The sequence below is a fragment of the Cryptomeria japonica genome, chromosome 6, assembly GCF_030272615.1.
Source record: "Cryptomeria japonica chromosome 6, Sugi_1.0, whole genome shotgun sequence".
Taxonomy (NCBI): domain Eukaryota; kingdom Viridiplantae; phylum Streptophyta; class Pinopsida; order Cupressales; family Cupressaceae; genus Cryptomeria; species Cryptomeria japonica.
In genome coordinates this window covers 208,348,943-208,493,121 of record NC_081410.1, presented here as the reverse complement: position 1 = coordinate 208,493,121, position 144,179 = coordinate 208,348,943, and the positions used below count along the sequence as shown (strand labels likewise).

Below are 144,179 nucleotides of genomic sequence, written 5' to 3'. Positions count from 1 at the left end.
GTCCCAACCTTTGTGCCATACCCAACATTCACTTCTTTACACAAACAAACAATTGCTTTCTCTATTTTCATTCACATAGTAGATATTGACATTTGTTCTTATACCTTCTACAACCAATCTTCAAGAGCCTCATTTTCTAATCTCACATCAAAACCCATGAATATGAACTTGTAGCCTTTACTTCACATCTAATTCACATTGAATAGATTATGTCTCAAACCTTTCACATAATAAACATCATCTCTCTTATCCTTACCATAAATAGTTGTAGTTCCTTTACCATAGATAGGTGTTCCCTCCTCACCAGCAAACTCCATTGATCCATCATCATACTTTTCAAAGTCTATGAACTTATTTATATCACCTATCATATGATTTGAGCATCTAGAATCAATTATCCAAGCTTTAGGTTCCACTTTTGCATGCAATGTAGTCTTCATAGTCATTGAACTTTCACTATTATTCCCATCATACAATGTACCATACCTTTCACTATTCTTATCTTCTATGACTAAAAACAATGATTCTTCATTTGAGTCATCACATCTTTATCTTCAAAGGAGTAGCTTTCCATTGAACAATAAATCCTTTTAGACTTATCTTTATCATTACCCTTTTGTTTTTGTCAACTCTCCTATAATTATCTTTTCCCTTGTTATCATAACCTGACCTCTTACAGTTATTCTCCTTGAAAATACATCTAGAAGCATAATAACTAATTTTTCCACAATTAAAACATTTAAATTGAAACTTACCTTTGTATTTCTTGGATCCTTTCTCTACTCTTCTCACAAAATTTTCTTCCACTTCATCCATGTCATTGACATTGCCTGATTTAGGTTCATCTTCAATATTCTTGGTAACTTTGAATGTTTCTTCCTTATTCTCATTGTGTTGTTCACCAAGTTCTACAATCTCAAAGGCATAGAGCGATCCACAAAGCTAATCCAAGGTAAATTTATCCATACCATGACTTTCTTCAATGGCAAACTTCTTATGATTATAGATTGTAGATAGTGTTCACATTACTTTTCCTACAACTTCACTTTCCTCCATTATTCTACCAATACCATTGATTGCATTAACTACATCATTACCTCATTGCATGTAAATTTCAAGGTTCTCATCTTCAAACACCCTCGGTGTCTCAAATTAGTGCTTTAGATTCTGTAATTTGACTTGCTTGGTCTTCTCATCTCCTTCATAAATGTTGCTCAATTTTTCTCAATTTTTCTTTGCACTTGTGCATCCATAGATCTTAAAAAAATTCGAGCCATTAAAATTAACAATAATTATATTGCTTTTCTTGGCATTATTTTCATGATTCTTGATCTCAACTAAAGTAGTAAGACCACCATTTGGAGTTGTATAATCAATCTTGATAATGTCTTGTGATGCATAAAAATGGAACCAAGTAGCTAAGACCTAATCCCACTCTCATACACACATTGGAGTACTAAAGAGCCTAGGGAGATATTTCACTTTGACTACTTCTTGTGAGAGAAAGATAAAGTCAAGGAATATCTCTTAGGGTTTCTATTCCTTTGTTGTAATGTAGAGGAGATGTGTGAAATGTGATGCAATAAACAACTATGCTAGGAGATGAACAATAAAGCAAACATAAACTAAAAATGCAGAATCTGACTAAACTAAAACTAAGAAAATGAAAACAGAATTGGAAAAATGAACTCAGAGGTGCACCTGTAGCTGAAATTTGATGTTGATTGTGTAGGACCAAGGCATCACGCCCTAGTCCTTGATGTTACAGAGGGTTGAACTTTTGGATCTAAGATTCTGAGACATAGAAATGCAGAACTGCCAAAAAATGTTGTAAAACAAGGGGACCAAGGTGCCACGCCCTAGTCCTAGACCAAGACGCCACACCTTGGTCCCTGGAAACTGAGATCTATCTTCGAGACTGAGTCTGCACTTGTTTGTTTTGTCGGTCCTGAAATTCATGCGTTCGTTGGATTTCTGTACCTGTGCCTACAACTTTAAAAATGGTGTCTAGGTGGCTATATAGGGTTTTGCCTTAGTCAAACCCCTTGTTTTGGTGGTTTCCACCTCCACAAATAGCCAATAATGTATTGAAAATGTGTGTGCAAGAATCTTGTGTGTATGCAATATCCTAAATGAATATGAAAGAAAGTAGAGTTCTACCCTAAACTTTGAAGAGAAAACCCTAAATGCTTATAAATGTAAATGTAAATGCTTCAAATCACAAATAAACTAATGGATCTAAAGCATGAATGTAAATTTGTAAATGATTGTTATGAAGCTCATACAAAAACATGAAACCATACCAAACCCTAAAGGAGAGGTACAAGTCAATCGACAATCAGTGATCTCTTATTATTCTTCAATGTCTTCAAAGCTCCTAATTGATGTTGAAGATGATTTATGTAGACTTGATGAATGCTTTATTTGCTGATTGTAGACTCCACATAACCTATACTTTCACTTTATAAGAGGCTCCTTCAATTTCTAGAGAGTGGATCCTTCAAATGAAGAAATGAAAGGCTATATGTATGAAACCCTAACTTTGTTTTGAGTAATAGGCCGACCTAGAAATGATAGTTTTCACCATTTCTTGGATTTAAACATTAAAATACTGCCAAAACATGCTCCCAAAAATCAAGGAGAAAAAGTCGGGACCAGGTAGCTAGCTGCCTAGTTCGACCAACTTTTTGCCAATTTTTTGGGGAAGCGAGATATTAGAGATAATTCCAAGAGTATGTGGAAATTCGAGGCATCTAGATATGCGAAATCGAGCCTTGAAGGTCAAAATAGGGCATAATTAGGGCTTTTGATGAATTAATTAATTGAAAGAATAAAATTAAAAGGGGCACACTTAGGGTAAAGGGTCCAATTTAATGATGTGTAGAGTGATAAAAGAAGACTTTAGATTTAATTATATGGGATTTAAATACAAGATGCAAAAACACTAAGGCGGGTGCTAACCTAAGCATGGAATTGTACCACCCGATTAAGGGTGTACAATTTACGACACTACATGTCCCATATTCCAAGAGGCTGATAATTCAAATGATATTCCATTTGCAACTTCCAAGTAAAGTAATTTGTGATATCAAACCTCAGTACCTTTAAATACAATTCTTGTACCATTTCAGACCTTCCTCTAGTGGTTAAGCTCATCTTAGAGGAACCTTGCTCTGATACCAATTATTGAACACACCAAAAAACTTAAAGGGGGGCTGAATTAGTCCAGACCTTAAAGCAATTTACTTATAACCCTTTAAAATTCAAACCACAATTAATTTATCTTTGCAATTATGAAACATGAAAGTACAAAGAATAACACACAAGAATGCCAGATTTACATGGAAAACCCAAGGAGGGAAAAACCATGGTGAGAATCACACTCACAGTATGAATAATTGATCAAAAAAATTTAGGCTCAAAGACAAGGAGCTCATTGCACCTGATTGGAATTGCAAAACTAAGGTGCACAGCCTTAAGGCAAGATACAAAGGACTTACATTACTAAAGTGCACTGCTTTAGGACAAGATACAAAGAACTGCACAAACTATTAAAGGACTCATTGTCTTCTGACAAGTATAGGGAAATAATAAATTATAATGAACAATATTTCCTAATCATGAAACTATCCTTGAACCACTAATTCAAGGGAACAATATCATGGCAAACGTCTTTGACTTTATTTACTATCTAAACACACTATCATACTAAAGATATGATTATCAAAGCTCACCACATTTACTAAAATTTTCACTTTTGATACTTGCATTTCATTCAGATAGAATTCAAAATAATCCACTATACAAATTACACATATGTGCTTCCATTTATACAAGGTTATACATTGAAATCCTCAACTAGGTCAACCACAGACATATAATACATGAATTACATAAAGTCAACCAACTAAACCCAAAACACACAATGAGGTCTACAATAAGATGTAATACATCACAAAATATCTTCCTAAGTTGGTTCCAATGAATTGCACATGCTATAACATCATACAAAGTCAACATCAATTGTAACGTGTAGGACAACAATAAAACACATTAACCTGTTGGCCCAAAAGAATTACCCAATGCAAAATACTTAATGATAACCTACAAAATCTACAGTGAGACCCATATCAACATTCCAACTCAACCTCCAATGCATATCCTAACCAAAAAGTATGATCCAAATAAGATAAATCAACTTGGTCAGCCAGAGACCAACACAATTGACAAAGTCAAATACAAAACAACATAACTTCACTTGTCGAACAAACCAATACTAGAGATCTAAACTAGGACACTGCATGAACCATATGAACATGTATTTAAGCTATAGGAATTGAATCAACATAGTGGAGCAATGCACAACATTATCCAGACCAGTCTTGATAGAAAACCTCACTATCAGCAAATTACCACAATCAACTTCATCAACTGAGCAACTGAGAACCTAAAAAGATGATAATTCAACATTCACATAGCATAGACATTATGTCCAAAACCACAAGTCAACATCGTCAAGAACAACATGAATATAAATCATTGTTTAATATAGATAATAAACACTCTTTCCTATATATTAAAGCTTCCACTATTGTATCCTTTCGAAAACACCTTATACTTACTCTATCATGTTGGATTATTGGGGAGATTGTTGGATTTAGTTTTTCATTGTTGCTTCTAGGATATGTTATTGTCATTGATGTCAACATATTCCTGTGAGTTATTCTGGTGAGTTTAGAAAGGGTTTTTGGTCCAGTTTTGTAGTTTGGTTTTGCTGATCATTGTTTTGCAGAATCCGATATTCCCTCCGGTATATTCCGGTGTGATCATACCTTGTGTTGAGACTTTGGATTATTGTTTGGGATGATCGTGTGTATCTTCATTTTAGATGGTTCATGATTTGGTGCTCCACAAGTTACCTTTCCTCGTGATAGTTGCCGATTGGTTGTGTTCTTGAGTTTTGAGACCACATTAATCGATGAAGATTTAAAAAGTGGTGTTGGTGCAACTATTCTATATGATTCTAACATGCTTGATGGCGTTTCCTAATTGTGTCCTATTTGTTTTGGCGATCTGCATTTGTCGTTGTGTGAGTTTTTGGTGATTTCTATGAACTGGTGATAATTTGCATGTTATGCAGTATTTATGGTGGTGTAGCATGTTGTGGTTGATATTGGCGGGATTTCTAGTGGATGTAATCATTTGGTAATTTGAATTAGGTCCATTCTATGTAATTTAAATCATAATATTGGTCTGGTGGTCGATCTTTGTAATGTGTAATGTAATTTTTGTAATTATGAGTTGAGGGTTGAGAGTTTAGCCGACCTTGTTATTAAGGTTGATGATTTGTATATATAAGTGATATACTTATGTAATTTAGGTGTCGGTATTGTGTCTGCATTATCAGAGAGAGGTAAATGTACGAACAAGGGATATATCATTTAGCAAAGTTTTGTGGTGAGATTGATGTTGTAGAGCAGACAACTGTGCTTAACCGAAACTGTCATCGGGTATTTGTAGATGCTATTATTGTAGTTCATTCCTTCCGGATTGTCGTCTGAATCATATTGTCAGTCAGTGAGACTTTCCTAAGGGTTGTAGCCTTTTGGGCATTTATCTTTTGAGCAGTGATCTCTAGGCAGTGTGCCTGAATGCATGTGCATTCCCCATTATAATATTTTCACATACACTACTACAGAGTATCATCTTATTGTGGGTAGGTTCCCACCGTGGTTTTTCCCTTAACCAGGTTTTCCACATCAAAATCTTGGTGTTGTGTCTTGTGTTGTTAATTTGCTTATCTGTTATTGTTGTGGTTTATCAGTTTATGTCCTGAAGTTTAATCTGTTGAGATCCAATGAAGACTGATTCACCCCCCTTGTCAGTCGTCCTTCTTGATTGCTGCTAACATATCACCACTAGACAACATAACAACATCTAAATGCTCATTTTTGTACCAACTGCACAATTGAGGAACATCAATGACAATACCAATGATAACACTAATTAGGTTGGCATCAATGACAACACAACGCAACACAAGTTTCCAATAATATACACTCACTCACACCTTCAACATCAATTTGATCTTCTATATATACCTCTTCTTCATTTCAAATATCCATTAGGTCAGCAAAACAGAGGACAAACATAGGTCTCATCAAGTCGGCCACCAAAATATAATTATAGTGAAAGTGGTCCAATATAGGAGATAGAGAGGACCTAAAAAATATTAACACTTCTTTCCAAGTAGGTAGGAACAATTCACATGCTATCAATCATATTCCAAAGTTTGACAACAAGGTAACATGAAGATACACCAAACAACATACCACAAGTTGGCTCGAGGCATATCATCTAGATGAAAAAATCTAATGTGGATCCTCACATGCTAAGGTAGGACCCAAAATCAATGTAACAAAGTCTTCTAAGCAAGTGGATACATCCAAGGATTCACCAAACACCAAGGAGCAACACTAGTTAGATGAACCAAAGCAGTTACCCTAAAATGCAGATTCCAAATACCATACATCATCAAACATACCTTCTAGCATTATGCAAAACACACCAAGATGTTCCATGAAAATATAGAAACATTCTTAAATCCTTCCTTCACTTATTCATATCAATATCATATTGGCACAACATAACTGATACTAAACACTTCATTTTGAAGAGCCAATCGAACACAAAACATAGTATCATTACTTGCGGGCCACAACACCATCTCATAATTGAACTAAGATATAGAATAGATGTTGTAAACATGTAGTATAATCCACAACAATAAAAACATAAATGTAGAGATATGTAGAGCATTTCCTAGACCACTTCAGACAAAGAACCAAATTGCTAGCCAACAACAATTACTAACCATATCGGCTACAACACCAAGGATCTAAAAAGATAGGAGTGCAATGTCCATGGAGTATAAATAGTATATCCAATTCCACAAGATCTCATCTACAAATGCATAGGAATATGGATAATTCTTCTTGGCACACATCAATACATACTTCTTATACCAACTTGCTCTATTAGGCTTCTAGGGACCAAATTGTCCCTGGAGCAACACCTTCTCATTTAGCACATCATATTTATTATATTTTCATGCATCTAATCATCATCCTAATATCTCATCTTATCTAAACATCAACATATCATTACTAGCATCATTATTATCAACAGTGTCAATATTACCAACACTGTGCAGATGTCAGACACCAAGGAGATGGATATCCACAAACCAACTGCAACTGATGTCCATCTATTCATCTCATCATCTCATCCTTGATTATATACTCACCCATAAATGTAGATACTTATGTCAGGTACATCACTACTGCCAACAAATACTTTCTCAACAATTGCAACACTAATCAAGAGTTAGTCATCTCTATACTACTACATATTTGATATCTTCATCAAAATATCAATATAGTCAACCATTGCACCAAAGTATGTTAGGTATCAGCACCAAGATGGTGGACATCAAACAAAAAGAATCTATTTTTGAATACTCCTAGATTTTGAAAGATGGGGGTGATTCAAAAAATACTAAAGCTCAATCAGATTAAAACACTTAACCATAATCTTCATTCAATCGATGTGCATGAAAGTAAATAACAAAAATAGGAAATGCATCCACATAAGAATACCAAGATTTTTATATGGAAAACCCAAACTAAGAAAAACCACAGTGAGATTTTGACTCACAATATATATAACAACTATTTACAATGATTTATGCCATAGGATAGGGAGCTCACTACTTCAGACTTGCAAACTAAGGTGCACAACCTTAGGCAAGATACAAAAGAGGGACTTACATAGTTGAAGAGAACTTCTTCAGGGAAAGATACCAAACAATTGTCGGTATATGATAGGAATAAGAAAATTTAACTATAAAATGAATATCATCTACTAACATGTAGATAACATTTCACAACTTAATACTCATCTAATGCATCTTTTCTTTGTAACACATTTAGACCTCTGCTTTACTTCAAACACAAATCAGATTTGCATCATATATCTTATTACTTCATCTCCATACTCACGCACACAATCTATCCATATATCTTAACATAATTGATCTATCCTTTAAATACCAATTGGAACATCAATAACTTATATTAGGTCAACTTAAAAGATGTAACATGTATATGCATTATTGACACAAAATATTGCATGCAGAAGGCAAAGAAGACGTGTAAAGATTCACACTAAGTCAAAACACCTTCCAATTATCCTCATAAAGGTTCTACACACAATCGTACAGATCAAAATAAATACGTAATTCATACCAAACTATTTTACCCAAGGTATCTTAATCTAGACCCAAAAATAGAATATGTGGTCCACCACAAAATAAGCATGACACAATAGGAGCAATATCCAATGATCGATAACAACCTCAAGGAAATAGTGAGATAAGTAATGCAATGTGTTCCTCACACACTCTTGAGACCATGTCAATGCTTATCACAGATATAAACAATGCCCATAGACAAACATCCATTCAACTGAGATCAATTTTCCATAATCATTCTACTCCAATCAACATAGCCATTTGATACATGTCTGATGCATACACATATTGTGGACAAATATATTGTTCACCAAAACAGTCAGTAGAGATAGTAACACATATTCCAGACCAAACAAAAGACATTAATCTTTTAGAAATACATCATATCATCAATGTTAGCCATCCAGAAAGCTCATAGATAATTAACATAACATATTCACCTATTCTTGAAAACACCACACCAATTTGCATATTACTCTATATCATATTGCCAATAGATAGACATTTGGACCACATCTAAACCAACAACTAGATATAACTAATCATCGGGAACTTTAACCAGAATAAATTACTAGACCATATTCTTCACCAAATACTTCCATGATGCAGGAGCATCCCCGGTTCTTGGCAATCTTGCATCAACCAAAAATATTTTCTTTTCAGTTTGTTCCTGTTTTGCAGTTTCAACATTTCTTTATGTGTTTCTTTGTATTTGCTCACCGGATCTTGCGGAGCTAGATTTTATTTGTGGATATATTAATCTACCTTATCTTAAGTCCGCGGGACGTTTGGATCTTTTTTCGGCAAGTTATTGCTTCCAAAATTTGAGACAGCTTTCTGGCTTGGAACACCAGAACCACTTGGACATATTTGGCTTTTGGTGAATCTTGCAGACCATTTACATAGCTTGTGAAGCTTCAGTTCATTATTTCCAATGTTCCTTGTCATGTGTCTGACCTTCCCTTGGGTACACACTTCATTCTATGGCTTTTCTGGAAGGATATCCTTGGCAGAGGCCAACCTTGTTGTTTTACACGTTACATCTTGTTCATCAACATTTGTTTCATCTTGGGCCAACGCAGATCATTCTTAATCATATAAATCAATGTAATCAAGCATGTAGAAGTAAGTTACAAGAACATAGAAGATAAATTTTAAGGTTAGGAGGTTCGAAGTTGGCTCACATTCTTGCTTGAGCCCGGATATTGTATTTGAGCATGTATGTAATTAGGCCATCGTGTCGAATCTTGTAAGCCTACATGTTGCCAACAGTTTGCAATTGATTTTTATGATATAATAAAGTCTATTTTGCATTGCCTCCATCACAATTGTGTTGTTTCTACTATGTTGTATTTTAATTTTGAAGGCACCACGAAAGATAGGAAGGTAAGATATGCTTGCACTAAGTTGAAAGGACATGCATCTCTTTGGTGGGAACATTTGCAGGTAGATAGACAGAGAAGAGGTAAAGAGAAGATCAAATCTTGGGAGTGGATGGTCAACAAGTTGAAATCTAAGTTTATTACAGCTGATTATCAAGTGAATCTATTCTGGAAGTTGCAGAACTTGAAGCAGAAGGAATCTAGTGTGAAGGAGTATACTAAAGAATTCTACAAGTTGAATATCATCTCTGAACATATTGATGATGATATTGAACAAATTGCTAGGTACCTAAATGGGTTGTGGATGTCCATACAAGATGAACTCAGTCTAGTTAAGTTGCAGAGTGTTGATGAAGCCTATCAATATGTCATGAAAGTAGAGAAGAAGTTGATCAAAAGACATGAGCAAAGGAAAAGAGGTAGAGGTGGAAGGTTTTCCGAAGGAAGATTTTAAGGAGGAAAGATCTATTCCAGAGAAAGAGGACCCTATACAGATCAGAGAAAAGACAAGGAAGTTATTAGAGATAGTAGTTCATATCCAAAGAATGATAGAAATTTTTATAGAAGAAGAGAACCTAATGGATACCAGAATGAGGGTTATGGAAAAGAAGATAGAAGACAAGATAAAAGAGTGTTTATAGGAACCTGCTTTAAGTGCAGAGGAGAAGGACATTGTGCTTTTGAATGTAGAAAGGAAGAGAGCAGTGGGAGAGTAAAATTGATAGAAGAAGACCATACTGGGTCAACTAATAAACCAGAAGATGGAGAATTGTTGGTGATGAGGAGAGCTTTGTGTCATACTAGAGATGATGAAGAGCCCTTGTAGAGGAGGAATTTGTTCAAGACCAGATGTAAGGTATCTGATAAGTGTTGTAAAGTTATAATTGATAGTGGTAGTTCAGATAATCTTGTTTTGGAGATGGTAAATAAGTTGAATTTGGAGTGATTGAAGCATCCTAAGCCTTATGAGATAGCATGGATTTAAGATGATCATAAGATACTAGTAAGTGAACAATGTTTGGTGAAATTGAAGATTGGATCTTATCATGATGATGTTTTGTGTGATATTATGGCTATGGATATATGTCATATCTTGTTGGGAAGACCTTGGCAGTTTGATAGATAGGAAATGAATGATGGGAGGAAGAACATATACACTATTGTTGAAAATGGGATGAAACAGACCTTGCTACCCTTGGAGGAGCCTTTGAAAACTGAAGTTTGTACCAGTGCTAGAATTTGTTTGGTGGATGGAAGGAAATTCTTGGATGGGATGAGACATGAGAATGTGTGTTTTGCCTTAGTTCCTAAGAAGACTGCAAATACAGAGCATGAAGAAGAACAACCAGAGGAGATAAAGGAGTTGCTGACAGAATATGGAGACATCATTTCAGATAATGTACCTAATGGATTGCTGCCTGTGAGGAGTATCAGTCATTGCATGGGCTTGATTCTCGGAGCTCATTTGCTTAATAAATCAGCACACCAGATGACACCAATAGAGAATGAGGAGCTAAATAGACAAGTGTAGGATTTTTTGAGGAAAGGTTTGATCAAGGAAAGTTTGAGCCCTTGTGTAGAGCCAACATTGTTAGCACCTAAGAAGGACGAATAATGAAGGATGTGTACAGATTCTAGAGCAATAAATAAGATCACAATGAAGTACAGATTTCCCTTGCCTAGAATGGATGACATAATGGATTGTTTGAGTGGAGCCAGATACTACACAAAGATAGACTTGAAAAGTGGATACCACCAAATCAGAATTAGAGGAGATAAGTGAAAGACAACATTCAAGGCAAATGAAGGACTATATGAATGGTTGGTGATGCCTTTTGGATTGACTAATGCACCGAGTACTTTCATGAGGTTAATAAATGAGGTATTGAACAAATTCTTGGGTAAGTTTGTTATTCTATATTTGGATGACATTTTGATTTTTCAGTAAGAGCAAGGAAGAACAAATGTTGCATTTGAACAAATTTTTGCAAAGGTTGAGAGAAGAGAAGTTGTTGATAAACATTAAGAAGTGCACTTTCATGAAGGAAGAGTTATTCTATTTGGGATTTGTGATATCTGCTGATGGATTGAAGATGGGTCCTGAGAAGGTAAGAGCAATTGTTTAATGGCCTACACCAAAAAGCAATGGAGAGGTAAGATTATTTTACGGATTGGCTAGTTTCTATTAGAATTTTATCAAAAAATTTAGTTCAGTCTGTAGCCCTATTACAGAAGCAATGAGAGGAGATATCAAGGATTTCAAGTGGACAACCGGAGCAGATAGAAGATTTGAATTTTTTAATTAGAAGGTGATAGAGCAACCTGTGTTAGCTTTACTGGATTTTAGGAAAGTATTTCAAGTGGACTGTGATGCAAGTGGGAATGCAATTGGAGCAGTGTTAAGCAAAAAGGAAGACTGGTAACTCATTTCAGTGAGAAGTTGAATGATGCAAGGAGGAGATATTCAGTGCATGATCGAGAATTCTATGCCATAGTTCAAGAATTGAAGAAATAAAGACATTATTTGTTGCCTAAGGAGTTTGTGTTATATACTGATCATCAAGATTTGCAGTATTTGAATAGTCAGAGTAAGTTGAATCAGAGACACATGAGATGGGTAGAGTTATTGCATAGTTATACCTTTGTTTTGAAGCATAGAAGTGGAAAGTCAAATAGAGTTGATGATGCATTGAGGAGAAGGAGGAATTTGCTGACAGAGATGAGACCGGAGGTACTAGGTTTTGAGGTATTGAAAAACTTGTATGAGGAAGATCCGGATTTTGCAGAACCTTGGAAAGCTTGTAGGGAACCATTTATGGTGGACAGAAGTAAGTGGTTAGATTATTTCATTCAAGATGAGATTTTATTCAAAGGAGTTCAGTTGTGTATACCTAGGAGTTCTATGAGAGAGAATCTAATAAAGGAGAAGCATAGTGGCGGATTAGTCAGACACTTTGGTGTTAACAAGATAGTAGCATTGATTAGTGAGAATTACTTTTGGTCTTAGATTCATAAGGATGTCAAGAAATTTGTGCAGAGCTATAGAATTTGTCAACTTGCAAAAGGTAGTAGTCAGAATATTGGATCGTATAAGCCTTTGAAAATTCCAAAGAGACCTTGGGAGGACATAAGCATGGATTTTATACTTGGATTGCCTAAGACACAGAGAGGGAATGATTCTATATTTGTGGCGGTGGATAGATTCTAAAAAATGACGCATTTCATGCCCTGTAAGAAGACAATAGATGCAGTGCATGTAGATGACCTATTTTTCAAGGAAGTGGTGAGATTACATGGATTACCTAAGAGCATAGTTTCAGACAGAGACACCAAGTTTGTTGGATATTTTTGGAGGACACTTTGGAAGAAGATGAAAATAGATTTAAAGTTCAGTTCTACTTTTCACCCACATACCGATGGACGGATAGAGGTAGTGAATATAAGTTTGGGAAATTTGTTGAGATGCTTAGTTGGAGAGAAAACCGGAAGTCGGGACTTGATTCTTGCACAAACAAAATTTGCCTATAATAATTCAGTGAACATGAGTACCAGACGAATACCTTTTGAGATTGTTATTGGAGCACACCCTAGAGGCATATCGAAATTAAGAGACACCAGTAAGAAGATAAACGGAGTGTAGAAGCAGAAGAATTTGTAGAGCATATGAAGACAGTACATACTCAGGTCAAACATCATTTGGAAGACATGAACAACAAGTATAAGGAGAAAGCAGATGGAGACATAAGGAATTTGAAGTTGGTGATGAAGTGATGGTGTATCTGAGAAAATAAAGATTTCTAGTTGGAACCTATAACAAGTTGCAGATGAGAAAGTTTGGACCTTGTAAGATCTTGAGGAAATTCAATTCCAGAAATGCATATGAAGTGGAGTTACCAGATAGTTTGGGTATTTCACCCATATTCAACATTATAGATCTACATCAATATCATGAGACAAAATTCAATAAAGACAGTGGAGAAGACTTGGAGGAGTAGATACCCCAAAGGGTACCGGATCAGATTGAAGACATTTTGGACAGTAGGATTGGATGTAGCACCCGAAGCAATCAGTACAGAGAGTATCTTGTGAAGTGGAAAGGCAGACCAATTGAAGATTGATCATGGATTTCTTAGGAAAAGGTAGATCATCTTGGTTTTCCTTTGACCCCTAAAAAGTGAGGGACTCACTTTTTCAACAACCCCGTATGTCTAATGCAGGAGCATCCCCAGTTCTTAGCAATCTTGCATCAACCAAAAACATTTTCTTTTCAGTTTGTTCCTATTTTGTAGTTTCAACATTTCTTTGCATTTTCTCACCAGATCTTGCGAAGCTAGATTTTGTTTGTGGACATGTTCATCTACCTTATCCTAAGTTCATGGGATGTTTGGATCTTTTTATGGAAAGTTATCACTTCCAGAATTTGAGACAATTTTCTTGCTTGGAACACCGAAACCGCTTGGACCTGTTTGGCTTTTGGCAAATCTTGCGGATCATTCGAGTAGCTTGTGGAGCTTCAGTTCATTGTTTCAAACGTTCCTTGGCATGTGGCCGACCTTCCCTTCGGTCCACACTTCATTCTATGATTTTTTCGGAAGGATCTCCTTGGCGGAGACTGATCTTGTTGTTTTACACGTTACATCTTGTTCATCGACATTTGTTTCATCTTGGGACGACAAGGATAATTCTTGATCATATAAATCAATGTAATCAAGCATGTATAAGTAAGTCATTAGAACATAGAAGATAAATCTAAAGGTTAGGAGGTCCAGAGTTGGCTCGCATTCTTGCTTGAGCCTGGATATTGTATTTGAGCATGTATGTAATTAGGCTAGAATGCCAAATCTTGTAAGCCCGCATGTTGCCAACAATTTGTAATTAATTTTCATGATATAATTAAGTTTGTTCTGCATTTCCTCCATTGTGACTGTGTTGTTTCTGCTATGTAACTCTTGTTGCATGGTCTAGATTGTTCTCCTTGAGGACCCTCCTGTTGTGACTGCACCATTCTATATTGCATCACTTCTAGACCAACAGTACCAACATCTCAAACCACAACAATAAACTTAACATCAATAACAATAAAGACTCATATGTGCATCAATCTCCCCCTTTGTCATTGATTGGAAAACAAAAAATGTATTTCTCCAAATACTTCTCCCCCTTTGACATCAAGGACAAAGGGCAACTATACTTGCCAAAAACAAACTGAACCAATCATAATGGTAACCCCCCTATCAAAAACATTCAAAATAAAAAAGGAACAAATTGAGTACAAATATCTTCTATCATACATTCCCAGACCAAATATCCTTGAAATGTTTCTTCAAACCCACAATAGAAGAGTTCCAAGTATAAATAGTAATAGAAATAATTTTTAACGTGACTCTCACATTCAAGATATAAATTTACTATAATATCAAAAATATTATAATTTATCACACTTCATTCTACCTTTTCTACATTTGCTAAAATCTTGAAAAATGAAGATATTCGCAATTCCATTTCATCCTTGAGGCCACAGAAAAAATTTCATATGTAACCACTCAGGGGATTTAGAATTAGAAGAAATAGATGTTGAAGATAAGTTTGGAGAAGCGTTAAAGACCCTTTGAGGCACAACAAGTTTAGACAATTCTTTCCTCTTCCTTATCACCTTCCAACCATCCAAATCCACTTCATCCTTATAAGAAGGAGCAACAACTATGGGATCTTTATTAATGCTTTTGGGATCAGAGGAAGAAGACATAACCTAATTTTGTGGTGAAGAAGAAGCCTTAGAAATTGTATATGTTGGAATTGGAAACTAAAATATTGTAAAACCTAATAAGATTCAACCACATAAAATCCAGTCCTACAATCAACCCACCATACACCAATGAAGAACCTAAAATCATGCAAAACATCAAACATGAAATGTCATACCTTCACATGCTCAAAGGCTTTGATCTCCATTGTTTTCCCATCTCCATTGATCTTGCTTGATAATGATTATAATTCCTCACAGATTTTGTATTATGTATAAGAGCTCAAAAGAGGATGGATTGTGGTTGTGTACACAATACGTCAGAGTGTAGGTGCTTATGCTTGAATTATATATGAAAGGAGGGAGAGAAAGTTATCTTTTATAGAGTACCCTAGAAGTGGAGGGCTAGAATTAAGAGGTGGAAGGATAAATGATCGGCTCAGATTAGAGGGTAGGTATAGAAAATAGGAAAATGTTAGAGAGGTGGCTAAAGCTAAATTAAGAGATGAATGGTACTTGTCATGGAGGGAAAAAGCTAATGAGCTAATTAAATAAATAAAAAATTATTTAATTAATAGAAGAGGTGGGGCCAATTAAATAAATAAAATATTTATTTAATTTAGGGAAATGATAATTTAATTAAATAAAAATATTTATTTAAATGGGGAAAGGCTAGAAAAGGATTAATGAATTAATTAAATAAATAAAAATCTATTTAATTAATAGAAGGCTTAGGATAAAATCATTAAATAAATAAAAATATTTATTTAACTAGGCTAGGACAATTTCAAGTGTCTACAGAAACATAATAGGGTTGATGAGGGGGTTGCATAGGTTGAGGGTTGGTGCAGCTGAAGGTTGAGGGTTATGCAAACATATTCTTTCTGACAGAACAATCTCTAATCAAGTGACCATCTTGTTAGTAGAAAAAACATGCATTAGGATTATTTAAATAAACTAATGGCTAGTAAAACTCAAATCTAGGATTGATTAACTTAATATTTTCAAGTAGTTGGTTGTTCAAATCAATCTCAACACAAGCTCAGGGATGTACCCTTAAACTAGCAAATTTATTTGTGTCGTTCTTACATTAAAGAACCTTGCCTAATTTAGACACTATTTCCTTCAAATATGGTCTAAAGGCAAGGTCCAAGAATGGAAGATCAATCCACATTGGATATTGAGAACCTTCCAAATGGAAGTATAAAGTCAATGTTTGGAGATATCATATTTGACCACATATTACCAAGGTGCCATATTGCCAAATAACTTGTGCAAGATTTAAAAGTACATGATATATATCCTTTACCTAAGCCTCTCAGGGTTTCATTTTACCATCCTCAATTCTCCTAGTTTAATTTAGCCAATCTATAAAAATATGCTTCCATAGGAATTCCCCTTAAGAAAAACAAGATCACTCATTTGTGCTAATAGTCATCTATGGAATTAATAAATTCATCAAGAAACATAAATGCTAGAGTTTTACCTTCATCCTCAAAGTTTGAAACCTCCATGACCTCTTGTCTTTATCAATATTTCCTTCGAGGTAATAAATTATAAGATTTATTGCATTCTCCCCATTCATAGTACTCCTATCATGTTTCTCTATATCACTTCTCTTGTTCATCTCCGAACTCTCAATATACCCTTGATCAAAATATTTGTCTTTGATTGTGGACTATCCATCAAACCCTTCTCATGGTCTCCTCCACAAAGTCGAGCCTCAAACTTGAGTCTCATGGCCTTGGAACCCCAAAGTCGAAGCTGTAGGTGAGGGATATGAAAATACCAATGCCAACGACAATGCACAGAACCACAAGACTACTCTAGACCTACGCGCCACATTCAAATGTTGATTTAGACCATCAACCTATTGTAGAATGCCTTTTCTGCTCACTAATCTCCCTCCGAGAAAGAAAAAAAAGGCTTATGATAAAAAATCAACTTCTGATCACAACTTACTTTAGCTACAATTTCTTCTTTTTCAAGATCCCTATGCATAAGGCTTTAGCGGTTGGGAAAATTGTTTAGAAAACCCTAGTAGTTGGAAAATCGTTTAAGAAACCCTATCAGCTAGAAAAATCGTTTAAAAACCCCAGTAGCTCAGCCTCTCTTTGCTCTTCATGAAATATAATTCCAATAACAGTTATATTTGAATCAAGGTTAAGTTTCAATTAGAGATCATTTATGGCTAGGATTAGGGTTCATTTAGACTTTAATTAATGTATTTTAAATAGATTTTTGAAAGATAGATATTCTTACCCAACCACTCTACATTATAGACCAAAATATCAATAGAGTTGAAATTTGAGCCTCATATTAACATTTGAATAAGGCTTACATTATTAATGTAACTAATAAATCATCATAAAAAATAAATACATTGAAAACATGATTAAACTTAAATAATCTCATTTATACATTGTCTTTTCACAACACAAAGCAATCAATCAAAAAATAAATAAAATATATCTTTAAAATTATTAAATAAAAAATTGATGATAAAATATAAGATTATTGCTCAATGTTTAAAATTCTATATGATAATTGATTAAAAAATTAAAAGAAATTGCATCCAATATAATGCATTAATATCACATTTATTTGACAAGAACTAAAAATAAATAAAAATGATCATATATTGAAGTATATAAAACAAGAGACACATTTGCATCAATTTCCTGCCATTATACTTTTGTATTGAAGTTGGAATTTTGTAAATTGTAGTAATAATATTAAAATCTTAACACCGTTAAATGGTAATTTAGAATTGTTTATATAATAATTGTAGTAATAAATTTGCTTTTGAAAATTACCAATTTTATCACGGTGATTTTCACATTGGTAGCTTTTTATGTTTTTTTTTCAACTTACTAATGGGCATTGCGGTGAGTTATTGTCTACCATTAGGTCAAGTATGATTTGTGACAAGTATGACCAGACATTGCAAGAGATTGAAAGACTTCTGGACCATGTCAATGTTGACATTCTTGCGGTGGCTTTGGATTGCTTTGTTGGATTGCACACTCTGTTTGGTCATCCAGAACATGATGATGATGATGAGCTTGTGAACATCAAACCTATTCAACATGTGTCTCCTATAGAGGAGAATGATGTCTCTTATTAGCGGGGTTACGCTGACATTTTTTCAAGTATTAGAATTGTGCATCTGGAGGTTGGTCCAAGTAATTGGATTGACTATTGTACATGTAATAGTTAATCTATATAATAATAATAAATATATAATAATAACTTATTATAATATAAATTATTAATAAAATCTATTATTTTGTTTTATTTAAAAAAAAAGGTGGCAATGCCACTTAATATATTTTATTTATTGATATATTTCTTTTAGAAAAGCTTATTCAAAGAGCTCCCAGAGAAAAGAACCAGTGAGAAAAACTTCGATCCTTGCTCTATAATACATAGAAAGGTTGTGAAACTTAAATCCCTAGTATGCCAAAAAATACAATATATCTTATAATGTCCAGAATACCGACCACAAATCATCCCCAAGTATCGAATGCTTTCTGGAATATGTTGAACAAGGTGAAGTCCGAACCAAAACATCACGAGAGTTGTACACATGTGCATAGCAGTCCATAGTTTGTCTCACTTATGCATTTATTCAACTTGGAATCCAACACGCTTCTTAGATGCTCAAATCAACATCCATTCACATCATACAGATACAACAGAACCATGGGACCCTGCACTTATAATACCTCACATACCAATTTTTATCATTATGAAAAAGACCATTGCATAGCCATGTGTAATATTATCCTCTACCCATGTCCTCCAAAAAAATTTCCTTAAGAATTGGATAAGAATCAAGATCACAATTCAGACCCATCATATTAAGTTCCACCTTGGAACTTCCCATATTTGCCAAATGATCTGCAACCCGGTTCCCTTCTTTATACACGTGAAATGGTAAAGTTTACAAATGTATCAATAAGTGTCCATGCTTGTTCAAGTAAATATCTTATTTGCCAATTGTCAATATTTCTCTTTATGCAAGCATTGATAATAATAGTTGAATCACCTTCAATGTGAATATAAGAGATGTTCAGTTTTTTTACTAGTAGAATTCCTTCAAGCAAAGCATATGCCTCTGCAAAGTTGTTAATACCCGGTGGAATAGAAGCAGATTTCAAAGCAAAACACACCCTATATGGTCCCTTATGCATACTCCTATCCCTGCATCACCTGGGTTCCCTTTAGAGGAGCCATCAAAATTCAATTTGAAATGCATTGAATCTGGAGGACACCATTTCACTTTATTTCTATCAATTTTACTAGTTCTCACTCTCAGAAGACAAGGTGATACAGGAATAGAAATGCCCTTCCAGCAATTAATAATTTGACCATCCCAAGAAGTAAATTCCCTATTTGGATTGAACTAGTTTGAAACATGAGCATTAACTAGTTTTGATACTGATTTTTCAATATAATTGAAAACATCAGAAAGAGGAGATGTTTGCTTTCTAAAAATATGCTTATTTCTTTCCCACCAAAGTGACCATACTACTATGGATGGGATCACTTTCCAAATGTGCAAAAAGAGAGGATGAGTATAAGACTGGCCATGATTGGAACAAATCCCATACATTATTTGGGAGAGGGATGCTAAAGGAAAGCTTATCAAGCACAAACATCCAACAACAATGAGCAAAATCACATTGGAGGAGGAGATGATCTAACGTCTCACTGTGCTCACCATAAAGTACACAAGCAAATGGATGTACAATATTCAATTTATCAAGTCTCTCACTGGTGAGTATTCTCTTGTGTAGAGAAAGCCAAGCAAACATCCCTTCCTTGGGAAGAACACTGTTGTTCCAACAGAAATTATAAGCTCTTTGTGAATAGGATTGAACAAACATCTGATGAATTGCCTTATACCCTTCCTTGATAGAGTACTTTCCGTTCTTCGCAGGGCACCATCAATTTGTCCAAACCATTAGAGATAAAAATAATGCGGTTCTTAAGAATCAAAGAAAATTTTACCTTTTGACCCGGGGAGATTGGGAGTAGAGTTGGCTTCTTCCAAATGGCATGATTTGAAGGCTTCTCAAGATCATCTAATAATCATAAAGGTGAGAACCCCATTGAGCAATAAATATAGGAATCACATCTACTATAGATTCCTCAAGGTTAAGAGGAGGGAGACCACTCCATGAATCATGCCAAAAGTTGACATCTTTGCCATTATGTACTTGCCACGATAAATATCTAGTAATCACATTCCTAGAAGCCATCATGAAGTTCCAAACTGCAGACCCTGATGGAGGATGAAGGATAGTAAATATACATGATGGGGTAGGAGTATCTAAATACTTTGCTTGCATAATTTGACACCACAAAGCATGTGGTTTTACATAAATATTCCAAACCAACTTTCCCCCAAAGGCCTTATTCCTTTTTGAAAGATCGTGCAGACCAACCCTGCCCGTAGATTTACTTGGAGTCATTTTGTTGAGAGACACAAGTGGGATCTTTTTATCTTCTAAAAGATTACCTTTCCAAATAAAAATTCGAATAATTTTCTCAATATGGGTAACAATAGATTTCGGGGCTTGAAGTACTGAAATGTAATAGTTTTGAATTGTAGCCAAAACAGTTTTGATAAGAAGGATTCTGCCTGACAAAGATAACCATCTATCTTTCCACATAGAAATTATTCTTTTTAATCTACCAATTACAAAATTCCAAAAAGAAGGTTTCCCTGCTCCCATAAAGAAAGGGATACCCAAGTATGATGATGGAAGAGAATCCACTGGAAAGCCCAATGTCTGGAAAATGTTGTTAGACACCATTTCAAAAGTATTGAATATGAATAGTTTAGATTTCTGAGCACTAATTTTCTGCCCAGATCCGGAAGTATATATGTCCAAGAATTTCTTAATATGCCTTGCTTCTTGAATATTGGAACAACCAAATAAAAGTGTATCATTTGAAAATAAAGTGTGAGTGATAGAAATTGAGGTATTAGGGATGCATACCCCCTTCCAAAGACCCAGACTCAATTGCTTATCGACCAATCTGCTAAAATCTTTTGCCATGATAATGAAGAGAAAAGGTGATAGTGGGTCACCTTGTCGAACTCCTTGAGTGGCTCGAAAAAACCCAGAAGGATTACCATTAACAATAACTGAAAAATGTGCCCCAGAGAGAATTTTTTATCCATTTGCACCACTTATCCGAAAAGCCAAACTTTTTAAGCACTCTAAAAAAAAAAGACCAACATACTTTATCATATGCTTTCAACATGTCTAATTTAGCTATGAAAGCATGGGACTGTGAAGAATTAATTGAGTGCAAATCTTCATGGGCCACAAGCGGACCTTTCGATGTTTCCCTACCTAGAATAAAACCTCCTTGTTGAAGAGATATTACTTTAGGTATCAAGGATTTTACACTGTATTACACAAGGAGATAGGCCTAAAGTCTGGAAAAGATTGAGAGATTGGATTTGGGGATAAGAGCAAGATGGGTTAAATTAAAGTTCTTGAGAATAAAAGCTTTTTGTCTTGACTCCTCCAAAGCCATTAAAAGATCAAAGCTTAAAACGTCCCAACACTTATGAAAGAATAGTATGGTGAAACCGTTAGGGCCTGGAGACTTGTTAGGAGCCATCGAAACTACCACCTCTTGTAATTCAACAAGAGAGAAAGGTTGCATCAGATAATCGTTATCACGTTGTGAAATCAAACAAGGGATGGAATCTAGCAATATCTCGACACTAGACTCCCCAGGAACAAAAGGAAGGGAGGGAGCAAGAAGATTTTTATAGAAGAGTTCACCCTCTTCCCTAATTTCTTGTTCATTAGTTAATTTTACCCTCAAAGAAGAGGCATTTATAGAAAAGATAGTAGATGTAGCTTGCTTAATCTTTGCAAATGCCTGGAAGAACTTAGTATTTTTGTCCCCTTCTTTTAACCATAGCTCCCTTGTTTTTTGTCTCCAATACTCCTCCTCTCTAGAGAACAATTCTTCCCAGTAACTTTGTAAATGCTTCTGCTTTGAGAAGGTTTCTAGATTAATCCCTGTAGAAAAGATAAGTTCATTGACATCCTTTAATTCCTTCTCTATATTTGATTTCTCTGCAAAGATATTTTTGAATACTTCCCTATTCCAGAATTTGATATTTTCTTTTACAAATTGCATTTTCATATAAAGTTGAAATATTTTGTCCCCCCTACAGAAGGGGGCACTTACCCACCATTGACGAAGCAGAGCATGAAAGTGTGGGTGTCGAAACCACATTCTTTCAAACTTAAAAGGTCTATGATGAGAAGCTTCATGTTTATCCAAGCATAATGAGATAGGAAAATGGTTAGATCCAGAGAACGATAGAATTTTAGAGCTGAAAGTATATTTCTGAAGGATCCATTCATATGAAGTGAAAAACCTATCCAATCTACTTGCAATTTGAAGGGAATTTCTCCGGTTTGTCCATGTAAATTGACCATTAGAAGGTGAAATGTTAGAAAGGGTGTTATCAGACATAAAAGATCTAAAGTCTTCAATCACCTTAGACACAGTAGGATTGCCTCCCTGTTTCTCATCCTGAGACAAGATGGCATTAAAATCACCTCCTAAGATGATTTTCTGAACTCCCTGCTATTAGATCTGACAAGATAAAAGCATTCCAAAGAGCATGTTTCTCTTGAGGAGTTGTTGGACCATAGATATTAAAGAGAACAAAGGATAAATCAAAATTTTCAATAAGAATAAGATGCCAATTTGTCCCTTGGTTCAAAGTTTTTGCTTTGATTGTCCTGAAATTCCACAAGATCATAATACCACTAGAAGCCCCTAATGCAAGAATATGTATGAAATACCATAAAGTTCATTTTTTACAAATCTTTTGAGAGGCTTCATCCGAAAGCTTTGTTTCTTGTAATAAAATGATGTTTGTTTGGGAGGAATCCAACTGCTGCTTGATCTGTCCCCTCTTGTTAGAGGCATTCAAACCTTTGACATTCCAAGATATGATCCTCATTGCATCTGAGAAGAACAACATGTTCTTCTCGGTCTTGTGTGGGGTGAAAACTTATCTACAATTGTAGTCTGGATACCTGTTGCGATCTCTTCTTGGATTTTAAGAATCTTTGGCTTTCGACCTCTTTTTTTAGGTGTTTTAGATAACAAAGGAGATGAAGAGACTGTTTGAGCAAGAGAGAGATGTTGATCAAAATCAAAGTCAAGCTGGTGGGAGGTTGAAAGGGCTAATATGAATTATCTTCAGCCACAAGGTGTTCAACATGACTAGATTCTAATAGGGGTGAGAAAATGGGTGGTGAAGTATTGAGAGCAAGAGGTATAACATCAACAAAAGGGACATCCTGAATTTCCAGAAATTCCTCAAGAGAAATTTCATCTATCAAGTTCGATGCAACAAAGATAAGGATATCATGTGCCATTAATTCAATATTTGGAGTATCCGATGAGGATCCAACAGTGGGAAGACTGCGATCAACCACATGGAAAGGTTGGCAATTAAACATCAAACAATGAATCAGGTTATCCTTTGCATTCTGTGATATAGAGATTTCTTGGGATTGAGTATCTGAGGTTCCCACGGAAGTTAAACTTAGAAAAGAAGAAGTGAGCTCCCTAAAGAGAGAGGAAGCAAATATTTTCTTATACAACCAATCAACCAGGATTGAAGGGTAGTGGATCTTACAAGATATTTTCTTGTATCTACACCCAAATTTTGCAGAGAACTTGAACCAGAAATAGCAGGTAAAATAGTTAGAGCAGTTATGTTATTAATAATTCATATTATATTATTATCTAGTAATTTTATTTGTTATATAATATTATATAAGAAATTATTATCTTATCATTATTTAAATGAGTTAATTAAAACTATACATTTAACTATTTTATATGTTTGATATTTATAATTTTATGTACTATTAAATTATTATAATATAATTAATCTATATAATAATAATAATAAACGTATAATAATAAATTATTATAATATGAATTATTAATAACATCTATTATTATTCATAGTAAGTATTCTATTATTTATTATTAATGACTATTAATAATAAGTATTAATTATCCGTCCAAGGGGTTGAGCTTAACTAGTTAAAACACTGGGTTCTCACTGTGGAGACCCAAGTTCAATTCCCAATAGGGACATCTAAAGTGGAATTCTAAGCTGTGACTCTTGGCCTTCCATAGGACGGGGAAGGTCTTGGGTCAATCTAATCAAACATAATAATAATAATAATAATAATAATAATAATAATAATTCAAAATATTGCGGCTATGGCCTATTACCTATCAAAAAAAAAGTATTAATTATCCAATTATATTTAATTTATATATAATTAATGTATAATAATTATTTCATTAATATATATAAATTATATTACATTATTATATTATTATCTAGTAATTTTATTTGTTATATAATATTATATAAAAAATTATTATCTTATCATTATATAAATGAGTTAATTAAAACTATACATTTAAGTATTTTATATGTTTGATATTTATAATTTTATGTACTATTAAATTATTATAATATAAAATCAAATGGTTTTATCATCCATTGCATTGTCAAAAAAAATAAACGACCAAAAAATACAAACATTAGGAAATTTGGTCAACTTATTTCAATTCTTGCTTCTCAACAGTTGATGCTTTGACATTTAAAATGAGCACTATTATCCAATGGAATAATAGATAAAACAAATTGTGTATTTTGAAATAAATTTAAAAAAACATAAACATTAGAAAATTTGATAACCTATTTAAATTCTTGATTTTTATTGATTGATGCTTTGACATTTAATAAATTTGAATTAACAATAAAATTTAAAATATATTTTTTTAAACATTACCTCAAGCTCCTGCCAAAAGTGGTTAGTTTAAAGTAGAAAATAGAAAAGAAGGAAGAAGAAATATGGGAAATAAAAATAGAGGTAAATAAATGTCTAGGGAGAGTGGGAGAGAGAAGGAAGAAGAAATATGGGAAATAAAGATAGAGAGGTAAATAAATGTCTAGGGAGAGTGGGAGAGAGAAGGGGGAGATATGTCTAGAGATAGAGGGGGGAGAGGAAGATAGGAGATAGGTGGATAAAGAGAAAGAGATAGAGAGACATAGATGAAGAGGTAGAGAGATATAAAGAGATATAGATGGTGAAATAGAGTAATAGAGAGATAGAGATAGAAGAAGAAGAGAGAGAAAAGAATAAACACATACAAATATATAGAGTAGAGATATACAAATAGATATAGAGAGAGAGGGAGAGAGAAATAGGGGGATATAGAAAGATAGGAGGGAGAGAGAGATATGCAAAGATAAAGAGAGAAAACATTCTAAATTTTTGTTTTAGTTTTTATTTGCATTTTTTTATATTAGATATAATGTAAGAACCTATTACATATGCGAGTTCGGCTTAATATCAAAGAGCGCAGCATTTATGCTGTCACCAAGTTTTCAGACTACGCTAAGTACTATACATGAGATACACAGAGGCCTAATACAAGATGCAAGATGTCTAATATGTTGACTCTATACATATATGATATACCCAATATCCATATAAGATACATCGGTGAATACTATCTTAGGATGATATAACAAAAAAAAAGCAGTTTAAATATCCAGCCAAGTGGCCCAGCCCAACAGACCTTCCATCCAAACTGCTCTTTTCCCATCTCTCATATGCAACAACTGAGTTGCTTTCTCTCGGACAACATCTCTGCAGCTCTGAATCTCATCCATGAGAGAATCAAGTGCATTAATGAATGGTGCTCTTTCCCTAGTGTACCTTCCCCAAGTATGTCCATGTGAAAGTTCATATATGGACCTTCTGCTGTGGCCATCCCGAAGGAACCTCTGAAACTTTTCTTTATCCAACCTCATAACAATAGTGACTTACATCATGATAGTATAAAAAGTGAGTGTACGAAATGACTTAGTAAGGGTTCTGACCCTTCCTTGATACTTATCCTCATTTCTAAGTTTCCATATGAACCAAAGGATTTCACAAGAAAGTACATTCCAGAAAAGATTAGAGTCTTTTTTGCTCCTCTGTATAGAGCTAGAAATAACATCCATAATAGATACATTCATTGGAATAGATATAGCAAAGATGAGCCATACTTCCCTAGCAATGTTGCAATAAAAAAAATGTCAGATAGTATCAGGAAGTTTGCATATATTACATATGTCATCATCATGTTGTTCCAACCTAATAGGTAATCGGTTAAGAATAAGAATCCATTTGAAACACTTTACCTTGGGAGCCATGGGACTGCTCCATAATTTCATTATTACCTTATGCCACTGTGAACTAGATAGGTCAGTATGCCAAAGAGCATTGCAATGCTGAAGAATGGAGTCATTATATGTAAGAGTGCTATATATATTCTTAGCTTTAACATTAGAAAGAATGGTACCATCAATCCAGGTATAGGTTAGAAATCTATCCTCCTTTACCTGGCATTTTTTGGGAAGCTGCAAAGAATTACATGCATTATACATAAGATAATAAGTTCTTTTATTAGAAACTGGAATATTATATTTAACAGAAAGATCTTCCCAGGAGATAAGTTTACCATTCACAATAATATCCTTAAAAAAGAAATACCTTTGTTGGCCCAGCTTTTGGCGGAGCAACCTTGTGTGAGAGCAAGAGGTTTAGATTTATGATAAAGATTCCACCAGATTGATCTCTCTCCACAAATCAAATCAATGCTGCTGGCCTCATGGTTAGAAATTATAGTCCTTACCAATTCCCATGCTTTCCAGATGGACTGAAAACCGGGGAACCTGAGATAGAGATTGGGAAAGTTCCTGCAACTAAGTCACAAAAGGGAAATGCTTTCCAAGATTTTGCATTCTTGGGGACAACCATAGAGATGTTATTTCTGAAAAGAACTTTCCACGGTTCATTACCTTCAAGGGCATGTAAAATCCATTTAACTGCCAAGGCCATGCCCTGCAGTCTCAAGTCCTTCAATCCTAATCCTCCTAACTTCTTCTCCATGGAACACCACTCCCACTTCACCGGGTGCATTTTCTTCTTCCCTTTCCCATCAGACCAAAGGAATTTTTTGATGGTTTTATGAGTTTCAAGCACTTTGTAATTACTAAACATCCAAATTGAGGCATAATAGATGTTGTATGACGATAAGATCTTTTGACAAACCTGTAACCTTCTGGTTAGAGAGAGGTACTTGTGGTTCCATTTTTTTAATTTTCCATCAATTTTACTTCTCACCCAGTTCCACATTTCCTTCAGACAAGGTGAGATAGAAAATGGGATTCACAGGTATCTCATCATCTTGTTAGCCCCCCCCCATTGATATCCATATTGGTTGAGCCAATCAGGGGGATCATTAGCCCACCCAAGTAGGGTGGATTTGGCTTGAGAGATTTTGGCTCTTGAAGATTTGGATTTTCTCCAACAAGGATTCAACATTTTGCTTTGAGAGTTCAATGAAAAGCGCAGTATCATCTGCAAATTGGATATTAATTAAGTCAAATTTATTTGGAAGTGATATCCCTTTAATTTTGGGGGAAATGGACCGATCTCTAAACATGTAGTATAGAGCATCAAAAGCTATAACAAATAGGGCAGGTGCCAGAGGGCAGCCCTATCTTATGGATATACCCAATTTAAACTCTTGAGAGAGACAACCATTAACTTCAATCTATGCATGTGTATCCTTGAGGAGAACTTGGCCAAACTGTCAGAATTCCCTGGGGAATCCAAAGGCTTCTAGCATCATAACGATAAATCCCCATTCCACTCTGTCGTATACCTTTTCGTAATCAAGAAGAAAAGTGACAACATTTTGATTGGAGTTCCTATCCCATTCCATAGCTTCCCAAATGGTGATAAGGTTTTCTAAGATATATCACTCCTTGATGAAGCTGGTTTGGGTAGTGCAAATTAACTTAGGCAACACAGTCTCAAGTTTGAGAGCAAGAGTTTTGGCAAGAACCTTGTATGAGACATTCAACAAGGTGATTGGTCTCCAGTTTTAATAAGGGATTTATCCCCTTCTTTAGGCAGAAGCTTAATAATGCCTTTGTTGATGTCTGACCCAAGAGATCTTAGGTTGAAAGCTTCTTCATACACTTCCAGTAGGTCTTTGCAGATCCATTTGACGTTAGCTTTGTAAAATTTAATAGGCAGCCCATCAAGGCTCTAGGCTTTATCATTCTTAATAGACTTAATGGGTTTCACAATCTCCCCCTCTATGATAGGCTTCTTGAGTGCACAAACATATTCCTCTGAGATCCTTCTAGGGATGAGTCCTTTGCATAATTCTTGATCATTATGAGAATCAGAAGTGTCTACTGATGAGAATAAGCTTTAATAAAAGTGATAGAATTCCTCCTCGATGATATCAATATGGACTACTTCGTTACCATCAACCCATGATCTATCTACCCTCTTCTTGACCTGCTTTTGTTTAAGGAAGTTAAAGAAAAACTTAGATCCTTTATCTCCTAGTTGTAGCCATTGAGACCTAGCTCTAATCATATCACCCCTGATCTTGGAGTGTTGAATCCTTCTTAACCTATCTCTTGCTTGGGGAACATAGAAGGAGAGGTCAAGATTACAAGGATTGTCTTGAACCCTCTCCTCTGCATTATGTAGTTCATCCGAGAGAATTCTCTCTTCATGTTTTTGATCTTTAGTCCTCTTCTGCCCTACAATCTTGAGTAAACATTGCCAACTTTTAACCATCTTATTCTATCTAACTACATGGGATTGAGTGGTTGTATCCCATCTATTGAACTATATAATAATAGAGAGGGCAACAAGTGTATCTTGATCTTCCAATAATTTAGTGTTAAGCAGAAACTTCTCTTGATTACTGGGTTGGGCCAAAGTGTTGTTTCTTGTAACAATCTATGTAATAATAGGATGGTGATCTGAGAGAGTGATAGGCCAGACCACCATTGAACTACCTTGATTATCCGATACAAAGGAAAATTGATTTTTGTTAACATAAAACCTGTCCAGCCTACAATAGATTCTATTACTACCTCTTTGGAAGTTGCACCAAGTATACCATATACTTTTGTGTATATACCTAAGTCCATCCAGCAGATCAAATAGATTTTTCAAGTTCTTCATCCTATCCTAGTGAATCCTTTCTCTACCTTTCCACTCCAAGTTAGCACCTCCCTTCTTGTCTATCTGATTCTCAACCATATTAAAGTCGCCTTCCAAGATCCATGGGATATCTGGGAGGGAGTTCAACCATTGCCACAATGTTATCTGATTTCTGTAGTCATTAGGAGCTTATATTGAACATATACCAAATGTAAGATTGTCAATTTCAATAATGACCCTGACTGCCTTGTTACAGGGCGAGTGACCCGAGCCATGAATTGCATTTCTCCATTTGGGATTGATAAGGAGAGAAATTCCCCCTTTTCCCTTATCATGCTTGGTATAGAATTTAATGGAATACGACCATATGAAATCCAGATTCACTTCAAGTGCAAAGTTGACTGCCTTGATTTCTTGGAACATGACGAAGTCAACATCCTTATGTTGATTGAGAAATCTCCTGATAATATACTTCCTGTCAAGGGACTCAATACCCCGAATATTCCATGAGATGTATTTCATGGCAAACTTTGAGTGTAGCTGAACTCCTTGACAGCTACAAAGTTGTTGAAACACTTAGGGAGCTCCTTCTTTGCCTTAATTCTCTTGGCCATAGGGGAAATCTTGTTCTTGGAACCCCTAGGTCGCCCCCTCTTTCTCCTACTCTTGGGTTTAGATTCCTTGTTATCAATATTATTCTGTTCTCCTTCATCTTCTTCATCTATAGAATGGGAACCCTCATCTTGCTCAGACTCCCCTGAGGCTACTGAGTAGTCAAACGAATTCTCAAACTTTGTCTCAAATTTCCAATCTTCGTCTCCAGACATAAAGCCCAAACTGGCTAGAGTAGGGAGATTATTAGGGTTAGATATCTTAATCATGGAGTCAATAGCAATGATTCCAAAGAAATCAACATCCGTTTTTATCCACATCGCAATTGTTAGCGAGGGATTTGGTCGTAGTAACAATGGGAGAGATAATGCCACTACTTCCTTCCTCTCTATGAGGATCCAAATTCCCATCTAACTCACAAGATCTTGACTTAATAGGTTTAGAATTCGCTAAGGTGTCAAACTTATTGAAAATCTTGAGGGAGTTTGGGTCATCGAAGGGAGGGGAGGAGTTTTTGCCCTTGCCTTCCCCATTGCAACTACGGTCAAGTCCTTCAAATTATTTAACCATATTCTTAACAAGAGAGGTTTTAGGTTTATAACCTCTGAATTTGGCCTCCGGTGGAAGCTCTTGAATATCATCTTCCATAGGGGTAACAATGGGTTCAACAGAGTCAATCCTACTCACAAGCGGATTAGATACACCATGCAATTTTTCAATCGCTAATTGTTGGGCGTTTTTCCATCTGGATTTTTTGGATTTGGGAACCACGAACTCAAGTTTATTTTTATAGCCTTCATTCATCTGAGATATGGCCTTTGAAACTGCAGTGCGATAGAGGGTCGGCGTTGAAAGCGCCAAATTTTGCATTAGATTCAATAACATGCAGTTCTTTAGGATTATAAGATATAGCTTTATTAATTGTCTCCCTTAGGGAGCTTACTTTCTCTAACAGAGGTGTGGAATCATTAGAATTATTAGTAGGGGGGCCTTTTTTGACCCGACCGCATCCACTTCTCCCCGTTTAGGGTTCTTGGTGGCATCGTGTCGTGATAACAAAGTAGGGCAAAATCTTTTGATGTACCCTTCTTTTCGACAGAGAAAACACGAATTAATCCCGCGAAGAGTCTCAATAGGACAAGAAATTGGCTCATTATCAATCAAAAATTCAATAGCTTTCGGAATGTCTCATCCAGGATTCACCGAGACAAGGATACGTGTAGGATAAGAGATGGGAAATTATCTATTTTGATAAATTTCCCAATCAGTTCGATAATCTGAGGGATAAATTTCCACATCAAGGGAGGGAGATTCTTTAATTGAAGCCATCTAGGGCATGATAATGCAATAATCTCTTCATTGATAGCATCATGTGAGCAATTTAGGGCATGAAAGGTACATCTACCAACAGTCCAGAATTGTTTATCAACAACGACAATTTGAGTTTTGATATTTAAAAAATTCAACAAATAAACCTTTTTGCACCATACGACAAAAGGAAATATGAAACCCTAATTTTTTGTTCCACACATTTTAAAACCAATCATCAAGAAACTTCATAGCAGTGCAGGCATCCACATTAATCGCGGCAAAAAAAGTCATATCTCTAAGTCTATCCTTTTCCAAAGAAATAACATTCGCCATAGATTTATTAGGAGTTACAAATAATTTATGCAAAGGAGGGTCAAAAACCTTACCTCTGTGTCGGTTTCCTCCATCCCCTTCGGCATCAGAACCACTTACCAACACAAATTTCACAGTCTTAAAAACCAGACTCTCGGCTCCTTCCAACATTGCCTTGAATGACTTGCCCTAGACGCCATCGTTTTCATTACTCAAGGCATTAGGATGGGCATTATTAATTGCTAGACCACCTGAATCGCCTTCCATGAGGGCACATAAACCTTCGCTCGCTCGACCTGCACAATTAGTACAATAAAATATGACCTAATAAAAGTAGAGAGAACGCAATCGAGAAGGACGACAAAGATACCGCGATGGAGGAGGCCTACCACCTCCTCCACAAACAAGGGGTCGACCCCTCACAACACCTCGTATGACAGATCCTCGTCAGAGTTGCAGAGCGACCATCCTCAATAAATTAACTTATAAAAAAAAATATTTGCATTTATTGTCCCTTTCCTTGGTATTTTAAAGGGTTTTCTTCCAAAATGAAGATCTTATTGCATTTTTTATAATTAAATTTAAATACAAATTTATGAAACTTTTTATTAATAAAGCAAACTTTTTTTTAATTGAATAAAAAATTAGAATAACTAGAGAATAATATATTTTATTATTTAAATTGTTATTTCATTTGAAATGTTCTTCCTATTGAATAGATTAATACTTAAATAATACAAATAAATAATATGTATGTATATAAAATATAAATAAAATATTTAAATTTAAAATATATAAAAATTAGTAAGAAATAGATGGAATGATATTTATAATTTATAAATCTATATGAAAAATTATACAAAATGATAAAGTAATCATTAAGTATTTGAACTAATAATTAAGTATTTGAAGTAATGATAGTTAAGTATTTGAGAATAGTTTATAGTTTAATATATAACTAATCCATTGAAAAATCTTAAAGTTTAAAAAATAGCCTTAGTTTTGTAAATTATCTATAAAATAAATCCAATATATTTTATATTATATTGAGACATTGCATTGAAGTGAAATAAGTAAAAAAATACTAGATTTTAATTCACATTCTTTTCTTATTTATTTAGAAAAATATTTTTTATTTTCTTGATAAAATTTTAATTTACTTAATAGCTATTTTATTTTACCTTCAAATTATTTTATTTAAATTGTTAGATTTTACTTGATGTGTCTAGAGATAATACATCATTATTTAATATCATTGAAATATATAATATAAAAAATAGAAAATAAATTGAAGTAAAAAGATGATTTGATATTTGCTAGGTAAATATTTTGTATTTTTTGTTGACAAAAGTTGAATTTTATGTCCAAAATAATATAGACCAATCACATGACAAATAAATCAATTTTTAAATAATATTTGTTAAAAATTTTACATATTTTTGAAAAGAATTTTTTTTATTTTAGCTTAAATGTTTTTAAAAATTGATTGATTGAAAGATTTTTAACATTACGCATTTGCCGTGAAATCCACGCGCCCAAAAATGGTCGTCAGCAAAATTTATGTAATGACTATGATCTCCTTTTGACAGTCAGAGTCTTCTGACTGTCTTCTCTTTGTATACTATATTTTTTCTGTATTTTCAATTAAAACAAAAATTCTCCAACCGGGCTTCTCTTTGTATACTATATTTTTCCTGCATTTTTCAATTAATTTTTTTTTCCAACTGGGCAAATTCCCTCCCCATGGGATCATCACCTTAAAGATGCACTTCGTCCGTAGCGGTACAGATGCATTGAATATCCGATTGTTCGGTACAGATATAGAATCTTTCTGTTCCAGTTTACTCTGGTTTAAATGGACCAGAGGATGAAAGGGTCATCATGGCTCAAGCAATTTGGGAGAGCAGCTGGTCGTGCCAAAATATATACGTTAGACAGAGTAAATAACGATTTAAGCCAAGAAGGATTAGTGCGCAGATTGGGTGTGTTTGATTTGATATTGCTGGGTATAGGGGCTTCAGTAGGCGCAGGCATATTCGTTATCACAGGCACCGTCGCTAAGGAGGCAGGCCCAGGTGCTACAGTACTTCTTTTACATCGATCTCTCACTACTTTTGATTATTTGATTTAAGAAATTAGACTTTTAATTCAACAGCTGTGTAAGAAAACTCAGAATTGCATATGCACACCTGACAATTTTAATGTCTACCCAATACCCATGAGTAATTGGCCAAATATTTGTCAGCTGAAAGAGTTTTCTTTTAAGTATATTCCTGCTGTTCATGAGATTATGAATTCTTTGTAGTTTTTGCAAGTTTATTCCAATAATAGAAAGGGTTTTGTTGTTCAGGACATAATTACTATTTTCTGTTGACCAGCTGGCACTTGAAACCTATGGTTTGGGCATGGTGGGGTGTACTTCCATTTATCTATCTTCGCCTATGTTTTCTTATTGATTCTGACGTTTGGAAAAGAAGTGGAGCTGTAGGTTGGCAGTTGTGGTGTGATTCTTTACTTAGTTTTCTAGGCTATGCATTCTCGTGTGATTCACTGCTCAGATTTCTAGGCTATAGCCTAGTTGATTCGTTGAGGAAACTCGCTGCACCTAGCTCTTTCTGGGGAGCAATGGAGATGGAAACAGTGGATGACATAATGGTGTCTGGGGCGAGGAAGGCTGGGGCATTTGAATTAGCCTTTGGTTTCCTAGCAATCTATCCACTCGCCGATGTGCTCCTACTGTGCAACTTGGGATGGAAATTTCATTACTGAAATAACAGAAGCATAGAATTATGCAAGGTCTGGGAAGTTATAGATAAACAAACATGTGCTTGCTGTTTCCGATGCATACATACACAGCGAATAATCAAATATGCAACTCAAATAAGCTTTAGTTGATTAGGATGAGAAGTTTTTAAAGCAAAGGGCAGAGATCTATGTTTACATTTCCACTTTATACCAAAGATCTAGGTTTGAGTCGCCGAAATAAGACATGTTAATGCATGATATTGGGATCTCAACGGTTAATGGCAGGTGCAAGTTTTGGGTGAATTTAAGGGAATAGATATCCTCAGCTGTGGCATTCTAGCTGAAGGTAGCGTAAAAAAGTGAGCAATTTTCTTTTCAAACAAAAAAAAACTCTAATAAGATGATTTATTTGTATTGTTCTTAACAGAGAAAATACACATGCAACTTGCACAAAGAGCAAGGTTTAGTGATTGGCAAAAAGCTAGCCATTTTAGAAACAACAAAGTATCAACCGATTTGCAATAGGAAGGATATATTTATGCAATATGCTATGAAACTGTCGTGGAAGCCCAAGCACTTGGGCACTGCTGTTATGTGACTTTGTATAGTCCTTGAAGTTGCAATTACACAATGTGGTGGTGCTGGCACAATGTGAAATGATAGTGTCAAGAATGTTGCCTTTATACAATGATGCAAATGTTGTTGGTAAATAATGGCTGTTGTTGCTGACACAGAGGCTTCTGCTGCCAGTTTGAGTTACAAAAAGATGTCATGCCATGCTTGTGTCATGGCGCCAATTAAAGCACAATGCAATATGATGATCCATCTCGGTTCAGGTCTCCTAGCTTGGTAACGTGTTGTTTCTCAGAAGTTAGTGTGTGAGTTGTTAGGGCACCAATAATGGGAGTAAAATTTTGTCTTGGAAGATGGCCTTGCTCTTACTCCATGGTTTATTACTTATTTTTATGAGGTTTCTCTCAAAGACTTTATTTAATGGACGTGATTGAATGTGGTCAACAATTGATATGACTGTATTTCTTAATGTTGATTTATAACAGAGAAGCCTGTATATATAGGCTAACCAAGCTACCGTTATTGATATGCTGGTTTGGCAAATGTTTTGGGTACATCTTAAAAAAACAAACATAAATATATACATATTTTACTCTAAAACCTGGAATTATGTTAATATTACCACATAACATGCATATGACAAACAAAACAACCATAAAAATATTACTTCGATGTCAATTTGTCAAACTCTAATGTTATGATAGATATTCAATTTTTAATATTAGAATGATAAATTCAGCAATCATTGTCATATGTCTCTTCATAAAGAGCGTCATCATCATCATTTACATTAGACGATGCAGGTTGATTATAAGAACCACAACGTGTGCTATTGGGAGGGTCATTGGCAGTCACATTAAAAGTATGCAAGCTGTCTAGCTCCTCAAAAAGTGAAGATTATTGGGCAGTGGAATCGTCCAAGTCAGCTTGCTTTGACTCTACGTTGCACAACTTCATTGACCCTTAAGTCAATTTGTTTGTGTGGAAGAAGACGCAAATTGAAATGCTCACCTCTAAATTTTTTGATGCCAATTGGTTGTATTTTATTGAGTGGATGGAGTATGGGCTCCAATTTTGCATAGATGAAGACTAATTGACAATCTATTGAGACAAATTTAGAGACTTGAGAGTTTTAAAGTTACAACTACTTGAAAAAGAACATCTCAAAAATTAAAAAAAAAGGTAAAATTTAACGAGTTTGAGATAAAAATAAAAAACTTGCATTTAAATGTTGATTGCAAGAGGCTATGAGTGTTGGAATGTTTTGTGAGCATGCATCAGAAATATTTTGACCATTAGAGTCGACAAAATCAACAAGCTCACTCTCATATGACTACATTTTTCACATTAGGATCAGAGAAGAGTCTAGTAAACACGAGCTTGTACCCATTAATAACTTCTTCATCTTTGTAAGGTGCAACTCATCTCAACAACAAATGACCAAAGTGTTATAATATTTTGGAGTCAATGCGAAGACAAATAGATGTAGCAGGATATTCATTTTATTCCATTGTTTACAAGAATTATCTGCACTTGTTTGACGAAAGTTTCTTAAGGATCTTTCTCATTCTCATATATGATGCTCGTCATCTTCACAATCATCGAGTCAATGCCACATATACCTCTCCCAAGCATGGCTTGTCCACGTTAGTAAAATGAATGCCCCATGATGGGCTTAGTGAAACTAATTTGATATTCCACATGATCCCACCAAGTGTCTCCAAGTTCATGTGTTTAGCATTTCTCACAATTGGAAATTTGGTTGATGATGGTCCTAAAAGGTCCCTTTTGTACCTTTAAAAGTCATTCAAGACAATTTAATTGGAGATAAATTGGGTCTTAGCAACCCTTTTGAAAATAAAATAAAATAAAATGGTGGATACCCTTGTAATTACATTTATCAAGGGCCAGTTTTTGACATCCTTCCATCCATTGGAGATGATAGATAACCCTATTGTAATGCACAAATCCCTAATGGTGCAGCATCTGTCATGCTCCCCCACCATAAAAAGATAATGATAAAATAAATCTAAAATAATAAATATAGCAGATTGCCGAATAAGGAAAGCAAAGGAATAATAATCAAGGGTCGGCACTTTCCTTTGAGAGTTATTAATTATCATGCTAAGCAATGAGCATTTCTTATTTTTAACAACAGTGATCAGGAAGGGGCAGCGGGTGCAAAGTGAAAAGGCAGTGGTTGCATAAGAGGTATCTTTTCAAGACTAAGGGTTGTGAGTTGTGACCCTTCCCACCCTGGAGGGTATAAAAGGAGAGGAAGCCTCATTTGAGGAGGGCATCAAGTGTTAATGAGAAAAATAGAAAGGGAAATTAATATGTAAGGCATAATTAATATTGTCTTCAGCAATCATCTTATTTTGAGATAAGTTTGAATATAATATTAGATTATAAATTAATTGATATATAGATGTACTTTGCAAAAATCAAGTAAATATTAATTATAAGTAATTTATTTGCATTTCCCTTATGATTATTTATTAATGAATGCATATAGCAAATTCCTATAAGAAATCAGTTTTGAATTTATTAGAAATGGCTTGCAAATAGGAAGGATGGCCACCCTTCTAAGTTCACAAGATATCAAGCACGCCACCCTGAGATGGATGAACCAAAAATCTTGCCATGCTTGTGGGTCAGGAGGTGTTGAGGATCAAAAATCCGATCATACCCTTGGGCTTGAGGATCTTATCAAGCACGCTGCCTTGAGATGGATGGACTAGAAATCCTGCCATGCTTTTGGGCTGGGAGGCGAATAAGTGCTTCTGGGTTTGATCAAGGAGGACGACCAACCTCCAAGGTGGGCTGAGGGATGGAGTGGACTTTAGATCCTACCATGTTCATGGGCCGGAGGTGATTGAGTGCTCTTGGGCTTGAGGGTCTTCTCAAGTATGCCACCTCAAGATGGATGGACATGGAATTCATCTATGCTCTTGCAATATAAGGACATCCATCCTTGAGATTGCGATTTGTAATTATTTCCAACGAATTCCTAATATGGCTACTATAGGAATATGCCTTGGAATAATTATTAATGCTATTGATGCACTCTAGTTTAAAAAGGAATGTGTCTCATATGAATTTATATGTTATCACGAAATCTTAATTTGATTACATGATTCTTTATACACTTAATTAAGCACAATTGGTTGGCAGCAAAAAAACACAAGATTTGGTCAATGTTGATTCCAACTTGTGCCTCCCATCACATAAGGAGGTTGACTACAAACAAGGGGCGATAGAGAATTGGGATATAGCTATTGAGTGGCCAACTTGGATTTATTTATTTGAGAACTTCCAAAGAATCATTAGATGATATGGCCGCTAATGCTACACATGATATAGCTAATGAGAGTGGCGTTGTTGTTGCTTGTGGTTCAAATGAAGTTGAACCAAGCGACGACTTAGATCAAGATGCTTTTATTGAAGAGAAAGATATAGGTTTTTGATTGTATTTGCTATTTTCAAATTTTGTAATGACTTGACATATGTGATATAACTTTGAGTTATCAATCAACCTATACCCCTTGTTGTACCAAAATTGACAACTTAGCACACAAGCTTACAACAACGAGATCTGTTCTTTGAAACAACAATTGGCACAAACATAGATTAATCTAGGAGATACAATTGCAACAACTTTTCATGTAGATAAATTGGCTTTGATAGCGTTTTATATTGATCACATAAGCCATAGCCAATGCAATGCAAAATGTCCTATTATCTAAGCTAGCGAGTTAACAATACTTCCTACATTTTAAGAACAACTCTACAACCACCTTCAAACAATGTATAACCATGTGCCATCTTTAGCACAAGCAAAACTACGTCTTTGTAATGCTAACAATGTCAAACTATCATAGGCATTCTTACAAATAAAGCTAATATAATCTTTTTTTTTTTTTTAATAATATTTCAACCATAGTTACAAGACTCTGCGAGTCTTGGCAAGACTCGCCGAGTCTCGAGGCGGGTCGCCCTTGCCGAGGCTAGGCGCCTTTGGACTCGGGCTTGGCCGAGTCTGGCTGGGTCTTGGTAGACTTGCCGAGTCCCGAGGCTTGGACTCTGCCGCCCAGGCGACAATAAAAAAGCCATTTAAAAAAAAAAGTCTTTGTTTTAAGTGGAATAAAAGGTGAATATGTCCAAGGATGATGTGGATGTTAGGAATTGCATGTAGAAAATATCAATTAAATGCAAATAAAGATTAAATAGAGGAATGAAATAAAAGTCGTTTGAGTTTTTGAAAACCCCGGCGGGGGCGTTGCCCCTCGACCCCGCCCTGTATTGCGACAGGGAGCGTGCTTGGGGTATTGCCCCTTGATCCCGTCTTGGGGGTGTTGCCCCAAACCTCTGTTGAATAATTTGGGGGGATATTGCGCTGATAAAAGTGGGGAAAATTTAACCTCCGAGTCTGATTAGGCTCCATATAATAACAGTGGATAAGGATGTTGATGTCACTAAGGTTGACCCTGATCCTGAGACTCAAGCAAATATCATGGCTGCAGAATGTTCCAGGACCTATCTTAGGCGCACACATAGGACGGTTGTGGGGTCGAGTGATCAATGATCACTGATATTGGCTCCTCTAAGCCTTAGACTTTTAGGCTCTAGCTTTTATGTTGAACTTGATATATCTTTTGAACTTTTGATGACATGGATTTCATATTCCATGAATTTTGTAGACATTTGACACTATCTATATTTCTAATGTGTTATTTAGTTTAGCTTATTTCCTTTAGCGCAAGCCTAAAATTTGCATTTATACTTATGTGATCAATGTAAACTTGTGTATGTGCTTCTATTTGATGAGATTATTGTGTCTTTAATGTTTATTTATTAAAAAATACATGAAGGAAGTTTAAAATTGTTAAAAATATTTGAATTTCTTGGGTTTTTCAATTTGCCAAGTCTAGGGGCTGAGTCCGAGTCAAAAATCAGCTTGCCGAGTTCGAGGCGAGTCCGAGTCTTGTAACTTTGATTACAACTAAGTACTTTGTTTTTTAGCTCGAGTTTTTACCCTTTTTTTCTTATATCAAACCCAAGTAATTGAATTTCATTTACACTTTTTCTATGCCTTTCAAATATAGTTTTACTATGGTTCTAAATGAAGAAAAGATAGGAAGGAATAATATTCCACAATTTCAATTCTAATAATAACTCCTGGAAGTCCACAATCTCCTCAAGATTGCATCCCCTTGTGTTCTCGAAGCATCCATCATCGTATTTGGATCACCTCCTAGTACCCATTTCTCTATTCTTTGACATGGGCATTAGAAAATAAGCTTTGAATGCATTCCTACCTTTCACTTGCAAATCAAGGATCATAAAAGGTTTTTTAGGAAAAGGACCAACGTAGAGTTTTCAATTTGAAGTTGATATGTTATTCAATGTTTGGAAGTTATAGGATTTGGCAAATTACTAAGCTTGGACTGTTGTTCTTCAATTTCCACTCCTAAAATTTTAGCATAACTCCAGATGTTCCTACTTTATCTTTCAAGGAATGTCCATGGTTAGACTAGTCTCTTAAAAAATTGCTATGTGGTTCCTTCTTATATATTAACCCTTTTAGCAATGTCTTTTTAGATGGGGGCATGCATCACCAAAATATTTCAGGATGTGATCTTTCATTAATTAGATTTGTGGTTTTTGGTCTTTCAAGCACATCTTCCAATAGAGGTTAGGATCCGTCTACTAATTTTGCCATTGTCTCCTGCTTTCAGCTTGTATGTTATTCCTGTTTCTTTTTCCTTGCCTAGTGTCCAATGATTTCTTTTCAACAATAAATTTCATTATTGCGCTTGTTTTTTCCAATGCTTTTTGATTTGGATCAGACACCTCATTCAGTAAAAGATTAAAAATCATTGGCCCTTGAATATTACATTGCAATAGTCTATATTTATAAGTAGGCAACTAGTACACCATGAGATCCATGTAATATCACGTGTACAAATCAACTCCAAGAGTAAACTAATAGTTACAAACTAACAACATGCTCCTAATATACTAACAAAATCCTTGTAATATTAAACAATATCTAATATATCCAAAAGCCCCTCTCAATTGAAAAGATTAGTCATTAGGCTAACTATTTGATCCTTGTATAGAATCAGAAGAGACGAGTCCAATCACGAATCCATTCAATGAAACCCTGTTGCCAATTCAACAAATATTACCAAGTGTCCCTATGGTTGCCATTGTATCTCATTGGAGTGTATGGGTAACTAGCTGTTGTAACTGCCAAGAAAAATAGGAAGTGAAGTTGAATACTAGTTTCACTTAGTCATAATTTCAAGTGCCAATACATGTTGATTTGTCTTGAATATTGGGTTCTTCATTTGCTTGTTGAGGTTGCTAATCTCAACAATAAACTTTATTATCGTACGAGGTAGCCAATCTCAATAAATTTAGTTGATTGTAAATTGAAGACTAAACAACAAATATTTATTGCCATGATATATTCTTTTAAGCATAAATTATGTCAATCTCCTGAATGTTTGATGCCTGACACTTTCCAATCTGGAAGTATCTCATGACATTTTACAACACACTAAAAACTATGTATGCCCTTACCATCTACTCCAACCTGGAATTTTTTGAAGTATCTCTGGACATTTACAGCACACCATAACTATGCATGCTCTATCACCTACTCCAAAAATGTCAAGTACCCATAGGCACATCTTTAATGATTGCTCTGCTCTGGATGAGACAATCTATCCCCAATGGTTTTTCCATTCTCCCATTTCAGCATGATCAATTTCCAAAAATTTCTAGTGATGAAAGTCCCATTACTAATGACTTATAGGTGTCACATTTTCAATTGCTTATTACTTGTGTCTTATCTCCGACACACCTTAGGTCCATGCCCATCATTGGACATTATAAGCCTCCTCTTTACTGTAGAGTGCTTACACATCAGAATACCTTGTCACTTCAACACTTCATCTGATGCTCTTTTTCTTGACTATTACACGTTGTCACTTGGACACTGAATCCAATGCACCTTAACCACAGAATATTCTTTTTGGCTTCATAACCTGATCTGGTACTATACATGAGATACTATCCTGCTTTCAATTCACCATTTGCCAAGCAGCAAGTCACATGCTTGCAGGTATGTGACATTGTTTGCCAGGAAAATATGCTCATCAATCCCATCTTTGTATCATGTAGACAACTGTACCATTGGCCAGAATTTGAAGTATTCCACCCCAAATTGCAACCAATTACTTTGTCAACCACCATACCACTTATACCACTATAATATCCCCAATAGGATATCATCTAAAATTCTAATTTTTAAATTTCTGATTCCTGCCCTAATTTCTGATTTTTTTTTTTTAAAGAAAACTTTCAGACCGATCAGACACTTAGAACAGTCAATAAATAATATCAAACACATCAAATTATTATACCAAATGGTTCGCCCAATATCAGAGATGAAATACAACATGAGATACACAATATATGAACAATAAATGCCCACCACAAGTCTGAAATTCTGATGATAACTCTGCTGTTATAAGTCAGAATATAGAAGTCTGAAAGTACATCCAAACATGGGCAAAAACATGACAATCATGCCCAGAAATGCTGCAGTCCCAAATCATATTAATACTCTTGGATTTATACATACTAAATCATGGCAAAATGAACAACAAATGTTGAAATCATTCTCCTAGGAGTGGCACCAAGTTTAGGGCATGAAACCCTAATGCAAAGTGAACACAAACCACCAAGAATGCTGCTTTAAATGTGGAGCTCAGAATTGCTCCAAGGGCTGCTACTAATGATGGCTAACGAAAATCCTAGACAATGAAGAAATCATCTTCTAAATGCCAAATTGCTCCTCCTAAGTGGTTGCTCCAATTAGGGCAATGCCAATGCAAGATAAACATCAAAATGCCTCCAATGGAATTAAATATATTCTTTTCACACAAACCCAGCAAGTCATAAATCTGATCAGCCACCTTAATCTTTCTTTTCCTTCACAAAATGATGCCAAATTGATGGTGAACAAACCCTAGTCGACCTGCAATGATGTTTTTTCAAATTGTCTCCAAATTAAATGAAATTTGGACACACATCTCCTTCGTTTAATGTCCAAACCCTAGCCATTCAAGGTATTATGAAAATATGGCAATTAAACTTCCAAATTTGAAGCAATATGTCTTCCACCTGTAACTAAACTTCAAACCCTAGCTGATATGATTTTCCTTCTTTCAAATCCTAGCTGGTTGAAGCTCCAAAATGATGTAAAACTTGCAAATATGCTCAATGATGAACTTTGGGTGGATTCACCTCGCAATGTGGAGTTGGGTTTTCATCCAATCTACTGATTTCCAAGGGTTTTCATCCTCAAATTTCCTGTAAATGAAAGCCAAAGCTCTCAAGCTTCTCAGAGAGAAAATAAATAAGCCAAGTATATGTCAAATGAGCTCCTAAGTGCCTTTTTATAATGCTTTCATCTAAATGCCCTAATTAGGTTATGCACATTTTAAATTAATAATAAATTCACCTTATGACTCCCTTGGTGGCCAAAAGATAATCACTTCATTAATATTTTAAACCACTACCTTATAACTTCCATGGCACCAATATTAAAACTTTATATTATATTTCTTTAACGTTATTTAAATATTTAATTTAACTTTAGCATTTAATGTTATTTAAAATAATGACTCTAAACGTCATTAGTTGCCAGTATATCTTCAATTTAAATAATCACTAGCTATACAAATCCCGATATTGAAGATACTGCATGCTGAAGCTGAGGGGAGACCTAATTATGACCAGCTGTAAGAAATAGCATAGTAACTGCTAAAAATGGTAAGTCAGCCTAGACTCCCAATCAACCAAATAGTGTCAAAATTGACACTTACTAAAAATAGTAAGTCTCAGATGAGTTGGCCAAAATCACTTTATAAAGTGTCGTTCAACTCCAATACATCTTCTGAGCTCATTGGCGACATCAAAAAGCCCCTTTGAACTGGCTGACACAGATCCTGAAAGATAGTACCAGCTTCTTTGCAAGAGGACCTGAAAGTGGGGACATTATGGAATTGCAAAGCCTTCCAATTGTGAGATTCTTGCCTCCTTTCTTTCTTTCCTTTCTCAAGTTAAATACTTGCCAAAGAACAAAAATAAGAGCAAATTTCACCTCCTCACTGTTTGCATCATTTATTTTCTTGATCATATAGATCATCCTTCCATTGACTGGAAATTCATCTTCTTGAAATTTCATGGTTCATAGTATACTTAGGTCTTCATTGTTGACACTCCTAATTTAGCTGTGAAGATTGAGAATTACTTGGCCTGAGTTGGCCTAGTGGTGGAGAACTTGTGCTCTTGAAAGAGAGGTCACAAGTTCAAATCCCATAGGGGGTAAGGTATGTATGCCTCATTTGTAGCACAGTTAGGTGCCTTCTGCAATAAGTACGGGGTAGTCCCATATTGCTGTAAGCCATCTGTAGACCCACATACAGACTGCCCAACATCGTGGACTATAATTTAATCTTTCTTTCTTTCTTCATCAACCCCCCTGGAACTCCTCTGATATTCCCAGCTCTGAGCCTTGTTCTGTTTTAACCCCAAAACTCACTTCAGAATCATCAACATCAACTACCCATACAATATAATTTGTAGGCTTCCAAAACAAAAATATCTCTTTATCTACAACCACAATTTTCCCCAATCACAATCATGCTTATAGAGACATTAAGTAATTTGTGTACCTTTGATTGCTCAATATAGTGCAGAAACATATATGCTTTTCTATTTGCATCTATCATACTTTTCTTTTCCTTAAAAATTAGTGCAAAAGTAACACAACCAAGAACTTGAAAGTCACTTCAGATGGGCTCTTTCCTGACCGTGCTTCCTTGGGAGTGATATTTTCAAATGCCTTGAAAATCTTTGAAGCCATTGCATAAACTGCAACAATTATTATTGGATGAATTCTCCAATCTGCCTGCTCCAAAAATTCATCTGCTATAACAACCACACTTAATGTCCCATTGCCAATTTTATAATCTCGATTCCATGATAATTCTACCATTAGTTTGCCAATTTGATTCTCTGCAAAAATCTTGAATATTGTTGCACCATCGGTTGAAATAGTGATGCTGTTGTCAGGGAAGGTAAGCATCTTGTGCATGCTTTTTCTGCCCCAATATTAGTCTTCTGGACATCTATCCATCTCACTCAGTTTTTCTGTTCCACCTGTTAAAACCAGATCATAATTCTTTATTCATTCCAGACACCTTTTCCACATACTACAATTATACCAAATATATTATTTTTTTAATCTATATTGAAATTATCCTTTGGACATTTCATTTCTTAGATAAGTTAGCTAGGTTTTTGTTGATGTGTTTTGTATGCACATGCGAACACAAAATAAAATACCAAAGTATCTTATCCTCTCTTGATCAAAGTTTCCCCGAATGCTGAAGATTTCGCCGAAGGATCAATCGAGGCAACTCCAAGGTTCTGATTGTAGGGTCTCTATGTGTGGATAAGCTCTTGCGGTATGATGTGATTTTGCTGGAATCACAAGGGGACTTACATTTGATGACCTGAGCATCTGATTTACTTTGAATATCACTGGAACGTGGGTCTTTACCGATCCTTGATTTTTTAAAAAGGGAAAAAAGGATAAGGGTTGGAGAAGGATCTAATTCTAACACTAAGAATGTAGGAGCAATGGATGACCTTTGATGAAACTTTAACTAAGTCATGCTTTGACATGCTATGATCATCTCCACAAGGTTAGTGTGATCTTCTAAGGATAGCTTTATGATGTTCAGATCACCGCTACAAGCATAGACACCGTCAGGTTGATGCATATCAATGAAGAAGCGATAATTGAAGTTAAGCTTAAGTTGAATGATTCCAGTTGACTACGCAAGGCAAGTTTGCAATCAACAAACCGCTAGTAGTATGGATATACAAATTTCACCATTGATCATACAAATTTCTTCCATTCATCTAATAACATGAAATTAAATTTGAGAAGTATAGAGACCATGCAAATTGTAGAATTGACACATAGAATTCACCATTCTTTCAATGAAGTTTACATGTCTTTTGCAACAATCTCTTGGCAACAATCTTTGCCTTCTCTTTCTACTCTACTCTAAAATGCTATCTCTATCTCTTTTTGCTGATTCCTAACTATTAACTAATCTCTGACTATTCACCGACTATTAAACTTTACAAATGAAGAGCCAAGGCTTTATATAGAGAGCCCTTTACAAATTGATGGCTCTGATTGACTTAGAATTAATGGTTAGGATTACAAGATAGAAACCTTAATTAGGGTTTGTGACAACAAACTTTCTTAGCCAATTAGAAAATTACATTCCAGGAGTGAGGACCAATAGGAAGCGGGGTAGGTACACCGAAGTTTGTGCCACCTCCGATAAATTAGGTACATTGAATCTGGACATGCTGAGGTGGACCAATCCGAGTGGAGGAGCAGTGACTGGGATGCCACCTTGTCTAACGTCTGTGCCTTGGTTGATCTTCCTTCATCCTTGATGTACTTTGATGAACGACGTACCTCCTTGACTCCCATATGCTTGATGAGGCTTCCTCACTATCAAGTGTACTTTCTCTGGTAGCATACCTTGCCTTGAAGTGCTGGCAACTCCTTTCTTTGTCATCATGTGGTTCCTTAGTGTGGTGAAGTAAAGGTTTTAGAGATAGCTGGCAACTCCTTGAACACTTGAAATCTCCCAATGCTTTTCTTGAACACTTGAAGTCTTCCTCCATGCATTTGGAGTGTCCTTGATGATGATGGGCTTAGAATAGGTCGTCCTTGTCTTGGCCTGATTTTCTTTCACCTGCAACACAAACCAAAAGATGATCAAGTACACATGATATATTTATCCTGTTCATAGCATTTCTTACCTTAAATTATTAACAAGAAGGCATCGAGATAGAATTTGCCTTAGAATCCTTCCCAGGGACAGGCCCTATAAGAATTTGGCTAAGGACCCTTTGGAAGGGTCAGGAGCGAATTTTGACAAAGTTGCTCAATCAGACCTCATTCTCATCATTACCTCACCAAGATCAAGTCATTAACCTCCAAAATTGCCAAGGAATAGGTTTTGCTCAAGGACGTAGGCAAAATATTAGACCACTTAGGAATTTCGCTTTGGACCCTTTGGAAGGGACAGGAGCGAAATTTGCATTCTTGGCTCAAATTCTTCTCACTTTGTGACCATACTTGCTCAGATGCATGTCTAAGGATGCCCTCAATCTCAACCAATACCAAGCTTGATGCAAAATTGGAGCAAAATGGAGTTTTTAAGGATTTCGCTCTAGACTCTTTGGAAGGGTTAGGAGCGAAATTCCTGAATTAGGCTCAAATTCTATCATTTCTTCACTCCAAAATGCCTCCAAGACAAGCATATGCTAGCCTTCTCTCCACCAAAGCCTAGGAATCCACCACTTGACCTTCATCATGAGCAAATTAGGTGAAATTGAGAATTTCGCTCTGGACCCTTTGGAAGGGTCAGGAGCGAAATTCTTGACTTGCTTGTTTTCCTTCACCAAGGTCTATCCTTTTCACTCTCTATATTTGGACTCTCATCTTTGGATCCCTCTCCCATGCATGCAACACTTGTTTGACCCTCAAAATGGCTAGAAAGGAGAATTTCGCTAAAAATCATGGCCAGGGACAGGACCTATTTAAGATTTCGCTCTGGACCCTTTGGAAGGGTTAGGAGCGAAATCCTAGTTTAAGCTCAAAATCTTGATCAATGGTGGCCACAATCAATTCAAAGGCATGCCTAGGGGTCCTTCCAAGCTCAATCTACCTTGATCCACACTTAGCTTGACACAAAAATGGAAGGAAAAGAGGGATTTTGGGAATTTCGCTCTGGACCCTTTGGAAGGGTCAGGAGCGAAATTCTAGTTTTGAGCACATTTCTTCATTCTTTCAACTCCAAACCACCTCAAAAGGCAAGGACACGTCACTCCACACCTATCTATGCCATAAAAACCAAGGATTTGACCATCTCCAAGGGAAAATAGGTGTCCTTCAAGAATTTCGCTCTGGACCCTTTGGAAGGGTCAGGAGCGAAATTCTAGTTTTATCTCAATTCCTTCATGTTTGGTGATCATAAGCAACTCAAAGCCATGCCTAAGGACATCTTCAATCTTGATCCACACTTGGCTAGACATAAAATTGAGAGGAAAAGGTAGATTTTAGGAATTTTGCTCTGGACCCTTTGGAAGGGTCAGGAGCGAAATTCAAGATTGAGGCTTGATTCTTCATTCCCTTCGCCCTTATTCACTTCCTAAGGCAAAACATGTTGATTTACTTCCAAATACTCCCAAGGAACTAAGATCTTGGTCCAAACAAGGAAGAAATGGGTGTGTTCTTGGAATTTCGCTTTGGACCCTTTGGAAGGGTCAGGAGCGAACTTCTTGACTAAGGTTGACTTCACACTCCATTGCTTCTCTTTGCCTTCAAGCTTGATCAAACTCACTTCTCCTCACAATAATCAAATCCATCTGCCATCCTTTTAGCTCAAAACAAGGTCATTTTCATCATTTTAGGCAAGATAGGGGGTCAAACTGAGGATTTCGCTCTGGACCTAGGCCAAGGACAGGACCTATAGGGAATTTCGCTCTGGACCCTTTGGAAGGGTCAGGAGCGAAATTCTCCTTTTGGGTTGATTTCTACCGCTTCATCGCCTCAAACCTCTTCTCAAAGGCAAATATGCATCAAAGCCTCCTCAACCATGCCCCAAAAATCCAAAACTTGGCCATATCAAAGAGCAAAATAGAGGAAAAGTGAATTTTGCTCTGGACCCTTTGGAAGGGTCAGGAGCAAAATTCTCATTTTAGGCCCATTTTCACCTTTTTCCTCCCTTCTTTGGCTTGGATATAACTTATTAGGCCTCTCCTGATCATCCTCCAGTCCAAGTTAGCATTCACTTCAAGGTTTTGTGAAGAAAAAAGGGTCTCATATGAATTTCGCTCTGGACCCTTTGGAAGGGTCAGGAGCGAAATTCCTCCTTATGCTCAAATCCTGAATTTATTTTCATATTTCTTCACTCCAAATAAGTGTTTTGCCCTCAATAATGCTTGGGAATGAGTTAGTTCTAAGTTTGGATCAAAGTAGAATGTCTTATAGAGGAATTTGCTCTGGACCCTTTGGAAGGGTCAGGAGCGAAATTGAAATTCACTTTGGACCCTTTGGAAGGGTCCTGAGCGAAATTTGACATTTTGGTCTCTCCGTCAGGATTCATATATGGAATATAACATTTAAGTATAAGAGACACCTTATACTTTAAGTTATATTCCATATATACTGTCAGGATGTTTGAGAGTGGTTTCGGACCTCTAGGAGTTATAATGCAAAATCTAGTTTTTGGAGGATTCTTCAATTTTCCAGACTTAGTCAAATTTCAGGATCAAGATGACATTCCAGACAGCCAAATTTCAGGACATTTGAAGATCAGGATGACATTCCAGACTTCATCACTCACCAATTTGACCTAACTTAGATCTTCAAAGATGATATTTACTCACTAAGCTTCATTGACCTCCTGAAACTCAAACAAGATACTATTAGCAACAAGAGCAAAACTAGGCCTAAGGGAGACTTTCAAAGAAACCCTAACCTGGAGCACCTGCTGACTCACCTTTAGCTAAAACAAAGCTTGCTATCTTAGTGATCCCTCTGGCAACACTCAACATGCAAAGGCTAATAGACAAAACCCTAAAAGACCTAGAAAACAAACCCTAGAAGACAAAAAGTAGGGGTCCCCATTTGCAATGGGGCGATGTGTGAATACGTCACAACAGGTTTCTATTGGTACCCCACCCTAGAAAGATAAAAAGCCTTACATGATAATACTAACAGAACAACTACTATTTATCGTAGCACACAACAGTTCTAACAGTATACAATTATCTTTGTTTGACATGAGGCCTAAGCACCATAGTCAAAGAGGATTTGGTTTTTGATCTTGCCTTCTGATTAACCACAGTTGTCCATCCTCCTTTATTCGAAAAAGCTTCATCTGGTTCCATCTCTTTCTCATTTTCTCTTCTCTCATCCGATGGAAGATCTTCCTTTTGAAGAGAACAGAATTATCTCAGTTATCCTTTAAACTCTGAACATTCAATATTGTCATCTGATGAGATAGTGAGTAGATTCAGTATCTCCTCATGATTCGGCTCTAAAAAGCCAGTCTTAAAATGCTCATCATCCATTGAATCCTTTAAGAAACTTCCTTTTTGTTGTAGAAATCTTGCTGTACTGTTGGAATCTCTACTCTGTCCATCCCAGACTTCTGTAACTCTACATGATTCTCCTTTGGTCTATTCATCCAAGGATCCACTACATTTCCCTCAAAACACTAGGAATTTACCTCCATGTTCTTTTGCTAGTCCTTTAGGCTATTTGGAGCAGAATCAAAAGAGAAACCAGCCAACTAATGTTGAAGCAATGCATTCTCACATTAAGAGGCCTTACCAGAAGACCTTTTTGCTTTTGGGAAGACTTTAGTGAGATGTCCTTAATTAAAACAATTCCACAAGAAAATGCTATAGTCTCGTTATCAAGATGTTGTTTCTATAATTTCTTTCCAATCTTAAAACCAAACTATATCGACATGCAGGAACTATAGTTCCCACCCAAATGCCCCTACAATTTTATGTTAGCGGGGTGTGCAACTATATCTTCCCACCCAGCCCTGCCCCGCCCAATTCTATGGCCCTACTATTCTAAAGGGGTGGGAGGGCCCCTACTATTCTTAGCCAGGTAGTTGTGGGAATGTCAGGAGAACCATACCGCCCACTGTGGGGCCCCTCAAATCTACAGGAAGGTTGTTGGATAAATATAACTTTACCAAAATATGAGTAGGAGAGGCAAGATCGTGCCTTCAGGTTTAAGGGGAGATTGAAATAAATTTACTCAATGAATTGGCAATACTATTCAAGGTTGAAGGCTGCCAAAACTGGAATGGCACACTTGCATTCTAATCTACATAGGCGAAACCCTAAAATTTTCCATAAATGGATTAAATCCTTGATGCCAGGGTTTTAGATAAAGGGTTGCCATATCCCATGACCAAGGACCCTTCTCTTAGATAAATCTACAAGAGCTTATAGAAAACAATGCCTAGAAGTTTTTACCCATTCATTTAACTTCGTAAGACTTGGCCAGAGAGCTAAATCTGCAAACCAGAGTCATCTCCATATAATGCTTCATTTCTTCCATCACTTCCTCTCCCAACTTAAATAACAACACTTTCATTACAACTTTAACCCTTCTTGCCTCCCTTTTCTCCCCATCCCCTCTGAATGTTCCATTCTTTTAGTTCCTGATACAAAGGTCTTGCAATTGTGGCCACACAGGATCTTTCCATAGGTGATATCTTTTGTTTCTGAGAAGTAACCAGATCATTCTTAGTGCCTTCCATATCCTGTTTGCTTTGTGTGAGTGGAGCAACTTTCCCATCAGCAATATCTTCATTTTCCATTAAAATCCCAGTGTAGCCTGTACTGACTTTTCTCTAGTTGGGATTGATTCACCATTTACTTTGCACACACGCAATGAATCTACTTGCTGTCCCCAGCCTGCCGAGTGCTTGGACTAAGGCTTCTTCCTTTTGCTGCCATACCATAATTTCTTTGAACATTTCCTTCTAATAAAATCTGATGAGAAATATTAAAAATTTGTGAGACCCAATATTAACAAGAGTGAGATGTATGAAGCTTATTCTAAACTTGCACATATCCATGATCTTCCATCATTTTTCCATTTCATGTTCAAAACATGGTATGCTTCATGTGCACTCTAAAGTTTTGAAAGGTTGCTGACTTTCTTCTTACATCTGGGCATCATTATGTCAAGCAAGGCACATGACTGTCTCTACTTACAAGATGTATCGGCCACAACGTGCTCTCCACCATTAGGGCAATGCAGATGCCAATCTCTTGAGCCCTGGGAGAATCTGTGTTTTACAGATCCAACAAAAACTGATAGATTAACACATTCTCTCCCTTGCAGAAAATAAACACAGGTCACATCATAAACTTTGGAATGATCTCATCATGGTCACATGATTCTTCCATGTGACAGACTGCTTTGTCTGTAAATTACCATTAGCTTTCTATGGTGCTTGGGGGGCATTGCACCAAACCGTGATTTAATCTGCATAGCAATTATCATCTGCTGCTGTGCATCAACCACATCATCACTGAAGCTCGGCTTCTGCATGGCTAAAGCACCTTTTCCTTTATATCATAAAAATTTCAAATCCCTAACCTTAGATTGCTCATAGTTGTCTGCAAGTTGTGTGAATTGATCCACTTCTAAGCTGCATGTTGCACCTTATCTTGCTGCTCCGCCACTCCCATCACGTAGAGGATCCGGTACAGCCCAGTCACTGCCGCCACCATGCATAATATCATTTTACCTCCTCCTCCTCATGTAATCTTAGACACTCCTCATTGCTGTTGAGCTCATGCAGATCCTTGAAAATCTGAGCACACAAAGGAAACACTTGCTGAATCCCTTGGCTTGTCCGGGATAAATATTCTCCCCAAATCCAGTTTACACATCTAGGAGAACAAATTCCTGTACCCTTCAGTGTCTCAAAAACTTCTGCATGCTCAGCTAGCTGTAGATTGAACCAAGGTCTCAGAAGCTCTATGTGAAGAGCATGTGTGGGTTCAAACCAAGACTGATCTTTAGGTGACTCCTAGTCCAGGGCAAATATATCTTCCACAGCATGTTGGACCTGTACAATGGCCATGTGATGAGGCTGTTGTAGCACCCATGAATTACATGTGTATTTGTTGGATGAATTTGTGGCTACAGTTGGACTTACAAACAGGTATTTTATGCACTCCAACAGATTGAGCACCTTCAGAGCCAGCCATATATTTCCTCATGCAGAGTGGCTTATTTTTAGCTTGTGTTGAGCCTGATCACTGATGCCTTGCTGCAACCAGAGCTTTATTTCCTCAAATTGAGATGTTATTTGTGCAAGCAATCTTATATCATTCTGCTCTTCACTGTGGAGGGCTTGATTTAAGTGCAAAAAAGACAGAAGCATAGATCTAGGGTTATTTGCGTGAACAACACAATATGCTTGATCATCTTGGGCTTGCCTGCCAAATGCAGTTAAATGAAAAGCCTTGTCCCGTCTATAGATTTGGCCTGAAGACAGTCACAGGTGTACGAGGCATGAAGCGTTAAGGTCTGCACTGATACCATAAAAGGTTAAATCACAGGCCTTTAATATTACTTTGCAATAGCCTGTATTTATAATCAGGCAATTAGGACACCATGAAATCCATGTAGTACTCCAAGGGTAATCTAATTATTGCAAACTAACAACATGCTAATAAAATCTTAATAATGTAAAACAATATCTAATATATCTGACATCCAGTGATGGTCTCCAAACCTTGTTCCTCTATGCGTTGACCTTGATTCTATTCTGGTAGTTCAAGTTTGTTCTCTTTTAAGCTTTGATTTTCCAAGATGTTCTCTATAGCTTCCTTGATAATGTAGCTTTTCAATGTTCATTCTACTATCTCTGCACTTTATATTTTCAGTTTGGATGTCTTGTTGATCTTGCTTTTGTGGCCTTATTCTATCATTCATTAAAGTTTGTCTGTTCTTACTTGATTCTCCACTTTCATTCTTTTAGCTTTTATCCTACATTTCTTCTTAGATGTCTGGAACCTGTCTTCATTTGCCTTCTTCTGAATTTTTCTGGTGAACTCAGGATTTTCAGCTTCACTGTTGTTGGGTGTTGTCAAGCTAAACAATTATCTCGATTCTCAATAGAAAACTATATGTTTGAAAGGAGTACACTAAAAGCCAATTGGTTTTACCTTTCCAAACCACCAGCATAGGATTAGACTATTTGGATGAGCTTGGTCAAGTTCCAACTCACCACAATTCGTTGCATGATCCAAGATGTATCTGACAAAGCTTTCTTCGATGTGCATATAAAGCTTCACATTAACTCTACCACCATCAGAAACTCAGCCTCTCCAAAGCTCTTGTGGTAGCATATGCAGTCAAATCTGAATAAGGTCTTTTGATGGTATTTCTTTAGTAGGTGAGAATCTGATGTGCTAATGCTTCATAAATAATCTTAATTCTGATAAAAAGTAAAACAAGCTCCCATTGGAAGATCCTTTCCTTATCTGCTTTACAGCTTATTGGCAAAAACAACCATGATATCCTCTTGGGAGCATCCACATGTATGGTCCCTGTCATTTTTGAGTTATTTTTTTTTTCTCATTCATACAAATCTTTCTCTGAGAGTTACATGCCAAAAAATCAACACACTAACCCAGTTGGGGCCAATCTGTGGAGATATCCTTTTGGTCCCTTTATCTTCAACTCCAAAACTCAGCTATCTTCCCTTGCATGCAGACACATTCCCAAGTTTTTTAACCAGCACCACCTTTTTCTTTTCTACTGCTCCTATTGCTGCTGTTATTGCCTTCCAGAAACAAGAATTTATTGTTGAGGCTCAATTATTGATCTAGAATGTGATTGTTGAGGACAAAAAAATGATACTTTGTGTCTCCGCAATAAGTGACATAGATAGCTCAATTTTTTATGCTGCATGTTGCTGCACTGTTTGAAATTTTGATTTCTGCTACTTCATTTTTAGAGGTTAAATTGCAGTAGCCAATTCTCTTCCACATATCAGTCGTACATTCAGATGATCAATTTCCAAATATATCACTAGCAATGAAGATTGAAGATTCCCTACATTTTTGTGTGCTGAGCCTTGAATTTTGCATATCACGCTTTAGAATTTGTGGTATGTTGCTCTTAGTTTTAAACTTGAACATATTTGCGATGATAAGTTTGTTAAACAATTTGTTTCTTTGCACAGGTGTCACAGTTAGTTTCATACTAGCAGGAGCAGCTTGTGTGCTCAATGCTTTGTGCTATGCAGAGCTATCATCTCGTTTCCCTGCAGTTGTTGGTGGAGCATATCTTTATTCATATGCTGCCTTCAATGAGCTGACTGCATTTCTTGTTTTTGTTCAATTGATGCTTGATTATCACATTGGTGCTGCTAGCATAGCACGTAGCCTAGCAAGTTATTTGGCAACAGTTTTGCAACTTATCCCTTCTTTAAGGGAGCATCTCCCAGAATGGCTTGGACCTGGTGGTATGGAGCTCTTTGGAGGATATTTGTCAATCAATCTATTGGCACCATTGTTGCTGGTTCTGTTGACATTTATTCTGTGTCAAGGTGTGCGAGAATCATCTACTGTGAATGCTGTCATGACCATATTAAAGGTAGCATTTTCTCCTCTTTTTTCTTGAACATTATATATAATAATGTTACTTCATTTCTAAAAGTTGTCATATTTGTTGTCAGACCTACATTCAGAAAACCATCCAAGCTTCCTCTACAATTTTCTTAATAAATTATTCACCACTTTCACTATACGGATGCTGTATTCTTATTGACAAAATATGCTGGACTAATTCAATGGATAAAAACATTCAATTTTTCTGCAATAGCATGCCACCACATGCAATGACATACAAGCAATTCCCTGAATCTGATCTACCATCTTCTGCTGTTCCAGTCCAGAAATCAACTTGCCAAAAGAAAAGAGAATAACTTAGTACAAATGCAATTCATTGTTGAGACTGTCGCAGGAAATCAAAGGGGTTTGGTGTTCTGATTTCTAGACTCAAGGGTTTTCATCCTTAAATAAACAGCTGAGCACTATGCCAGTAAAAATATGAGAATGAAGAGTCTATCCTAATGGCCAAACATCTCAATTTATAGCACAAAGGAGGGCTTAAATCCCAATGCCCCCATAAGTTGTCTTCATTCTCAGAATAGCAAATGCTATTAAAGTCAAGCTTCGACCTCAAAATTAGCACCCCAGTTTGGTCATCTGTAATATCCCTTGCTAATCTAGGTGTAAAATGATGAATTTGAACTCAAGGAATATTGTCAAACACTTTGCATACACGCTGAAATCTATCATATACTGATTGCAATTGATGTAGGAAGATATACAACAATCAAACATGAAGAATACACCTCAAATGCATTTTAAATCTGAGATGGTCATTTTATCAAACACTTGCCATACATGCTTCAAAATAAGCAAATTTGAATATTCAATACTGCTATCATAAAGTTCTGATTACAATTTCAGATTTGCAATATCCACAATAACATTGATTTCTCAAACATAAATGACATATGAAGGTACTGTAATGGTTGCCCCTAATCTCTGAACACAATATACTCAGAAAATTGACCAAAACATAGACCAAAAGGGATAAAAAACCTGATTTGCTGATGCCGATTGAATGAGACACCTTCAACAATGATCGTAGATTTTTTTATTTGAATTTTGGAAGTCTTTTTGAGGAAAATCACCCACCTTGCAGCTGGCCGTCCCTGCCCTTGATGTTGCAGCATAAACCATAAATAATTGCAGCCTTCTGTCGCCTTCAAAACATGATGGAAATGATGGTCTAGACTGGGGAAAATGATTGGTCAAATACCCAGAACGATTTGTCCCTTCTATTAAACACAATGAACATAAATGTGAGTCTCATGTGGTCTGATCGACCTCCATGGCAGACCTGATATAAATCTAAGAACCACCTCCAAACTTCACAAAATCACCTCCAAGTAACCCCTAAATGGAGCGCCTATCTGCCCTCAATAAATGGATGCCAAAACTGAAATCAATCAACCCAAAGATGAAGGCTCCATACCAAACCAAACTCCACGGATGCTGAAGCTCAATAAGCCCTATGTGAAAGACTGAAGTATCTTCCACCACGATGCAACCCTTCAGAGGATCCTTCACCACCTCAGTTATGCCAATCAAAGAGAGTTATCGTTCTCTAAGACTGAAAATGAACCGCAGAAACCCTTGGCTCCACAAGCTATCAAGCAAAGAAGATGTCAAAACATTGGATGATCCAACAACGAGCCTACCCCTTCTATTTATTCTTTTTCTCCAAGAGGTCGGCCACCTTCTAGAAGATTCCTTTTTTTATAAAATAATATTTAATTGCACTTTTAAATAATATTAAAATATCATTATAATATAAAGTGCAAATAACATCATACGTGTAAGTACATTATTTCACCCAAAAATCAAATGTGAAGCCGCAAGTACTGCCCAAGCGACCCTCTCATCAATTCCTTGGCCTGCGAGGGTCAAGTAATAGGCCAAATTCCATCAATGTTTGAGTACTAGTTAGAAGGGGACATTACATCATCATAAAATAAAAAATACTCATAAAGTCAATTTATAACTCTCTCATAATGCTCCATCATAGACTATGTCATAATTAAATGGAGATTGTCATAACCTTCCCTTTTGGAAATCCACACCCCATATCTCTAAATATGCTAAAAATAAAATATTATCTTATTTGTTATTGTGCCTATTTTCCCAAATCATGGCCCCCTTATTAAAATTATTTCTCTAGCCCATTAGGAAAATAAAGAATTGGACTTATGGGTCCACACATGATGAATTAATGAAAAGAGGACAGTAAAAAAGGCACCAAGAGAAACCATCTGTCGGTGGTGGAAGACAATACAGTTCACAAAGATAAGATACTAACCATAGGAGTCTGTCTCAAGATTGTTTCAGACATTCTTATAACTGGTCTTATCAGGAAAATCTGTAACAGGAATCCATCTAGTTCATATATTTTTCTCCTATAACTCATTAATCACCATGTTCCACATTCTTTTCCTTATTAAGAATGTTTTGAGCATTCTCACTAATATTTAGATTGACTTTGCGACATAGGTAATCAAAAAACATTTCAAGTTAAATTTAGGAAACCTTTGTTCATGTGAGAGACATAATATTTCCACATTCCATATTATTTATAAGTGATCTCGAATGCTTTTGGATGTAATTACATGAGTTTTTTGCATCAATGTTTCAGATCATACTCCATGATCCATCATTAGGATGACGAGAAAAAGAAATAGTAGATTTTATACATTCCTCACTAAATAGAAAGGGGAGAGGATATGGAATAGACAACAGAGGACACAAAGGGACCCAAGATGGCTTGAATAGTCACAAAAACTGGAAATAGTTTCTAAATAATAGAAATGTGTATCTAACTGATTACATTAGTAGTTTCTAATCAATATATATCCATCCTTCATGTATCAATTTATATTCTTTATTACTAACAAAAACATCCATTTATATTTTAATTCAATTATTAATATAATTAATAATTTTTCTTATTCTTATTGTAATAAATATCAAAAGTCTTAATATTAGTTCCCTCACTGCTCAATACTAATTAACTGATAATAACTTACACACGCACACACACACACACAATTTTAGTTCATTAATATAATATTTTAATTAGCAATGCAATTCATAATTTGAGCTTTTATAATTGAAAGGAAATTTACAGCCGCATAATGACAATTTCCACATAATCCAAAAGAGAAATCTATGCAAACAAGTATTCATAATCCATATGCAAAAGAATAGACAACATACCATCAAAGATGACACAAGATATACCTTGGGAAAACCCTCAAAAGGGAAAAACTCAGCCTTCAAAAACATCCATTCTCCATGTATTATTCAACAATGCAACATTACAATACATCTTCAAAGTCCTCCATGAACACTTCTGAAATGCAAGCTTTCTACAAGCATGCCATGTGAACAAGCATGTAACCACATATTCCATGCCATGCTTCAAACCCTCACAAATGCTGAACAAGAGATGCTCTCAATCCCTTAGCTAAAATGGCCAACTAGCCCACACCAGACAACTACCCTTGTGTTTTCTTTTATATATACAAGCTCCCACAAAATCACCAAGTGGTATTACGTAAAACTATGTGACTAATACCATGAGATTACAAAACCGTTGACTCCACATTTAATATTGGGTACTTTATCAATTAACTTTCCCCAATATACATTTCATGTTACTTACAACATATAAAGTGGACCTAAGAATGTTAACACCTAGTGATACACATACTTCTAGGCATAAAGCACGTAATGCAGAATAATAACGCCATAGATATCAGACAAGTATAAGAGATGTTATTCCATTCATAATTGTTGTCTCCGTCACAAGTTACATTCGGAAGTATATAAAGATACTGAGGGGGTGCGAGCACCAATCGTCGCACTGCAACTGCCACCCCTCGGTTGCCAACTAACCAAGACAATTACACATAATTAACTAGTTTTATTTTCATGTACAATATTGCCGCTAACATCATCCCCCCCAAAAGAAAAGAAGTCATCTCCGGACGACTTAATACAAAATAGAGATGACATTAAACAGAACTGCTGACGCCAGTCGAGCCTGGAACTTATACCCCTGCTGCGTCCTCGCCTGAAAACCCTTTTCTACTACCATCCGATGCTCAAGTGCGGATTTCACCATTAGTGCTTCCTTTGACATCACAATCCTCCTGTGCCTAAACCAAATTTGTTTGCAAAACATGCTTTTCAGTCTCAGCCTTCACCATCTGCTACTCAAATGATACTGTCTCCCTAGCCAATTTGTCCTCGATAGCCACCGGCGTTGCCCTCTCGGCATCCAACTCCTGGGTATGTGTTGTGACGTATTCACACATCGCCCCATTGCAAATGGGGACCCCTACTTTTTTCGCTTTGTGGGGTTTTGCTTTCTAGGTTTTAGGGTTTTGTCTGTTAGCCTTTGCGTGATGAGTGTTGTCAAGGGGATCGCTGGATAGTGGGCTCTGCTTGAGCTAGGTTGAGTCTTTGGGGCCCCAAAATTAGGGTTTCTTTGAAAGTCTTCCTTAGGGCCTGGTTTTGATCTTGTTGCTAATTGTGTCTTGCTTGGTGAGTGAATATCATTCTTGAAGGTCCAAGCTAGGTCAAGTTGGTGAGTGGTGAAGTTTGGAATGTCATCCTGATCTTCAAATGCCCTGAAATTTGGCTAAGTTTGGAATGTCCTGATCCTGAAATTTGGCTAAGTCTGGAAAACTGAAGAATCCTCCAAAAACTAGATTTTGCAATATAACTCCTGGAGGTCCGAAACCACTCTCAAACATCCTGACAGTATATATGGAATATAACTTAAAGTATAAGAAAGAAGAAAGATATAAGGAAATGTCACTTGTACTTAAATGTTATATTCCATAAAATGATCTTGATGGAGAGACCAAAATGTCAAATTTCGCTCCTGACCCTTCCAAAGGGTCCAGAGCGAAATTCTCCATAAGACATTCTACTTTGACCAAAACCTAGAACTAACACATTCCCAGGCTTGAATGAAGGTAAAAACGCTTGTTTGAATGAAGAAATGTGAAAATGAAGTCAGGATCTTGGCCAAGAATAGGGATTTCGCTCTTGACCCTTCCAAAGGGTCCAGAGCGAAAATCCTTGAAGACCTCAAATTCTCACTTATCAAGGCCAAATTTCTAGTTCCTAAGGCATGTTTGAAGGTATTTTTGAATGTTCTAGCCTTGTCAAGATTGAAAGATGAAGGATTTTAGTCAAGAAGATGAATTTTGCTCCTGACCCTTCCAGAGGGTCCAGAGCGAAATTCTTGAAAACACTCATTTTTCCTTTAGCAAGAGTCAAGACCAAGGTGGAGATGCATGAGGAAGGATCTATGTTTGCCTCCCAAAGAGGATGAAAATAGGAAAAGTCAAGGATCCAACCCAAAACATGATTTTCGCTCCTGACCCTTCCAAAGGGTCCAGAGCGAAAATCTTTGTAGCTCTCATTTCCTTTCAAATTTTGACTAAGTGTTGGTTTCTAGGGCATGTTGGGGAATGAATTGGTATGTTCTTGACTTGAGATGGAGTTGGATGATTTTGAAGAGCAAGATTTTAGCCTAAAAGAGAATTTCGCTCCTGACCCTTCCAAAGGGTCCAGAGCGAAATTCATCATAAACTTCATTTGCTACCTTGTTTGAGCTTGAAACCTTGTCCCTTAGGTGGAAAATGTTCTAAGTTTGCTTCTTGAGATGGTTTGAAGTTGGAAAAGTGAGTGATCAAGCCTAGAATGAGATTTTCGCTCTTGACCCTTCCAAAGGGTCCAGAGCGAAAATCTTCCTAAAGCTCATTTCCTCCCTAGTTTGACCAAATTTTGATTTGCAGAGCATCTTGAAAGGAAGGATGGACGTGTTTGGACTTTGGAAATGTGTGACAGCTTTGAAAAAATGAAGGATTCTAGCCAAGAAGGTGAATTTCGCTCCTGACCCTTCCAAAGGGTCCAGAGTGAAATTCCTTGCAAGCCTATTCTTTTGACCTTGTTTTGGCTTAAGACCTTATCCCTTGGGTGAAGAATGATGTCTAGTTGTCTTCTAGAGTGGATTGGAGTTGAAGAAATGGAGAATCAAGCCAAGAATGAGATTTTCGCTCCTGACCCTTCCAAAGGGTCTAGAGCAAAATTCCTCCTAGACCTCATTTCTTTCCTTATTTGGCCAAATTTTGATGTCCAAGGCATGTTGAAAGAGAGAATGGGCATATTGAAATCCTTAAGGACGTTTGAAAAAGTTGAGGAATGAGTGTTTTAGCCAAGGAAGGAAATTTCACTCCTGACCCTTCCAAAGGGTCCAGGGCGAAATTCCTTACAAGCCTATATTTTTTACCTTGCTTGAGCTTAAAACCTTGTTCCTAGGGCGAAGAGAGATGAGATTTTACCTTGCAATGAAGTTTCAAGTTGAAAGAATGATGATTTTTGGGCAAGAATGAGATTTTTGCTCCTGACCCTTCCAAAGGTTCCAGAGCGAATTTTCTCAAAACCTATCTTTTCCCTCAAATTTATGCCAAGTCTAGTGTGGGTCAAGATTAGAGGTGTCTTTAGGCATGTCCTTGAATGGTCAATAATTATCAAGTTTGAAGGAATTGAGCCAAATGATGAAAATTGCTCCTGAGCCTTCCAAAGGGTCCAGGGCGAAAATTCTTCAACCACCTATTTCCCCTTGCAAAATCATGTCAAACTTGGGTTGGATGTGAGAGGAGAAGTGTTTTCTAGCCTTTTGAGGTGAATTCAACTTGAAATGATGGAGGAATAAGCCTAAATTAAGAAATTCGCTCTTGACCCTTCCAAAGGGTCCAAAGCGAATTTTTCTCTAAATCACCTTTTTTCCCAATTTTGTGCCAAGCCAAGTGCTGACTAGGGCGATTTTTGATGGGAGAGGTCCTCAGGAATGACTTTGACTTAGCAATGATTATCAAACTTGAAGGAATTGAGCCAAAAAGTGATTTTCGCTCCTGACCCTTCCAAAGGGTCTAGAGCGAAAATCTTAAAACCACCTATTTTCCTTGCAAGTCTAGTCAAACGTTAGGTTTTCATGGCTTGGATGGGTGCGAGGAGACATGTTCTTGCCTTTTGAAGTTAATTGGTGTTGAAAAATGATGGAAATTAGCCCAAACCAAGGATTTCGCTCCTAACCCTTCCAAAGGGTCCAGAGCGAAAATCCTAGGATCACCTACTTTCTTTGTAAGACAAGTTAAAATTTTGATTTTTATGGCCTAGATAGGAGTGAGGCAATGTGTCCTTAGTCTTGGAGGTGAATTGAAGTTGAAAGGATGGAGGAACATGCTCAAAACAAGAAAGTCGCTCCTGACCCTTCCAAAGGGTCCAGAGCGAAAAACACTAAAACCATCCTTTTCTCCAAATTTTGTGCTAAGTCAGGCCTAGACTAGGGTGAGAAAAACTATTTGGAATGCCTTGGAAAGATGTTTGACCATCAAAAGTGTGAATTTTGAGCTAAAATTGAAATTTTGCTCCCGACCCTTCCAAAGGGTCTAGAGCGAAATTCTGGAAAGGTCCTGTCCCTGGCTAGGTTTTTGAGCGAATTTGACTTTTTAGGCCTGTGTAGATCAAACCAATGTTGCCAAGTTGGGAAGTGGATTCAATGTGGGGGAGTCCAGATGAATTGAAGTGAAGGAAGTGTAAAATGAAGCATAAAGAAGGAATTTCGCTCCTGACCCTTTCAGAGGGTCCAGAGTGAAATTCCCAAAATCACCTACTTTGCCCATGAGGAAGGTCAAGTTGTGGATTCCTAGCCTTTGGTGAGGAGAAGGATAGCGAATGCTTGCCTTGGAAGGCATTTTGGAGTAGAGACATGATGGAATTTGTCCAAAGATGCAAAATTCGCTCTTGACCCTTCCAAAGGGTCCAGGGCGAAATCCTTTGAAACTACCATTTTTCACCTTGTTTGGGGTCAGGCGAGGAGCTAATTGTGAGGTAATGTTGAAAAGAGGTCTAAATTGGCCAGGAATGCAAAATTCGCTCTTGACCCTTCCAGAGGGTCCAGGGCGAAATTCTTATGGAGCCTGTCCCTGGGGAGATCTTGAGCAAGCTTCATTTTAATATCTTTTGTTGATGATTTAAGGTATAAAATGCTATGTTAGAATAAATATATTATGTGTCCTTAATCATTTTATGGTTTGTCTTTGCAGGTGAAAGAAGACCAGGCTAGGGCAAGGACGGCCTCCTCCAATCCAACATCAGCAGGGACGGCCTCCTCCAGTCCAACATCAGCAAGGACGGCCTCCTCCAGTCCAACATCAGCAAGGATGACCTCCTCCGGTCCAGCATCATCAGGGACGACCTCTTCCAGTCCAGCATTTGAAGGAAAGGTACACCATCCACCCTGCACATCAAAGACAAAGGAGGTTAAAGCAAGGGTTCGTTGAAGAAGCAGACAGTTTTAGAAGAGTTAATTAAAGTTAGCTTCTCAGCATCATCAAATTGAGAATCTACCAAGTTACAAGTGTCAGACAAGGTGGCATCCCAGTCATCACTCCTCCAGTCAGATTGGTCCACCTCAGCGTGTCCAGATTCAATGTACCTGACTCATTGGAGATGGCACAAACTTCGATGTACCTACCCCGGTTATCCATTGGTCGAATATTCTAGAGAAGACATGTGTCCAAATAATGCAATTATTTCATTGGCTAGAATTGAGTTGTTGTAACAAACCCTAATTAGGGTTTTTATTGTAAAATCTCGGCCATTGATCTCAAGTTGATCTGAGCCATTGAATTGTATTGAGGGCACTATATAAGCCCTGGTTCCTCATTTGTAAAGGCTAATGGTTAGCTAATAGAGAATAGTTAGTAAATAGTTGATAGTCGGTGAATAAGTAGTAGAATAGCAAATAGAATAGCAATTAGAGTAGACTAGGAAGAGAAGATAAGACATTGTTGCCTTAATTGTAAAGACTTCTTTTTCATTGAAGATATAGTGAAATATGTCGTTTCGTTGCAATATGCATGGTCTCTTGTTGAATCTTCATTTTAGATGATAGATAATTAAATTGAATGAAAGAAGTTGTTGAATGCACCTGTGTGGAATCCGTCTAATCCATACCACTAGCCTCTTACTGATTGTAAGTGCGCCCTGCGTGGTCAACTGGCATAAAATGAGCTTAATCTCAAGTCGTTACACGTCTATTGTTCATGCATTAACTTGAATGATGATTAGTATCTGATGGTGTTCGATTTGAATATATTTGAAGCATCCCCCAGAAGATCGCACTGAGTTGGTGTTGAATTGTTCAACCTGATGGTGAGACCCAGCCCAGTAGGACTCCACCTAGTTGTTCACCCATCTTCTCGCATTCTAAGTAGTAGAGTAGACTTCCTGAACCCTGCATCTTTTGTCATTTGTTTGTCTTCCAGTTAGTTAATAGGACTTGTGATTCCAGCAAATCAGACGTTCAGGTCATCGAATGTAAGTCCCCTTGTGATTCCAGCAAAATCACATCATACCTCGAGAAGCTTATCCACACGTAGAGAACCTACATACAAGAACCTTGGAGTTGCCTCGATTGATCCTTCGGAGAAATCTTCAGCAGTTGGGAACTTTGTTCAAGAGAGGATAAGGTGCCTTTAGGTATTTTATTCTGTGTTTGGTCGTGTACAAAAGACACATCAACAGTACGCTGAGCTAAGTCTCATGCTAGTACTGCCTCCCACCTGGTGGTCAGCTCCTCCCGAGCCCTCTCTGCATTCACCAAGGCAACCTCACGTCCAGCCGAGACCTACTCCAAGTTCCTCAAAGCGTACCATTCCTGCCTGGAGGTGGCCCCGTTGGCACAAAGGCTAGGAGACACCTCAAATCCTCCATCACACTCCCCAAAGGCTAATAACTGAACTGAATAACTCCTTGGTGTCATACAACTGCGCGGACCTGCAATGCCTTCCCTCAAACTCTGTTTGTTCCCAACCTCCAAATCCGTCTCCCTCTACGGCTTATGGCTTCCCCGCCAATGCTTAGTTGCAGGCTTCTTTCTCACAGTACGGACAACCACAACACTTACCGTGACATCTCTAATGCCCTTCGCCCAACTCCAACAAGTGTACTGTAGCTCAAAAATAAACTGGGGTCGAGGGGCAGCGCCCCTCGCTGGGTCCGGGGGCAGCGCCACACGAAAGTCCATGGCGCGCATCATTTCTGTGATATTTTAAGATGTCAAAACCCTTCTTCTCCACTCTAATATTTTCAGCGTCCTGGATGTCATCGAATGATTTTTCAATCTGGTCGTCATCGTTTTTTTTTTCCATTGTAATGTTCCTGATGGCACCCGGGCCATACAACCTCCCTGTACGGTCAACAACAACACCGACACCTCCAATCGTACGACCACCTTCCCGTGCGGTCAACACCCCTCCATCGTATGGCTGTGTTTGTGCGGGGGCTGCGTTTATGTCTCCGTGCTCTGCGCCTTTATTCCTTGCCGTAGCGGTGGTTTCCACCACACGGTGGTCCCACCGCCGGTGTTGCCACCGCACGGTGGTGCTACCGTATGATGGTTCCATCGCCGGTGTTGCCACCGCACGGTGGTTCCACCATCGGTGGTCCCACCGCCGGTGTTGCCACCGCACGGTGGTTCCACCGCCGGTGTTGCCACTGCACGGTGATGCTACCGTACGGTGGTTTCATCGTGGCTTTCTTCTCTCTCTCTTTTTTTTTTTTAAATAATTTTTTTTTCAAGCCGTACGGCCATAAAATTATTATTATTATTTTTTTGTCAATTTCCTAATTTAGTTGTCTAGAGAGTCTTCGGCTCGGGTCCCCTGTCTCTGGGATCGCCTTTCATCCTTCTCGGTTTTCCTCGCCCAAGAGTCTCCCGCGTTGGTCCCGTGCCTCTCAAGTCGCCTGCCCGGCCTCTTGAGTCCCCTTCCATCCTCTCGGGTGTCCTTCCGGCCTCTCGGGTGTCCTTCCGGCCTCTCGGGTCCCCTGCGCGCTTCGCGTGGTAGGGTTTCAATTTGGATCCGTTGGTGGCAAGTCTATCCTTGCAAATTTAGATCAGCACTGGAAGTATATCTCAACCCATATCCTACAGTGCCACACAAGTACCTCAATATATGTTTTGCTTCAACTAGATGAATATGTCTTGGTTCACACATAAACTGACTGAGAGCACTCACTGCATAACAAATGTCAGGTCTAGTATTGGCTAGATACGTCAATGAACCAATCAATTGTTTGTACATGGTAGGATCTACCAAATTTGAACTAGCTGCAGACTCACTCAACTTCTTCAAATTTGTCTCCATAGGTGTAGACATAGACTTGCAGTCCATCATTCCAAATCTCTTCAAGATATCTATGGTATATTTCCCTTGACTTGGAATAATCTCACTGGGTCTTTGCCATACCTCCAATCCTAGAAAGTAGTGCATAAGACCTAGGTCCTTCATCTCAAACTCAAAAGCTAACTCCTTACATTTGTCAATGAGATGATCTTCTCCAGAAATAATTAAATCATCAACAGAAAGAACCAGAATAAGAGCCTTGCCATCAATTACCTTGAAGTAAAGATTTGGATCTGCATCATTCTTGAAGAACCCCAAGCCCATCAAGTATCGATCAATCCTCTCATACCAAGCACAAGGAGCTTGCTTTAGGCCATACAAAGCCTTCTTTAATCTGCAAACATGAGACTCCTTCCCATGAATCACAAAGCCTTCAGGTTGCTCAATGTAAACCTCTTCTTCAATTACCCCATTGAGAAAAACTGTCGTCACATCCATCTGATGTAGCTTCCATCCTTTTGCTGCTGCAATGGCAATAATGGTCCTGATGGAAGTATAGCGAGCAACTGGAGCAAAGGTTTCTTCATAGTCTATTCCCTCTTTTAGAGAGAATCCTCTAGCCACAAATCTTGCTTTGTACTTCTCAATACTTCCATTTGTTGCATGCTTGATCTTGAATAGCCATTTGGAGGATACAATTGATTTTCCTTCAGGTTTTGGAACAATGTCCCAAACATCATTCTTAATAATGGATTGATATTCTTCATTCGTAGAATCTCTCCAGACATGCTGACTTGAGGCTTCCTCAACATTGGAAGGTTCAGATTCAATGATATTACTCATTAATGCAACATAGCTTGAAAATTTCTGAGGTCTTTTGCTTTCTCTAAATGTGACTCTAGGAGCTGCAAACTTTTCTGCCTCCTGCATAGTTTTCCTACCCGAAAGAGGTCTCTTCTTGGTTATGACAATGTCTCTCGGACCATCAGTAGGTTCCAAGGGTTCAATTGGATCAATAGCCTCTATAGGTTCAGTAGACTCCCTCTGAATCTCAAGAGTATGATCAACATCCATGTCTTGAGGAGATTCTGGGTCATCATCTATCTCCATGCATGAACTTTTAGATCTTTTGAATGCAACATCTTCCTCAAATGTAACATCTCTGCTAACCTCTATCTGTTTCTGTCCTGGAATGTAAATTTTGTAGGCTTCTGAAGTTTCACTGTAGCCCACAAATATTCCTCTCTTGCCAGAAGGTTCCAACTTGGTTCTTTTATCTTTAGGTACTTGAACATATACTGGACAAACTCAAATGACCGACTTCAGGCTTAACCCTTGAAAAGGCTTCTTCAGGAGTAATATTCTGCAATATCTGATGAGGACATCTATTCTAAACATATACTGCTGTCCTGGAAGCTTCTACCCAAAGAAAGGTTTGCAAGTCCTGGTCATGAATTATGGCTTTAGCTGCTTCAACTATGGATCTGTTCTTCCTTCCTGCAACCCCATTTTGCTGTGGGTTGTAAGGAACACAAAGCTCCCTCTTAATTCTTGCCTCAATGCAGAAATTATGAAAGCTTGCAGAAGTGTATTCACCTCCATTATCAGACCTTAAGACTTTAATCCTCTTCCCATACAAGTTTTCTACTTGGGCCTTAAACTCTTTAAACCTATCTAGGACTTCTTCAGACTCTTTGGACTTCGAAAAATAAATCCAAGTCTTCCTAGAGTAATCATCTATAAAATTACATAATACAAAAATCCACTTAGGGATGCCATCAACATTGGACCACATAAATCAGAATGTACAAGGTCTAATATTTCTTTTGACCTACTTTCACTACTATGAAATGGACTCTTAGTATTTTTACCCATGGCACAACCTTTACAAGTGCCATCATGCTCATGGCGAGCTTAGGTGCACCTTTAACCATTTTCTCCAATGATGGGAGATCCTTGTAGTGCAAATGAGCAAGTCTTCTATGCCATAGCTCGCTGGAACTGGTGGAGTCATGTAGGAGAGCTTGAATTGGACGGATGTAAAGCTTGTATAGGCTTTCATGTCGATTCCCAATCACATGTGCTGTCTTGATGCTAGAGTTCTTTGGCCAAGCAAGAACTTTCCCTTATGAAAATGCAACTTGATAACCTTTGTCTTCGAAGGCTGAAATGGAGACAAGGTTCCTTTTGATTCCCAACACGAACAAGACATCACTTAGATGGAGAGGGATGCTAGATTCTAAGTTGAGAGAGGTAGATCCAGAGCCTTTCATGGAGTAGCATGTATCATCTCCAATTATCACTTGAAGATTGGTCTTTCTTTTCACCAAGTCTGAAAGATGTTCCCTATAACCTGTGATGTGACGAGAAGCGCCACTATCAATCAACCAAGTGCTGCTATCGGTTGGAACATTGCTAGATAGGGCAGAAATGAATAGAAACCCTTCTTGGTTGTTCCTAGATTCCTTTTGAGGAGATGCTTCACCAACATCCGCCATAGAAGCATGTTGCTTTGGCCTTGTCAAACAATCTCTTGCATAGTGACCATACTTGTCACATCTAAAACACTGGATGTGGAAGAGATCTTTCTTAAAATTAGGTGTGGAAACTAAACTTCTATCTCTGTTACTTTTGAAGTTGCCTTTTCTCCCATCTCTTCCTTTCTTCTTTGAAGTTTGAGAGGCTAGAACATGATTGTCTTCATTGTGAGAGTTTCGGCCATTTCCTCTTGCAGCCAACCTAGATTCTTCTTGGATACAATCAGCACGAAGACGATCAAACTTGGGAAATTTGGATCTCCCACTAATACTTTGAATGAATGGTTCCCAAGATTGAGGATGACCATTCAATGCCAACATGACTAGATCTTTATCCATAACTTGATCTCCAATGGCACATAGTTGATCTCTTAGCTCGGAAATTTTCATGAAGAATGATATAACGGTTTCTCCTTTCGCCATCTTGATTTGATGGACTTGTTGCTTTAGAGCAAGGGCTCTACTAGTGTTGTTGATCTCATAGAGTCCTTCCAAGGTCTTGAACATATCTCTAGCGGTTGACATCTTGGAGATAAGAGGCACTAAATGATCCTTCACCGAATCAATCAACATCTTCTTGGCCTTTATGCCATTTTTCTTCATTTGAAGTTTCTCAGCTTCATTGGTTGGTTCAGATATATCATCCTTTTCTACGAACTCAAGAAGATCATTTTCTTCAAGTGCAATTAGAATTCTATATTTCCATGAAGTGAAGTTTGTTGCACCTTCAAGTCTGTCTTCAACCTTAAGTCCGTTCACCATATTGACGCTAAGATTACTCCTTAGGATGAGAAGAAGAATAGAGAACTTTGCTTCTTTAGAGAAATCTGATCATGATCTTCTTAAACCCGCTCTGACACCATGTTATTTTTATGATCAGATTAATAACATGCAGATATAAAACAATTCAATCAAATTTGCACAACATATACCCTGGGAAAACCCTCCAACATGAGGGAGAAAAACCCAGCAACAAATGTTGCTTATTATATTTATCAAACAACAAGATGTCTTTACAAAAATGGCTTCACTCCTTGAAGCTAGATGAATGAAACAATCCACACTAGATGAAATACCATTTGTTGTGTGAATCAATCTTCCTTAGATGATTCACAAACTGCTGTAGAAAATAGACAACCTGCTGATGAAGGTATACGAACTGCTATATGTGTTATGCAAACTGCTGTGTGTATCCGAAATGCTATAGAAGATATTCGATCTTTTGTAGGAGAGACACAGACTGCAGGTGATAATAATCTATGCAAAGTGAGGAGAGCTGATCTCGTTTTATATCCTAGCGGAGATGACCCTTCACCAAGGGTCGGCTCCCTCCGAACCAAGACAACTCTTCATACGATGCAAGGTGGTCTTTCATAGGGTGGTGGACTTTCCCAAAAGTTGGCCCCCTTAATAAATGTATCTTTTCCAAACAAATAAGACCGCACATCTATTAATTATCGGTCAACCTCAAATATACAAAGCCGAAGGCTAATTGTATATTTAGTGGAATCGACCCAAAGTGACTCCCGCAGATACATATGTCAACACTAAAGAGTCAGAAACTTTCACAATCACCACCCTTCGAAATGGTCACAACCTTTCATAATTTCTGCCCTCCTTTGTAAGAATAACTTTCTTATTTACTTCCCATTCCTTCCTTATTCCATTGACTTTTCCTTGATTCACATGCTCCCTTCTTTCTTTTCTCCTCCCTCTCCCCTTTCAAATGAGTTTCTCTTCTCCCCTTTATATCTCATGTTGGAGGGAGACAACTTTTCATTTTATGCCTTTTGACCATTCATTAACTTAATTAAATTTTAATTATATTTAATTTTATATTTTAATTTAAATGTTATTTTTTATTCTTTTGTATTTTAATTTATTATTATATATTATTAAATCCTATTTCAAAGTGGGGACATTACATCAATCAAACCAAAGATGCCAAAGAACTCTCATTGCATATGAAACAGAATCCAAGAGTCCATCCATGAAACCAACAAACATTGAAGAAGATCATCCACCATCCAATGGTGAATCCACATCGCTGCCACAAGCTCTCACTGAACCGTGATATCTAGCTCTCCATGGCATCATGACAAAACATCCTCTAATTGAAGATCATTAGTGGCCCCTACATGATCAAAGAACTCAACACCAAGAGCTCCCAAAGGGAAGAGTCAAACCTGTTGTCCTCATTTTTGGATTCTCGAAAATGTGACAACCCCTACAAATTTTTGCCTTATCCAGTGTCATTTTTGTCTCCAAGGCACGTTTTACAAGATACAAAACTCACATTTAATAGTGTCAAATCATTGGGGGGGTGTCCTTACCATCATTGTCCAAGTTTTGGTCTTCCTTTTCCTAGCTTTCTGTGCAATTTCGGGTTTTAGAACAGTCACTGCATGTTGAAGATTTTACTCTATGGCATGCTTCCCGAGGCATAATTTCGCCTAATCCTTCGACTGGCTTAATCCTCAGTCCATCCTCGAACTGCGTTTCGAATTTCGTCGCATTCTGGATTCGTTTGCTATGTCTTTCCTTCAATTTCGGGTTTTTTCTCCCTGACTGCAGGTGGAGAATTTTTCTCGAACTGCAAGTTTTAATGATTTCCATTGTTTTGGTCTTTGTAGGGAAATTTTTAGCTTATTACATGTGCACTTTATTGAAAAATAAAAAACTTGTAATTTGCTTTTTATTTCCCCTTTGTTGTTTTTGTTGTTTTTTGGCTTTTTTTAGTTAAAATAGGGATTTTTTGGTTAAGTTACAAGTAAACTTGTAATTCTTTCAAAAAACCCCTACTTTAATGGTTTTTACATGTAATAGGGATTTTAAACCCCTATTACATGTGTGCAAGTGATTTAAAACTTGTTGTAGGGATTTTATTTCCCCTTTCAAGTAATTTTAAACTTGCATCTCTCTCTCTCAAAAACCCAATTTTGCCTTGTAAATGAAAAAGTGACAATTTTGAACTTGCTATTTAGTCCAAAAAACCCGATTTTGCTTATAAAGTGCATTTTTGACATTTTAAACTTGCTATTTGGTCAAAAAATCTCGATTTTGCCTAACATGTTGAAAAAGTGAAATTTTAAACTTGTTATATCCTCCAAAAAACCTGATTTTCATTGTTTTATGCAATTCGAACTTGCACTTTGTCCTTAAAAACCCGATTTGCAAGGGAAAAATGTTTTTTGAGGATTTTTAGCAAATTTTTGTGGAGAATTTGTTGGAGGAGGAAGGCGTTTAGGATTCCTTCCTATTTTCATGCATTGTTTGACACCTTTCATGCCACATGGAGGTTAAGATTGCTGGTTTTTTGATTTATAACAGCAATCACGTTTTTACCAAAAACCACGTTTTTTTTTGCCATTTGAAATGCCACGAATAAGCAATCTTATAAATTGTTTTTGCTTGGAATGATAAGGCGTTGAGGGTTGAAGGAGATTCAAACATCTTTCACGCCATTTCCTTTGCATTTGCTGCCACGTTTTTATACATAAGGCGTTTTTGCAAAAATGTGGCTAGGGTTTGTCATTGTGGATTCTCTCTATTTATTGGATTGTCTTCTTCATTCCAAGATTGATTGCATTTTTTGGAGAGGCATTTTCAGTTTGAATCAAGGTATGTTTTCCTTTCTTTCTTTTCCTTATTTTCTTGTTTTCTTAGTTTTCCTTTCTAATTATAATTTTGTAAATATGTTGTTCTTTCCCCAACAATCGGTTTTTGTGAGAGAGATTTTCCCCTTGATATGCAATTTTTGAATTGCATTGTTCTTCCCCATTTTCCCTCTTTACTTGTATTCGGGGTTTTAAATCCCGATTACAAGTTGACTGGAAATTTTTGTTCTTCCCTTACGGTTAAAGAATTTAACCTTTTTTGGTTGAAATTCCAAGTTGAAAAGATGTGAAATACCCCCTCTTTCAAAATCGGGTTTTTAGAACCGGATTACGTGGTGAAAGTTCTTCCCATTTTCTTGAAGACGATCTTCCCAAAATCTTTTCATATTCATTTCCATCATCCGTACATACCATTTTATCCACTCATTTCACACCTTCATTCATTTTCCCCATTTAAAGTTTACTTGCGGTCAGTCATCCAGAACCCGAAATTTGTCCAAAATGCACTCAAAAAACACTTGAAAATGAGTTCTAAAGGTCCAATTACAAGTGCAAACTTGTAGTTACCCATTACACATATGAAGTTGCATGTTTGTTCCCCACAATTGCAAGTTAATGCTCTTGTTTATCCCACACATGTAATGCAGCTTCCAAAACCCGAAATTCACTTGTGAGCCCATTTTTGCATCAATTTATCCCTTCCCTTGTCAGTCTGGTTCGCACACACGATCTACCAAATCAATGGATTAAGGCATGGGCCTTATTTTGCAAGCAAATTTCAAGAATGGGGGATGATACAAAGAAGAGATACAACAACAATTCATGGTTGAGAGCATAGAATGCTTTCAAGACAAAGATGGTCATGACATGAAAAAAGGAAGGCAACCCTTTCCCTCCTAAAAGGATAGTACTGCCCCAAGCAAGAAGACAAGGATGCAAGTTCTCGTTCCGGTTCAAGATGTCTTTACCAATCCAGAATACTTCAAGTTCTAGCATCTTGAAGCGACATGAAGATCATCACAGACAAAGGATGATGCAGTTAGAGTCGTGTCTTTAGACACATGGAATAGTTTTAGTTATGCATTTGTAATTTTGTTTTGACAAATTACATGTAAAAAAATAACTTTGTAATTGCAAGTTAACCTATTACTTGCACTTTTGTAATTACATGTAAAGCAACTACAAGTTGTGTTCAATTAGGACTGTGGTTGGAATATGTCATAGTTAGTTATTGAATAAGTCTTGGTGGTTGAGAGAATCTCTCAAGTTAGTTAGGATCCTCCCACCTTTTTCTCATGACTCCTCTCCTATAAATACTTGAGGGGTCTATTGTAATCTTTATCTTTTGGAAAACAAGCAAAAACTGTGCCAAATTTACAGCAAAGAAGTCTTTGAGCTTTCATGTGTGAATTCAAAAATTGAAAGGAATAGAAGGAGATTGCTCAAGCTTTGAGTCTTTGTGCTACATTCTTGAGTTTGTGTTCAATATTATCTTTCTTGCAAGTGTTTCTTAAAGAGCTTAATCACATCTGATTTGCAGTCTTTGTGTTGCAAGTAGTTGAGGTTAATATAGATTAAAATAAATATTTTGTTGAGAGAAGCTGTAAGTCTTTGTGCTTTCACTTGTTCTTAGGAGAATTTAGGAGTAGATTTTGTGAGAAATAGCTGTAAGTCTTTGAGCTTATACTACTTCCCATTCTTTTAAGTAGAAAAGAATAAGATATTCCAGTCTTTGAGCTGTTATAACTTGTCCTTTATAGTACTAGTATAGAAAAGGGTAGATAAGACTTCATATAATCAAGTCTTTAAGTTTGATATTGCTGTCCCGTCCCGAAGGAAGTCTTTGCGTTTTCAGAAAACTTCATTTCCTTTCTCTCATTTCATTTGAAAGTGGTTACTGCTGTTTATATTCAATCGCTATCCTTTTCTGTGAAGAGAAAAGGATATTGTCTTTGTTGAAAGAAGAAGAAAGATTGCTGTCCCATCCTATTTTATTTTCAAAGTTGTAGTTAGATAGGGGGAGCCTTCCCTTAATTAGGAGAGTTTTATTCACACACTGTAGTTGAAACCACAATTTTGTATATTTCCCCAAGTGTACAAAATTTTCAACCAACAAAACCACAATCTCCAAACCAAGAAGATACAACACTGCCAAACATTATTGTCACAAGCTCCCACTGAAATGTGTAAACAAGCTATCCATGACATTGTAATAACAATTTCCTAATTGAGAATCAACCAAGGCTCTCATGCAATCCAAGAACTCAAATGCATACCAAAAACTCCAAAAGGCAAAGTAAAACCATGATCCTCAAACAAGAAGATACATTGCCGTACCCATTAGGAACCAATCCAACACCATCAACAAAGCACCTACAAGTGCAATCATGTCATGCCAAAGTCCCAAAGAACAAGGATCATCCATGACACCATGATCACCACCGACTGAACCAACATCAAACTCCCACTGTGTCACACATGTTTGCATCACATAGTCAACAACATAGGTTCCTCATCATGACTATATCTATTAATACCATCTCTCCTCAAACATGACAAACAAAACTAGCAAACCAAGTGACTAAACCAAGCTACCAATCTGAATTTGCATCAACACTGAAAGGTCTATGGGGACAAACAATCCACATCCAAGTCATATATGCAACCTATAAGTGTAGATCGCCTACAACACTGCATAACTTGTAGAACCAACAATACAACATACAAATCCAAACAAATATTGATAACCATGTCAAAATGAGAGTAATCTAAGATGTACAATTGAGTATACAATGACACAAGCACCAATTCGCCAAGATTTGACATGCCATAAACTCATTGAGTCACCATAGTCACAAGAATCTATAAACAACTCAGATAGAAATAATAGAAAATAAACCATGCCAAAACAACTCCAAACATAATCCATTATGAAGTGCTTTGAACAAGCTTTCCATTCATTATTTGAAGTCCAAATCTGACTTTGTTTGCACAAGTTATGACCTTTCAAAGTTGAAAAAGAAACCTTTGACTTCCAACAAGCATTTCATTGTTAAAATGACAAAATTTAGAAAAATCAACCACACAATTGTGTAGTGCTCGGAACCACCTTTCCAATGACTATAAAAAGTAAAAAAAATGACACCATATGTCCTAGTTATGCTCAGATGAATGAAAAAGCCCAATTTTTCTATATGGAGGTCAAAAACAGGTGGCAGGTCAATGGCCCACTAGTGGTGGCACCACCTCGAGCAATGCACCAAGAATCCCTAGGCTTGATATGCTATAAAATCTGATTATCAAGATTTCAATATCATTTCAAAGTTTAATTTTTTTGTTTTGAAAAAGAAATAGTGGAAATTTGTATATTTTAAATTTGGGTTCACACCCCACCACCGGGGGTGGGCCAGAGGCTGGGTACACCATGTTGTTGGTGGCAAGGGCCCTGAAGTTTCAACACCATTGCTGATATGTGTTGGTATCCACAATGGTATTGTAGTACCATCGTATTGTTGCGCATGGGTGGGGGAGTTTGCACACCCCCTCCCCATGATATAATTTTTTTTCAGACTTAAAAAAGCCGATAGGATTTATTTTGCGGGAACAAAACAATTTTTTTGAATGCCTCTATAGATGTCATACAAGCGTACAATGGGCTGTTGGGGGGGGAATTTTTTTTTTTGCATTTTTATCAACGTTGCTCAAATAGGGCAAATTTTATGCCAATCTTCATCTCTCGGGCCTCTTGGATCCAATAGTGAGGCCTATTTTTGCCGGGGTCACTTGTTAAACTTCCCCCTCAAAACCCTCATAGTGAACATCCATTAAAACCCTTTTTCAAACAAAGATTTGCAACTCAAATATGCAAAAAAATGACCACAAATTTGTAACCCCAAAATCCCAAATCTACAAAGAACAACCTGCACAAAACTTATACCTTGCCATCCATTCTTTCATGCAAGCCCTAGATTCAAACTTAACACTAGATTTGCTCAACCAAGGGTCATACATGCACAACCATGGCTCTGGTAATGAAATGAAAGGGAACTTGCAGCCATATAATGACAATTTCTATATAACCCCAAAGAGAAATCTATGCAAACAAGTATTCATAATCCATATGCAAAAGAATAGATAACATACCATTAAAGATGACACAAGATATACCCTATGAAAACCTTCAAAAGGGAAAAACCCAACCTCCAAAAGCATGTGTACTCCATATATTATTCAACAATGCAACATTACAATAAGAGTCCTCCATGAACACTTTTGAAATGCAAGTGCTCTACAAGCACTCCATGTGAACAAGCATGTAAGCACACATCCCATGCCATATTTCAAACCCTCACATACGCTAAACAAGAGACACTCTCAACCCCTTAGCCAAAATAGCTAACTAGCCCACACTAGACAACTACCCTTGTGTTTGCTTTTATAGAAAAAAGCTTCTACAAAACCACCAAGTATTACATAGAACCATGTGACTAATACCATGAGACTACAAAACTATTGACCCCGCATTTAATATTGGGTATTTTATTAAATAACTTTCCACAATGTACATTTTATGTTACAACACATAAATGGCCGTAAGAATGTTAACTCCTAGTGATGCACATACTTCTAGGTTCCCCTAGGTGCACGTGTAATGCCCCCTTCCTAAATTGAATTACTTTTACCTAAAGTAAACATGAATTACAAATTAGGTTTAGGACTTGAACTTACCAAAATATTAACTTGCTAAGCAAATTAACTCTTGCATATGGATCCTGCATATAAAACATGAGAACAAATACAATACATGCTCATTTCATAGTTAGGGTTAGATCAAATAATCTGACTAAAATACATAGAAGCTTGGAGAGATGAAGAGATGAAGGCTTGCTTGGAGCCATTTCTACACCAATCCCAAGAAAGGTTGCCTTCTACAACCTTCTTGCTTCATCAACTCACCTATCAAATCTACTTTTTTTGAACAAATCTTGTGGGGGCAATGAGTAGGGAGTACAACTATGTTCCTTGACTCTGTTGTCCTCAATTTTTGATTTCAAAAATTGGACTATCACATGGAAATTTTTGTTAAAAAATGAAAAATTTTACTCTATGGCACGCTTCTCGAGGCAAAAATTCGCCCCATCTTGGACTGGATCGATCGTTGATCCATCCCCAAGCTACGTTTCGAATTTCATCGCGTTTCGAGTTCGTTTGCTATGTTTTTACTTCAATGTAGGGGAATTTTTCGATGATTACCAGTAACTGGTAATTTGTTTTTCAAAACCCCCTTGAAGCTTTTAGTCTTGTAGGGGAATTTTTCTCCAATTGCAAGTTTTTGGAAAACTGGTAAAAAGGGTTTTAAAACCCCCTTTACTAGTAGAATGACTTTTAAGTGTTTTGTAAAACTTGTAAATGGGTTTTTAAAACCCCTTCACATGTTTTTATGACTTAAAGTTATTTTTATATTTTTTAAATAGAACTTGTAAATGGGATTTTAAAATCCCTTTGCATGTTTTAAGTAAAATCACTTGTAAAGGGAATTCTATTTCCCTATTACAAGTAATTTAACTTGTAATTCCTTTTCTAAAACCCGAAATTTGCCTTAGAGGCAAAAATATGAACATTTTGAAAACTTCTTGTTTCATTTCTAAAACCCAAAATTTCTCCCATGCCTTTGCAAACTGATTTGGGTACGAATTTTTTGGAGGAAAGATAGGGATTCCTTCCAAATGTGGATTTGTTGCAACTTTGAAGGATTCAAACCCTTGTTCTACGCATCTATCAAACTGATTTTCGCCATTTGTCGTCTTCAACGTTTTTTTCTGAATCTTGCATTCATGCCATTTGCCATGGTTTGGAGGTTCGAATCTACCCATTCCTAAGGCGTTTTTGATTCAATCATAAATGCGTTGGATTCCAAACTTCATTCAAGCTATTTTATGCGCATTTTTGGTAATCGATTTGCCAAAAGGGCCCTAAAAACCAGTCACGTTTTTTGCAAGTTTCGCACCTTTCTCATTCAAAGTATGCTTTCAATCCTAAATCGTTTTTGCTTTCTCTTGTATTTAATGATGAATCAAATCAGTTTCGAACTACTTCCTTGGCATTTTTCATGGCATTTTTATAGCAAATCGGTTTTTCTTTGGCCACCATGCGTGGCTAAGTTTCTTCCTTTGTTTAAATTCTATTTAAAGGGTTTCATCTTCCATGTTTGGTTGACTCTACAAGCTTGGATCTCTCCTCATCTTTGCAAGGTAATTTTTATTTTTGTATTTCTTTCTTGTTTCTTTCCTTGCATTTTCTTGTTTAAGTTTTAGTTTTGTTCATGTTCATATTGGGTTTATGAGAGAAAATTCCCCATTTTACAAAGAAATTTGTAAAGTAAAAGTTGTTCTTCCCCTTTGAAAATTCTCCTTCTTTACTTGCATTCGGGTTTTAGAAACCCGATTGCAAGTAAGAGGAAAATTTGTGTTCTTCCCTTTTTTGGACAAAAACTTAACCTTCTTTGATCCAAAAGATCAAGTTTCAAAACAAGAAAAATATGTTCTTCCCAATTTGCAAAGAAATTTGCAAGTGTGAAAACTTCTACCTCAAGATGTGTTCTTCCCTTTTTGGACAAAGACTTAACCTTCTTTAATTCAAAAATCAAGTTTCAATGACGAAGAAATCAAGTTCTTCCCAATTTCGGGTTTTGAAATCCGGATTGCAAGTTGAAAGTTCTTCCCATTTTGGCATGACAAAGTTCCAAGTGATCTTCCCGAAATTCATTTTTACCTATCTGCTTCCAATTCCCTCATCCGTACTTATCATCTTCGTCATTTCCCTCATGCCTAAATACCTTTTTTTCGCCCATTCCTTCGATTTTCAGTTTGTAAATAAGTTTGCATTTGGATTTAGAAAACCAATTGCAAATGTGTTCTTCCCAACTTCCAAACTGAAAATTCATTCTCCTTCCATTTATTCATGCTTCGTGTTTTGCAAGTATAATTGCATTCGGAATTTAAAACCCAATTGCACGTTTGTACTTCCCTCTTGTGTACTTGCAAAACATGTTTCAAAAGCCGAAATAAGTCAAAAGCTTATTTTTCCACCTCTTATATTTCCTCTCACAAAGCCAAAATACGAAAGTTGAACTTTCCCATTTGGAGGAGTGAAAATGTCTAAAGATACCGACTTTGATGTTGCCTTGATACTCTTGGATTTACATTGCAGCATTCCCAGTTGTTTCTAGATAACAGATGTATCATCATCTTCCACTCCAAAAAAGATGAAATATAGGTATGATAAATACCAAAATGAAGTTCCGCAGTCACAGATTTCCTCCTCCCTTGATCATATCAAGGATACTGAGATAGGGCATGTTGACATGTCCGAATTCATACAAAGGATTGAAGATCCGAAGGAGGGTGATATGCAATGGTTGCTGGACAACCATATCCATCATGCCGCATCCTTTCCAGTTGCTGCCCTAGAATCGGAATTTATTCTAGCATGTGCTCATCATTTTGACAAAGAGACACGAGTTATTAAAAATGATGATGGAGAAGTGATCATTCGCCTGGATGCAGAAGCTATAGAGAGGGTTTTCAAAATACCTTCTGAAACCATTTATATAGAGATCTCCAAGCAAAGTGCAGTTGGATACTTTGCCAAAAGGGAGAAAGACTGTAAGCGTCATATCAACAAATGGATTCATGAACCTCGCACTGCGCTTACCAGATGGGCAAAGTTATATCAATCTAATTTCAAGAATGAGATCGGTGATACTATTACTCTTCTTAGCCGTATGATGGGATTGGAGCATTCCAATGTTTTTGAACCTTGGATGTACCAATTTATTATGTTAATAAGGCAGTCTCAGCACATCTGTTGGGGTGAGATCATCAGTGATGCTTTGTGTGAGCAACTTGCAGTCGTCTCTACTACCTTCACCTTCTACATGAATTCATATCTCGTGTATATTGCTGCGTCACTTAGACATTTCCCAGGTCTTTCCACCAAGGGTGACCGCATGCTTGTACCGGTTTGGGAATACTATGATCAGTTGCCTCTAAGATCAAGTAGGTCTCATTTCAGAAGGGTTCAGGACGCTTTCTTTGGTCATTATTTGTGTCAATTTGACAAGAACCTGAAGAACAAAAGAGTCTCAGATGAAGCATGGGAAAAGGTGAAAGAATATGGTTGTTTGTTTCTCCAATTTCCAACTTTGACCTACATGAGAGTTGGATGCTATGGCGGGCAGCCTTACATGCTCCCACGATACCCAACAGATAAGATTATTCTCATGGAATTGGGAAGGCAGATCATGGCTGTGCATACACATCAGTCAGTTAAGCACAAGGTTGGCATGGGTATTTCTTCCAACAACCCATTGAAGATTGGTCAATATTCTCTAATGACTTCAATCAAGGCCAGGGCTATGGAGACTGAGTTGCAGGAAATCAGACTCAAAAGATTCAAACCTAGAGCTGATTTCGATTACCGAGGCATGAAGGAGAAGATCAAGAAGACCTTCATCCATGTACACTGGATAGAAGATATTTGGGTTGATCTCTGTACCGAAAAGGAGATTCGCAAGATGGATTACTGCCGACTCACTGCAGAACAGATTGTGGATCTAAACCTCGTGAACGTGCCACAAGGTATGATTGATGATGGCAACGTTCTTGATCTTGAGTTTGTCAATCAGAATGTTGATGAGGTTCCGCTTCCTTCTATCCACTGGTCCCATAAGGAAGGCACTTCTATCTTGGATAGATTTCAGTCAGTTCTTGCCAATACCAATATCTGGCTTAAGAATAATGGTGTCAAGCTCATTAAGATTAAGGTTGGGAAAGAAGATGATTCTACAGGTCCTCTTGGGCGGAAGTCTGAAATTCAACTAGACAACAAAGAAGGTGCATCCTTTTCTAGTACGAGGATTAAATTGCGAGTCAGCCGTGCAATGGTGCTTTCTCCTCAGGAAATAACAGTTCAAGGCAAGGAGAAGCCACAGTTGGAAATTCATGTGATTGATCCTGAAGCTTCAGAGGAAGAAACTCAATTTGATAATGCTCCTCAGTCGCTTTCTACAGAGTCCCCACATAATTCTCTTTCTTCACTTCCTATTGAGGTACCCATGTTTCCTCCTGTGATAGATGTGAGCTCTCAATTTGCCCCTTCAGTTTTAGAATCTCCGCAGAACGTCCTTCCACTTTCAGCAGCAGAACCATCTCAAGGCCATCCTCAGGAAAATTTGTTGAATATCTTTTCGAAAGATCCTTCATATGTACCTGTGTCTGATATTGATACTTTTATGATCTGTTTTGATGAGTTCATGACATCTTCATCACATCCTGTCATCACTCAACAGACTATGGTGGCTATCCAGACAGACACTTCTCCCAAGGTCACCACAGTTATTCAAACAGAAACTGCTTCTCTCTCTATCCCAGAATCAGAGTTAATGGCTTTACCTCCATGGCTCAGTTCCTTCACTGCAAAGAGGAAGAAGCAGGTGATCTTACCTGATCCCTTTGACTACCAATAGTTGAAACAATCAAAACCTAAAGTTGTTAAGAGGGCAAAGACAGTTTCAAGGGTGACCGTTGATGAGAATCGGATGAGAGTGGCAGAGATTGCTGAACCAATATCAGATAAACCAGTTGAAGAAATGCAAGCAGCTGATTATCGGATCACCAAAGTTCAACTGGGTAAGCAGACTCATGAGGTTGTCAAGCATGATGCTCAACAAACAGTGGCTACATTGGTACAACGGTATGATGAGGTGTTGACCAAGAAAGATCAACTGGAAGTAGAGAATCAAAGACTCATGGCAGCCATCCAAAGTATTACTCAACCTTCAAGTGGAGAAGGCCAAGTACCTATTTCTTCCAGGGTCAGCGAACCAATCCAAGGTATCGAGAGAGCCGCCCAAAAGGTTCAAGCCTCAGACACCTGGGTTGATCAACTGCATGACTTATGTTCACAAGTCATAAGATAGGTATTTGAAACAATGGTTAAATTGGAGATCATTGAAGATAAGTTGAATCAAATCTTGGGTGCTTTCAAACTAAATTTGGAGAAGGTTGAGGGAAATTTAGTTTCTTGGCGAAAGATGCCTCAACATCAGTTGGGCGTTCTTCAGGTGCATGACACAATTCCTTCCAGAGTCACGTACATTGAATATGAGGAACTTCTGGAGAACAAATCTCTTGTTCTCAAATCATTCATTGAAGAAATTGATGAAACCTTAAAGTTGCGTGAAGCAGTCTTTCAAGATGTTACCTCCTGTTGTAAAAAGACATCCTGCAACATTTTAAATCAGAATGATGCGTTGCTGCCCGAGGAAGAAGTTCTTGCAGATCTGCAACTCGAGTGGAGAAGTGAGCAATTCTCAGTCGCTTCCATTCAAATATTGATTAAGTATCAAACTAAGTTGCAGGAAATCCGGTCAGCATTGGAAAAGGGCAATTCCACGCTATGCCAATGCCATGATGTCATCGTAAAGACTAGGGTGGTGGCTATGAACACTCATGAACCAGATCCTGATGAATTGTAGAAAGTTATTCAGAAGTTCGAATTGTTCATATCTTTAAAAGTTGCAACTTAAGTGTTTTTAACACTTGTTGTAAAATTTTAAAATTGTAATTTCAAAATTGTAGTTTCCCTTTCGGCAAGTTTACTAGTAAAAAGCAACTAGTAAAAAGCATTTTTGTAATTGCAAGTTGTCATCACTTGCATTTTTGTAATTACTTGTAAGGCAACTACAAGTTGTGTCCGATTAGGACTGTAGTTGGAATAAGTCTTAGTTAGTTATTGAAGTCATAATTAGTTGTTGAATAGGTCTTGGTGGTTGAGGGAATTTCTCAAGTTAGTTAGGATCCTCCCACCTTTTTCTCAAGGCTCCTCTCCTATAAATAGAAGAGAGGGTCCTTTGTAATCGATATCTTTTGGGAAAGCAAGCAAAAACTCTACCAAATTTACAGCAAGAAGTCTTTGAGCTTATGTATGTGAATTGAAGGTTTTGAAGAATAATAAAGAAGAATTACTCAAGTTTTGAGTCTTTGAGCTACAAGTTTGAGTTTGATTCTTTTTATTTATTCTATGCAAAGTGTTTCTAAAGGAGATTAGTCCAATCTGATTTGAAGTCTTTGAGCTGCAAGTAGAGAAGATTAATTAAAATAGGAAATCTCTAGAAGGAGCAGCAAGTCTTTGAGCTTGCGTCTATTCTTGAGGAAAAATTATTGTTTGATAAGAAATAGCAGCAAGTCTTTGAGCTTGCATTAGTTCTTGTCTTTGTGTTAAAAGAATAAATTATTCCAGTCATTGAGCTGTTGTCTTTTATTCATTGTAAAATTTAGTATAGCAAAGGATAGATAGGACTTCCAATAGTCAAGCCTTTGAGCTTGATATTGTTGTCCCGTCCTGAAGGAAGTGACGGAAGTCTTTGCGCTTTCAAGAAACTTCATTTCCTTTCTCTCATTTTACTTAAAAGTGGTTACTACTGTTCATATTTAATCGCTATCCTTTTCTGTGAAGAGAAAAGGATACTGTCTTTCTTGAAGAAAGAAGGAAGACTGCTGTACCATCCTGATTTTATTTCAGTTTTAGTTAGATAGGGGGAGCCTTCCCTTAATTAGGAGAGTTTTTACTCGTGTGCTGTGGTTGAAACCACAATTTTGTATATTTCCCCAAGTGTACAAAATTTTCAACCAATAGACTCCTCTGTGTAAGGGCCATCCAAGCTTCGATGCCACTTTGGTCATCCAAGGATGGCTTACTTACGAGCCCCTCATCAACCCTTCATCACATCCCTACCCTTCCTCCACAAGGGTACATTTATGTTGCAAACATTCATAACATTAGTTAGCAAAAGCATATTCCATATTACAATGTTTGTGATATAACTAGAATGTATTAAGCATGAATTATTATCTTATATCAATTATAATTCCTATTAAGCATATTATAATAAGTAACCAGCCTTTAAGAATAGAATATAACTGAATGAAGTCTTATCTAATAGCAGAGCAGTGCATTTAATGCATTATAAGAACTAGATTAAGACGCCTTTATATCTGAGAGGCAACTAAGACATTGCCTATATCTATAGCTGATGAGAACTAGAATAATGTCTATTCATATTATGCACCAATATCTGATAAACAGTATGATAACATTTATATCTGTTTAAGTACTTGGATGATCACCTATATCCGTTAAGAGTTTGGAGAATACCTTTTTTTGGCATGAATTAGGATGATCTCTATGATCTATTATGAATATTAATAACTTATCTCTTGTAAAATTAGAGAGAGAATTTCGATACAGCATACCAGGAATGATTTGTGTGCAGGCCTCTTCTTCTATGTGTGGTCTTCTTTCACAGGATGGCAGTGCAGGCTCAGATCAGACTGTGTCCTATATTCTTTCCTTCGTATTTTTCTTCTTACTTGCTGTGCAGGTTGAGAGAAGATTCCATACTTGTTATCTCCTTCTTACATGGTATGATCGTACTTATCTGAATTAATTATTGATCTCCTTGATATATCCTTCTCCTCCCCACTAAAAATTATTGGAATATCTTTTTATATAGACCTCAAAGGAGGATGATGAGTCACACCCTTATAACTGTTGAAAATTGTAGCTAGCTCGGATACCTGACTATTGAATATTAATGTTGTCAATGACAATTAAAATTTCCATGTATTATCTCTCATGTAACGTGAAGGCAAATGATGTAACTTAGGGCTGGGCCCAAACACATGTAACGTGAAGGCAAATGATGTAACTTAGGGCTGGGCTCAAATACATGTAACGTCTAGACAAATAATGTAACTTATAAATAGCAATGTAATATAAACAAATTAATATGCAAGCCGACTTGGGTGATTGGCGCCAAAGGATGGATATAAAACAAACATCAAATGAAATCATCTTATGCAATGTTATCTGCTCTCCAAACAGCGATCTCTCCTTCACTTATGTGAACTTGTCCAAGTCTATTGTGCGAATTCATTAAGGCTGATTGTGTGGCGAAGTTGTCAAGATCATCATGTGAGTTTGATGAAGATTCTTCTTGTGCGACTTACCTCTGCACATCAACCTGCAAGTCATCTAAGTACTCTGCAAACTCCTTCAGCAGAGCATCAGCAAATTACATTCCTTCAGTAGGGCAGCAAACTATTCCCAAAGAACAACGAATCAATTCTGGGACAGTGAATACACTTCAAGATCAGCGAATCCATCTTCAATTACAGTGAACTGACTTTGTAGGAGCGAACTTCATTTATAGTCAGCGAATTGTCTCCTTTGATCAGCGAATGGTGTCAATCTATGTCACCAGGTTCGGCCGAATTTCATTCTTGAAGTTCGAAATTCGCCAAACTTCAAAAAATAAATAAAAAATCGTTGAAATTCGAATTTAATTTAATTTAATTTTTTTTTAATGTTTTGCTGTTTCTTCTTAATTTTAATTTTTTGCCTTCTTCTGTTAATATTTTTTAAACACATCTTCAGTCTATCGTGAGTCGCGGCCTGCAGGAGAAGTAGTCGCGGACCCGTGATAGTCGCAGCCTGCAGGAGAAGTAGTCACAGACCCGTGATAGTCGCAGCCTGCAGGAGAAGTTCGCCTGCAATTTTTGCCTGCCGTTTTTGCCACCGTTCGTGCCCTAGCATATGTCTCATTGTTTCCTATGGTTTATATTTTATAAATATGTCATCTATTTGTAACGATTTCAAATCTATTTATCAATGTTAAACTATTTAGGCAATTTATAGATATATTACATATATTTATTAAAACAATTTAAAAATTACATATGGCGAATTTAATTCGAATTTTATACATTTCGAATTTTTCCCTCATCGAACTTCATTCGAATTTCAAAGTTGTCGAACTTCGAATTCGAATTTGAACCTGGTGACTTAGGTGTCAATGATCAGCAAATGGTCATCAAACTGTCTTCCTTGATTAGCATTCAAGTTAACTGCAGATAAGTTCATTATTTTGCTATGCGTGCCCTAGTTTGGTTTCATTATACTATTGTGCATATACTGCTGTTCTAAATGCTTCAAGTGTTGAAGCCGAATTGTAAAGACATTGACTAACTATTGCATAATAAGATCTGACATTTATAGCTGGGTTTTTCACCTCCAAGAGGGAGGTTTTCCCAGGGTATTTTGGTGTTCCTAGTGTTCATTATTTGGTTTTATGTCACTGCTATCATCTGTGTGATTCTAATTTATTAGTCTGATACTAAAACTAACAATAACTGGTCACATCTCTTCATATTAATCTTTTCAAGAGTCACATCTTTTCCTTGCATCTAAAACCTTTGCGACTTAATGAACTCTTCCTCTTCATGAGTCGCACCACTTGGTTTGCAAAGACTGATCGCTTCTATTGATTGCTAAGGAGATCGCAGCCTTCTGTATTTAATCACTGATTTTGAAACATTGCATTATTATATCTTAATGATATATCTCCTTATGTAACTAATTCGTTGGTTATATTAATTCCTTGTAAACTTTAATCTTTGTAATCCCTTGCTAAGAGATAATCTTAATCACTGCATATAATTAGTTTGTTGCTCTCCTTTATCTGAGTCTTCTTTAATTTCTGTGTATTAATGTATTCAATTGTTGTTCTATTATTTTTTAAGTCGCTGCTCTCCAAGAGTCTTAATAGAGTTGCCATAGTCGACATTAAGACATTGCTTCTCATTTGATCGTTTTATTATGAAGTTATGGTGGTTGATAGGAGATGACAAATTGCTGTTCCTTTTCCCTTTAGGAATCGTTGTGTAATGTCTCGCTCTTTGCATTTACATAAAGTCAGACTGGTACTTGGTTCGATTTGACTTCCAGAAAATTGTAAAGTCTTGTTCCAAGACAATTTTCTCTTATAGCAAATGGTACGTTTTTAGTGGAGTCAGGGTGGGGATATGACAGCACAACACACATAATAATAAATTAAATATTATAAACATTTTGCAAGGTGTACAACACTTAATCCTTAACACTAATTTGTTTAAGACTTGAATTTTTTTTTTCAATTTTAATTTAATTTTTCAAATTAATTGACATGCTTTTTGCTTTTCATTTAATTACTTCTTACACACACTAAAAAATAGACATGCTCCCAATAGAATAATCTCAAATTATTTATTAAAATATTCACTAGTCAATACTATGAATAATTTCTAATTTTATATATTTTAAATTAGAATATTTACTAATAGAATAGACACTAATTAATTATTATTAATTTCTATTTGATTATTATTTTTTGATTGGTAATATATATTTTATTGATATTGAAATAAAAAGTACATAGCAAAGTCGGTATTGCAGAAATACATTCATCTATCAGCCCCTAGCAACCCCCCACAAAAAACACAGCATCCACCCTTTATCAACATCCATAGGCTACGGACAAGATCCCAGTGCCCTGCGATTCTCCATTGCAGCCCCAAGCCATTGAATTCCAAACACTATCATCATTACATTGACATTTTACCAATGATGATTTCTGCATATACTAAAACCCTTATACAAAAATGAAGCCACAACTTCCCCATTTGCACCATGAAAATGTCATAAACCACCCACACCCAGATCCAACCACCCAAGGCAAACAAAATGTCTAAGTCCCCACCCAACCCATGTCACCAATTCAATAAAAAGACACCAGAGAAATTCCAGTGACATAACCGCAGCAACAAAACCATAATGGAGGTCAAACTTGGCAAAAATCCTCTCCATAACAGAGGATAACATCTCACCCCTTACCCTGGCTGCGTTCACCAACATTTGCCGACATGGGATCAACTGTCATCTCTTTCGACATCATTGGATTCATCTCCATTGACCCTTGTGACCATTCCACACACCTTGCATTCCTCTCCACCGCTTTACCTTGGAGAAAAGACTTCAGCACATTCCAGCCCTTTGCTACTTTCACCCTTCTCGCATCCCTGTTAACTCCAACAGGCCAGCGAATGAAAGGGAAAAGTACCCAGAATTCATCCGCTTCCTCATTCTCAACCCCTTCCCGCAGGTCGAAACTTGCCCCCGGCACCGCCCATGCCATCACTGTTTGAAGCCTCAGAAGCCAATCATCCTCAAAGCATGAATGCATGGCCCATTCCACAACCTCCTCCCTCTCACCCAACTCCAGACCCCAGACAGCCACTATTGCAACAATGTCTGCATTTACACAATACCTATGAGTAGAAGACAAGAAATCCTCACCAAATAGAGTATCAATTGCGTTCACTAGTCTCTCTTCACTAAAATTAAACAGCCCTTTAATTCTCTTAGAGGAAATCTTCCCCAAAAAGGCGACTTGCTGCCTTGTTGTTTGGAGAGTGAATGCCGCCTCCATTTTGTCTGCACATATCCACCCATCACCTATATGCCAACAACTAGTGTCCTCCGCCACCTTATAACTCCTAGCCACAAACTTTAATCACATTCATCTTCAAACATTAAAGAATGATTATTAATGTGCACCAACTTCGGCATGCGATGTACCATCAAGATCCGTCGACAGATTTCAAAAATCCTCACAATGTACATCCTCTTCATCATTGAAGGACAATGCCCATTTAGACAAGGTGTCAGCCACCTCATTCCCCTCGTGCTGCATATGTGTCACATGGAATCATTCACTTCCATCAAATCTCGTTTAATTGCCATAAGATATTTATACAAGTGCCAAGCTTGAGTCTCTCCTATTTTGATTGCATTAACTATAATAGCGGAATCACCTTCCAAAGCCCCATATTCACACCGAGATTGATTGCCAACAAAGCAGCTTGTGCCTCAGCAACATTGTTTGTCCCGTTAGAGAGTTTTTTTGTCCCCATCACAATGATATTTCCCTTCCAATCTCTTACAACATAGCCAGCCCCATATGGCCCTGGGTTGCCCTTGGAAGCTCCATCAAAGTTTATTTTAAACCATCCTTCCTGGGGCACTGTTGATGTGTATTTTGTACACAACCAAACACAGAATAAAATACCAAAGTATCTTATCCTCTCTTGAACAAAGTTCCCGATTGTTGAAGATCTCGCTGAAGGATCAATCGGAGTAACTCCAAGGTTCTGTTATGTAGGATCTCTACGTGTGGATAAGCTCTTCGCGGTATGATGTGATTTGCTGGAATCACAAGGGGACTTACACTCAATGACCTAAACGTCTGATTTGCTGGAATCACAAGTCCTATTAACTAATTGGAAGACAAACAAATGACAAAAGATGCAGGGTTCAAGAAGTCTACTCTACTACCTAGAATGCGAGAAGATGGATGAACGACTAGGTGGAGTCCTACTGGGCTGAGTCTCACCATCAAGTTGAACAATTCAACACCAACTCAGTGCGATCTTCTGGGGGATGCTTCAAATATATTCAAATCGGACACCATCAGATATTGATCATCATTCAATTTAATGCATGAACAATAGACATGTAACGACTTGAGATTAAGCTCATTTTATGCCAGTTGACCACGCAGGGCGCACTTACAATCAGTAAGAGGCTAGTGGTATGGATTAGACGGATTCCACATAGGTGCATTCAACAACTTCTTTCATTCAATTTAATTATCTATCATCTAAAATGAAGATTCAACAAGAGACCATGCATATTGCAACGAAACGACATATTTCACCATATCTTCAATGAAAAAGAAGTCTTTACAATTGAGGCAACAATGTCTTGTCTTCTCTTCCTATTCTACTCTAATTGCTATTCTATTTGCTATTCAACTACCTATTCACAGCCTATCAACTATTTTCTCACTATTGTCTATTAGCTAACCATTCATCCTTTACAAATGAGGAGCCAGGGCTTATATAGCGCTCACAATACAATTCAATGGCCCAGATCAATTTGAGATCAATGGCCGAGATTTTACAATAAAAACCCTAATTAGGGTTTGTTACAACAAACTCAATTCTGGCCAATGAAATAATTGCATTATTTGGACACATGTCTTCTCTGGAATATTCGACCAATGGATAATCGGGGTAGGTACATCGAAGTTTGTGTCATCTTTGATGAGTCAGGTACATTGAATCTGGACACGATGAGGTGGACCAATCCGACTAGAGGAGTGATGACTGGGACGCCACCTTGTCTGACACTTGCAACTTGGTTGATGTTCAATTTGATGATGCTGAGAAGCTAACTTTAATTAACTCTTCTGAGACTATCTGCTTCTCCAATGGACCCTTGCTTTAACCTCCTTTGTCTTTGATGTGCAGGATGGATGGTGTATCTTTCCTTCAAATGCTGGACTGGAAGAGGTCGTGCTTGATAATGTTGGATTGGAGGAGGTCATCCCTGCTGATGTTGGACTGGAGGAGGCCGTCCTTGCTCTGGCTTGGTCTTCTTTCACTTGCAAGACAAACCATAAAATGATTAAGGACACAATATATTTATTCTAACATAGCATTTTATACCTTAAATCATCAACAAGAAGACATCAAAATGAAGTTTGCTCAGGGTTCTCCTCTAGGACAGGCTCCATAAGAATTTCGCCTTGGACCCTCTGGAAGGGTCAGGAGCGAATTTTGCATTCCTGGCCAATTTAGACCTCTTTTCAACATTACCTCACAATTAGCTCCTCGCCTGGCCCAAACAAGGTGAAAAATAGTAGTTTCAAAGGATTTCGCCCTGGACCCTCTGGAAGGGTCAGGAGCGAATTTTGCATCTTTGGACAAATTCCATCATGTCTCTACTCCAAAATGCCTTCCAAGGCAAGCATACGCTATCCTTCTCCTCACCAAAGGCTGGGAATCCACAACTTGACGTTCCTCATGGGCAAACTAGGTGATTTTGGGAATTTTGCTCTGGACCCTCTCGAAGGGTCAGGAGCGAAATTCCTTCTTTAGGCTTCATTTTACACTTCCTTCACCTCAATTCATCTTGCAAGGCTTAAATAACCTCCCTCGAGTCTTTTCATGCCTTAGGATTCAAAATCTTGCCTCGACACAAAGGGGAAATAGTGATTTTGATGAATTTCGCTCTGGACCCTCTAGAAGGGTCAGGAGCGAAATTCACTCTTTGCTTGCCTATTCACACCCAATTTCACTTTCTTCACCTCACTTCATCTGGACTCCCTCACATTGAACCCATTTCCCAACTTGCCAGTATTGGTTTGATCTTCACAAGGCCTAAAAGGTCAAATTCGCTCAAAAACCTAGCCAGGGACAGGACCTATCTAGAATTTCGCTCTGGACCCTTTGGAAGGGTTAGGAGCGAAATTCTCATTTTAGCTCAAAATTCACACTTTTGATGGTCAAACATCTTTCCAAGGCATTCCAAATAGCTTCTCTCACCCTAGTCTAGGCCTGACTTAGCAGAAAATTTGGAGAAAAGGATAGTTTTAGTGTTTTTCGCTCTGGACCCTTTGGAAGGGTCAGGAGCGATTTTCAAGTTTTGAGCATGTTCCTCCATCCTTTCAACTTCAATTCACCTCCAAGACTAAGGACACATTGCCTCACTCCTATTTAGGCCATAAAAATAAAAATTTTAACTTGTCTTGCAAAGAAAGTAGGTGATCCTAGGATTTTCGCTCTTGACCCTTTGGAAGGGTCAGGAGCGAAATCCTTGGTTTGGGCTAATTTCCATCATTTTTCAACACCAATTAACTTCAAAAGGCAAGAACATGTCTCCTCGCACCCATCCAAGCCATGAAAACCTAACGTTTGACTAGACTTGCAAGGAAAATAGGTGGTTTTAAGATTTTTGCTCTGGACCCTTTGGAAGGGTCAGGAGCGAAAATCACTTTTTGGCTCAATTCCTTCAAGTTTGATAATCATTGCTAAGTCAAAGTCATTCCTGAGGACCTCTCCCATCAAAAATCGCCCTAGTCAGCACTTGGCTTGGCACAAAATTGGGAAAAAAGGTGTTTTAGAGAAAATTTGCTCTAGACCCTTTGGAAGGGTCAGGAGTGAATTTCTTAATTTAGGCTTATTCCTCCATCATTTCAAGTTGAATTCACCTCAAAAGGCTAGAAAACACTTCTCCTCTCACATCCAACCCAAGTTTGACATGATTTTGCAAGGGGAAATAGGTGGTTGAAGAATTTTCGCCCTAGACCCTTTGGAAGGGTCAGGAGCGATTTTCATCATTTGGCTCAATTCCTTCAAACTTGATAATTATTGACCATTCAAGGACATGCCTAAAGACACCTCTAATCTTGAACCACACTAGACTTGGCATAAATTTGAGGGAAAAGATAGGTTTTGAGAAAATTCGCTCTGGACCCTTTGGAAGGGTCAGGAGCGAAAATCTCATTCTTGACCAAAAATCATCATTCTTTCAACTTGAAACTTCATTGCAAGGTAAAATCTCATCTCTCTTTGCCCTAGGAACAAGGTTTTAAGCTCAAGCAAGGTAAACAATATAGGCTTGTAAGGAATTTCGCCTTGGACCCTTTGTAAGGGTCAGGAGCGAAATTTCCTTCCTTGGCTAAAACACTCATTCCTCAACTTTTTCAAATGTCCTTAAGGATTTAAATATGCCCATTCTCTCTTTCAACATGCCTTGGACATCAAAATTTGGCCAAATAAGGAAAGAAATGAGGTCTAGGAGGATTTTCGCTCTAGATCCTTTGGAAGGGTTAGGAGCGAAAATTTCATTCTTGGCTTGATTCTCCATTTCTTCAACTCCAATCCAATCTAGAAGACAACTAGACATCATTCTTCACCCAAGGGATAAGGTCTTAAGCCAAAACAAGGTCAAAAGAATAGGCTTGCAAGGAATTTCGCTCTGGACCCTTTGGAAGGGTCGGGAGCAAAATTCACCTTCTTGGCTAGAATCCTTCATTTTTTCAAAGCTCTCACACATTTCCAAAGTCCAAACACGTCCATCCTCCTTTCAAGATGCTTTGCAAATCAAAATTTGGTCAAACTAGGGAGGAAATGAGCTTTAGGAAGATTTTTGCTCTGGACCCTTTGGAAGGGTCAGGAGCGAAAATCATGTTTTGGGTTGGATCCTTGACTTTTCCTATTTTCATCGTCTTTGGGAGGCAAACATAGATCCTTCCTCATGCATCCTCACCTTGGTCTTGACTCTTGCTAAAGGAAAAATGAGTGTTTTCAAGAATTTCGCTCTGGACCCTCTGGAAGGGTCAGGAGCGAAATTCATCTTCTTGACTAAAATCCTTCATCTTTCAATCTTGACAAGGCTAGAACATTCAAAAATACCTTCAAACATGCCTTAGGAACTAGAAATTTGGCCTTGATAAGTGAAAATTTTAGGTCTTCAAGGATTTTCGCTTTGGACCCTTTGGAAGGGTCAAGAGCGAAATCCCTATTCTTGGCCAAGGTCCTGACTTCATTTTCACATTTCTTCATTCAAACAAGCGTTTTTACCTTCATTGAAGCCTGGGAATGCGTTAGTTCTAGGTTTTGGTGCAAGTAGAATGTCTTATGGAGAATTTCGCTTTGGACCCTTTGGAAGGGTCAGGAGCGAAATTTGACATTTTGGTCTCTCCGTCAGGATCATTTTATGGAATATAACATTTAAGTACAAGTGACATTTCCTTATATCTTTCTTCTTTCTTATACTTTAAGTTATATTCCATATATACTGTCAGGATGTTTGAGAGTGGTTTCGGATCTCCAGGAGTTATATTGCAAAATCTAGTTTTTGGAGGATTCTTCAGTTTTCCAGACTTAGTCAAATTTCAGGATCAGGACATTCTAGACAGCCAAATTTCAGGATCAGGACATTCCAGACTTGGCCAAATTTTAGGATCAGGACATTCCAGACTTAGCCAAATTTCAGGGCATTTGAAGATCAGGATGACATTCCAGACTTCACCACTCACCAACTTGACCTAGCTTGGACCTTCAAGAATGATATTCACTCACCAAGCAAGACACAATTAGCAACAAGATCAAAACCAAGCCCTAAGGAAGACTTTCAAAGAAACCCTAATTTTGGGGCCCCAAAGACTCAACCTAGCTCAAGCAGAGCCTGCTATCCAGCGATCCCCTTGACAACACTCATCACGCAAAGGCTAACAGACAAAACCCTAAAACCTAGAAAGCAAAACCCCACAAAGCGAAAAAGTAGGGGTCCCCATTTGCAATGGGGCGATGTGTGAATAAGTCACAACAGGCGCGAGGCATGTTATCTTTTGTGCCTATTTGTCTTCTGGATGAACTTGGCAAGGCCCATTAATGGGCCAATTTCTATTTAATTATTTATATAGTCGCTTTTTTTAATATTAATTAGTGGTAGTTCTATTGGGGCTTCCACCCTTGAATCATGAGGGTTTGTTTAGATGATCATATCTTATACAATTTATTTGCAAGGATATTGCTTTAACTAACACTATACTAGTGGGGGATACTGTTGCCGTTATTTTTCAAATTCCTATTCTTCCTCTTGCAATGCCCCTATTGTTTGAACTTCTTGCCTTCTTCTCGCTTCCTTTCTTAACCTATAGAGCATGCATTTTCATTTCCTCCCTCCTTCGCTTCTATAGCTTGAATGCTTTCTCCTTCTATTTCCTCTTGTAGGGCAGCTTCTCTTTATTCTTCCTTGCTTCCCTCCTTCAACACTTGTGGGCTTACCACACACAATCATTGCAGTGGAAACATCACTTTAACATGCCCTATTGGTGCTAAGATATCCTTGAGGAGAACTGAACCTTGGTCTCCAATATGAGAATTAAATGGTTCCACCAATTGATTACTTTTGACTTTATATAATTACTATTTAATATGTTGATTAATTTCTCTATAAATTAATCTGAATATTATTACAATTGCTAATCTATGCAAAGATTTTCTAATATTAGTATAACTAATAATTGTTTAATATTATTTTAAATAATTATGCAGTTAATAATATCTATATACCTTTTATTAATATTTGATATTATAATTATCAAAATTGTTTATATTAATCTAACAATTGTTTTATATATATTATATACACACACATACACGAGCTAATATATAGTAAAATACTCTTGGTTTTTGGCTCTAATAGTGTAATAATGTTATATTTTTCTATGCCTTTGTGTTAAGTTCTATACCAATGCTGAATTCTATCATTCTTATTTGTAGAACAAAATTTGAATATAAATAATAATTTGATTCTTGATTCAATTTCTAATATTTAGAAATGAGTACTCATTCTTAGCATATAAAAAATAATATTGCCATTCCTAATAGTTTCCATTTTTGTGTGACTACTCAAGCTACCTTTGGTCCTTTTTTGATTCATTGTTGTCTGCGCTCCCTTCTCCCTTCTATCTAGTGAGCAAGTCTGTAGTCTACTATTTCTCAAAGTTACCCCGAGTTTCCGGGACGGGGATGGCAGGCGATGGCGGGACGCGTTTCCGGGATGGCAAATTTTTTTGTCAAATTTGGGGACGGCAGGGGATGGCAAAGGGGACGGCTATATTAAATATAGGAAAAATTTAAAATATATACAAAAATTTCAAAATTCTAAATGTCCATATGAAAACATGGATAAAGCATGCATATATACATTATATTCATTTGAAAACATGGATATAGCATGTGTATGGTACTATGAAAAGTTGAAAACATTTTAGAATGTAAATTCTGAACATACAACATTGTTAATACTCAATAGACAATATGCAATTATGCATTCATAAATCAGAATTTCAGTTCATTCACATTGTCAATATGCATATCATAATAGATATTAAAGAAATAACATACAAAATGTCAAAATGCCCAAAGGCTACACTGCTGCCATATAGTTTCATTGTCAATTTAATATTTATATTTATAATATGAATTAATTAAAATTTTAAACGTTTGATATAAAATTAATAAATTTAAAATTTAATTAATATTTTCTTTTATTTTTTTTATATTTTTAATAACAATTTGAATTAATAAGGGGCCTATATTAGAAAATTTAAATAAAAAATTGAAAATGCAACTTTTTTATTTTTTAATATTTTTTAATGACCTTAGATATGGGGGACGTTTGGCCGTCCCCGGGACGGATTGGGGATGTCCCAGCCGTCCCAGCTGTCCCCGGGACGTACGGATGTCCCCCAGAGCTAGGGCAGGCGTCCCCCCGTTTCGGGGACGTCCCCTCAAAATCAGGGCAATTTGGGGACGGGGGGAAACGTCCCCTGGCCGTCCCCAAGTCCCCGAAACGTCCCTGGGACAGGGACGGGGGTTTTCAGGTCGGGGACGCGTCCCCGGGTAACTCTGCTATTTCTTTCTCTTCATCCCAATGGTGGATTGTGGAGTATAATTTGAAACAATGATGCAAAAAAAAATACAGCATTCAGGATCGTGTCATACATGCGTTCAGTTTAGCTTTCTTTACTTTCATTAACAATTTTGCACTACAATAAATGTTTTGAATCCATGAATTTTTTTAAATGCTTTGTAAAGTTTATTAGAGTTTTTAAGTCAAGCATAGTGGATAATATTATTTTATATGGGCTCTCTCAGGTGCCACCTTTGACAGCATATGGTGGTGTTTATGTTCCAGGTTATGATTGTTCTGCTGGTAATTTTTAGTGGTGCTTTTGAGATTGATGTGTCAAATTGGACCCCTTTTGCTCCTAATGGATTCAAAGCAGTTGTCACGGGGGCCACAGTTGTGTTCTTTGCTTATGTTGGATTTGATGCAGTTGCAAACTCAGCAGAAGAATGCAGGAAACCCAAGGTGATGTGCAAGTTTTTGTCCATAATTTCTGTATGCTTCCATCACATCAGGGGCTTTTATTCTTTTGGAAAATCCATCTTAGATTACTTAAATGATCAAAGAGTCGTATACCTTTTTTTTACATATTTTTATGGAATTAAATATTGAATGAGTAATTAGATACAGAATGGTGCATATTTTTCATTTAGTTTTGTGACATATCACATAAGATTGGCATAAAAATTTCATCTTTAGTTTTCTTATTATTATCTTAATGACATATAATGTAAACACATTTTTGATTTGTGTAATTTTTTTTCAGAGGGACTTGCCAATAGGCATACTTGTTAGCTTGATTGCTTGTGCAGCTTTATATATTGGTGTCTGCTTAGTTTTAACGGGCATGCTACCTTATGAATATCTTGGTGGAGATGCACCTTTGGCAGAAGCTTTTTCTGCCAAGGGCCTAAAGTTTGTTGTTGTCCTTATAAGTGTTGGTGCTGTTGCCGGTCTTACTACAACACTTCTCGTTGGATTATATGTTCAGGTTATAATTCTACAATCATATACAAGTGTTGTAGACACATGATTTTAATGAATTCATTGTAGTTTAGTTTTCTTTTTAACTAACTCTTTCTTACTATATGTTGCATTTATGGCAGTCACGCCTATATCTGGGTCTAGGACGTGACGGCCTGCTACCATCCTTTTTTGGAGAGATTCATCCTAAATATCGGACCCCTATCAACTCCCAAATTTGGGTTGGATGTGTTGCTGGAATCTTGGCAACCTTCTTCAATATCAGCTCACTTTCTCATATTTTGTCAGTCGGTACACTGGTATATTTCTGACTTGAAACTTTGCTACTTTTTTTTATAACTCATAAATAGAAATCTGGCTTTTTGTTGGGAATTGGAAAAACAATAGAAATTGCATTAGCCTGACTCATAGAATTAGGTTCCAATGGAAACTAATATTTGTTATGTGACCAATTGTAACAGTCAGGATATTCAGTTGTTTCAGCTTGTGTCATCATGCTTCGTATAAAAGTGGATGCACAAATTCAATCTGAATTTCCTGCCAAAGGGTACACAAAATGGCATGAGGCTGTTGTGTGTATTCTCGGTGTTGCATGCTGTGGCTTTGCCTCTGGTCTGTGTTATCGTTTCGACTCATATTTTATTTATCCTGTGATCTTAATCATTTTGGCTGTCTTCTTTGCTGCTACTCTTCAGTATAAGCAAGTAAGTATTCTCTAAAATTTTGAATTTACTTATGCTCTTGATATGGAAAGAAATTATATGCCCAAGTAAGTGGAAGACATGGAATGGAATCTACTTCAATGATTGTTTTCTTTATTTTGGATTGAAAACCTGGAAAATTTTGTTAAATAAGTTATATAGCTTCAATGAAATTTGTTGTGTATTCTGTTTTTTTTTTGTTGAATCAAAATTAGTTGCTGTAAGAACTAAAGTTATTGGCAAAACAAATTAACAATCCCATAGCTTATCACATATTAACTAAGAAGAAATAGTAGTTTCTGGATGAGGACCAACTTTTAGTTCTTATGATTGTGTCAATATTTAATATTTCCTGAACATGTGTATAGAAACTGATTTTCTTATCACTTACTCATTTTCTGTCATATTTTCTTCTGAATCTCTATTTCTTCACTCTCTTTTGAGCATTGTTTAATCTTTTCTAAAGTTTTAATATTGGTGAAGCTGGAGACAACATCTTCCTAGTGGTTTTGAAGAGATCTATCCTTTTGACACATTAACTTTTGAAAAGAAGCTATATTAAAACCGATGTGCCCTCTGCAGAGGGTAGAACCAAGTTTGATTACGTACATTATGTTCCCCACCGTGTTTGCCTTTTTTGATTATCTATGATTCTTCTTGGTCTTAGTTATTGTCCAATGTCTATTGAAGTGTTTCTATCCATGCAGACAGTACTTAATTTTATTTCATACTTTGATACCATAGTAATAAAAATCAGGAAAAAATTGTGAGAAATCGTGATTTCTCGGGAATTCTGGACTTTTTCCTCATTTTTTCACTGTCAAAATCGTGATATTTTCGTAAAATCGGAAGAAATATTTTCCTGGTAATTTCTCAATTTTTATGTGATTAAACTTTGAAAAATTTGTATATTCCCTATTTTTGGCAATATATCTGCAAAAAGTCACAATTTTTTGTCTGCTGCAATTTCTTTTTGAAAATTCTAACCCCATCTTTTCTTGATTGAATTGTGGTTTTTGACTAAATCTTACCTTTTTTTTTTCTTATTTATTCCTGAGAACGATTGTTGCTACTATGATACAGTTAATCCATATTAGCATTTCAGGGTTTGAACACACTTGCCACGTTATGTTGCAAGGATTGATTAAACTTAAACTTAATTTCACATCAAATCTTATAATATCAGCTTATTGTTGCTGTTCATTAAACAATCACTCAAACGGTCTGCAAACACACTAGCTGTTACATGCACTACAAAATTTCATCCAAAGCTGCTAATGTTAGACACAATGCACCACTTAGAGGGGGGTGAATCAGTGGTTCTCAAAATTTTTCCCTTTAACTGACTTATGTGAGCATACCGGTTATGGGATCTAACACAATGCAGACTTACTGGTTAGTGGGAAGGCTAATCACAAATGGATTCACACAAAGCGACATCACATAACACTAGTATGCACGAGGAAAACCCAAGATGGGAAAAACCTCGGTGAGCAATGTTGCTGGAGTCTACTGCTCCAATCCAGCTTCACAATAAATCTCTGTTACAATGTTTAGGGCTACAACCCAAGGAGCTACAACCCCTGATTTAGGGCACCAACTCAAGGAGCACCAACCCCTAACTTGTTTATGGGCTACAACCCAAAGGAGCTACAACCCCTGCACCGAGCTACAACTCAGTGATCTCAAAGATATCTTCAAATACAAAATTAGTAATACTGTTACAAGTGAATCTTGTAACCATTTCATATACCTCACTCTGTCGATGAGACACCTTCTCTACTACACCGACTCATTCTTCTGCTACTCTTATCTGCTGCTGTATTGCCGGTAAACTCTACTGATTCACCTCTGCTCTTCTTCTTCTCTACCGGATCTCCTCCTTGCTGCTCAGCTCTTCAATCTTCTCAACTGTCTATCTGTCGGTGCAAGCCCCTACCTGTTATCTCTTCAGATGCACTCTAGCTGCTATACCGGTTGCTCAAACCATACCGGTTAACCCTCTATTAAACCTTGTCACCAGTTTAACCTTCACTCCCTCAGTCACTGCTATCCTTAGCTATTTTCTCTTTGACTGATGTAGCTCTCTCATGCAGCACTCACACACTTCGCAGCAACTCTATCTTCTTCTTTCCAGCAACAACCCTCAATGATTTTGGCATCCTCATTTATAACCTAGTTTTCCCGCCAAAAGCCAATTCAAAAACATGGGCGGTTAGGGTTTCCTCATCAACCTCGAGGCAAACCAAATCCAATCAGATCTTGTCTGATCTGATTACCCAGACAACTATTTGCTCATCACCGCCATTAACGTGCCTTCTTGATCACGCCTTCTATCTTTGGCAATCTGCTTTTTACCCTATCGGCTGATCTCTTGGTCAAACACCAAGATTGGTCTTGCGGTTTCCTTCTTCTATCTCGATCTCCTCAATCACTCTGAGCTGGCTCTTAGTTGTCCTCCAGACCTCGAGCCACAAACCTTTGCAATGGCTCTGCAACACATCCCATGATTTACGGGATCTTCCATTAATGTCGACCAACTCTGCAACTACCTCGTCAGTGCACATTCCATCTACCGCTGCATGCAAGTCCGCCACCTTGATTCCACGTGGCATCCATGTCAACCAACTGCCAGCTTGGATCATCATGTCGGTCCAGATAGGATCACCGACCAAACACTCTACCGGTTCTTCTTGTCTACCGGTTTGCTAACCCTGCCGGTATCTTACACTTTACCGGTTAACTCCTCATGTCTGCTCTTTGCTGAACTGTCGGTTGAACTCCTTAACCAATCACCAGACATGTCTATCCAAAGCATGCTCATTCTCATCAAGTGGGAAGCCTTCTGCATCTGTACCTTTGTTTGTATTACCGGTGGACATACATACTGGTAAACACTCTTGATGATACTATGTCATCAACCTTCATGAGACTCCATCTTCAATCTGACCATTCTCCTTTGTCTGCATCTGCTCAGCCTTGCCTTCTCCCTGATCAGCTCAGACCATATCTCAACTAGTTTGTCAAAGAGACAAACTCAACATACTTCAACTGCATCGGCATCCCAACATGCCTTCTCTTTCGGTCCAGTGCATAACCTTGATTTCATGTACTCAAGGCATTCCTTTGTTTCACCGGTGGATCCGGTGTGAGCCTTCAAACACTTGCCTTTACCTCTTTTTCCTTATCTCACAGAACTATAATGCACACTTTGCATGATAGGAGATAAGCTCCACTTACCGGTGGAGTGACACCTTGTCATCTGCTTCCTGCAATGCACTCATGTGACTTCCCCGTTTGTGACCTGTTCATTCTTCTCCTCCGGTGTTGATGTGATTTAGGTAATATTCTGCCACTTCATCACAAACAACAGCTCAAGCACCTTGCCCATCCTGCTTGTATATTGGTCATAATCTTGCCGGTTGACAACCACTCACTTGGTCGATTTGCCTTGTCCATGTCAACACTTCACTTACTAGTTGACATCCTTTCCTTACCGATGATACACTGTACCGGTAACCTTGCCCTTTCATTCGCACAAGTCAGACACTAACTTGTGTACCGGTAACACCAATGGTCATTGCTCTGAATGACATTCTCTTCTTTTCCTTACCGGTGTTCTGCAACACAAGGTGATATCAAAGATATCTCATCCTGTACTTCTTCATGACAGTGTTGCACATACATCTCTCATACCAGTTGTCATCCCATACCGGTTGACATCAATGACAACACAATGCCAACAACTAAACCCACCAAAATTATAATTTGATGTTTAGTTTGCAACAATTGTTGAAACTTGAAATTTGAATTCCATGTATCATAGAAGCAAAAATTGTTTGGGTAAAAAATCAGCAAATCAAAAGCATAAGAGTTTTACAAAAATTAGGAAAAAATCGGATTTAAAAAAACATATTTTACTGTATATAATAACAATATTTTAATATCAATATAATATTATAATTACATTACTTATTAATATATTATAATTATATTATATATTATACTATTATTATTCAAGCTTACATGGGGACGCATCCCCTACCTTGGAACCTGGCGTCTCCGTCCCCTAGCCGTTTCGGGGATGGCGGGACGTCCCCCTGTCCTCTCCGCTGCACAAAGAAACTCAGGAAATGCCAGGAAATGTTCTCAATTGTTTGGGGATGGCTCGTGGCTAAGAACGCTTTCGGGTGTTTTTTGTAATTTTTTTTTCTTATATTGCTCCATGGGGGGCCCACAAGCACTTCTAAAGCACAAAGGAACTCTAAAATGACATAAAGAGTTAAAACCAAAACAAAACACTAACCCAATAAACATATTTCTTCTTTCATTTTCTCAGTTTTTGCTCCTTGCTATGAGAGTTTGCTTGTTGGAGAAGAAATTAGCATGATCTAGAGGAGAGATTGAACTGATTAGAGGAGATATTGGACTGATTTTTGTTTTGCTTCAAATCTGATACAAGTTCTCAGCTGTAATTTTGAAACTACAGCTAAGGTGTGCCATTTTTTTTTTGTTTTCTAAGATTTTAGCTTGTTAGTAAGTTTGTAGATTGAAAAATATTTTCATTGATTTGGTTTCAGACTTTCAACCATAAACAAAAACACCACAGAATGAGCAGCAGAGGTAGGGAGAGTCATGATGGTAGTGAAAGTGAAAATGAAGTGAACATAATATCAGTAGACTCTTCGATGGTTGTCTGCAGTCACGACTTTATAGATGTAAACGATAGCACTTACTAAGTGAGGAGTCATATCTGTTCGATAATCTCGAAAGAATCGACATGGAGATCTGAATGAATCCCACGGAGATCTCTGCTCAATCCACCTCTACATTGCATATCCCGATGGATGTATCCTCATCAAACTACTGCAGGCACTGTCAGAAGGGATGCCATCACTGGAGACTAAGGCCAGTCCAAGCCATCATATCATCAGAGATGATTGACCTGATATCCCGATCAATCGCATAGTTGGAGAGAAAATCTGCATCCTTACTAGCTTCGCGGAAAATGTGTCTTAATGAGAAGTCCATTCCTTCTAGAGTGTCCTGTATGCCATTAACCCATATTCTGGATTTCCAACTAGGAGCATCTTTAGAACTTACAGTTCGGACTACATTTAAGGAATTACCCTCAATATCAATACTGAGCAGATTCGGTTCCTTGCACATTCGTAGGCCGCCAAGAAGGGCCGCAAATTCGGCATCATTCTTAGAGCTGTTAGGAAGCTTAATCGATCCCCCCAATACGAAATCACCAGTATTGCTTCTCAATGAAACCAGCTCTAGATGGGCCAGGGTTTTGTTGATGGTGTTTCTACGCACTATGCAATGCATAATAAAATACTAAGTATTCTATCCTCTCTTGAACAAAGACTCCCAAATGCTAAGCTACGTGATCAAGTGGGATGATTCCAAGGTTCTCAAATGTCAGGTCTTGACGTGCTTTTGGATAGACTCAGTTGTATATGATGTGATATTGCTGGGATACAAGGTGGACTTATGTTGAATGCTTGAATGCTTTGAATGTTGTTGGAACGTAGGATTTCACTTGGTTTGAAAAAAGGGAAAAAAGGATAGGGTTTACGAAACTAATCTAACTCTATGAATGTAACAGCAATGGACAGTCTTTGGTGGAATTCAACTAAGCTTTGCTTTGACATGCTATGAACATCTCCACAAGGCTAGTGCAATCTCCTAAGGACAACTTTATGATTTTCAAATCATCACCACAAGCATAGACACCATCTAGTTGATGCATATCAATGAAGAAGCAATAATTGAAGTTAAGCTTGGCTAAGATGGATCCAGTTGACTACGCAAGGCACATTACCATTGGCAAGGTGTTAGTAGTATGGATATACGAATTTCACCATTGATCATACACAAAGTTCATGTAAAGAACATTAAAATCAGATTGAGAAGTAGAGACCATGCAAATTGTTGAATCAACATATCAATTTCACCATATCTTCAATGAAGTTTACATGTCTTTTGCAACAATGTCTTGACAACAATCTTTGTCTTCTCTTACTACTATAACTATTTGCTATCTACTTCTTTCTTGAACTCTGTCTATTAACTTTTACAAATGAAGAAGTGGAGCCTTATATAGTGCTCTCATTACAATTCGATGGCTCAGAGTGATTCATAATCAATGGCCAAGATTGAAAGATAGAAACCCTAATTAGGGTTTGTTACACCCATTACAAAGCATTTAATGCTTGACCAATGATATATTTACATTTGATAGGGCACGTCTTTTGAAAATTTGACCAATAGATGATGATGGTAGGTACATAGAACTTTGTGCCCATGTGATAGTTATCTTCTTTTGATGTACGAGTCAAGTTCATTGAATTTGGATGTGTTAGCTTGAAATGATAAGATTGGATAAGTGCTGATTGGGCACTACCTCAGCTTTGACCTTTGTAACTCATCACGAGTTGTAATTGTAAATGAATGAGGTATATCTCTTGATACTTAACATTTCACCTTTCAACTCTTGTTTGGGAATTTCGCTTTAGTGTTGCACTTGATGTAGACCTTGTCTTGCCTATGCTTGATCCTTCCTTTGCCTTGATGTTACTTTTCCATTACTCCTCATGATGATTGCTTGCATCAGACCCTGTCATTGCCTTGGATGGACCTTGTTCTAGTCTTGGGCGGACCTCGTTCTTGTCTTGGATGGACCTTGTTCTAGCCTAGAATGCCTTGAAGTGCAATGTGTTTCTTGATGAGAGTTTGTTGTGCTATGGCCATCCTTAACCTGTAAGAGTTGTTCAAATTAGTTTTGTAAAATTATAATTAATTTGCAAACAAAACTTAATTGCCAGGACTCGGACTTGTAACCCTAGGAGGATATCAAACCCTTAACATGAAATGATTACTTTACTAGTAATGAATCATTATTAGCGCTCAAAAGATGATCAAAATATATCAAATAAACTCTCCTAAGATGAAAATTGATGAATGATAGGGTATACCAGCACTGGAATAAGGTCTGATTATGTGTAAAAATCATCAAATGAGCCTCATTTCAAACCTGCGAATTGTCTTACAACAAACTGCGACCTCAATTTGGTTGTCACTTGACCAAATTGCCTTTATGGATGAGTGCACCTTTGATATCAGCTGTTGGATTTTATCAATTTGTTGATGTAGGCGTAATAGTCTCCTTTTAAATTTGCTGATTACACTCAATGCATTCACTATGTTCTCACAAATATCGCTTTTGCTGGTGAAATAATCCATTGTCATCCGAAATGGTAATCATGACTATATCTGATCGAGATCAAAGTGCTGCTGTCAGAGATGAATTTGCTGTAACTGGTGAGTGAATGACTGATCCAAATCAAGTCACTAGCTCCAGAATTCGTGGGTGGGCCACATTTGCCTATGAAGAAACCTCATTCGCTGTGGATAATGCTTGACACAGTCGCCTCTTATCTCCCAATTGGAGATCGCTGTCAAGGCACATTAGCCTGACCAAAAAATGGAAATCGCTAGGACTTACACTGCCATCTAGCAATCTCACTATTTCTGCCTTCAAAATCAGGTTCGCTGATCAAAATGAAGTTAATTAGCTGTGAGCAAGGTTGATACCTTGGACATATACTTACTGCAAGTCAGAATGGTATTTTGGATAAGTTTGCTGTAGTTGTATATGCGTGGCACATCCTGGATCAGACTCATTCATTCGAAGTGACTCAGCTATAATTGGCATGTGATTGATCATGAACTAGTACTGCTGGTAGAACTTTGATGGTATCTAAATCACAAAGTTGCTGCCTTGTATAGCAAATTCGCTTTACTCCAGTCGCTGTTTGATAATGAATGTGATTCAACTTCTCTCCTTAATAACAATTTTGATTGAAGAGGAATCGCTGCCTAAATGGGATCAATTGCAAAATCGATGTTGTATTGATCAAATGAAATGATCAATACAAACTTATAATCACCTGGGAAACATATTACCTCATCACTGGCCACTTAGTGATTATTATTAAATGCCTGGCAATTGGAATTGGTTGCACCCATTTAATATCATATAGTTATTATCTTTACTTTTTAAATGGAAGCATCTTAGTAATGCATTGATTCTAAATCATATCTTTCATTAAATGCCTTAGAACAAGCTCAAGATCACAAGGCAACATATATTAAATGCATTACAATCGATTCCCATGAAGGGGCTTCAAGGTTTGCAATTTGAATCATTAAATGGAATAGCCTTGCAATCATTTGTTAAATGCATTGTAATCATCATCTATAGCCTACGTCTAGGACTTTAAAATTTGAATTAAATGAAATCAACTGGCTATATCAAATTAAATGACTTGCATTGATCAAATTAAATTGAAGTCACCAGCTTTAAATCCTTTCCTTTCGCCTTGCATTTACTATTTGAAATCATCTTTGAGTTTTAAAACTCACATTGAATGCGCCTTGTACGGATAATTTAGAGGTGTGATGGTTTAGCCTTGAAAGGTATCATCTAATCATGCCATGTACTATGTAAGCTCATCAAACCAATGCTTCGCCTTGCATGTATATCATCATCTTCGTTCGTTGCACTTGTTAAATGAATTGCATTGTTTTGTAGTTCAAGGCGACATCATCTTTCTTCATCAAAGCGAACTTTGCTTGCCAGGAGAGATTGCTCCATTCATAGATCATCATAGTCAAAGGACGAAACGTCCTTGGTCAAAGGACAAGGTGTTCTAGCCCAAAACGAGTGGTGTTCTAGTCTAGAACGGATAGCTTTCTAGCTTAGGATGACCGATGTTCTAGCCTAGAACGGGTGGTGTTCTAGCCTAGAACGGCTTGATCATGCAATTGTATAAATGCTCTAAATCAAAGGACAAAACGGTTCTAGCCTAGAATGGATGGTGTTCTAGCCTAGAACGACAAACTTGTTTTCATGCCTTAGCCAAATTTTGGATTTCATTTGCATTAGGGGGAGCAAAGATGTGAACCATTCACTTCTTAAACCTTGAAAATTGATTGATCTCACTAGAGAGACTTAACTTGATTGGCTCTTGACCAACTACACTTCTTCAAATGAAAAGCTAATAGCCAAAAGACTCGAAAAACTAGATTAGAAAGCAGAAAAAAGAGGGGGTCCCCATTTGCAATGGGACGATGTGTGAAAATGTCACAACAGGTTTCCCCTGGAAGAACAGTCGAAGTTCAATTTCAGATGGCCCTTTGGCGGGATATATATATATATATATATATATATATATGAACTTGGTGATTGGTGATAGATATAGTTCATACTTTGAACCATCCCAACTTACATGGAAATGGATATATATGCAAAACAAACATTACAAAACTATTCTTCATAAAAAGGATGACAATGCTTTTTTAACCATCCAACATTATAAATGAGTTGTACTATAATGTCCCACCCAACCTTATCTTATATAGATGAAAAATATATATTTATAAACTAAAAAATAGTCTAGCCAAATGTTATGAAATTGTAAAGTAAAATCATCACCATTTATTACATATATTTTTTATTAAGAAGGTAAAATTGGTTTTGAAAGTATCCTAAAACCTTTACATAAAGAAAAGAAATAGCAAAAGAAAAGCCAAAACACAATAAACTGTTTGCAACAATGCGAAGTATGAAGCATTGATAAGAGGATTGCTTTTAGCTCATAAAAAGAAAGTAAAACACCTGTTTGTGGAAGGAGATTCCTAGCTGATAATAAGATAGATCAAGAGCCAATATGCTTGCTATGACAAGAGATTATCAGCTAATAGGAACAGAGTTTGGGATCTGACAGAGGATTTTGATGCTTTTAATATCCAATCTATCCCCAGGATAAAGAATCAGATTGTAGACTCTCTTGCCACCTCAATTAGCTCACTCTAGCCCATGACAGGCTGAATATTAAAGAGGTTCTTTGTTGAGTTAGTCTCTGCACCTGCTGTCCAGACAATGTCACAAATTTTCTAGGTATTTGATGATGACCATCACATTCTTGAATTTATGACCAATACTATATGTATGTATGCATGTTGGTTTTTCTAGTTTTTAATTTGAACACAAACAAAATGGAGTGGAAAGCAATGAAAAGTGTGAACAAGATGGAGAGAGGAGAGAATGCATATGTTGATAAAATGCAAGAATGGTGGATAAACAAAACAATAATTGCTGCACGTGGTCTTCATTGCATCATTGTTGTATGAACTGCTTTGAAGAAGAATGAGCAAATAGAAGGAGAATAAGGAGGTCCCATAGGACACCTTCTTTGATACCATATTGAACATATGATACAAAGAGCCAAAGGCTCCAATACACAATCAATCAATTATTCATCTTTGACACACTAATATTACATATGATGGCTTTATAAAGCCTTTCAATCTACGAACTACCCAAACCACTTTCCTAACAACTACCTCATAACCATCAACTAATCTCAATTAACTAAAGTGATTATTACATAATAACTTACATTATTTATTTATTATTTAATAACATATGTTAAACACTAATTCCTAGCAAGTGGTTAGTTTATCATCACATTGGAATTTGTATTCTTCTTGGAGATTGTTGGAGGTTTGCCCCCTGAAGTGGCTTATTATTCTCAATTATTATCAAGTATTTGCAGCATATTTCCTTTTTTGTGCAATTTGTTTCATTACAAGTGGTATCAGAGCATGATCTTAGTATCCTAAAGGCAAGCAATTAGGTAATTTTTTAAAATTTTGGAGGTCATTCCAAGAAGTGCATCTCTTTGATTTGGGCGATTTTTTTTTTTCAGATTTATAAAGGGTTTTTCAAAACCATATTGAAGCTGCTATAGTATAAATTTGAGAGCATTTGGAGCATAATTCAAGGAGTTATTGTAGAATTAAGGTTTCCACCAAATTCACTCCCAAGGCTACAAATCAGCGAAATTATTAGAGATTTTTTTTAGAAGTGAGATCTAGGTCTTGGTAAATTATAGTACAAGTTTTAGATATTTTGGATTTGTTTTGTGTGTTTTATTGCAAAATTAGTGTTTCCACCAAATTCACTCCCAAGGTTACAAATCAGTGAAATTCTTGGAGGTTTTTTCGAGGAAGTGAGATCTAGGCCCTCATACTTGAGAATAAAAATTTCAGATTTTTTTGGATCTGTCTTGTGTGATTTATTACAAATGCAAAATTATTTCTCCCCATCATGGTGGGGCCTATCACAAGAGGCAAAAAGAATCTCGTCACACTTGGAAAATCTCCAGACAAGGATGATATACAAGATTACTAGGAGACTGGCGTACTTGGAGACTTTGGAGACTGGTACCGGTACTGGTACGACTAATTTTCAAAAAGAGGAGATGGGGGTACTTGAGGATGCCAATTTTTTAAAATATATTTTAATAATTTCCAAAACATATCATGATAGAGAACTTTGAAAACAAGAACAGTGGTAAAGTTTAACATTAACTATAAAATTGAACAAAAATTGAAATTAAAATTGCTTATATTGCTAATACCATAGCCAGTCTAAATTGTTTAGTGAAAGTAAGGTAATATAGATGTTGAGCCCACTCAATATTGTCGGCTAAATAGTGAAGGCAATTTCTCTTTAGACTATTACAATGATAAGAAATCGGTCCTCTCAAAAAGTCTACACTATCAATAGATCCGATCACTATAACTTTGCATAGATTTTTGTCTTTCTGCAAAACAGTTTCCTTATGAGTAATTTCCGTACGACTTTGCTTTGCTGCAAGCTTATTATCTTATTTGTTTGCTTTATTATTTTTTTTGCCTTTTTACCACATTTTGCCCTAACTTTTCTAGGAGGAGATGTCAATTTTTGGTCGGGAGACTTCAGAGACAGTAGCCAAAAGCACCTTAAGTGTCAAGAAGTTTCTGGAGAAGTCTCTGGTACCGGATACGCATCTCCGGTACGTCTTTGGTACCGGTACGGGTCTCTAGGGGTAGGAGACGGGTATCCTGGTAACTATGATGAAATAGAAATTGGGGAGATTCCATCTAATGATATTAAGGATGAAATCACCAAGTGGAAGAAAAATAATCATCAGTGAAGGTAGATATCGACGCATTGTCAACGAAAATGGGTTCTATTATGAGTGGTATGAACAATAAGAGAGTAGATTCACATAATAAGAACTAGGAGGAAGAGGATGCTTCTAAGGGACATGATGCTTGTGGGTTTGACTTAGATCTCAAGATGGGTCATCAATTGAATAACTCTATGGCTATGCACTTCACACCGAAGACGTTTGATTCCAAAGATTTGACCAATTGGCTTTGTCAAATGGAGCAATTCTGTGATCTTTATCATGCTTTTTAACAACAAAAGGTTGCAATGACATCCTTTACTTGGATCCAGACCAATTCATTTAGTATCATTGGCTATGTGAAGAGAAGGAAAAGAAAGTATGTTTTGTTATTTGGTTGGTTTCTGTTGAAACTAAGTAGCTTCGGTAAGATAAATGATTGAATGAGAGACTTCATTTATCTCTCATTCAATCATCTACCTTATCGATGTAACTACAAGCTAATGGTAGACGTCATGATTGAGTGAATAAACTTGTTATAATCATCTTTATATGCATTTCATATTCCAAGCATCGGATTGCACATTTCGACACTTGGACATCATTACAAATCTGTCATCGATTGTGCTATGACCATATTTCTTATGCTGTGGTGTGATTATAATTAAGCAGATCGGATTTATGTTATCTATCATAATTATCATATGATAACACCGATTGATGTTATCATATGATAACAATGATAGTTATCGTACTAAACTTGCTCTTGCTTTAATACCGATTTGTTATCGGTTATCATAATAATAAAATAGCATTCGAAACATACCAATTTGTTATCGGTTAATATAACAATTAAATAGCATTTGATTTGAACCGATAGTTATAGGTAAACACCTTAATGAATCGGCGCTTGTGAACCGATCAAGACGTGTCTTGATCGTTGGGCATCACACACACACACACACACACACACACAGATATATATGCCGTGAAGAATGCTGCAGATATCATCGAAATCAATAAATGTTATCTACAACAATCTGCAATATAAGAAGGAACAGTCAATACAAACAGTAAAAGATTAAATATATTCCTTAAGCATTGAAGTAATTCAATAAGAAAGTAAAAGAATATCTAAATTCTTACAACTTTAGATTTTGAACATAAATTTGAATTACATTTACATGGTATCAGAGCCAGGTTGATTGAACCTAAGGCATTCAAATTTGAGAAGTTCAAATCGAGGATATAAACATCACATTTCCCATGGCTAATGCTATCAGATTTGAGGATAGACTTGAAGGAGGCGATAAGTTCTCAGCATGGAAATTCAGAATTAAGATGATTCTAAAAGAGAATAAAGTTGAATCTAAAGAACCAGAGAATGAATCTGACAAATCGACATGGATTGAGGGAAATGAAAAAGCCATGAAGATCATAGTCGATGGAGTGAGAAATCATATTATGCCAATAATAACAAAGCATGAGACTGCCTATCATATGTTCAAAGCACTCGAAAGTGCATTTGAGATAAACAATGTAAGTAGAACCTTGGCTCTAAAAAGGGAAATAAATCATATAAGTATGAACAAAGGAGAGTCAATCAATGCATACTTTATGCGGATATCAGCCCTAAGGGATGAACCAGCAACGCTTGGATATGAGATCCAAAGCAAAGAGCTAACGCTCATTGCTCTAGATGGGTTGCCTAGTACATGGGAAACATTCGTCCAAGGCATTAGTGCAAGGGCTAAATATCTGAAATTTGAAAGGCTAAGAGAAGATTGTCTTCAAGAGGAGTCAAGGTTAAATAAGAAGGGGATCAAACAAAAGAACATAGATGAAGATCTCCATGTTCTAAATACAAACTCCAACAAGAAAAGCAAGAAGAAACATTTCAAGAAGAGAAAGAACCGACGTGAGAAAGGGTCATCTAAGAAAGACATCTCCCACATTCAGTGCTTTAGGTGTGATCAATATGGACACTATGCAACAAAATGTCCGGATAGAATCAAACAAGCAGCTACATTTGCAAAAGTGAAAAGGGAAGAACATGACTCCGAGAAGCATGTATTTTACTCTGCCCTCTCTAGCCAAGTATCCAATAAATCTAACACCTGGATCATTGATAATGGGTCTTCAAGACACATCACTGGGTATGAAGAATTATTGGATTCCATGTTAGAAGAAATTGATGAAGAAGTAACCATTGGTGATGTCTTTGCACATCCAGTGAAAGGCATCGGTACTTTGCACAATTAAGCTAAAGACATGCATGTCCCTCCAACTCACCGGAGTCCTATTCGTTCCCGGCATCAAGAGGAACTTAATCTCCATATCTGCACTTGAAGATGATGGGTACAAAATAACCTTTATGAATGGTAAAGTTCTAGCATGGCCACAAAACTCTTCCATCAAGAAGGCTATAACCATAGGGCATAGAAAAGGCTATTTGTACGAGGTATGTATTGAATCTAACCAAGCCCTACTTCATGAGATTGCAGATTCTAATGAAATTTGGCATAGAAGATTAGGACATTTAAACTTTCGTGCTTTATGTTCAATGAAAAAATTAGTAATTGGTTTGCCTAAGTTAAAACAATACCATTCTGGTACATGTAAGGGGTGTGCCCTAGGCAAAAATACTAAGAGTTCCTTTCAGAATAGTTCTAGGAAAACAAGCAATGTTTTAGAACTAGTTCACTCTGACCTATGTGGGCCAATGTCTGTACCATCATTAGGAGGGTTCCTTTATTATGTAATATTCATTGATGGCTTCTCGAGGAAGACCTGGATCTACTTTCTTAAATGTAAAGAATCTGAAGAGATCCTCAAGAGATTAAGGAATTCAAATCTCTCTCTGAAAACTCTTCCAAAAAGAAAATAAAAATTCTAAGGACTGATAATGGGAGGGAATATACCTTAGACATTTTTAGGGAATTTTGTAAAGAAGGTGGGATTAAGAGGAAGTTCACTGTTCCTTACAACCCCCAACAAAATAGGGTTGCTGAGAGGAAAAATAGAACTATTGTAGAAGCAGCCAAAGCCATGCTTCTTGATCAAAACTTAGAAACTCATCTTTGGGCAGAAGCCTCCAACACTGCTGTATACATACAAAATAGATGTCCTCACTCCCACATTGAAGACAAAACTCTTGAAGAAGTTTTCACCGAGATAAAGCCCGATATCACTCACTTTAGGATATTTGGATGCCCTGTTTACTTTCATATACCTAAAGAGAAAATAACAAAACTAGAACCCTCTGGAAGAAAAAGAATCTTTGTTGGATATAGTGAAACCTCTAAAGCCTACAAAATATTTGTGCCTGGACATAGCAATATTGAACTTAGTAGAGATGTAATATTTGAAGAAGACATAGCCTTCAAAAGGGCTAAATACTCTATTGAGTCAGAAATCTATGCTCCATCTTCAAACCTAGAAGAGGATCCCACTCTTGAGATTTAGAGGGAGTGTTCAGAAGAAAATGAAGTACAAATTCCTCCCCAAGAAATCCCTAAGAAAAGACCTTTATGGGCTCACAAAACAATGGAAGATGCAAGGGACTTTGCAGCTCCTTCAGGGACTTTTAGAGAAAGTAAGAGGCCCCGAAGATTTACTAGCTATGTAGCCCTAATGAATGATCTTTCAAATCAGAACCTGCTGATGTATCATATGCTCTTAAGCATCAAGTTTGGAAAGATGCCATGTCTGAGGAATATAAATCCATCTTAAACAATGATGTTTGGGAAATTGTTCCTAGGCCAAAAGGAAAATCTGTTGTTTCATCCAAGTGGCTATTCAAAATCAAACATGCTGCAGATGGTAGCATAGAGAAACATAAAGGCAGATTTGTAGCCAGGGGGTTCTCACAGAAAGAGGGAATAGACTATGATGAGACATTTGCTCTAGTTGCTAGATACACCTCAGTCAGAGCAGTACTGGCCATTGCAGCAGCCAAAGGTTGGAAAGTCCATTAGATGGATGTAAAAACTGCTTTTCTGAATGGGAAAATTGAGGAGGAAGTCTACTTAGAACAGCCAAAAGGGTTTGAGATCTACAGTGCAGAATCACATGTGTGTAGATTAAAGAAAGCCCTATATGAACTAAAACAAACTCCATGGGCCTGGTATGAAAGAATTGACAGCCATCTCATGGGATTGGGATTCTCAAAGAATGATGCAGATGCAAATCTATACTTCAAGGAAGTCAAAGGTGATATGTTGATGATCTTTTAATTATAGGAGAAGATCACCTTATTGGCCAATGTAAGAAAGACCTTTAAAAGGGGCTTGATATGAAGGATTTAGGCCTTCTACATTACTTCCTTGGATTGGAGGTTTGGCAAAACTCTGACAGTATTGTACTTAATCAAGGAAAGTACACCTTAGACATATTGAAGAGATTTGGTATGATGAACTGCAGACCCATGACTTCTATGGAAACAAATCTTCACAAACTAAAAGAGGTAGCAACAGACTCCCCATTGGTAGATCCTACTCTCTACAGACAGATGATTGGATCGTTGATGTACCTGGTCAATACTAGACCTGATATCTGTTATCCGGTAAATGCCTTGAGCCAGTTCATGTGTGAACCTAAGGAGATACATCTTATGGCTGTGAAACATATTATGAGATACCTTCAAGGTACTCTTAACCATGGACTCAAGTATGAGAAAGCTGATTTGGATCTTCATGGGTTCATTGATTCGGATTGGGCTGGAAGTGTGACTGACAGGAAAAACACCTCAGGATTCTGCTTCAATTTGGGTTCAACCATGATATCTTGGATTAGCAGGAAACAATCATCAGTAGCTTAGAGTTCTACAGAGGCCAAATATATCGCAGCCTCCATGGCTGCAAGAGAAGCAGTATTGCTCCGGAAACTGCTTGTGGGATTATTCGGTGAGCCACTAAAACTCTCTTTGAATCCTGTATTTCATGATAGATCCAAACACATAGAGATTCCTTATCACTATGTGAGAGATATGGTGGATAGGAATGTAATTCAGTTACAGTATATCAGTACAAGAGACCAGACAATAGACATAGTTACCAAACCTCTATCCAGAGTGAAAGTTGAACACTTCAGGAAAGGTCTTGGTATGATTGAGTTGTAATTTGTTTTGTAATCTGTACTAATATATGAGATGTTTAATGTGTAAACTTCTTTTTTCGTGTTATGACTTTATGGGCTCCACCCCTTGTGTACATTTCTAAAAGGTGACGATCTTTTAGACAATGAACACTTGTATTAAACATTATAAGGTGACGATCTTATAATCTTGATATCATGCTGACTTGATATCATCTTGACTCATGGATGTGCCATGATATGTTATGGTAGACATTATGTGATGTAATGTCAGTGCACATACCATAACTTGGATATAAGAGAATTCAACATTCTCAAGTATTTTATATCCAAGGTATCGCGTGTTATGCGATACTGATATCACATGTTATGTGATATCTATATCACGAGATGATGTGATATATTCCTGTGTCACTTGTTATGTGATACATCATGTCACGAGCATATGTGATTTGATCCTTCGTATTACGAGGTCATGCAATACATTCTATTATGAGAAATGTGATGCTTATTTCAATGTTTACATAGGTCTCCATTTATCTTCCTTAGCTAAGAGGGAGTGTTGAAACTAAGTAGCTTCGGTAAGATAAATGATTGAATGAGAGACTTCATTTATCTCTCATTCAATCATCTACCTTATCGATGTAACCACAAGCTAATGGTAGACTTCATGATTGAGTGAATAAACTTGTTATAATCATCTTTATATGCATTTCATATTCCAAGCATCGGATTGCACATTTCGACACTTGGATGTCATTACAAATCTGTCATCGATTGTGCTATGACCATATTTCTTATGCTATGGTGTGATTATAATTAAGCAGATCGGATTTATGTTATCTATCATAATTATCATATGATAACACCGATTGATGTTATCATATGATAACAATGATAGTTATCGTATTAAACTTGCTCTTGCTTTAATACCGATCTGTTATCGATCTACATTATAATCGTATTGCACTTGCATCATACCGATTTGTTGTCGGTTAGCATAATAATAAAATAGCATTTGAAACATACCGATTTGTTATCAGTTAATATAACAATTAAATAGCATTTGATTTGAACCGATAGTTATCGGTAAACACCTTAATGAATCGGCGCTTGTGAACCGATCAAGACGTGTCTTGATCGGTCATGTCAAGAGACATGCCCGGTCAAGGCATGCCTTGATCGTTGGGCATCACACACACACACACACACACACACACATATATATATATGCCATGAGGAATGCTGCAGATATCATCGAAATCAATAAATGTTATCTACAGCAATCTGCAATATAAGAAGGAACAGTCAATACAAACAGTAAAAGATTAAATATATTCCTTAAGCATTGAAGTAATTCAATAAGAAAGTAAAAGAATATATAAATTCTTACAACTTCAGCTATTGAACATAAATTTGAATTACATTTACAGTTTCCAAGAAGAACTCACTACATATTATGGCGATCATCTTATGGATAACTACTTCAGCCAACTTACCAAGTTAAAACAAATAGGCATGGTCAAGGATTGAATTATCAAATCCAAACTTTGTCTTTAAGAGTGGAGAATGTTGTAGAAACATCCACAATTGATTAGCATTAAGGACGATGCTTTTTTTAATTCGGCCTGGGATGCCCTGTCATCCCCTATAGTTTCTTCAGAAAAAAAAAAGCTTCCTGGGGATGTGTCCTTAATTTTTTGTAAATTGGGTATGGTTGGGGGACGTTTCCAATCCATCCCTGCATCCTTGAAACATCCTCTATAAGGTACAGATCTGAAAATGCAAGGTATGGCTGCCCGGGGTAGATAGGAAGAAACCCTAGGTGGACTAATGCACAGAGAAACAACTTTGTACCCGGTAAAAAGAAAGATAATTGCATACTTGAGAATCTTTTCTTTAATGTTGGCAGGAATGTATGAATGATTTACAATTTTACACTATGGTACAAAAGAAATCTCATGGAAACACAAAATTTTCAAAAGTCAGACCCTGTAACACGTAAGGAATACAAAGATCCACCTTTCAAATCATTGCATCATGAAGTATTATAGAGAGAGAAATATGACGTGGAATAAAAAATGGCTTACTGGGTGATTAAATTCTATTTGACATGCTGAAAATCAGATTTTGCAAAAGGAAAACTATCACCTCCATTCATGGCTAAGCTGCATTCTTTCATCTTAAAACACATTTTATTGACATTCAAGTGAACATCAAAAAGGAGCATGCAGCTGCTGGTATTCGTAGAAACTTAAAAAAACCAGCAGCTTTTGGTGGGCCTCTTAACTTCTAAAATCTGCCGTTTTACCCCTCTGAAAGCCTAACAACATTTTTTACATCTTCTTCTGGCCTATTTATTAAATTGCATGTTTAAATTGCCTGCATGAGGATATTCCACCTTTTTCCAATCATAATTGAGATACATTTTGCATATCCTTGGTCCATAAATATCTTAGCAAGCTTTAAATCATATTAGCAGAATCTGCCAAAAAATCATGATTTATTGTAATAAATCAAAAATTGAGCTGAAAAACAATTTTTTCAACTGAAAAATTGCCCAAAAAGGGTTTTCTTGGACCAATAAAACAATATTTCAAACTAGAAAATTACCCAAAAAGAGTTTTTCCCTGATTCTTGCCTATTTATCCCAATTTAATCATGATTCAGCATAAAGTGACAAATTTGGGCTTTTTTTTTAACTGTATGTTATCATTTTTTGGGTTTCCCTCCAAATCCCTAACCTTAGCTTGACCCTATTTTTTTGTTTCTTGAAACTCCTAACCCCATCTCAATTTTTTTACAATTAAATCACATTAAAAAAAATAATTTTTTTTATCTTTTGGTTTCTCGATATTTTCTCAAGAACTGTTTTTGCTTCTATGCTTTAAATAATTTTAAGAAAGAATTAAATAAATCTTACAATGTGCAAATGCAAATATAACTTAAAATGCTCCCCTTCAACTTAAAGTACATGAATGAATTTACCCTAGGTACGTTTCACCATTGTACAATGATGATAACTCCATTTGAGCACATGAAGTTGCATGAAGATTAATTGGTAAGTGAATGCCAAGCCAGTGCCCTATTTCATTGAATGACTGGGTCGTTGAAGAGTGTATACCATAAAGTCTTCTGCAATTAAAATTTTCTTACACCTCGGATTTGTAAAAGTTCTTTAATAGTTCTAGAGTGGAGTGATTAAAAGTGTTAACCATATTTACAAAATTAGAAGGCAAGGAAGAGCAGCTTTGCAAGAGCTGCATGGGATATGTGCAGGAGCAATTCATAACTTTATAAGAATGTGTGCAACTTAATCAGAGTGCTTTTATTCTCGGTGTCCTTACAACCCAGACATGCAAATAGTTACATGCATATTAATGAGGGGTCTTGGGAAGGCATATAGTGGTAGTATCTTGATTTCTCAGTTTTAAATTAGATAAGATCTAAAATATAGTTTCTTGATGTCTCAATTTGAAACTACATAACATCTGAAATAACAAATAGTAACTGAGTAATAGTAGTATACTTATGTTTCAGCAACAAAAGATTAATCAATGCACTGTGCAGTAATTTGATCTTGTCTTTGTCTTCTATGGCATATTTCTATATGTATTTTTTACAATTGTTTTATCCTTCCACAGTGCATGAAATTGTGGATACATCAGCTTCCTTTGTCATTGGCTTCTTACATGTGTAATTTTTCAGGAATACACAGAGCCTCCTGGCTTTTCTTGTCCAGCAGCTCCTTTGCTACCAGCTTCCAGTATATTTTTCAACATCTTTTTGTTTGCTCAGGTATATTTATATCATTCTCTTGTGCTTTTATATAATCTGGGATGTATATTTCGTTAGAAATGCATAGCATTTTAATGGGTTTCTGTTGGCAGCTACATTGGGAAGCATGGGTGAGATTTGCAGTTCTCAGTATTGGCGCTGTCATAATATATGCTCTGTATGGACAATATCATGCAGACCCTGATCGTTATACACTACGAGACTCATCACTTTATCAGAGAGCTTCAACAATGGATGATGATGAACTCCATGGTTCAAATCCATAGGTTTGATAGCAACATAATCATTTCTTCAAACCATCTGTAAAATGGGTTATTTTAAATTCAAAATGACAAAATTATGAAACCTCTCACGGGTCTGGTTGTATTGCAAAAATATCCACCTGTAAAATTAATTGTTGTATAATTTTTTAGATTTCTTATGTTTAACTTTTTCCTTAAATGTAATGCAAATTTCGAGTCCACTTCTAGGAAAAGTGGATGAACATACATATAAGAGGTTGATAAACTTTGTAATTATCTTCCCATCCATTTTTCTCAAATTTCCATAATTCATTCCACAATCCTCGTCACAAATCAATTTGTTTTTGACAACTGCAAATTTTTCTTCAGATTAGAAGAAAGAGAAACAACATAGAAATGAATGAGCCCAGTTCAAGATAGCCATCGGTTTTGTTACATGCTTCAAATCTACATTCTACAAAAGTTTGAGCTCGCTTAGTTCAAGAAAATATGTTGGCATGTATGTTCCGCCAAGTTTTTGAGATGGGGACAGCAAGGGTTAAGGGGCACCTTTTTGGGAAGCCATTTTTAGGGGATGGCAATTTAACAGTAGGGAAAATTTAAAAATATTTGAAATTTCTAATATTCACATGATAAGTCCTCTACTATATTCATTATATAACCATATCATGGAACATTAGAGCTGAATTGAGAATTCATATGAGCCATCAACAAATTAATAGAATGTAATAACTCTCCCATCCGCTACAACGCTTGCATCTGGAATTATTTCAACTTTTTTTTTTCTTTTGCCATCTGTTTTGGCTATTGGGGTGTGTGGATGACATTCATGTTCCTTTCATTGTTGGAGATTTGCCCGGTAGAACTGCTCAGGATGCTTTGGGGGGCGTTTTCTCTTCTACATTGTGCCTACTTTAATTGAAAGCTTTTCCATTGCAATTTGGCATTGCTAGTTCTCTCAGTCCCTTTGGTTATATTGGTGTTGATTGCACTTTTATGGACCTTCCTCCTGTAATGCCATTGGCACTAGTGTTGTTCCTAGTGGCTATGAAAATGGCCTCTTTAACTGTTATTAAAATGGGTGTTTTGCTCTCTTGGGTGCTTGAGTACCCTTGGTACGAGTACAGTGGGTGAACCCACAATAGTGTGTTACACTTTTTTGTCAATTTTGACACTGCAATATTCGTTTTTAGAAAAAAAATTCAAATTCCGACACCTATTATTTCTAAACCGTAAGGAATTTGTAGATGATGTGAACTAGTGATTTGTGTCATTTTGTATTTAAATTCTAAAAATAATTTTTCAATAATTTTTGAAATCAATTTGCTTCCATTTTTTTTTATCTCCCTTGAAAATTAGTTTTTTTTTTTCAAAAAACAACATTTTTAAAGAGCGATACTCATTCTGTATAGCATAACTTTTTTTTTCTATAATAGATATGAACGTGATTATTTCGAATTTAGTTTTTTAACATCCATATTTAGTGCTTGCAATTGGGTTTGTAACATTATCTTCAATATTTCATATTTTATTAAGATTTGAAGTTGAGTTAACTGTAATTTTGGCATATGCCCATTTGATATTACATAACTTGATGTATATATAACGAAAATCAATTTAATTTAATTTTGTTGGAAAGAGGATTTCAATACCTAGTGCGTAAATATTTTTCAAAATTTTTTGGGTGACGTTTACTATTTTTCCACAAACATTGAACAAAAAAGTTCATGTTCGGTGAAAACCCAACATTCATAAGAAATAAAATAAAAATATATTAATGAAATTAAATATATTGAAAATTATACTATTTGGAAAGCTTATAATAAGGGCTAAATACTTAAAAAAATAAAACTTCTAAATGAATTCATTTGACCCCCCAAAAGCTAATGTCAAATTGATTTTTTATCAGAATTTGATAGATGCAAAGAAGACTCCATTACAAGTATGATTTAGAAGTAGTTGGTTGAAAATTTTGTACACTTGGGGAGATATACAAAATTGTGGTTTCAACCACAGCGTGTGAGTAAAACTCTCCTAATTAAGGGAAGACTCCCCTTATCTAACTACAAATTTGAAAATAAAATAGGATGGGACAACAATCTTTCTTCTTCCTTCAAGAAAGACAATATCCTTTTCTCTTCACAAAAAATGATAGCGATTTGATATAAACAACAGTAACCACTTTCAAAATGAAATGAGAGAAAAGAAATGAAGTTTCCTAAAAGCGCAAAGACTTCCGTCACTTCCTTCGGGACGGGACAACAATATCAAGTTCAAAGACTTGATTATGTGAAGTCCTATCTACCCTTTTCTATACTAATGCTATAAAAAACAAATTATATTAGCTCAAAGATTGAAATATCTTATTCTTTTCTACTTAAAAGAATGAGAGGTAGTATAAGTTCAAAGACTTACAACTATTTTTCACAAAATCTATTCCTAAATTTTCCTAAGAACAAGTGAAAGCACAAAGACTTACAACTTCTCTCAACAAAATTTTATTTTAATCTATATTTACCTCAATTACTTGCAACACAAAGACTGCAAATCAGATGTGATTAAGCTCTTTAAGAAACACTTGCAAAAAAGATAATATAAAACACAAACTCAAGTATGTAGCACAAAGACTCAAAGCTTGAGCAATTTCCTTCTATTCCTTTCAATTTTTGAATTCACACATGAAAGCTCAAAAACCTCTTTGCTGTAAATTTGACAGAGTTTTTTGTTTGCTTTCCAAAAGATAAAGATTACAATAGACCATTCAATTATTTATAGGAGATGAGTCATGAGAAAAAGGTGGAAGGATCCCAACTAACTTGAGAGATTCTCTCAACCACCAAGACTTATTCAATAACTAAGACTTCAATAACTAAGTAAGACTTATTCCAACTATATTCCTGATTGAACACAACTTGTAGTTGCTTTACATGTAACTACAAAAGTGCAAGTAATAAGTTAACTTGCAATTACAAAGTTATTTTTTTACATGTAACTTGTCAAAACAAAATTACAAATGCATAACTAAAACTATTCCCTTGTGTCTAAAGAGACGACTCTAACTGCATCATCCTTTGTCTGTGATGTTCTTCATGTCGCTTCAGGATGCTAGAACTTGAAGTATTCTGGATTGGTAAAGACATTTTGAACCGGAACGGGAACTTGCATCCTTGTCTTCTTGCTTGGGGTAGTACTATTTTTTCAGGAGGGAAAGGGTTGCCTTCCTCTTTTCATGTCATGACCATCTTTGTCTTGAAAGCATTCTATGCTCGACCATGAATTGTTGTTGTATTTCTTCTTTGTATCATCCTTCGTTCTTGAAATCTTCTTGCAAAATAAGGCCCATGCCTTAATCCATTGATTTGGTAGATCGTGTGTGCAAACCAGACTGACAAGGGAAGAGATAAATTGATGCAAAAATGGGCTCACAAGTGAATTTCGGGTTTTGGAAGTTGCATTACATGTGTGGGGAAAACAAGAGCATTAACTTGCAATTGTGGGGAATAAACATGCAACTTCATATGTGTAATGGGTAACTACAAGTTTGCACTTGTAATTGTACCTTTAGAACTCATTTTCAAGTGCATTTTGGACCAATTTCGCGTTCTGGATGGCTGATCTCAGGTAGACTTTAAATAGGGAAAATGAATGAAGGTGTGAAATGAGTGGATGAAATGGTATGCACGGATGATGGAAATGAATATGAGTGAAAATGAGTGCATGAAATGGTATGCATGGATGATGGAAATGAATATGAGTGAAAATGAAAAGATTTTGGGAAGGTCGTCTTCAAGAAAATGGGAAGAACTTTCAACATGTAATCCGGTTCTAAAAACCTGATTTTGAAAGAGGGGGTATTTCACATCTTTTCAACTGGAATTTCAACAAAAATGGTTAAATTTTTTAACCGTAAGGGAAGAACAAAAATTTCCAGCCAACTTGTAATTGGGATTTAAAATCCCGAATACAAGTAAAGAGGGGAAATGGGGAAGAACAATGCAATTCAAAAATTGCATATCAAGGGGAAAATCTCTCTCACAAAAACCGATTTTTGGGGAAAGAACAACATATTTACAAAATTATAATTAGAAAGGAAAACTAAGAAAACAAGAAAATAAGGAAAAGAAAGAAAGGAAAACATATCTTGACTCAAACTGAAAATGCCTCTCCAAAGAATGCAATCAATCTTGGAATGAAGAAGACAATCCAATAAATAGAGAGAATCCACAATGACAAACCCTAGCCACGTTTTTGCAAAAACACCTTATGTATAAAAACGTGGCAGCAAATGCAAAGGAAATGGCGTGAAAGATGTTTGAATCTGCTTCAACCCTCAACGACTTATCATTCCAAGCAAAAACAATTTATAAGATTGCTGATTAGTGCATTTCAAATGGCAAAAAAAGTATGGTTTTTGGTAAAAACTTGATTGATGTTATAAAGCAAAAAACCAGCAATCTTAACCTCCATGTGGCGTGAAAGGTGTCTAACAATGCATGAAAATAGGAAGGAATCTTAAACGCCTTCCTGCTCCAACAAATTCTCCACAAAAAATTGCTAATAATCCTCAAAAAACGTTTTCCCCTTGCAAATCAGGTTTTTGGGGACAAAGTGCAAGTTCAAAATGCATAAAACAATAAAAATCGGGTTTTTTGGAGGATATAACAAGTTTAAAATTTCACTTTTTTAACATGTTAGGCAAGATCAGGATTTTTTGACCAAATAACAAGTTTAAAATGTCAAAAATGCACTTTATAAACAAAATCGGGTTTTTGGAGACAAAGTGCAAGTTTAAAATTGTCACTTTTTTATTTTCAAGGCAAAATCGAGATTTTTTGAGAGAGATGCAAGTTTAAAATCACTTGCAAAGGGGAAATAAAATCCCCACAACAAGTTATAATTTACTTGCACACATGTAATAGGGGTTTAAAATCTCTATAACATGTAAAAACCATTAAAGTAGGGGTTTTTAGAAAGAATTACAAGTTTACTTGTAACTTAACCAAAAAATCCCTATTTTAATTGAAAAAGCCAAATAACATTAAAAACAATAAAAACAATAAAGGGGAAATTTAAAATAAATTACAAGTTTTCATTTTTTAATAAAGTGCACATGTAATAAACTAAAAATTTCCCTACAAAGACCAAAACAATGGAAATCATTAAAACTTGCATTTCAAGGAAAATTCTCCACCTGCAGTCAGAGAGAAAAAACCCGAAATTGAAGGAAGGACATAGCAAACAAATTCAGAATGCGATGAAATTCAAAACGTAGTTCGAGGATGGACTGAGGATTAAGCCAGTTCAAGGATTAGTCAAAATTCTGCCTCAGGAAGCATGTGATAGAGTAAATTTTTTCATTTTTTTTCAAAAATTTTATGTAATGGTCCTTCATTTTTGGAAAGAAAAATGAGGACAACTATTGGCTCTGACTGGGGAATTCTTTCATTTATCCTTCAAGATAGTGAAAAAAAAGAATCCAGAACTCTAAGTGCCTTCCTTTTATCCACTGGATCACAGAGTCAAGCAAGAAAGACACAAATGACAAGACAAATGATATGATTGACGCAAAGTAACTAATTAAGACGCTAACTTGTGCAACTGCACTTATTGAATATGGAAACCTACCTATCCTAAACTAGCCACAATGAAAACCTTTTAAATGAAACCATTCACTGGCTCAACAAAATAATTGCCTTTCTTCAACAACTTACAGTACCTTGCATGATCATGAGCAACCACAACCAATTGAAGAACAGACAATTGTAACAAAACTTGATGCAACACTCCTTGGAAAAGATGAACAAATTCACCTTCCTCTTGAAATGAATCATATGTACTGCTACTCCAAAGTAGATTTTTAAAATCAATCTGCTCTTGCTTAGCTAAAAATGCATGTTTGGCCTCTTCCTCAAGTGTATCTACTGGCTCAGGAACAAGTGAAACTTTTGTCCACCCATTGGCTTGCAACCAAGAAAGATGTCTAATTGGACATCCTCTTGATGGGACAAAAACACAATTCTTCTTGCTGATTACATCTTTATCAGCTGCTTCTTCAACCATAACCTTATGCTGGACAGAGAGATCTTCATGTGATTCAAATGAAACCATGACTGGATTTCATTCCTTAGTATGTTGTTTACAAACTTCAGATTTGAGAGAATCATCAACAAGACTTGAACAAGATTCTTCTATAGAACTTTCTTGAGGACTTGAACAAATATCAAAACCTCCATCTTGGAAAACAGACTCTTGATTTTCATCTTTCTCAAGCTGCTCATGATCTTTTAACTTATAGGATACCGGTTTGACATCAAAGCTTGAACAAAACAACTCCATCTCATCCCAAAATGTATCCTCTTCAATATCTTCTTTGCTCTTTTGGATAGAAGAGTTGAAATTTGCTTCATGACAACTCTCATCAAACTTTCCAAACTTCAAAATAGAATTGTCTTTATGTTCATAAACCATCTTTTCACATCCCATGACATGATTATCCTCTTTTACCGACACCTTGGAAGAATGGTCTTCAACCTCTTGTTGGGTATTGTTCATGGTATCTGGCACGGTCTGCATAAACCATATTTGAGAGTCGACAGCTATGTCTACTTCCTCATCTTCTTGGAAGAGACCAACAAGATCTCTTTGTTCAAATTCAGAATCCTGCACTACTGCATTTTTTGGTGGTGCCTCAAGAGCAAGCCCTTCTGGTGATGAAGGAAGCTTATCTTGATTTTCAGCTACATAACTAGGAGCAATATTTGGGTATGGCCTCCTTGAAATGTCTTCCTCATAAGAGGAAGATAATACACCTTGAGCTATTTGCCTTCTGAGGGCAATCAACTCATTAGCCAACTTCTGCACCTTGGGATCTGTTCTCTTGGTAGCCCATGATCGCCAATGAAGAGATTTCTTTGGACCCATTTGATTCTATCTTTATCTTACCAACAAGAATAAGATCATCTTCAATATCAATTGTCAAGGCTTACGCTGCTGCAAGGTCTTTTGGAACAACTCTTCTCAACAAGAAACACATCTCAGGCACTTGAGCATTGATGAAGAAGCACTTCAAATTTGCAGCAGTAGGCTGAGCAACAACTGGAAATTTGTTACACAACTTATTGAATTTAGCCACAAAATCTCGCATGGGTTCATGTGACTTTTTTTCATTTGAGCCAACTGAGCTAACAATGCATACACATCTTCTACAGGCTTGAACCTCTCTTGAAACTTGATTTTAAGTGTGGCTCAAGATACAATCGAACCAGCAGAAAGGTTATAAAACCAATCAGCTGCAATACCTTGGAGAGTCTCCACAAATAGCCTTACAGATACATCTTCGTGCTCAACACCATGAACACCACATGCAATGTGTTCGTCAGGGTGTTGTTGTCCATCTCCGAAGAAATTGGGAAAGTTCTTCCTTGAACCATCAAGAAGAGCATGTAATGGCAGAGTCAGATTCAACGGACCAAAAGCATTCCCCCAAGGACCTTGAGCAACCATTTAACATATCCTTGGTGAAAGTTTGAGAAATTACAAAACCAGGAATTACAATGAATAGCATACTGGTATACTTCAAACAAAAGCGTGAGGCTTTTGAATGCGTATCGTATCCTAGCAGAAACCCAAGAAAAATTATTCTGAAAACAACAAGACACTAGACTTCAAACGAAAGCGTGTGGCTTTCGAATGTGTCCGTGTCCCTATCAGAGTCGCCAAAAACTGTTGGTGACTCGAATGGGCCAAACAAATTTATATCATAGATTATAAGATAGAATTACCAAAATATTTCCAATCTCCTATCAGCAAGAAACCCAAGAAAAGTTATTCCTTTTAAAAAAAATAAAAATCAGCAAGACACTAATCTTTAAACGAAAGCATAAGGCTTCCGAATGCATCCATGTCCTTAGTAGAGTCGCCAAAAAACTGTTGGTGGCTCGGATGGGCCAAACAAATTTATACCAGAGATTCTAAGATAGAATTAACAAAGTACTTCAAATCTCTCTCCCTCTCTCTCTCTCTCTCTCCTCAGCAGAGTCGCCAAAAACTGTTGGTTGAAAATTTTGTACACTTGGGGAGATATGCAAAATTGTGGTTTCAACCACAACGTGTGAGTAAAACTCTCCTAATTAAGGGAAGACTCCCCCTATCTAACTACAACTCTGAAAATAAAATAGGATGAGATAGCAATCTTTCTTCTTCCTTCAAAAAAGACAATATCCTTTTCTCTTCACAGAAAAGGATAGTGATTTGATATAAACAACAGTAACCACTTTCAAAATGAAACGAAAGAAAGGAAATGAAGTTTCCTGAAAGCGCAAAGACTTCCGTCACTTCCTTCGGGATGGGACAACAATATCAAGCTCAAAGACTTGATTATGTGAAGTCCTATCTACCATTTTCTATACTAATGCTATAAATAACAAATTATAACAGCTCAAAGACTGAAATATCTTATTATTTTCTACTTAAAAGAATGGGAGGTAGTATAAGCTCAAAGACTTACAGCTATTTCTCACAAAATCTATTCCTAAATTTTCCTAAGAACAAGTGAAAGCACAAAGACTTACAACTTCTCTCAACAAAATATTTATTTTAATCTATATTAACCTCAACTACTTGCAACACAAAGACTGCAAATCAGATGTGATTAAGCTCTTTAAGAAACACTTGCAAGAAAGATAATATAAAACACAAACTCAAGTATGTAGCACAAAGACTCAAAGCTTGAGCAATTTCCTTCTATTCCTTTCAATTTTTGAATTCACATATGAAAGCTCAAAGACTTCTTTGCCATAAATTTGGCAGAGTTTTTTGCTTTCTTTCTAAAAGATAAAGATTACAATAGACCCCTCAAGTATTTATAGGAGAGGAGTCATGAGAAAAAAGGTGGGAGGATCCCAACTAACTGGAGAGATTCTCTCAATGACCAAGACTTATTCAATAACTAAGACTTATTCCAACTACATTCCTGATTGAACACAACTTGTAGTTGCTTTACATGTAATTACAAAAGTGCAAGTAATAAGTTAACTTGCAATTACAAAGTTATATTTTTACATGTAACTTGTCAAAATGAAATTACAAATGCATAACTAAAACTATTCCATGTGTCTAAAGAGACGACTCTAACTGCATCATCCTTTGTCTGTGATGTTCTTCATGTCGCTTTAGGATGCTAGAACTTGAAGTATTCTGGATTGGTAAAGACATCTTGAACCGGAATGGGAACTTGCATCCTTGTCTTCTTACTTGGGGTAGTACTATCTTTTCAGGAGGGAAAGGGTTGCCTTCCTCTTTTCATGTCATGACCATCTTTGTCTTGAAAGCATTCTATGCTCTCAACCATGAATTGTTGTTGTATCTCTTCGTTGTATCATCCTTCATTCTTGAAATCTTCTCGCAAAATAAGGCCCATTCCTTAATCCATTGATTTGGTAGATTGTGTGTGCAAACTAGACTAACAAGGGAAGAGATAAATTGATGCAAAAATGGGCTCACAAGTGAATTTCGGGTTTTGGAAGTTGCATTACATGTGTGGGGAAAACAAGAGCATTAACTTGCAATTGCGGGGAACAAACATGCAACTTCATATGTGTAATGGGTAACTACAAGTTTGCACATGTAATTGGACCTTTAGAGCTCATTTTCAAGTGCATTTTTGGATCAATTTCAGGTTCTGGATGGCTGGCCGCAAGTAGACTTTAAATACGGAAAATGAATGAAGGTGTGAAATGAGTGGATGAAATGGTATGTACGGATGATGGAAATGAATATGAGTGAAAATGAAAAGATTTTGGGAAGATCGCCTTCAAGAAAATGGGAATAACTTTCAACATGTAATCTGGTTCTAAAAACCCGATTTTGAAAGAGGGGGTATTTCACATCTTTTCAACTTGAAATTTCAACAAAAAATGGTTAAATCTTTAACCGTAAGGGAAGAACAAAAAAATCCAGCCAACTTGTAATCGGGATTTAAAATCCCGAATACAAGTAAAGAGGGAAAATGGGGAAGAACAATGCAGTTCAAAAATTGCATCTCTCACAAAAACCGATTTTATGAGGAAGAACAACATATTTACAAAATTATAATTAGAAAGGAAAACTAAGAAAACAAGAAAATAAGGAAAAGAAAGAAAGGAAAACATACCTTGATTCAAACTGAAAATGCCTCTCCAAAAAATGCAATCAATCTTGGAATGAAGAAGACAATCCAATAAATAGAGAGAATCCACAATGACAAACCCTAGCCACGTTTTTGCAAAAACACCTTATGTATAAAAACGTGGCAGCAAATGCAAAGGAAATGGTGTGAAAGATGTTTGAATCTGCTTCAACCCTCAACGCCTTGTCATTCCAAGCAAAAACAATTTATAAGATTGCTGATTCGTGGCAATGGCAAAAAAAATATGGTTTTTGGTAAAAACTTGATTGCTGTTATAAAGTAAAAAACCAGCAATCTTAACCTCCATGTGGCGTGAAAGGTGTCTAACAATGCATGAAAATGGGAAAGAATCCTAAACGCCTTCCTCCTCCAACAAATTCTCCACAAAAAATTGCTAAAAATCCTCAAAAAATGTTTTTCCCTTGCAAATCGAGTTTTTGGTGACAAAGTGCAAGTTCGAAATGCATAAAACAATGAAAATTGGGTTTTTTGGAGGATATAACAAGTTTAAAATTTCACTTTTTCAACATGTTAGCAAGATCGGGATTTTTTGACCAAATAACAAGTTTAAAATGTCAAAAATGCACTTTATAAGAAAAATCAGGTTTTTGGAGACAAAGTGCAAGTTTAAAATTGTCACTTTTTTATTTTCAAGGCAAAATTGGGATTTTTTTAGAGAGATGCAAGTTTAAAATCACTTGCAAAGGGGAAATAAAATCCCCACAAGAAGTTATAATTTACTTGCACACATGTAATAGGTGTGTAAAATCCCTATAACATGTAAAAACCATTAAAGTAGGGGTTTTTGGAAAGAATTACAAGTTTACTTGTAACTTAGCCAAAAAATCCCTATTTTAACTGAAAAAGTCAAAAACAATAAAAACAATAAAGGGGAAATTTAAAACAAATTACAAGTTTTCATTTTTTAATAAAGTGCACATGTAATAAACTAAAAATTTCCCTACAAAGACCAAAACAATGGAAATCATTAAAACTTGTAGTTCAAGGAAAATTCTCCCCCTGCAGTCAGGGAAAAAAAACCCAAAATTGAAGGAAAGACATAGAAAATGAATCTAGAATGCGACGAAATTTGAAACGTAGTTCGAGGATGGACTGAGGATTAAGCCAGTCCAAGGATTAGTTGAAATTATGCCTTGGGAAGCATGCCATAGAGTAAATTTTTTTCATTTTTTCTCAAATTTTTTATGTAATGGTCCTTCATTTTTGGAAACAAAAATGAGGACAACAGAAGTAGAGAGATTCTATCTAATAAATTTTGATCTAAGATCCTTTGATCTAACTCCCTTCAATTAATTATTTAAATGGGACCTCTTAAAGCATAAATCATTATTTTTAAAAAAATGTATGATTTCAACAAAAATCAGGATGTACGAAAAAATGGGAACCAACATTGTGGGTTCACTCGTGTCATGTTGCCTCTTCTTGTGGAATCCAATAGGGATTCTTTTGCACCAATTATGTTTTTTTGGCAACAATGTCAGTTTTAGGGATGCTAATGTTGCCATAGATTTGAGGGTCCCTATTCTTGTGTTTTGAGATTCTTTTGGCTCTCATATTGCTTGTGAAAAATTGTAGTATTGGTTTGGGTTGTCAATGGTCTTATGAAACCATTATAGGTGTTGGGGATGTTGGTTGCTCTTTATCAGATAAATTATACCCCTTCCCTGCACACAATCTTCCCTAGTGGTGGTTTTGTGGATAAAGCAGTGCTTGTAAATGAATATTATCTAAGTAGGGGCTTGATTTGCAAATTCAACAATTTTTTGCCTTCTTAATTTGCACAAATGGGTAGCGTTGGAAGAAGTCTCTCTTCATGGGTGAGATTGAGTTCTTCCCTTGTGCTACTGGCTTATTCATTGCATATTTTGACTCTTAAAAGACAAGGATTTAGTGTTTGACAAGTAATGGATGTGGATTAAGCTCTCTCTCTCTCTCTCTCTGCCAAGCCTTGGTTTGTTTCCTTTCACCCTTTCTCTCAACTTTTCATTATTAGATTTGTGTGGGTTTGGCTTTCAAATCTTTCTTGACAATTCTAGGTAGATTCTTGCTATGAGGCCATTGACAATGCTATTGGCATTTCTTGAAGCTTGACTCTACTACATGGGTCACTCTAAATTTATTTTATTTTATTACATTGGACATTGATATCTGCAAGTCTCTTCATAGGGATATTATTTTGATGATGGGGGACATGCCTTAAACTCAATCAGTTGACTATGAGAATTCCCTTAAGATGTAGACAATGTTGTGTATTTGGCCACTTGGCTTCTGATTGTCCTCTTTCGTAACATAAGGGTGTGGTTATGTGGTGGAGGAATGCTCATGAAGATCACTTGAGTATTCATGCTTCCCAATCAATGGTTGATACTTCTTGTTAGGATGTGGAGTTTTTTAGGATGTTGGATCTTCTCTGCCCATTCCCCTTGTGGATACCATGAGGATTTCTCTTGAAATCAATGCATGAGTCTGTTGAGCCCCACTCCTTTTTCTCCCACTGGCTTCTATTGTGAGTACCAACCACCTTTTGATCTGATGGCTCATATTGCTTCTCCTTCAACTTCAACTTAGCTTTAGTTTTCTCATGAGGTTGTTCGATGTTTGGATTCTTTGGCTCAACATTCTTGTACTTCTATTAAACCCATCTACATCATGGAATAACCCATATTTATAGGTCGCCTTCAATAACTACCCCATAACCACTTTCTAATTACCTCCTACTACCTTTGAAATACAACTCTTAATTAGTTAGGATTTACATTACTTTTCCAGAAATTAGGTTCCTTTCCTAACTTTAGTTACAATAAATCACTTAAGTCACTTTTACAGAAGAACAGCTTGAATCCTTCAAGGATATATGTTTTCAGTCACAAAAGTTCACACCTTTGTTGAACATTTGTGCTCAACAACCTTGTGAAACATGAAAACAACGTACAAGTGTGGGACCTTGCACAATGTGAGGTTGAATCTTAGGAGAAGGCCGACTTCCTTATCAATTAGAGTGTAGTCTTGGACTAGCCCAACACTTCTAAAAGCTATTCTAATGATTCAGAGGAGAAAAGAGGAGAAAAAATGTTGAAAGGGAATAGTGAGGTGATGCAATTAGATTGAAATGATCCTTTTCCCTACCTATGAATGCACGAAACATCAATGAAGCAACCCAAAGCATACACATATTCCTATCCTTAATCAGCTCCTAAGACATATATGAGATTTGAGCTTAATGAAGAACTGAGAGGAACTAAAACATCCACGAACAACTCCAATAAGCAAAATTGATACAACATATAAATCAAACAAAACTAATAAGAAAACAAATTCGTAACAAAGGCAAGACAATTTTGCACAAGGTAAATGAATGTGGAAAGAGGTAAAATAAGACTAACTTGATTGATGCAAAGGCAAGGTAAATTTACAGTTGCAGAATAATAAAACTTTGTAAGAGAAAAAAGGGACAAGCTCCTTCAAAGAAGGTGACAAAATTGCCTTGCCTTTATAGATTAGGCATAACTCAGATAGAACATTGAGGTCAAAAACCCTAACCAGCTAGGGTTAGGTTACAAAAGAGAGGAGAATCAATCAGATAGATGAGCTGACGTTTGCGTGCCCTGAAGATCTTCGTAGAACTAGGGAGGAGCAATAGTCCCTAAAAAAGGGATACCCTTGCATTAGGATTGCATCTGAATGACTTCTGTCAGACCCAAAAGTCTTATGTCTGCAATAAATGAGCATGGTGGCCTGAAAAAAATGTCTACAACAGCCAAACAGAGTAATGGCACTCGTGCCTCAGCCTATGAGAGTGGTTGGAGCAGAATTTGATTTGATTTGGGCAATTGACTGGGCTAGAAATTGATTTTCGACAATTAAGTCGACAACTACCTTGCACAACTGTTTGAATTTTAATGCTCACTCCAGGTTTGAATTTTATCCATTGGATCCTCCTTATCGCGCGTGGATGGATGACCAAGATCACACCACAAAGCCTTATCGCTATTTTGCAGCCAAAGACAACTTCTTGCTTTTGACCACTGTGAAACAATGAAACTCTCCTCTTGGCCAACATTTATTGCTATATGGTAGGGGTCAAATGGCTCTTAGCCATAGCTGTTGTGACCCTGCGATATCCTTATTCACTCTTTATATTGTTGTCCATCGCTGTTTCACAACCCTGACCGGGCGGTTAGCCTCTACCATCATGAAACAACGATAAACAATACTTAACAACACTGGCATGGTCCATATTACTGTTTCGCAAAGGGGACCCTGCCCAACAACTCCCTTTGCTGGGAAATGGCGAAATCATTTTAAACTTTAGTGGCCACATCGCCATTTCACAAAGAGGACCAAACCATGATCTCAGACTGCCATGAAACCACAAAAATAAAAACGGTTATCGCCATATCGCAGCGGGAACCGAAAGGCAAGATCAAACCGCTACGATACAACGATAAACAAGATAAACCCTTGCCAACCAGTAGTGGGTGAAAGGGGTGGTCCTAGGATGAAAAGGGAATCCTTCAACCAGTAAAATTTAAGTGAAATGACCACCCTGATTGGTCAACGACTGAAAAGAATAAGGCCGAGAAAGGTTTTAGGGCAAAAAGCCTCAAGGTTTAGGGTTTTAGGCCTTAGGGAGAAATATAGGGTTTTTAGCCAGTAGATGATTTTCTCAAATCAGTTGCTTGCATAGTTAAGGTTGACACAAAAACGGTCAACAATTACCTAAGGTGATTGGCTATGAAATAGAAGAATAAAGATAAATAAATAATAATAATGAATTATTTTATTAATAAGAATAACAAGAATAGATGAATAATAGGGATAAATCGACCAAATGCCAATGGTTGATTTTAGGTGTCTACAATTAGTACAGGTTTTCAAAGAGTAAAATATATGTGTGAATACAATATTTATTCATTGTTATTATCATGCTATGGGCGAAAATTTAATCTTTCCAAAATATCTGTTTGGTTACAACAAACTTATATTGAACCTTAGGTGACCATCATTTTGTATCTTCGTAGTTGCCTCAATAATATCAAAGTCCAAAATAAATTCACATTTTCTCTAAAGCACGTGAATGCTATTATAATCATGAATTGGATGCCTAGCCTCTTTTTGCATGATTAAGTACATGACTAACAATTTTATGAACTCAAAGAAAGAAAAAAATTGTCGTAATCTTTGACCAAGTCAATATTTTCTCACAAAATTTTTCCAAATTGTTGATAACATCACCACGACCAAAACCCATAAAGCCAACTCCATTTAAATTGAACAAAACCTTTGATTTAATTATTTTTGCAATTTGATTGACAAAAAAATTAAAAAATTAATATCTCATCAATTGAAAGAAGATTCAACTTGAAAGCTTGCCACATTGGCCAAAATAGTATTAGTAACATCCCCATAAGAAAATTTTATACCATAAGAAAAAAATTTGTTTTCATGATTTTTCTCATAATGTTCCCAATGGTTCTAGTTGAAATGTTGAATTTTTCTCCTCAAATTGATATATCAAATTTTAATGCAAGGATATGATAGGAAATAGGTCAAATATGAAATTTTGAAAATGGAAAATTATGACAATTGGTGTAGAAAGCATGAAACATTTCTCTCTTTGCAACTAGAATTGGTTTGACAAAGGTGTTTGATGCATGACAATGTTTGTCACTTTGACACAAAATATTCAAATTTTGTGATGTCAAAATGAGGCAAACAAACTCTAACTTTTTGAGTCTTCAACATTCATAATTTGGATAGGCAATGCTTTTAAAATTGAGTGGTTTTTATTGATATTTTCTTAATTCTCGCCTCAACTCCATATGAGCAACCTAGAAACCTTAGCATTCTTAGCTAGGTTCTATTTTTACATCCTCAACCTTTACTCACCTATGCACAAAATATGATAGTAAAATTTTGTGGTCACCCTTGTAATCTTTATTGTGCAAATGACAATCAAACTCGAGTTTGACTCGAGTTTTTTTTCTTCACTTCATGTGTTGTTGTTGCAAATCATAAATTGGTATTTTAAGGATTGAACATGCCCTGCACAAAATATTTTAGGAGTTCAAAATAGCATATAAATGGCTATTTGATCCAAAGGTATGGATTTCCTCTCAGGGGCTTGGATAACTATTCAAATATGCTTTTGGTACAAGCGATTTTTCAGAATGGATTCAAAACTCAAATTTTAAATATCTCTTTTGGGTTAAAATCATATTTGGGTATGAAATTTTTATATAATCATCTTAGAGAAACCTTTCAAGCAAGATGATAAAGAGGAGTTTTGGGTGCAAGGCATAAAATATGTAGGTTCATAAGCATCTTGTCCAAGCCCTTTTCATAAAAAGGGGCACATATTAGTTGAAGAATATTTATGTCATATAGCTCATAGTTTTAGGGATTATGTAGTAATCTCTATGAGGCTAGTGATAGCTTTGCTACTAACCCATTCATGGGATTGAACCTTATCTTTGAAATATTGTTTCCCTTTAAACATGTATTCTAGTGTACTAAAGTTGCAGCAACATCTTTATTTTGTTTCAATGGAGTTAGATCTAGATTTGATTCTCGAAGCCCATAATAGGTCTTTTAGATTTTTGGGAGAACAATTTAAATCCTGAAGTTGTCAAGAATCTACTCCATAATTGTCTTGTAAATGCTTAATGGATAGAAGGATGGTAAGTTTCTTTAGCATGATTCATATAGGAGGGGCAATGAGATGGGCCAATGAAATATATTTCATTAAGTTGGAGTGGTTCAAGTGTTATTTTAAGTAGCTAACCATATGAATCTATTGGACATAGGTAGATTAAATTTACCTTATACTTGTTTAGTTGGGAATTGGTTAGTTTGATTATTGATAAGGCATGTTGATATATTGTAACCTTTTGATCTAGTACTCATAATTGTTTCGGCCCCATTAAGATGAACTAACCATCTTGTTTTAGAGGGTCTTGAGAGTATATTCAAGGTCCATTGCATTTAATTTCACATCATAAGGGTTTCATGGTAAATCATCATCCCTAACTTGTCGTCTCACATGAAGTTTTCAATCTTATTATGCTTTTTTGAGAGCATTAGGCTTGTATATATTTTTGGTTTTCTTATGTGAACAAGGGATTTTGACTTATCCAATCATCATTGAAGAATTGCATTCTATCCCTTCTCAAAATCCTAATACAAGAAACGACTAGTTGTTTCAAATGACTAAGTTATTACATTCCAAACATTGGAATCCTTGATATGTGGGCAGGTCATGAATATCCTTTTTAGGGACATTGAGTCAACGCACTTTGTAAAAATTTTGCTTCCAAAAGCATTCATCTTCAAGTAAAGTCTCTAGGTCACTTTTGCCCCAAGGGAAATGTTTATATTCTTCTTGACCCTCATCACAAGCCCCATGTCTACCTCAATACTTTTGGATTGCAAATTATTTCCCAACTTCCTATTTAGATCTTGTATTGATCTTGCCTACAATTCCATTAAAGTTTATTTTGCATGATTCTCTTACAACTTTAATTTCGTTGGCATTGGAAGTGTAAAAAATGGGTAGACTAGCATTTCTTAGAGGCTGAATGCAAGGAGTTAAATTCACCTAGTAAGCAAGATATGATTTCCTTTTCAACTTCCTAGTTTTTTCATTACTATATTGAGCATATTCTTCCATGTAGTTGCAAAGTGGGAAACCTCAAGATTGGCGCATGGTAAAAATATAAGATTGATTTGTTTCTTTGTATATTGCGGTTCAATTTGATCTAATAAAATTGGAGAAAAATATTTTTAGTATTACCTTATTAATACATTTATGAGAACCTCCTTTGTACAAATAAAGAGTATTTTATGGATTGATAATGTTGGATGTCAACCCTCCTAGCAAGGCAAGTGTAACAATAAACTAAAGATGAGAAGGCATTGGTTACTCCCAACTATTCTTGTATTCTTTAGATGTTAGAAGTAAGTTGATGAATACTAAGGGGGGGGGGGGTTGAATTAGTATACCAAAAAAATACTGAACTTAAACACTTAAATAGTTTAGCAGTAAACCGGTATAACAGTTTTACTAACAAACCGGTTAACACAAATGCAAACCAAACAACAAATAAGACATTCACCCACAGAAGCACAATCACCATAACACTAGAGATTTTGACGTGGAAACTCAAATGGGAAAAACCACGGTGACATGAAACTCACAAGTAACTATCTGCAGAATAGTAGCCAGACCGGTTAAGGTCATACAATGTTCTTTACCAGAACATATCCTGTTAGGAATCTCAATTTCTGTTAGGAGATAAGTCTGATTAAAGACTACCTTGTGAGAGGATTTCAGATCCACAGTTGTGAACCACCTTGTTAGAGGATTTACAAAGGCTTTGCCAAGCCTACCCAGTTAAGGGTTACAGACTTGTCGAAGATGTGAGTAATCAACAAGTGAGTGATCTAAATACTAGCACAATATGATTGGTTAGATCCTTGAGAGCTCATTGTTAATGCATTTCAGCATTACTTCAGTCTTCAATATCTTCACACTCTGTTTCTTCACACAGACCTAATCTTCTTCTGTGATCGCACATGCAAAAACTTCATCAACCACACAAAAACCCTAACACCTACTAAAACCTTAGACATGATGTCCTTATAAAGGAATCTGATTTCATGTTGGTCCAATAGGATTACATTGCAAGTTCCTAGGTTTAGTGCATCTGGACCCATTTGGTAACACGACACAGAATCGCCGTCAAAGTGTCGGTGGATGGTAACTCATCACAAAAATATTGGTTGGTAACTCATCACAGAGTACTACCGATTCATACAACTTTACCGATTATCGATTGGAAACTCATCACAGAGTAATACCGATTCAAATATTAAATTGATTACCGGTTGACAAAAATGAAGACTGAGAAAATGATAAATGTCGCTTTGTTTCTTCGTACTGCTTTGGGATCCTTGAACTGCTTGAGGTCTTCATACCGCTTGGGATCGGTAAACACTTTCTGCAAAACACCGATAGTCTAAAGACTATAATACATGATACCGATTGGAACAAATACCGGTTGAGCATAACTCATACATACAAAAAGTGATCTCAAAGCAAGTGTGTGTCCATCAATGACAATCACAACAACATCATCAAAAATGCCAACAATCTCCCCCTTTGGCATTGATGGCAACACTTAGGAAAATTTTTGACATCTAAGTGTTTTACAACAAAAATATGCCATAATAAAAAATACTCCCCCTAAGCATATACACTACCCCTTTTGCAGAAAATACAATGTATACTACTCCCTTATAGAGATAAACATGAAAATATACATAACATGCATCAAAATTTTAAATACAAAATACTACTCCCGCTTTGCCAACAATGACAAAGTACAACTGAATAACCCCTATTTCCATTATCATTAAAATCATAAGAGTTTATGACAATAAAAAGTGAAACTTGTCAAAAACTGATTTAAAGTCCTGCATAAATGTCTTCATGGATAAAGACCATGACTCAAGCAATGAGGTAGCAACCTCACTTTCCGTTTGCATCTGGAAAACCTGTTCCTCCATGGCATCCAAGGTACTCATCTCTTGAGTGACTGTTAAGGCATCCAGATTGAGATAACATTTCTGAAGTATTTGCAGTCTTGGTAGTAGAACCAGTTGAAGTTCCTACAAATCTCGTGTCTGGTTGTTGATCTCTAACTCTATTCTTGCAGTCTGGAGTTGAAACCGGTGAATGGTTTGGCCAAATGTGGTGAAGGAATCATAGGGTGTCTTGAAGGTGCTTATCTATGTTTGCAAATCAGATTGCAATTTGTCTTTCTGAGTAAGCACATCATCACAAAATAGATGGGGTTGGCTTATCTTACTGAGAAGTAGATTCCCCTCATCCATAGCATCTCTTATGTCCTTCTGTGCCTTTTGAAGTTCAGATCGGAGCTCATTTAACTTCTTCACTAAGGGAATGTTCAGTGCCTTTTGATGCTTCTTTTGAGCATTGGCTTCAACAACATCTTCCAGGCATTGCACTGGGTCCTCTACAACTGTGCATAAGAGTTTCAGTTGAGCTAGAGAGGAATCGGTACTTGGGAGGTTGGTATCCGGAATCAAACTGGTAAGAGTTTCTACCGCAGTTTGAATAACATCTTGTTCCTTCTTCCTCCTTAGTGCTTTCAGTCGCTCTTGGGCAAGCTTAATGCTTTGTAGCAGCTCCGTTTCATTTGCAGATTGGAGGTCAATGGGACTGGTAATATCAGCCAGTTTAGCTTGACTACCGGTTGCCTTTGGGGTCTCCACCTGTGCGCTCTTTGCCGCTTCCTCCTTGTCCTTGGATTTTTGCTTTTCTTCTTCTGCCTTCTTTTGCTCCTCTGCTTCTTTCTTTCTTTTCTCTTCTTCCTTCTTCCTTTCTTCTTCTTTCCGCTTCTCTTCTTCTTTCTTCTCCTCTTCCTTCTTCTTCTTCTCCTCTTCCTGTTTCTTCTTCTCCTCTTCCTTCTTCCTCTTCTCCTCTTCTTTTCTCTTTTCCTCTTCCTGTTTCTTTTCTTCTTCCTTCTTCTTCTTCTCCTCTTCCTGTTTCTTCTTCTCTTCTTCCTGCTTCCTCTTCTCCTCTTCTTTTCTCTGATCCTCTTCCTGTTTCTTTTCTTCTTCTTTTCTCTTCTCCTCTTCCTCTTTGCTCTTTTTCTCCTCTTCTGTTTGTTTCCTCTTCTCTTCCTGTTTTCTCTTTTCCTCCTCTTGTTTCTTTTTCTCATTCTCCGCTTGCTCTCTGTCAGCCTTTTCTTTGTCCTGTTTCTCCTTGTCCACTTTCTCTTTGTCAGCTTTGTCCTTTGCTGTATCTGGGGTGACATTTTCACCATCCAAAGCATCAACATCAATAGGGTCCATTTGATCAGTGACCTGATCTCCTTCATTGTTATACACCTCATCCGGTTGGCTAGTTTCCAGTTCTTGCTTAGCCTTCTTGTTGGCTTCGGACACTTGGTGCAACCTCAGAGCAACTTGGGCATGAGAGTGGGTATCTTTCACCACTTCAGGGACTTTCCCTTCTAGCAACAAGAGTCTCCTTCTCATGAAGAATTGGCCTTTATATTTTTCCATAACTTCATAAAGTTCTGAATTAGACACATCAGGAAAATATTGAGCAAATATTTCCTCTCTTATTTCCTGTTCCTTTTCTATGGCAATGCGCCATTTCTTATCTAAAGAATTGTATAAAGAATCCGATGTCACAAATTTAATTTTTGATGGCGACCGATCATTAATACATAAATATTGAATGACTTCCTGTTCTACTTCCTCTTTCTCATTGTCATTGAAATCATCAAAATAATCTACTAAATCACTCAACACTTTTCTCCTAATAGTCTTGATAGTTCTTTGACAATGTGTCAAAGGTTTGTAAGAGGAAATATCAATATTTACCAGTGCTAATGATGCCGGTTCAGTGCTGGTTGTCTTTGTCTTCTTCCTCATTTGCCTAGTCTTCTTAGGCTGTTCTTCAGATTCTATGTCCTTCGAGTTTGGTGTGTTGCCTTTTGTCTTCCGCTTACTCTCAAATACCTTGGCGGGTGCAACTTCCGGTTTCTTCTTTGTCGGTGACCGCTTGGTCACTTTAGGACTTGCTGGAGTAACCAGTGTCGATACAGATGGCACTGCCTTTCCTTTCTTTACTGAAGGCTCTTCAACCAGTGTAACCCTTTCCAGATAGGTGTCAGTTCTCTTCTTCTTAGGATCAAGCGGTGAGGCAAGTAGGGTAGAAGCATACCCGTCTAGCATATCATACATTACCTCATATCCCATAGGTTCCACCTTTTCTTTTCTAGGCTCAACCGCCTCCATTATACACTCATCTACTCTGATGGTGAAGTAGATGCCCTCTTCATATTTCTTGACAATATCACCAAATATTCTCACCCTTTGGCTCATCTTGCATCTGAACTCATCAAAGTATTTTTTCAGGACTTCAGGATAACCGATTCCAACTGCTTGAAGACTTTCTCTGATTTGCTTGGTAACTGGTTGGTCGGCAAACCACTGAATATCCCCGACTCCTGGGAAATAGCTTTGGAAGTAGAAGAACAATTCGACCAATAGTTGTCCAAATTTAAATTTCAAGGCATTGTCCTATTTAATTGACTTTAGGTTCACCAGAAGTTGCCTTTGCATACAGGTGCATAAATCAAATGAGGCATCTTCCATGATCATCCTATAGGCGACATTTACCGCTGCAGCAAAGACAAAGTTAATTCTGCTAGCATGGAATGTCCAGTAACCTATCAACATGCAGGCATATTTGACGAGATCGTCCTTGATGGTATTGGCGGTCATTCACCGTTGGTCACTCACAGAACCGGTGAGCTTGGTCATTTCCATCTTAATGACTTTCCTTAGGGTTGACACATCTCCAACGTTACAGAAACTAGTGATGACATGAATCACTTTCAGTGTGATGTCATGTGTCTGCTCTAAATACATTTTATCACTGTGCACTCTGCTTAGAATGATGCGGATGTGATCATCTGTAAATTCTTAAAGGAAATAGACCGCATTGTGAAGCTTCTTCTTTTCCAAGATGTTGTATTCCGATTTGATCTTCTTGTCCTTCCCGTAGAATAAGCTTAACTGAGAATGAATCACTAGAGATCCTAGGTCTTCAATTTTATAGTTAATATAATCTGAAATACCTTCCTCAACTATAACACCAGCTGGTATTTGGGATAGGGCATTATATTTTGCCTTTCGTTGGATGAAATCTACTGAATCAATGGGTGCACTAGAGCTAGAGTGCGATGCAGAAGCCATGATAAACAGAGAAACTCAAAAAATACCTTCGCAAGTCGAGATTTAGGGCTTGCAAATTCCGCTTCGCCACACACTACTTTGGTTGCTAGATTACCGCTTTGAGTTCTACACTTGATCGATTGATATTATCTTTTGATTCTTCTTCAAAGTTTTGAAATTCCTCTGAATTGTAAGACAAATCACCTTTTGTCACTCTGCACTTGTAAACTTCTTCGCTCGCAAATTGATAAGTGAAAATGACTTGAAAATCCCTTTTAAACGAATTCTGCACCTACTATAATAAATGCTCCACCATTAGGGTGTGAACCCTAATTTGCCTTTTACTGTTTCCGATCTTCTGCCAATTGACAGGTATCACATACCGGTTAAGGTCTTTTACCGATGTAAACCGGGGGTTCGAAACATTTCACCATTTTGCTCCCCCTAAGCTTTTCTGAAGCTTAGTTTGCCGGTTCAACGACTTCCACACTGGGTGCTGATAAGTTGAGACTTTGTCATGTTTTTATCATCAAAACTCTTAGGTTTTTGACATCTTTTGGTTTGCATAGTGGTAGTGAAGTATTGTAAATTGACTATATGTATTCCATGTGTTAAACCTGAACTTATGAAATCATGTTTGAACTTTGCCGATCTATTCCTGCAGCCATGCCATTTATTCTTGTAGCCAAATGATTTGTTCCAGTTGCTATGCAGATTATTTAGGGTAATATCATATGTGAATTAATGAATGTATTAATTAAATAAAATATATATGCATGTCCTTGTATGTTGTTTTTGTTGTAGTGCAGATAATAAATGATGCCGTAGTGGATATTCTCCTTTCTCACCTAAAGAAGGAAGAATCACGAAAGAAATAACTGGAGATCAAGCTGAAGAGGAGCCGAGTGAGCGCAAGGTACGACATGAGCGGAGCAGCCAAGTAGCACTACAAAATTTTAACTCTAGTGGGAATTGAATTCGCAAAATTTCGCTATGACATGCAAAGACTGTGTTTCGGTCTAGATCCACATTTCCTGCAGCCAAGCTCTAGTTATCTTCTTCATCAGTCAATCATCCGCCTCTTCTTCTGGGCATGATTTGGGTTGTCCATTGTAGTTGATCTTTGCTTTTTAATAAGCTCTTCCTTTTTTCTTAAAGGTTAGAAATAATAGAAAGGAATAGAGCAGAGAATTTTGATAAGTATTCTGGAGTTTTTTAAAACATGTAATCATTTTCAGGAAGCAATGAATAAAAGATATGTTGTTTTGATATGCTAAAAGTACTTTTTCTAGAAGCTTGATATCACTCATCCAAGGGGGCCCACTTGGTGAGTTATCTTGTGTTTATGCTCATTGAA

The 144,179-nt window shown here is 36.7% G+C and overlaps 1 protein-coding gene across 1 annotated transcript; it reads left to right on the top strand.

The window, feature by feature from the left end:
• The first annotated feature begins 33,384 nt into the window (after positions 1–33,384).
• Positions 33,385–120,195, top strand: LOC131069830 (cationic amino acid transporter 9, chloroplastic). Its single transcript, XM_058005402.2, has 8 exons — positions 33,385–33,863; positions 55,020–55,432; positions 97,303–97,479; positions 97,781–98,005; positions 98,121–98,297; positions 98,460–98,702; positions 119,531–119,620; positions 119,713–120,195. The coding sequence occupies exons 1-8, from the start codon at positions 33,644–33,646 to the stop codon at positions 119,884–119,886; spliced, it is 1,719 nt and encodes a 572-aa protein (XP_057861385.2). The 5' UTR covers positions 33,385–33,643; the 3' UTR covers positions 119,887–120,195.
• The last annotated feature ends 23,984 nt before the right edge of the window (positions 120,196–144,179 follow it).

What these genes read in the sequence shown, in the direction of transcription:
- LOC131069830 (XM_058005402.2), top strand. Translation starts at nt 33,644, where the DNA reads ATGGACCAGAGGATGAAAGGGTCATCATGGCTCAAGCAATTTGGGAGA. An exon ending in CTGTCATGACCATATTAAAG is followed by an intron (nt 55,433 to 97,302) that starts GTAGCATTTTCT and finishes TTTATGTTCCAG; the next exon opens with GTTATGATTGTTCTGCTGGT. An exon ending in TTTTGTCAGTCGGTACACTG is followed by an intron (nt 98,298 to 98,459) that starts GTATATTTCTGA and finishes CAATTGTAACAG; the next exon opens with TCAGGATATTCAGTTGTTTC.